Source organism: Lineus longissimus, chromosome 3, assembly GCF_910592395.1.
Source record: "Lineus longissimus chromosome 3, tnLinLong1.2, whole genome shotgun sequence".
Classification (NCBI taxonomy): Eukaryota; Metazoa; Nemertea; class Pilidiophora; order Heteronemertea; family Lineidae; genus Lineus; species Lineus longissimus.
The window spans coordinates 12304108-12448286 of NC_088310.1; the positions used below are offsets into that span (position 1 = coordinate 12304108).

General features: G+C 42.4%; 2 protein-coding genes and 2 long non-coding RNA genes across 4 annotated transcripts; 2 read left to right on the plus strand and 2 right to left on the minus strand.

Annotated features, from left to right (window-relative positions):
* The first annotated feature begins 9175 nt into the window (after window positions 1-9175).
* On the plus strand, window positions 9176-115801 carry LOC135485727 (uncharacterized). Its single transcript, XR_010446611.1, has 3 exons — window positions 9176-9249; window positions 12223-12253; window positions 115752-115801. It is a non-coding gene; the product is annotated as an uncharacterized LOC135485727 (long non-coding RNA).
* On the plus strand, window positions 17604-18777 carry LOC135484601 (uncharacterized). Its single transcript, XR_010446472.1, has 3 exons — window positions 17604-17691; window positions 17992-18057; window positions 18463-18777. It is a non-coding gene; the product is annotated as an uncharacterized LOC135484601 (long non-coding RNA).
* A 22023-nt stretch (window positions 115802-137824) lies between the features above and the next one.
* LOC135484773 (uncharacterized) lies at window positions 137825-138499 on the minus strand. Its single transcript, XM_064766452.1, has one exon. The coding sequence runs from the start codon at window positions 138497-138499 to the stop codon at window positions 137825-137827; it is 675 nt and encodes a 224-aa protein (XP_064622522.1).
* A 54-nt stretch (window positions 138500-138553) lies between these two features.
* Window positions 138554-140728, minus strand: LOC135484774 (uncharacterized). The gene has a single exon (XM_064766453.1). The coding sequence runs from the start codon at window positions 140726-140728 to the stop codon at window positions 138554-138556; it is 2175 nt and encodes a 724-aa protein (XP_064622523.1).
* Window positions 140729-144179: the final 3451 nt, after the last annotated feature.

Here is a 144179-nt window from a genome sequence, read left to right on the forward strand (position 1 = left end):
TACAATATCATGGTCACTATCTAACTGATCATGGTCTTGAGCCCGATCACGAGAAAGCGGAAGCGATAGTGAACATGCCTGATCCTGAAAACACTACTGACTTACTTCGATTTCTCGGAATGGTGAAATACTTGTGTAAGTTCATACCTAATTTGAGCAATAAAGCTGAGCAGCTCAATGCTTTGCTTCACAAGGATCGAGCATGGGTGTGGGATGACCCACAGAAGCAATCCTTCAAAGCTGTGAAGGACGCCATCGCTAACGCTACATCGCTCTCATATCACGATGTAAAGAAGGATGTCGTGCTAACATGTGACGCTTCGAAAGGTGGATTGGGAGCCGCGTGTCTGCAGGATGACCGCCCTATAGCATTCGCATCACGCGCTCTAAGTGATTCAGAACAACGCTACGCTCAAATCGAGAAAGAGTTGCTAGCCGTAACCTTTGCAAGTGAAACATTCTATCCGTACGTTTATTCCAAGAACGTGGTCATAGAGACTGACCATCTACCTCTGGTCAGTATTGTGAAGAAGCCACTAGCCAGTGCACCGGCTAGGCTTCAGCGACTCTTATTGCGCTTGCAGCGTTTCAAGATAACGCTTGTCTACAAGAAAGGGAAAGAACTATTCTTAGCGGACACTCTATCGCGCGCATACCTACCGAGCACTGACAAACCAGAAACCGAATGGGACGATTATGAAGTACTAACTGTGCTACCCATATCTGACAACAAACTGGAACAGGTCCGATCTGAAACCGCGAAAGACAACGTCTTGGTGAAGTTGAGTAAAATCCTTTACTCAGGTTGGCCTCTGAATCAGAAAAACACTGATCCAGATCTTGCTCCGTACTATCATTTCCGTGATGAACTCATGTGTGATAGTGGTGTAATTTTCAAGGGTCATAAGATAGTTGTGCCTGAACAGCTAAGAGCTGAATTTATCAAGAAATCACACGCTGCGCATTTAGCATGTGATAGAACCATTCAGCGCGCGAGAGAAGTCATGTTCTGGCCTAACATGTCAAAAGACATCGAGAAATTTGTAATTTCTTGTACTGTATGCCAGGGTCTGAAAAACCACCAACAGCGTGAACCACTAGAGCTGTACCCAGTGCCAAACCATCCTTGGGAGGTTGTAGGCTCTGACTTGTTTGAATGGAACAATGACCAATACATGGTCACCATTGATTCCTACTCTGGTTGGTTCGAAATAGACAAAATGTTGAGTACCACCATCTCTGCTGTGGTGAAGAAGTTAAAGGTACACTTCTCCAGATTTGGAATCCTTATCATGTTAATTTCAGATCCTGGGCCACAGTATCGCTCGAAATAGTTTGAGTCATTCACCCAAGATTGGGGAATTCAGCACTGTATGAGCAGTCCGTACTTTCATTCAAGCAACGGGTTAGCTGAAAAGGCAGTCCAGTCAGCGAAACGTTTGTTGGAAAAATCTAGGAAGGAAAATTCTGATTTTCACCTAAATTTGCGCCACTGGAGAAATACTCCACGTGATGCTGTGTTGCGATCTCCTGCACAGCGAAATTTGAGTAGAAGTACCAAAACTGACCTGCCTATAGCTAAATCATTGCTTCAACCAGAGGTAGTTGCACCTACCCAGGTTCACCAACGTCTCACTGATTTGAGACAGGTTCAGAAGAAACCTATTGATCAAAGGTCAAGGCCTTTGGCACCCTTGATCTCTGGTGACAATGTTCGGATGCAGACTAAGAAAGGCTTTGAAACTCCTGCGGTTGTAGTCCGAGCAGCAGATCAACCTAGGTACTACATTGTCCCCAGGCAGTAGAGTGTATCAAAGGAACCGAAGACATCTGTTGAAAGTGCCAAATTCTGTTACTGTAAGGCAGCCTGTAAACCATCAAGGGGAGGAAAATGTAAACTCAGGAAATAGCTTAGGAATCTCTCAACCAGCTGCAACTCTTGATTATCAGTACAGTAATACTTCAGTTGATAACACACCACCAGCTACTGATCCTGTAGCAGTAAATGCACCTACTCCTGTAGCTACTGGCTTACAAACTAGATCAACTGGGACTACTAGCAGTGGTAGAGTTGTTAGACCACCTGCCAGGTTTAATGATTTTGTGAAGTAATTGTAATTGGTTCGTTGAGATGTGTGATTTGAAATCTAGAGCCAACAGACATTATGAGTAAACTTCATAGCATTACTGTAAATGCAACCCGGTCATGTCATTGTGTATGTATGCAAACCTTGTGTTTTAGTACGATTAGAATTATGGTTTTTCTACTATACTACCACTTGTTTTCGCATCTTGTGTGTATTCTCGCTGTATCATGATGAATATGTTTTTCTACCATACTGCTACTATTGTGTGTCTTGTTGTAAACCATTCTCATGTTTTGTTGCATACTATAGGCCTACCATAATCGTTTAAGGCTTTCATGTTTTGTAAGAGTATTTATGCCTCATCAGGTATTTCGTTTGACTATCAGATTTTACTCAATTAGAGAATCAGAGAGACATTTTCGTTTGAAGTAGAGTTACTTGTGACATTGGGTGATATGAATAAAGACTAGTAAATACTTTTACTTCAGTTTTGTACAGAAAGGCCTAGTGTAAATGTACATGGGGTTTTCAGTAAAAGCAATTGCTAGTCTTTATTCATATCACCCATTGAACTGTGTACTGTAAAGTTTACTAAGACTAGGCGTAGCTAAGCTGACCGCTTATGAAAGATGGTATACCCTGGACTTTTGATATTGATGTGTTGAGGCACGATTTATAGTCTCTGTGTATTTGGAATTTGCTATACATGCAAGTCTTATTCAGACAATTAGGTTCTTACTGAAAGACAAATTTATACAGGTAGACCCTACTAGTTATTAGGGGTATTCTTTAGTGAGTGTAACATTTAATTTTGACTCCCAGTCTAAAATCACAAAGGGGAGGATGTAGATTGATGCTTGTCTCTGTCCTCAAGACGTTTAGTTCACTTGCTGTAACACTAGGTGTCTCCACGGGCACCTCGGAGATTGAAGATGGATGAATAAACACCGCTCGAAGATATGTCATCTTATTGTCCATTTCATGAGCAAACTATAGAAGTCTTGGTACCAATCGCATCATCTTCATGCTGATCATGATGATCATCACTTTTGAACTTGAACTGATCTTCTACCTTTTTCAGCCTATTCGGTGACACTCTCACGAACACACCACCATGCCTCACGAACACGAGCTTCCCATCTTGGCATACCACTTTTCCTGGACCAAGCCACCTGTCCTGTCCATCCCTCTTGTAGTAAACATGATCACCTTGACAAAATACCTGTGGGGTGCGTGCATACATCTTAAACACTTTACATTCCTGTTGAATAACTTCCAAATCCTGAGCATATCTATCGTCCCAAATTCCGGAATCCTTCAGAAGTGCTTTCAACTTTTCCTGAGTTGGATGAGCAAACTGCCTATGTAACTTGAGAAGAGTACGACGTCGATCTTAATCAGAAAGTTCTGTCAACTCCACAGCATTGACGCTCTCCACTCCAATATCCTTGATGATTGATACACAGTAATGTCCAGAGGAAGTCAGATTCAAAGCCACATCTATCCCAAGTATTTCCGCACAGTCATTTTCAATATCCATCTTGATCTTGGCATTCTTCATGGTCTCTCTTGATAGCAGCGAAGGTATTGCGGAGTCAACCACATCAGTCCTAATTCTCACTTCCTTTCCAACCAAATGCGTCGGTATGATGTATTCTCCACGTGACTTCAGTTTGGTTCCGCCACCAAACTTGAAAATCCTGTTGCTATCTTTCCTGATGATCTTGCATCTATCAGCATCTTCCAATGAGTCCATGTAACTGTCAAACCAGCTGGAACCACACACAGTACAGCTACATGCCGTATCAAAAACAGCAGCATCGTTGGCTTCAATCCCAAGTTCTGCAACATTCCGTTTGTTGTAGCCAGTGAAAAGAACTCCATGTTCTTCCTCCCATTCGGCTTCATCACTGTTTTCATCGATCCTCGGTCATGTGCACTTGTTTGATCTTGCTGTTTTCCCAAGCATGAGGACAGTTCCTAATGAAATGCCGATATGACCCACAGCATTTCCATGTCATACGTTTTCCATCTGCGCCAACAGGATTCATATTTCTGTCTTCATCATTACCAGGCCTACCACTATAACCACGACCTCTACCAGTACCACCGATGTACTTGTTGAAACTTCTTTTCTCAAATTTCTTACCTCCTTTGCCCTTGTTGTACTTGTAGTAGGAATTCCCCACTAATGTTGGTTCCACCTTGATTGCCGCCGCTGACGATCCACCAACACCCACTCCACAAGTTTTGCCTCCTCCTTTGAACTTCTTTAGCGACTTCTTGGCTTGTTCGAAAAGAGTTTTCTTCATCTCAAAATCCATCCCAGTCAACACCAAAAGTTTTTCCTCCTGCGTTAGACCAGCTCTACGTAACAGTTTGAACGCTAGAATTTCTGGTGGTAAAGTCAGATTATTGACCTTGATTCTTGTGTATTTCTGATCAAAGTTGGCAATATATTGATCTATAGTCTGATCCGCACTCCTAGTATAATCCTCGAAATCCTCAGACTTCAGCAGTGCATTGTTCTAACTCATCCTTGCCAAGGGTTTAGTTCAACAACTGAATCAACAGATCAAAGCTATTATCACTGTTCAATTCCTCAATTGGTATTTCCTCAAACACCTTCTCCCTAATTTTCAAACCGTCATCCTCTGGTAAACTCAAGGCAACGATAACGCCTTGTTTATCTTTATCTTGTTAATCGCCAAATCAGTCACTGCTTGCAACGCTGCAAGCTCTTTCCGGTAAAGTTCGTAACTCTTACCTTCCCAATACGCCGGTGCTTTTAGCCTAGCACTCATTATCCGCTCGCTAATTATCCAACAAACAAACAAAAACTTCAACTTACGCTACTTTACCGCCCACGCCGACGATCAATTCCATAAAATCAAGCCGATTTTTGCTTGTAAACATTGACGAACTCCGCTATTCCGCCATGCCATGTTAATGCATGCCGCAAATGTACCCAGAATCCACATGAATCCACGCCGATATTCACTCCACTGCGTACCGCTAGATTTCAGCTATGATTCGGTCACTTTCCTAAACGAAATCCTCCGTAGATCGTTACTAAAGCATCTGCTAACACTGTTAAACGCTCATACATGTAGTATACATGTACTCACCATTGATGTTGATTCCCGAATGCTGTAATGTCGTCACGTCATCTAAGAGACGCTCGCCCATCACTGTTGACTACCATCGAAGATATCAACAAATGATGTCATACCCGGAGTATCTGACCACTGCATCCCTCGCATTGAAGTGGATGTCTCACCTACAATTAGGACGCAGAAGCCAAGGAAGATCCGTCTCTACAACAAAGCGCAATGGGACTCGATGAAAGGAGAACTCAAACCACTAAAGAAAGAGATCCGATGTCAATCCCAAACGATGCCCATAAACGACCTATGGCTACTGTTCAAAAACTAACTGCTCGCCATCATGGACAAATACATTTCAACAAAGATATGCAAAACCCGCGCCAAGTTACCCTACATCGCTCCGGAGATCGCGAGACTCCTGAAACGAAGAGACCGACTCCACAAGAAAAGGAAAAGAGCCCAGAAAAACTTCGAATTCTCGAATGCCAGCTACATATGCAGAGACAAGAAGTTAAGGGAACTGAAGACGCTGATCCAGCAAAAGATGAGACAAGCTTATTGGCGCCACCTAGAAACCATCATCACCCCAATGAAGGATGAAGCTAACACCAACAACAGAGGGGCAATGAAACGCTTCTGGCAATTCATCAAAAGCCAACGGAAGGACGATACTGGAATACCAACCCTGAAAGATCGTGGGTGCAACGTCAGCGACCCAAAAACCAAAGCCGACATCCTCAACAAACAATTCGAGTAAGTGTTTGCAGAGGACAACAAAGACCAAACCATGCCCACTGACGCCCAGAAATTCCCGGACATTACACCAATAACCATCAGCGACACTGGAACCCGGAAGATGTTGCTGAACCTGAAAGAACATAAAGCAGCAGGCCCAGATGACATCAGCCCGAGAGTCATGAAGAACCTGGCAACTGGACTTGCCCCCATCCTGGGCATAATCTTCCGTCAATCGTACAGCACTGGTACCATCCCAGATGACTGGCCATCAGCGAACGTCACACCTGTCTACAAAAAGGGAAAGAAGACATCACCAGAAAACTACCGCCCCATCTCCATTACATGCATCTGATGTAAAATGCTAGAGCACATCCTGACAACCAACATCATGCAACACTCAGAACATCACGAGATCCTGTACCATCGCCAGCACGGATTTCGAAGTGGAAAATCCTACGAAACCCAACTACTGGAATTCGCAGACGACATTCTGAGATATATGGAGGCAAACAAACAAACAGACGTCCTAATAATGGATTTTTCCAAAGCATTCGATAAGGTCAACCATCGAAAACTCCTAAACAAACTGTCCAACTACGGAATATCAGTCAAGACCAACAACTGGATATCTGCCTTCCTAAAAAACAGGCGACAAACAGTGTTCCTTGATGGGGAGAAGTTGTATGAAGGCAGCGTAACATCAGGCGTGCCTCAAGGGTCTGTACTTGGACCTTTACTCTTCCTGATGTATATCAATGACATCGCAGACAATTTAACAGCCACTGTCCGACTCTTCGCACGGCACGGTCGGGCCCCTCAGTACCTCGCTGAGATGATCAATGTCTATGAGCCAGAAAGGCACCTGCGGTCAGCACACGACCTATCACTTGTAGTTCCGCGTGCAATAAGACCATACGGCGAGCGGGCATTTGGCCACTCGGCCCCCACGCTCTGGAACCGGCTGCCGACCAACATCCGGGCAGCCGCGACCATTAAGGAATTTCGCGGATTGTTGAAGACAGAGCTGTTTAGTCAGGTGTGATCTTTTTATCTGTAAAGCGCCCGTGAACGAGCATTTTGCTTGAAACGGGCGCTATAGAAATATGGTATTTACATTACATTACATTCGCCGATGATACCATTGTATACCTGGTTATAACATCCCCAGCTGACGCCCAAATCCTACAGAAGGACCTTGATCTACTGGGAGAATGGGCAGTCAGGTGGGACATGGAGTTCCACCCGCAGAAATGTCAAGTCATGACCATCACCAGGAAGAGAAAGCCGATCCTATCGAACTATACCCTCCACGGCCACCCACTCCAGCATGTCAGCAGCGCCAAGTATCTAGGAGCCAACATCACCTCCGACCTGACATGGGCAACACATATAAACGCCATCACTAACAAGGCAAACCGAACTCTAGGCTTCCTCCGCAGAAATGTCCAACTCAACTCCACAGAACTCAAGGCCACAGCTTACAAAGCCCTCGTCCGCCCCCTACTCGAGTACGCCCCAACCATCTGGGATCCCTACCATAAGAAGGAGATAAAGAAAATCGAAATGGTACAACGACGAGCTGCCTGCTACACAACAAACCGATACAGAAACCTGTCTAGCGTAGGATCGATGCTGCAAGAACTAGGATGGCCATCACTCGAACAAAGGAGACAAGAACATCGCCTAACAATGCTATATAAGATCAAAACAGGAGCCGTCGACTGTGGCGGCTTTGATCGAATCTAACTAATATGTCAAGGATGAAGTGAAGTTCTGTTTTCCATGACTTCTTTTATTACCATAGATCCCACAGATCACGTAAATCTACAAAGACAAAACGAATGAACATACATAAAGACTTGCTCACATAATAAACAGGGGACAAGAAAGGAAGAACCAGTGACTGTAAGAAAAAAGGAAGAAAAAGTAGAGGAGGAACAACCATAAAAATTTGTCACATCCAGGAGGACAGACAAGACATACACATTCATGACGTTTCTTGCACAACCATACAGTATCAACTTTGCAGATTTACTACAGCATTCTATCTGAACATTACACCGAATCTTTAACATAGAATCATGTATTAAATGGCATTTACCTGCCTAGATCCTTACTAAAAATATGCATCTCAGCATTCTATAAACATTTCAGTGCATTCTAAGGACATGCACCAGGGCGTCACCTGGTGTTAAACTATGAAACTATAGCGGGAGCAAACAAGCGTGGGTTTTCACTAATTAAACACATCAAAAACTGACCTTTACCGGCTCTGTCATGAACTGGGCTTGTACTGTAGGGTTTCTATACATGTTATTTTAGTTAATTACCTTTGTTCCGGCATCGGGTCTAACTAAGGTTCCCGAAAAAGTGCCCTTTACTGGCACAAATTCTATACAGTTCGTAATGACCGAAATGTTTGGGTTCAAAGCGAGGCTGGGCGGAACCGGAATGACGCACTAGCCAAAAGGAGCACGAAAATGGAGGCGCCAAATTCAAATTATCCGCCAAACACCAAAAGAGCGCAAAATAGAGCGCAAACTGCAAAAACGCACTAAAACATGCATTACTGACTAAATTCTAACCGACGGCAGTCACAGTCGACATCACAACAAGGCGTCTCACACCATCCAGACGACACCACAAACAACATCACAACTCGGCATTTCTAACAATAGGAAGCAGCAAAGATTACGTAAAACATTAATTTTACCCAGGAACCATTAAAGAATGGAATGCACTCCAATTCGATCCGGAGCAATGCGAAAATGTGGACCAGTTCAAAACCAATCTGCTGGCCACAAGACGCACACCAACGAGCGAATAGTATACGAGAAGAAGCGTCGATGATGTCCCCAGCACCACTTACGTCATTACAAACTGTTTACCACACGTTAATTGTTAATTTGGACATTGCATCGACTTTTAAAACACGTTTACCCTTCCCTCAGTGCATGGGCAAACAGTCCAACTGCCACAACCTTCATTAATGACGTAGAGTAGTTCAAAAGAAGAAGAAGAAGAAGAGACTACGCCATCTCGCCACGTCACAACTCCGTCACGATTAAATCACGATGACGTCTATAAAGTCTCCAAGACGACCGTACTAATATATTAACAACTTGTATACGATGGGCTACCCAGATCTGTTCAGCGGATATATTCTCCGCACTGGCTAGTGAAACGTATGGTTAATACATAACGTCCATACTGGCTTGTCAGACCCAGATGTGCGCAAGACTACCTATGGCGTGTCTTACGATAATTTCGGATTTTGATATATTTCACTCGCAAAAACGTAATATTCTGCCTGAATGGTGAGTACTCAAGTTGATTTTTTTCATAAAATTTACGTTCAAGTTTATATTGTAGGCAAACGAATGTGTACATTAAAGTCTCTTCACTACAGTGACAGTTGATTCAATGATGTTTCATTTCAGTGCATGCTGTGGAGCATGGAGATGGGTCTGGGAGTGTGGTGTTTCATGGCTGGTAGGCCTAGACCGTAGGCTGTGGGGTCGAAGTCAACACGCTGAACTGAGGAACGGAGAGTATAGGGCTTGCACCACGTGCTGATATCTGATGATTCATGCAAACGCATAGAAGTGTCCAGCTTGGTTTTCTAACTAACTCTAATTTATTGGTAAAATAACATAGCTAAAGTACATACAACAATATGATTGATTTGGAGAGCGAGAGGTTTACAAATAAGGAAATGAGTGGTAGTGATTGGTCAAGAGTCTCCTTTTTCTGTCCTGTCCGACACGAGGCTTCTGGCCTCATTTTGAATTGGAAAAAATAATTTCAGAGATTGGATTTTTTTACCATGTCAAGTTGTTTTATAGCACTTGCCTAAAACAAGTTCAAAGTTTTAAATAATTACCCTGAATTAATTTTATTGAGGGGAAAAGTAGGGTGTTCAGGTCAAAATAAACCATTACATATACAATTATTATTGCAGGCTATATTTCAAGTATCAGCTATTATAAGCATTATGGCTTTTACAGAATGGAAAAATTCCTGTTCAGTCCAAAGTTATAGGCATTTGAACTTCGCAAGATTGGGAAATTTTGGCCAAGGGCGCCAAAGGGAAAATGCCTTACAGGGTCAAAGGTCAAATGGCATCCAACATGGCTGCCGGGGTGAGAAAATGATCAGTATTTTAGCTGTAGGAATCTTATTTATGAATTTTTTTCAGCAAAATTTATAGAACGGAGTCATATTATGATGTCCGTCCTAACAAATCCAAAATGGCCGCCAAAATCCAAGATGGCTACCAATAATCCAAGATGGCCACCAAAACTATGTAACTTGGCAACCTTTTCTGCAGCTCTGACTCCCATTGCAAGCCAAAGGAGTAGTAAAACTTGATAATTACGAATCTTCGGGTTGGAATTCAATATGGCGGCATTCCAAGATGGCCGCCAAGGACAAATATTGAAATATGGCTGCTAGTAATAAGGATCTTGGCAGATATCATTTCTTTCTTAAACTAAGACACTGGTATGATATGCAGCTTGAGGTCAGTCTATCCACTTTGATGCAATCACCATCAGGCGGCCATGTTGAAACCAAGATGGCCACCATATTGAAACCAAGATGGCCGTCAAACTTTGCCAACGCCATTAATATTCGAACCAAGCTTGTAATATATCAAAATGATCGGATGAGAGTAAGGACGCCAGTCGACTGTTTAAAATGTGGCTATTAACAGACACAGAAAGACTAGAAGCGTTATAAATCAAGTTCATACATTATTATTCAACTCATTCGCAAATTATAGATGAAAGTAACGGATAATACGCCTCAAGTACCATCGAATGTATTCGCTGCTTGACAACCACAATCCCTCATTGTGCTGAATCTGCCTCAATTCTCTTCATCCAGCCAGATCTGAAAATAAAGAATAATTATACCTCAAAATAAAGAATAATACCTCAAAATAAAGAATAATATCTTAGGTACTTTCAATTATATCATTTATGTCAATGAGACATCTCCGCCAAGGCTTTATTGGTTCAGAGTTACAGATGGTGCTATAGTACACACAGCTATAGCCTAACATGGCCTGGTCACTCACAGAACACTGTCACACTGTCACTAGAACCATGCAATGCTGAATGCATGAACCAGGAAATGAAAAGAAAAACATTGATATTTTCACCAAACTACCCAACAAAACCTTTAAATATAGAGTATTCGAGTCTCAGGACTGTCGAGAACAACATTAGTCAACTGTCACGAGATAACAAGAATGAAAACATTGTCAAAATATGCAATAAACCTACCCAAACTGACTGAAATCAGCTGATTTTCTTATGCTAATTTAATTGGAAAAGTGCCCGGATGTTACGAAAATTGGGCATGCGCCACCATCGGCCAAGTTGGAACTACAAAATAAATTATAAACTCTTGTTTCCGCTGGAGATGTCAAATTATTTTCATCAAAACGGAGGTTTATACTTACAATTACCACTAAATCCGTTTAATTATCATTTCTATGAGATTTCAGAAGGGATAATTAGGTGTTGTTTAGGAGTGTCAAATCTTGGAAATGCCTAAAATCGGTAAATATTGACGGAATTTCATCCGGTTTTGGACGAACAGCAAGAGTTTCAGCAGTAGAGTTCATTTCCGGATAGATAATTTACATAGGTCATATGCCCTTTTGCGGAAAACGCGCCAAAGATTTGACGAGCAAGTGACAGTTGGCCACGCCCCCGTGCCGTCCTCATTAGCATAACGTTATGGCGGACGTGATGATCGCCACGGCGGCCCAAGTTGTGCGTAATTTCTAATTTCTCCCCAAATACTCGATGAATTTCATTGAAATTTGAGACAATGAAAGATTAGATACCTGTTTACCTTGGATCTTCCTGGTTTCTTCATACATCATCGATAAGACGCCGAAATTAACCGATCTTCAAGAGGTGTGAAAAGTTTTTTTCGTCATTTTCTGTGCGTGACGCGAAAATACGCTTACGGAACGTCGAAAGTCACGTGACCTGAACACCCTAGGAAAAGGCCAGCAAATGTCCTGTCTGACACGTAACTAATACCATGAAATGGCCCTTCTCCTAGTTTTCTCAGCACATGCTGCCGACACATCATGGGCAAAGGAAAGCCCGTCGCCAGAGGGAGGCAGCACAGAAGCAAAAAAATAATCTTTCAAATTGCTTCTCTATCACTTTTATTTATTCTATGCATTGTTCCTTTCTATGTATTGTTCCCAAGTCTTATAGCTTGTTTCCATTATGCATGACAATATTCTTCTATTTCTAATCTTGTAGTGGTGTGTAATCCTGCCTGGCACAACTTGTAGTAAGTAGTTTGCACTCCTTTCCTTTCCTTTCGGCTTTCCTCCGGCAAGTGCATAGGTAAAATAGCTTTTTTTCTCAAGTTGTTCTCACTTATTTCTGTTCATCATCATTTCTGTTCATCATTGTGTGTTGCTAATAAAATTTAATCCATAGGGAATCATCATTTACATATTGAAAACCCAAGCACATGCTGTGACATACACTGGTCCACCTGGCTAGTTGTGCGGCCTACTTCTTGGGCAGTGATATAAACAAGGTCAGGCATCCCGAGTGTTGACAAAGCGAATGAGAGAATGCGGTTCAATTTAAATTGCTCCTTTATTAACCATCTTTGTTCTATCTAACCTGACGTGCACATTATCATGATTATGAGGATTATAAAAAAATGCCGTGTTGGCTATTTGTAGCTAAGAATTGGACACTGGGATAAGTATGTGCCCCTTAGACATTGCCATGTCTCTCACTCTGTTGTGGTTCAATTTAATTGCTATCTAACCTGACATGCACATATTGTGATTATGAGGATTATAACAAACATGAATGTTTTGCGGTGTTGGCTAGTTGTAGCTAAGAATATTTGATTTAAGCATTGGACACTGGGATAAGTATGTGCCCCCTTAGACATTTTGGGATTAAATTAACCTGGTCTCTCATTTTGTTGGGGCTTCCTTATGTGCCCTTTTGTTGTGACCTGTTTGTCCACAAGTACTACATTTAATTTCGTATTTTAATTTGCGTCGCGCTCCGGTTGATTTCAACTCACTAATTAATTCGATTATTCTTCTCAAGGACCTGCTTCAATGCAGCTTCCCCCTGATGATGTGTTCCGCGGAAATAATTTTTCGTCAGTCCGTCGTTCAACTTTTCAACTCCCTGCTGATTAAATTTGGTGATGTCATATCTGTTTGAAAATTCGGTTATATGATTAGCTAGAATATGCATGTATACTGTGAATGTTCCTTCGTTGGTAGACCCTGGCATACACACTAAACCAGTCTCTGGCTTTCCTATCAAATTCAGGCAGGCGGTCCTTGGAATTGGACGTACAAATTTCTTTCATCATTTCCATGGTATCACTGAAAAATTATGCCAGAGAGCATCGATATCAGCTACCGTACCAGAGGATGATCCTTTAAAAAGTCCTTCACTTTAATGGCGGCGAGTATCTTCCTGTGTTCAAGGCCAAGTCCCTGTATTGAAATAGACCTGCCCTATCCACAAAGAAATGGAAATCGGATATTCCAAGTGATGAAACAAAATGTTCAAATTTCTTGATATTGCCATGTTTTTCTTGACTGATGGTCTTGAGGGATTTTCCTATATTGTCCATTGACTTCAGTTCCGTAATCAGCCGTCCAACTAACTGAACCAGAATCCTTAAAAACAAATGTAGTATGTCAGGAATAACATGATCAGTCTCGATATTTGGGAATATCGAGGGTGATGAACAGTTGAAGCTACTTTTCTTTGGTTTCGTGGACATTTCCTTCATTTCTGCAATGCTCCTTGCACCAATGTTTGGATTGAACATTGACCAAACTTTTTCCATATCGCCTCTGTCATCTGACGGACATTTACACCATGGGCAGGCATTAGTACACTGGGGAGCATCAAGTCCGAGAACCGCATTGAGATACTTCAGATCACCACCAAGAAAAAACTCAAGGATGTATTTCTTGCCATCAACGTCTAAATTCACTTCTGTCCAAATTCCTAACTTCTTCTGTAATGTCTGAAAGGGCCAAGATTAAGTCTGAATACTTCTCAGTACATTTGAAAATGCCAATCACATGAGTTCCATCAACGCTCTCACATTTTTCATCCTCAATGATGGAACATGATTGACATAGAACATGTATTCTCTTCCCCAATTTAGTGCCGTCCCCACTGACTTTAATCCGTAAGGTTCTTGGACTGTCATCTTCCTGGTCTTCGTGATGGAAACTACAGTTACGGATAGCTGTGGGCAACCGGTCAGCTATATTTTGCTGAACTCCATTGATTAGTTCCTCTATCGTACCATTCTCCTTTTGTACCTTCAGACTCAGAGGGGTGGAGTTTTCTAGACCGAGAAATAAGAGTGCATCTTGAATTTTCGATTGGGTGGCTTTTGTCTTTTGTTTTCTGTAGCGTTTAGACAGCTTGCTTGGACTTTTATATCCCTTTTTCAGTTGCTTGTTCTTTTTCTTCCTTATCTTCCTTTTCAAGGCTTCTAATTTTCTCTTTGTTGCGTTGTGCTTTTCATTCTGGGCTTGCGCTTTGGCATACAGCGTTTCAAGTTTTCATCGTTTCTGTCTCTCATCATCAAGATCATCAGCAAGCTTCCTTTTCATCGGGGAATCACGCTTGAATTTCAGGGTTATGTTGAACAGACCCCTTCCAACGACTGTAGATCTTCTGCAAGGGCCGGCCTGACTTTGACTTTAACTGATAAAACATGGAACATAACTTGCTCACCAGTGGCCCCAGGACAGACTCTTGATCATGGTTATGGAATTCTATTCTATGTTTTGTGCAAAGTTTTTGCAAGACATTGATCGCAGTTGGATGGTCAAAATTTCGGCCAGCTATTTCATACAAAGCATACGTGTTTACCGGAAATTTGTAGCCATGCAAATGATACTGTGGGTTTCCTTTCACAACTTCTGGGCTAACACTGATCAAGAAAAATGTGGCAAAAAACAGCCAGAGAAACCTCGGCCACACCCTTCCACAAGCCATGTTCATGATAGAGTCCTATATATTTTAAATACATTTAGCCTAAACACCGGCATGTGAAAAACAACTTCATGGACAATGGTCAATATAATTTCAGACAGCAAACTGAAAGAAAATGTTAAAATAATGATACCGGTAATAGATCCTTGAAAAGTACAATAACAATCGGTTCCCTCTAATGAAATATTTGGTTCAGAAAGGTGTGTAAGACAGTTGTTCATGAATTCCTAATTGGAAATACCATTGAATGTTTAATCCTATAGTCGAGTTTCTGAATTATTGTTCACAGTCTGTTAGTTCACTGCCCTGGCTTTGTAGAACAGTTTGTAGATCCTCACGGACGCTTCGCCTGAATATGAATTTGAAAAAGAAGTAAAATCCTCTGTGAATCGTCTTTGGTACACAGTCCGAGTCGTACACTTTGAGTGGTTTCCTTTCATTGCTTATAAAATGGGACTGTCTCAATGATTATGTAATTAAGTGTCAGTTCGTGGTTGGACCATGCAAAATGTGCTAAGGTGGTGTCCCACCAAAATCAATGAAATTTGGTGGAGACATACCTTAGGGCTAAACTATAAAGGATATAAAATATGAGCAAATTCGATTCAGGGGTATGCCCAAATTTGGACTCAATAGTTTTAGGGCCCAGCGGGTGGCCATTTTTTCATGTACTTCAATGGGTCATCTTTGAGTACTCGTAGAAAAAAAACAGTCAGGCAAGGTCCTTTCCTATCATATTATCTACCTTTCCATAGAAGGTCATAAAAGATATTGTTAGCATAAGGGAGAAATGGCAAAAACTTGACCCCTACCCCCAAAAGGCCTATTTTCACATGCCCGTGTTCAGGGCCCATTTACCCGGCTTCTGCGGGTATTCAGATCATGTGACTTGCCAGGGATTACAGGCTGCACACATGCTTAGGGATCACGTCCAAAGTCCGCACGCGATATTCGCCGGTGAAATTCACCCTACAGTATTTCGCCTGCGACATCTGTCCGAAAATCGACCGGCAAATGTGAGGCGATAATATGAAATCGCCGGAATGTCAGATGCGATATTCGCCCACAATCGCGCCAATTCTACGATTTCGCCCCAAAAATTGCTCCAGGCGATAATGGAGCGATTTTACGAAATTGGTGGCTCTTGCATGCTTGTCCGATATTCGGAACGATTTTGCAACGACTTTCGTCTTTCGTCGCGTAAACAAATCGGGTCATACTATAAACAGCGTCCACTAGACGCAAGGGCCCAACGCGCCGCGTAGCGGCAAAAAAGCGAAGCTGGCGAAACATTTATAACGGGTCACCGTCACTTATTATTGGACTTATAGCGCATTTACGGGGTTGCAACTATTTTGCTTTATAGTGTCACCAGGAAAGAAAAGCATGCGACCTAACGCCGATCTATTTGTATAAAGTGATAATTGGAAGGTATATAGTAGGAAATATCAATAAAATAATCATTCCATGTCGTCTTTTGAGGGCATTTTTGATTGTAAAAAATATATGTGTACGTCACCGTAGTCTCTGCAATGATAATTTTATCAGAGCAGTCTCGCGCAAGTAGAAGTTCTTTACCTATTAGTTCTTCACTTATTAGTCTCAACGTCTGGCGCAAAGCCAGACGTTTTCCATTACGATTTCACTACGATGTTTGACAAGAAGGAGCAGTGCGCGAGATATGCTAATGAGCAGACTTCCCTCGCTTGAGTTTCTGAAGAATGTTCCATATCGCGCTAAGCTCATCACTCATTCACTGCTGCTGATTATGACATGCGTGCAACGGTAGGTATCTGCTCCCCAACTTCCACCCTAATACGGTACAATAAGTTACCATTTGATGGGAATGGGACAATGCCCTCACTGTGTATGGAGTCATAGGGATAAGAAGACATTATTCATTAGTGTTGGTACAAGTGATTTTGCCCAAAAAGCATGCGCATTCAAAAAACAAAATATGCAAGGTATCATGTACATGACCATGACGACGTGCAGAAAGTGCACTGGCCAGTGCATACCCTATGGCTATGTACTAGTAAACATGGTAAACATGAACAACATCATTATTCATCGGCAGTTCATTTTACTCCGAGCTTTTCCTGAAACATATAGCCATGATGATTAGGCCTACCATGTACCATGACCAATAACAGCACTAGATCATGTAGATGTCAACAAGTTCACATTCGTATAATCCCGCATGGCGCATGTGGGGCATGCGTCTAAACCAAAGCCCCAAAATCACTTGTTTTGGTCTATTTCACTTATGTTTCCCCCGTCTCCCACCCCAGTCCATAATACATTTACAGTTTACAATCCCCGATCATGGCCCAACAAAAGGTCATCGGTTGACTAAAGGAACAGTACACAACTGTTCAATGGATTTATAGTCGAATGCGATCAAACTACGTCTTTTCAATCGTGGATTGTAAATTTAACCCCATGGGCCTAGGGAAGGCCCTATAACAATACTTTCGACACAGTTATTATCTCCGCTGCCTCCACCATGTTACACACAGTGCTCACTGCTGATTCTAAAATGCGCCACCTAGTCAAAACAGGACATATGTTCTTCTAGGAATAGATCTCTTTCCAATATTTCGTCATTCCAGTTCCACTATCGTCATCACCTCATCATACTTTCATTGACATTACAGGCACACATCCACAGAGCACTCTTCAAATCATCTACATAGTGGTTATCCAACTAGGATTATAAAGGTAATTTCTTAGCCCCGCACAGTGGGTTTCAGTCTTGATAAAGGGGCACTATTGCTAGCAGCTAGGTAGGCAAGATAAAGTTAGCCGAAGTAGCCGATAAGGGTCTCTCACCCCTCAAAGTCCGTCACAACTATTCAAGCTTGTACAAGGAATACATGCAGCGCTGACTCTAACAAGACCCAATGGGAATGTCGCACAGTCATCTGTCAAAAACAAGACCTATGTTGTGGTATGATCTCTTGCCAATATTTAATAATTGCACTATCGTCATCACCTCATAATACTTCATTGACATTACAGGCACACATTGACATAGACCACTGTTGCAATCAACGACACAGTCGCTATCCAAGTAGCATTATAGAGGTAATTATCATTATCATACCTCATTAGCATGTGAACCAATCGCGTCGCGTCCTTTGCGATCACGGCAAAGCCTCATGGAATAATGTCTTTCACCGTTGAATAATTTTTCATATTCCATGCCTACAACTTCAATTTCTTCATATTCCATGGCTAGAAGTTCAATACTAATATAATATCCAAGATAAAGTTACAAGAAGTAGTCAATAGGGGTCTCTCACCTCTCACTGTATGTCCACACTATTCACGCTTGTACGAGGAATACATTCAATGCTGAATCTAACAACACCCACTGCCCTTACTCTGTATATTAGTCACTGGAAGATGGCCCATTTCACTCCTTGCTTCTACTTCACCTATAGTCTCATTGCAAACGCCTCAGTTCTATGATATCACATTCACTTTCAGCTGTCATGCAACGCAACAACTGTGCTATCTGCCATCGCACATCAACGAAGAAGTGCAGCCGCCCACATTCCACCTCACGTCTGTCCGACCAGCTGCAATCCTCGAGGACGCCCAACTGTACCACGATTTCACTACGATGTTTGACAAGAAGGAGCAGTGCGCGAGATAGGCTAATGAGCAGACTTCCCTCGCTTGAGTTTCGGAAGAATGTTCCATATCGCGCTAAGCTGACCACTGCTGACCATGACAGGCGTGCATTGGACTGGTACAGGTTGGAACTGAACATTGAATATGCTGGTGGTGACGCTTTCTGATGAGAAGTTGGTCGTGACTGATGCAGTATCCTTGGACTTGTCCACAGCATCGTTCAATCATTGCTCTCTGAGCTGCCTTGATTCTGTACTTACCCAAATACTAAGACCAAATGCCTGTTGACTGTGCTTTAAGAGAGACTGGCGCCATGCCTAGAGATATGACTGACCCCTATTGGCAAATTTGTATGACTTTATCTTGCCTACCTAGCTGCTGCCTATAGTCTCCCTTTAACTGCGGAACACTTCAAAGTCGATAAAATGCCATGTTCCACCTTTTAATGTGTTCAGACCGCCATTTTCAAAATAATCAAGTCAGGACACTGCCTTCTAGTCTCATAATAAATTTTGCTTTCCTCAATAATAACATTTCTTCTTCTTCAATGCTTTCATCATTCCAAACTTTTCCTCCTCTGACTTATACAGGGGTACAGTCATGGCAATCAAAACCCAAATACTGAGACCAAATGCCTGTTGACTGTGCTTTAAGAGAGACTGGCGCCATGCCTAGTCTCTCTTATAGTGTAGCGGCCAAGGCTCAAAAAGGGCTCTATTTAAGGAGATACCCCTACCGGAGGTATAACAAGCTGGGATTGGTCTCATTTTGTTCGTATGGATCTCTAGTTTCTGAAAAATGATGTTGTAGTTGCAGGAACGTTGTACAACATGCTGAATTAACCCCTTCTGTGCGGCAACGAGTGAAAAAATGACGATTTTCTTTAATCGCTTAGATGAGAGAATCAGCCCCTCTAACGTCTACTATGGCTGGTTATATCAGTGTATATCATTGAAATGGACCTCTAGCAATATATTTTAGGTGGTTTTATGCTAGCAGGGTGGTTACAGGGCCAAAAATATGCCCAAAATTTGAAAATTTTTGACAATTTTGACCAAAACGAAAGATATTTTCTTATATTTTTCCACAGATACTGTATATAACAGTGTTATATATGAAATAAGCCTCATTAATGACTACCTGTGTTGGTTATATCAGTCTTCGTCATTGAAATGGATATCTAACAATATATTGCAGGTGGTTTCATCCTAGTAGGGGTGCCACGGGCCCAAAATTATGCCCAAAATTTGATTTTTTTTTAAACAATTTTGAACTGAAAAGAACCATATAACCGTAAGATAATGTAAAACAGTGTCTGACCTGATTAAATTCATTAGCTGGGAGTTCACATTGGTTAGAACATATGTTATAGCATGGTGAGTAAGTAAAGAATGACCAAATCTACCCCCTGTTTACAGAGTAAAACTATCTTTCGTAAAACGAACGTCATCGGTATGTCCATTGCAAGTTAACTGTCTACATGTCCATCTCCATTTCATCACCTTCTTCAGGAATATTATACTGGTTTTGACAGTTTACACAACCACACGCCTCTATGCACCATAGTTTCGCAAGAGCACAAGGACATTTCTTCTCATCCAAACAGTCTTTATCAGTGCAGTAGAGATGGGTCAGTTTCCGAACCTCTATTGGAGCAGCTGCTTGAGTGAACATTGTCTGAGTGATACCTCCACCATCACAAGCAGACCAGCCATGACCAACTGGTTCTACAACCTCTTGGTTTGCGATGTGACTTTCACACCATATTTGCGTTTGGTACTTTGCACGAAGTACATGTTGTTTAAACGAGTCCTCTGTTGGGGGGAGCATTGCTGCTGCCTTGTCCGTCGTGGTAGCCATCTGATACCGCAGTTCGTCAAGGGTGTCAATACCCTTGGCCTTCTTTCCATATAAAAGTAAAGCATAACTGCGAGCCACAGTGATGTTCACCTCTAGGTTTTCGGAATGCAAAGTCTTTAGATCTGTCAGCGTGTCCGCATTTTTTAGCAGTGTAGAATAGGCAGTTTTTTTCCCTATTCTGTTCAATGAGCATGTAGTGTCACATCCTGTTAGGGCATGGGCAGCAGGCAGACACTGAGATACTGTTGGGCCAAGTTGGTTTGCAATGAGATGTACTGGAATGTAACGTTCCTTCCCTGAATGTCCAGCATACATATACACAAGATCAGCTAAGTGGCCTCTGCTGAAGTAATAGACCATCAACACCAATACGTCTGTGTCGTCACAACGTATTATGATCCTATCAAAGTCCTTTGAGAGACTGCAAGCGTGCAAGATCATGCGGGTATCAGCTTCCTCCTGGTTGCTATACAGACTTTCAAGGGATGATGCACAAGATGAGGTAACCTCCTTCACTAGTTCTCCCTCACTGAATCCTCCGGCCAAGACAATGGATTTACCGTTTGGGATGAATTCAGCGGCATGCTCTACGATGAAATGCGAGATATAATTTGCAAGGCTAGCCTTGTTGCCAGCTCCTTTCAGAAACTTTCGATAGTTAGGCACATCCCTGCCTCCCTGGATCTGATACTGTGACTGGACGGAAGAACTACGCCGTTCTCTCTCTGTTGTTTTGATTGAGGGCTTGTGATCATACCTATCAAAGACAATCGTCACACTGGTCAACTCCAAGCGTTGCATATTCAGAAGTCGCACTGTACGTTTCTGAACGACTTCTGCCAAATCCTTGAATGTTTTGAACTGGTTCTCGTTCAGTGCTTGAAGCATTGCCATGCCATCAATGATATAAGCTGATGAATTGGATTCTGGTATCTGTGGCAGCTCTGCTAACACCTCAGTGCAATTAGATTCAAGCTTGTCCGTCAGATCAGATTTGGTTGTCTTTCTCATCGATCCGTCATCATGGAAGAGTGATGGTGCTATCGCCGCCAGTTCGTACTTGAGAACGTTCCTCATGTCGACATCGCGAATCCTGGAGACTGCCAGAAGCCGTCGAAACAACACCTCGGTGTCAATGATCAGCTTTCGATCCTTGTCATTTGGAAGGGCTTTCTTCATATCTGCGAATGTTGACACAGTTTTCTTCTTTAATGCGTCCCAAAAATCTTTTGTTGGCTCATCTCCAAGTCGTTCCTTCACAAAGTTATCAAAGATAACTTTGCCTTTGTCTGGGATGTCCTTCAGTGAATCCTCAACTTGTGGTGATGCCATTTGACCTGTGGTAATATTCAGCAGATTGTCTGGAACATCTTCGAGGTCAAATGGATCCTGGCACTGGCTTTCCAGGTATTCCTTCATGTCGTTCACGTCTTTTCTGTCCTTGTTCATACGGGCATTTCCAAGCTCTTCGGGCAGTTTTCTATTCGTTCCAGAGTTGCAAACAAGATCCTTGAAAGCCTCTGCATATTCCCCCGTGATGTGTCGTGTCAGAAGCCAGCGAAGCAGGGCACCTTTGCGTAGGGTAAATCCGATCACGCCTCCCTGGCTCTTTGCCTCTCGATTGATTGTTTGCTCCAGAGCTTGGTCTGTCGGGACGCAATTGAAAGCTCTTGCTGCTGTCCTGCGCACAACAAATCCTCCCTCCATCATGTGGTGGTACATCAGGGGCTCTCGTTCCTCCAATTGATTCATCTCTGCAATGTACACAGGGGTGTATCGTGCATAGTTCACACGCCCAGCAAGGATGAAATAGGGAACCGTTTCCATCACAGCTTCAAGGTGCATGAGGAAGTCTGCCTCCCTATCTGCGCGTAACAATCGCAGCAATATATTCCCTGCCTCTAGAAAGCTATCCCAGTAGGCAAATGTAGCAGATTGACATCTTCCTTCTTTTCGAAAGCGAGCTATTGTATCTAACACGGACTGGGGGATCATGCCCTCTGCCTTCTGACAAGCAGCTGCACAGGCGGTCGCATCCTTTGATTTGAAGGACTGATCAAGATCGTGTACAAATTGCTTGGTTTCGTCAGTAAGCCAGGGCAAACACTTCTTTGTGGCAAAGGACTCAGCTGCGATCAGAAACATGTGTGTTAGCGCTTCATGAGCGAGACGAATACCTCGGATTGCGCGGGCATACTGCTTTCCCTGGAGCATCTGGTTAGCCGTGGCTGCTGCATATACATCAGATGAGGTTAAGATATTGAGAAGTCCACCATCTCCGAATAATTTGCCAATGCTAGCGAGGAAAGCCATTGTCAGATGCATACCTCCGAGTCTCATTGTTACTTTGCCGACTAGACGCTCTGGTTTGCTCCACATAATCTGTTGTGCCTTACTGTAGATTGCAAGGTCTGCTGTGACGAGTATGTGCTCCTGCCCTAACTCCTCGGCTATGAGCACAAGTCTCAACAACGTTGTGAATATGGTGGAAAGATCAGATGGTGAGGCATCGATGAACGGCAGGTATCGAATCCTTGTAACTGGGACCGTCTTCGTACACACAAGGGCATTGAAACCACTCCACGCCGGAATATTAGAGTTATCATCTCCAGAAGCCCGTGCCACTTCCCAAATCAAGTCTTTCATCACGACACTCGTAACTGTTTTATTGTCCGAGTGATAGGTTACTGTTGGAGCTGGCTTTTTAGCCGGCTTGCGATACCCTTGGATATGCTGCTCCCTATACTGTGCAGTGTCCAGTGATTTCTGTTTTGTGCAAGGAATTGAAGACGATTCTCGAGTTTCTTGAGTTCGTTGATACAAAACAATTGCCATGGCATGGGTGGTATGTTTCCCATCGATTGTCTCCTCATTTTGGTCGAAGTTATCAATGGCTGCATCAACAATTGATAGAATGTTTTCCGGGTCAAACTGTGAAATCCCACGTGGTATCTTGACGTCAGACGGCCCTGATAGCTCATCGACAGCTGCCGATGTTAGAAACTTTCTGACTTGGTCATAATTGACAGAATATCCAAGGGAACATAAAACATCTATAAGTGCCTTACTCCCATGGTCATGGTGCGTCTGGACCCCAAGACCAAATGTAATGGGAGTCTGTGTCCTACAGGCCAAAGCAATGGTGCTGTGGCAGATACCCAGTACCCTCATATCAGCCTCAGTTGGGGGACAATGCTTAGCTTTATCAAAGAAATTCTTCGACGTGCACCATGCTATAAAGTCATACAATGTATCCGGAACAAATTTCCTGCACTGCGGTATGTTGAAGTCTCCACTTGGAGAATATTCAGTGGTTTGATAGGTAATTCCTGCCATTGAATTGCGAAGGATACCAGCAGCTCGATGAAGGATGGCAGCATCATCCAGTTCATTTGAACTGTCACTAATGAATTCACATTCACCGGATTCATTGATCTGGATGTTTAGTGCGGCAGCTTTTTTCAGAGCGTCACCAACACTCAACTCACTCGAACAAACTAGATCGGACTTGCCAGCTTGGGCTATGAATAACAGTTTGTCGTTAAACCGTTTCTTGAGCTTATCCTTAAGCTTCCACGAGGGATAGTCACTTGGCTTTACATTGGTACCAGTTTGATTACCTTCATTGAGTATCTCAATGAATCGTTCAAGTAGAGAGGACAGTGTAACAAGCTTTTTAGTTCTTGAGAGTAACGTGTTCTCGATTTCCTCACTCAAAGATAGAACAGCCTTATCATAATCACTCAGACACTTCTGCCCCTCAACCTTGGCTCGGTCAGCCTTGATATTTCTCGGTGTAACATATCTACTGTAACATGTCCTATGGTATTTGGCATCATATGCAAACAAGTCTGGATATGACAACATACGCATATGAATCTTGTCATCAAGTCTTTCTAGGGATGCTGCAATAATGCGTTCATGAGTGGAAGCCCCAGTGCCGGTAGTAATATTTGTCAACTTTTCTTTCCGAGTGTTTGATGTCCCACAAATAAAACAGTCAGTTCTTATGTTAAATGAAGAAGTTTCAGTTCGCCGAAGCCGGTTAGGACCACTCTCCACCATGTCACTAGCAGTGCTAACTGTTGCACTCGTTTCATCATTTCGTACGTACTTTAGATTACTCGCAGATGTGTACCAAGCTCTGCACTGGTTGTGATATCTCACTGTAACATTTTGATTTAAAATGTCATCTTTGATTTCAGAGAGCGCTACATTCACATGATCTTGACGTTTTTCCGCAGCCTGAATAATAGCTTTGATTCCCTCTAACGTTGGATTTTTAACAAATGCACGGTCTGCATCCAAGGGGCAGTTACATATCACACAGTCGTCATTGCTGCTTTTTCGTCTTTTCTTCTCAGGAGGTTCTTGGATAACATCCATTCTATTTTCTGAAAAAAAGGGTCAATGTCAATACCGAAATCCAAAAACTTCAAAACCGGCTAGGCTGCTGGATCAAGGTGTTAAACATTTTAGTGCTATTTGTTAATTAATTCACAATAGGCACCCCATATGGCACATTGTTTTGAAGAAACCTGCTCATTAAAATCAGTCCTTTTGATTCAATTTTCAACAACAGTGCAAGCATGCTTATAAATTATATCAATTGTATGAGATCCTTACCTTCTACTGGCCTAAATACCAGAGTAATTACTTGAGGACCATCTCTCTGTGGCCAGTGATTATCTTTTTATGTGAAGAAAGCATTGACCTTGAATTGAAGCCATTGAAACAAATTAGCAATTAGGGTGTGCTGCCATCTACAGACAAGTACGCAAACTGAAAAACCTATGGGAGGCTGAATGTGTCACACACCTGTCAGTTAATCCTAAAGTTTAGGCCTATACACAAGGGGGTTATGGATCATGTTGTATCATTTCTAATATGCTTAAACATACTAATATATCCATGATATAACTTAGCTGACAAATTAAATTAAAAGAAAAAACGTGTTTCACTTTGGTCTAAAATGGTCCAAAATTGTCAAATTTTGAGCATATTTATCGGCCCGTAACCCCCTACTGGCAATAAAACACCTGAAATATAGTGCTAGAATTCAACTTCAATGAAGTACATTGATATAACCAGCCATGGTAGGCATTAAGGGGGTGTATTTCATCAAAAACGGATATTTATGAATTATCGGCATTTTACGGGTTGTCGCAAGTAGGGGGTTAAACGGCCATGTTGTACCCATTTCAATATGCTGAAACAAATTTTTATATCAATGAGATATCCTAGCTGACAAATTAAATCATATATAACACTGTTATATACAGTATCTGTGGAAAAATATAAGAAAATATCTTTCGTTTTGGTCAAAATTGTCAAAATTTTTCAAATTTTGGGCATATTTTTGGCCCTGTAACCATCCTGCTAGCATAAAACCACCTAAAATATATTGCTAGAGGTCCATTTCAATGATATACACTGATATAACCAGCCATAGTAGACGTTAGAGGGGCTGATTCCCTCATCTAAGCGATTAAAGAAAATCGTCATTTTTTCACTCGTTGCCGCACAGAAGGGGTTAATTCAGCATGTTGTACAACGTTCCCGCAACTACAACATCATTTTTCAGAAACTAGAGTTCCATACGAACAAAATGAGACCAATCCCAGCTTGTTATACCTCCGGTAGGGGTATCTCGAAATTTTTGAGCCTTGGCCGCTGCACTATTAAAGCACAGTCAACAGACACCAACCCCCTCAGACTCAGAAACCACAAACGCCCAACCCTTCCTGCTACCTTAATACTTCTGGGTTTAAACACTACATTAAAGCCATCAAAGTAAAATCTAATGGTCATAAACGAAATAAGCATGAAATTTTTCAGGAAATGTATTTTTTATGGTGTACGTATTACGTTTTGGCCACAAAATTTTAATTTGATGACTTTATACCCGACTTTAAACCTGGTGAACGCTGGTGGGCGCTGGTGGACGCTGTTTAGGATAACCGGATACTACAACGATCTTGATTGGCTGGCTGAGACTCTGAAACATAAGCCTAACTATGATTAGCTGTATGATTCGATATATTCCGCCACAATCCTTCGGAATACATACCATAATACTAAGAACCTCAAACCTCTGTGCCAAATTTGTGTAGCTCCTCGTGGATAGATGTGATGTATATGATTACTGCAGTCAGGTTGACCGGGAATTCCACTTTGTGTTTATGTTCGGTCTGCTATCAGCTGATGTCGGAATACGCATACTACAACACATGTAGGCCTCTAATATTCGCTTCGTTCCGATGGTTGGTGAGAGCGAATTAGGCGCGATTTTTATTTTCGAATGCGATTTTTATTCAGTCTGACTTTTCGCCTGATCATAATAGAATCGCCGAAGCAGGGAGCGATTTGGAGGCGAATGAGTGTGGCGATATTCGACCAGGCGAATTTTCGCCCCGATTCGCGTGCGGACTTTGGACGTGATCCCTTACACAATCTGAAAGAAAATCCTTGCCCGCGGTTATCGTTAATGAGTGGTAGTCCTCTTACGTAAAGACTATTCATAGGTCTTTTAGCACAATTTATACAGTGCTACCATCTGTTGTCAACTTTTAAAACTAAATTTTCATTCCACTTTGGCCAGATGATATTTTTCAACAGTGATGCACAACATGGGAGAATAAATGGCTGAAATGTAGGCCTACCTACAATGTAGGAGGAAACCAGAATATCCGGAAATCCTTTGTTCTTCTCATTTAGAGTCCGAAATTTATGGGATTTTCTTAGTTCCAGTCACTTGGCGACCCGGGCTAGGGCGAAAACCTCTGAAGATGAGCTTTCTTCTTGCTGCCTCCAACATCAAGGCAATAAGCTGGCAGTCCTTGCGTAATGTACTTGAGCTTGACATTTTGCTTCTCATTGCCATTGGCATATTTCTATGCAACAGATAAACAAAAGGAAACATTTTGTTTTTCAACACAAATCTACTACATGTTTATTCTTTTATACAGACATGACAGACTTTTATTTTCGATATCCATGAATCAAATGAAATAATGAAGGCATTCAAGCTTCAAGCACTAAAAACACGACAGAAAATATTTTTGATACGTACAAAATGAAATAATAAAGGCACCCAAACTTCAGGCACTGCAGACATGACAGAAAATGTTTTTGAAATATGTACAAACAAAATAATAAAGGCATTCAATTCAAGCTTCAAGCACTCATTACAGACATGATAGATAAACTAAGTTTGATTATGTACAAAATGAAATAATAAAGACATCGAAGCTTCGAGAACTATGTGCATGTAAGTGGCTTGGGTATAAGAAACTGGAATACTAGTAGTCAGTGACAAGTTTTGATATTGGTAGCATAAGGGAGAAATGGCAAAAACTTGACCCCTACCCCCAAAAGGCCTATCTTCACATGCCCGTGTTCAGGGCCCATTTACATTTAAATTTTGATACCCTATAAGCCATGTTTTGTAAAAAAGGACTAATGACGGTAATTCATCCAATATGGCCGCTGTTCAGAATGGCCACCATCCAATATTTCCGCCATCATAAAAGCCCTTCCTCAGTTCTACCAATAGGCCCACCACCAAGCCCATGAAATGTTCCATGACAGACTTGTCACAATGGATAATGGCCTGTATTGATAATGAGGAACCGGCGCGATTTATCCGCCGCGTGGCGCTGCAATCGATCATACCAAAACTCTCCATTTCCAATGCATTATCATGTTATTTCTGAGCCCGAAAACGATCGCTTATTTTCGACCGATTTCGGCGACGTTTGCATCTTCCTGTTTTAAATCTATTGAGGTATCAGTTTCTTAAGATAATTTTGCGGAAAATATGCGCGATGCCAGTTATTGGGCACGTTTTCTGTTGTTGAAATCCTGTGCAAATATGTACGCAATGGTTTCCCGTGATTGACCTCATGCGACGTCAATAGACCAGAAAAAAACGTCATGGCGTCAGAAGGTACGATCGATTGTGGCGCCGCCACTGGCATTTATCTTAACGCCGGTTCCTCATTGGCGGCAGTATTGGAGATCGGCAGCCATATTGGAAAATCGCAGCCATATTGGAAAATGGACGCCATCCATTTGACGTGCTTAATTCGTTAAATCAAAGTTCAAAAGAATTTTGATGTTATCTCGAGTTAAGCTGTCTGTTTTACCCCCAATTGTAAAAAACAGGGCCTCAATTGGCTGCATTTAGCTAATTAATTATGCTAATTAGCTAATTAATATGCAAAATAATTGAACGACTCCAACAGTTCTAATCGGCAGGTCAAATTACATAAATGGGCCAAGTTTCGTTGTCGCCCGTCGAAAACTCTTGATGTGGTAAAACATCAAGTGAACTCAAAATAAAAAAATTTAGCTGTCCCTGTTTTTGTCTATAAGTGCCTTCAGGTGAAACAATGCCCACTTATTAGTCCATTTGAATTACTGGTCAAAACAACCGAAGTTCAATTATTAAAAATGAAGTAGAATACCACTCCGTTATCGGAATCGAACAATTTTTGTGGCATTTTCTTAGTTAGAGTGAGTACTTTCCAGAAACAGAACTGAAAATGTACATTTAGACAGTTAATCTTTTTGTCTGAACTCCCTACCATAAATAGTTAACTCCTGGAATTAACCTTGTGTTAATTGGCCAGCACGTCAAAGGAGGATGACTTGAAGTATCTCAAGCAGAAAGGCCAAAATAATGTGGGATTCCTGGTAATCTTTATAATCTGGTATTGGGCTATTTCATGGTATTTGTTTCGTGTCGGACAGGACATTTGCAGGCCTTTTCCCCTCAATAAAATTAATTCAGGGTAATCATTTAAAACTTTGAACTTGTTTTAGGCAAGTGCTATAGAACAACTTGACATGGTAAAAAAATCCAATCTCTGAAATTATTTTTTCAATTCAAAATGAGGCCCGAAGCCTCGTGTCGGACAGGACAGAAAAAGGAAGTGGGTTTTTCGGTATGTTAGGGAAGTCAAAAGTTCTGCTCTATTACATGATTTATTTCAAATCAAGCTAGCCAGTTATGTACCCTAGTACCTTAGGTAGCTTTTATAAAAAGTTTGGTTTCAAAATCTCCAGGGATAGCCGAGTGGGGGTAATTTGTTCTCAAGTGGGTAGCGTGTCGGACAGGACGTGTCGGACAGGACACTTTTTCCCTTTTGGCAAAAATGACTGAAAAAACACTTTTTATTGTATGAAATCAATTTCATTATATTCATAGTAAAAACTAAAGTGGTAGACACAATACTACAAGAAGCTTCATGCTTATAATAATATACTAGGGTCACCAATCTCGGAATTTTTTTTTCCAATTCAAAATGAGGCCAGAAGCCTCGTGTCGAGAGGACAGAAAAAGGAAATGGGTTTTTCGGTATGGGAAGTCAAAAGTTCTGCTCTATTGCATGATTTATTTCAAATCAAGCTAGCCAGTTATGTACCCTAGTACCTTAGGTAGCTTTTATAAAAAGTTTGGTTTCAAAATCTCCAGGGATAGCCGAGTGGGGGTAATTTGTTCTCAAGTGGGTAGCGTGTCGGACAGGACGTCTCGGACAGGACACTTTTTCCCTTTTGGCAAAAATGACAGAAAAAACACTTTTTATTGTATGAAATCAATTTCATTATATTCATAGTAAAAACTAAAGTGGTAGACACAATACTACAAGAAGCTTCATGCTTATAGCAATAATATACTAGGGTCACAGTTTAGACCCCCCCCCCCCCCAACTTGAAGACCAGGACAAGCATAAATGCAAATTGTACCGGTTCATTGACTCGGTATTTGGATTTGAAGGCCACATCAGTTTCTTTGTCAACTGTCTATTTCATTCAACAACTGGAATCGATTCATCAAATGAACATTGCCCGCGATTATCCATGACTGGTGCTTCTAACTTTCTGACGACATCGTTTTCATCAACCCATCAAACCAAACATGTTTTATAAATCATACCAAGGTCTGATCTGAAAATTCTACGAAAAGAAATGATCTATATGACAGTAACAGTGATGTATGATGTCAGTCAGGAGAGTCACAGACCACATAATAGGGAAGGTGCACAATTTACTGGTATAAATCCATCGATGAGTCGACATCTTATTACAAGTAATAGATATGTTAAAGAGGTAGCTGCCATATAAAAGGTGTGGGTTGGGACGAGGCTGGCTTTGCCAGTAAGATATTTTTGAATTCAGAGCTCCTGCTATTTGGGCCAGTTTATTCAAAATTACAAGAGTTTGAAAAGGCAGTTTTCAATGAAAAGTTGATACATTTATCATGAAGTTTCATGAAAGCCATATACCAACTTAGGGTTTATGAGATGGTCTATTTGTCGGAGAAATTAGGTGGGAAAGATTTGTAACTGAAAATTTGCTTCATTAATAATGCATAAATGTACTATGTGATAGACAGTTTGAGGTATGATTGGCATGTGGTAAGGCTAAATATGGACATTGTAAACAAAAGCATGTGACTGTAGTGCAGGAAAATTAGTCCCCTGAAAAAGCATGCAAAATATCCCCAAAAAATTGTGGAAAGGGGGCTACCTTTCATTGGGGGTAGTCCAGATGTATTCCATGATTTATATTCCTCCAAAACATGTTATTATTCACCTATTTATATTATTCACCTTTATGTTCAATGTTATGAAATATCCACTTCAATCATGTTAAGGTAGGTATACACTCCTAAAAAAAATTTTTTACCTTCAGTCATGTCTATTAACTTTTTATATCATGTGAATAAGCATAAAAAGGTGATTTAAAAAAATTGGTCATTTGCATAAATTATGCTAATTAGCATCCAACTAGCATTATACCCGTGGCGCAGGCAGGTTCAAATGGGCTTTATCTTGATCATGAATAGATTGAATTGTGATGAAAATCTAATGCAATATCAAAGGAGATATATCGAAGAGACAAATTAAACAAACCATTTGTCCACAGACTCAAACCTAGCTGTGGCGTGATGTATGAGTGCATAACAAAGTTTATCAATTTTATTGGTCCGATAGAGATGATGAGGCAATGTCAATATGCCTCGTTCCTTTGTCAGCAATATGCCCCTTTTTATACAGAGAAGAAAGGGGAGAACTCAGATAGGCCTTCACATGTCGGCTTCCAAATGGCTCGAACCAATTGTTCTATCACTACTGTAACTTTAAAATGCGTGCTCCTCCTACATGTAGCAATGTCTCGGGCAAGGCACTTAGTCGACAGGCAAGCTAAAAGTTCAGCATTGTGAGCAGCTCCTTGATAAGGCCATGCCAAGTTCAGAGTGCCTCTTCAGATACATCAAGTATTGAAAGCTGTGGTGAGCACATAAACAGACCATGGTCACCTTCATTTGAAAATTCCTTCATAATCAAGGGCTAGCTCTGACTAAAACAGCACCCATAAACAATAGACCACCTATTTGACCCCAGCTCCTAACTGCGGGAAAACCCAAGTCCAGCAACCAAAAGTACAAAAAATAATTTTTTGTTTACCTTTGAACTGCACACATGTGTTTGTTTACAATTTCATTTCCCGCGAAATCTCAAAAATCAGGTGACCTGCAATCGTGGATTGAAAATAACATTAAACTGGGTTCAGCAGGTCAGCAGGTATACCGGCTGTTCCAATCATCCCCTACAGCCGGCTGTTCAAAAGGTAATGTTATTCACCCCACAGGGAGTGCAGGTAATTGATTAAGCCCCTGCATAACTTAACAGCAATGGCTTGGCTTCTGTGAGTGGTAAGGAGAATAGACAGTGTCCGATTAAAAAGCCCTCATTACTGCTCCGCTGAAGTAAACTTTTGAACAAAACCAAGACGTTGCATCAGGGCAAGGTGTCACCACCATTCATGCAAAATTTCAAGGCGATCCAACACCTCTAAGTGTGACTTTATTCGTCCCCCTTCCGGTATTATTATATAGATATGGCCGCCGCGGGACCAAAATAGGGGTATTTTCCAAACATGATTACTCAATAACCACTGAATATTTTTAATTGAAACTTTCACACTTTATTAATGCCCTTATAATACAAGATCTGGTGGTAGGATGTTATGAAAAAATATTTCTGAAAGAAATTATGGAATTTTTTTCAAATTTGTCATTTTCATCACCTCATTATATATTCATGATGTCAATACACCACCTTATAATTGTTTCATCCAAAAACGCTACCATCATTCCTTAGATATACCTATAAAGTACCTCTGGTCCAAAAATTAGCCTCATATCTCAAAACATATGGAAATTATCATTGTTCAAGTGTTGCCCGGAGGGTCAAAGTACACATTTTGAGAAAATGACCAAAACGTTAGACTTTTTAGTGTTTCAGACCTACTTTCGCTAAAACTACAACATTTCAGCCATCAAAACAGTTGAGAATGGTATCAATGTCCACCAGCATCATAAACATCCCCTTCATCTTCCTCAGTTTTGTCCTGAAAGCCTTTTTTTATTGCGCGGAGAGCCTTTCTTCTAACTTTTCCGGCTTCCGCTGACCTTTGTGCGGCACGATATAGTCTCTTATTATCCCCAATAGTAGCAAAAGACAGAGTGAAGAGTCCAGGTGACACACCAAGAAGTTCATAGATTTTTGCAATCGCGATATTGCCATCATTAAATTGCCCCACAGCACTATACACTGCTTCTTCTATTGTCAATTTGCCCACAAAGGCTTCTTTTCCGCAGTGGTCCCATATTACCTTTTTTAGACACTCATTATTGTTTTGGGTTTTTCCATGCAAACACTTACTAAGCAAATCAGGAGCACTCAAATCCTCATAGATGGGTTCAATGAGTTCAACTATGGCCTCTGGGATGCCATGCTTATGTCTGTAAATGTCTGGATCAGTTTGGTAGGCACACCAAGAATCTTCGCCTGCGGGGCACATACCATGATTTGGCGCGGCATCCGTGCTCGCAACATGGTAAAGGCTACCTAGCACTGACTGTTGCATAGCGAGAAGGTCGCCTTTGTTTTGCCTAACTGCCATGCCAAAATAGTTTTGAAGGGTGTCTATTCGCTGTTCAGTAAGACGGCCAGCCCCTGAAATCTTTTTTCCATCGGCTAGGTCCCTCCCCTTGTACTCTTTTTTTAACTTTCGCAGTCTATTCCCAACTCTCTTTTGCACATGTCCAACACACTCTAACTTAGCCACCTCAACACCATCATATGGTTTAGCCTTCTTCACCTTTGCATAAGAAGAAGAATCCCCATCACCAAGATAGTTCACATATCGGAGACCTTCACGAGTATCCTCTGATCTAGTGAAGATCCTGACAGCGCCAACGGACTCCATAGCACCCGCACTTCCTTTATGATCTGCCGAACATTTATGGTCTGCTCTCCACTTTAGATAGGCATCAGATTGCTTGTCTCGTTTTTAGCTCAGCTGACAAAGTCAGCGGAGCTAGTAGAATAGCTGTTCAAATGGTGTCCGTCCTGCAATCCATCCATCTGGGGACCCATCTGTGGACAAAATTGGACATTTCTGACCGGGAAGGCCCAGCCACTTCGTTGACGGTGGTAAATTAGGAGTTGCCCAAGGTGAACTCAAAAAACGAAAAATCAGCGCGATCCGACCTATATTAAGAGAATGAGGTCATTTCGCGTTTAGATTTCTTTCCCTTTTTACCTCGGTCCACAGAGCAAATATTGATTTCAAAAATGGCTGAATATTTTTTAATATTTTTTCATTTTACTTTTAATGGAATTAATATAGTTTTCACCGCCAGTTGGCGCTGCAGGCACATTGACTGAATTTTGGCGATTTCAAATTTGGCGGTGGCTCAACTTTTTTGCAAGCAGTGCTGCTGATTGGCCGATCGATAGAAGAGATGCCACCATTTAAAAATGGCGGTAGTCGCTGCTTCAATGAAGGTGAGTGAACTTTCTCATGTTCAATCGGTTGATACTCTTTTAATCAACATGACCATGTACCTGAAATTTGTGAAGGTACTGCAAAGAGTCTATATAATTCAGATATATCAATAGTTTTTTTATAATATTGCGGAAATTTTGTGCACAAATTAGCGAAAGTTGGTGCTCGTCTCATGTCATTTTAGAGCGAGAAATTTGTTTCCGTCGATCTCTACCACTGAAAAATCGCTTGCATAGCTTCGAATATTTGTGAAAATAAGTATCTGAACTTGGTTTCAAATAGTCTAGAGAGTTACCTTTGTGGTGATACATATAGTATGTGATAAATATTTGTGGAATTTGTGAAATTCGGCTTTCAAACGTGCCGATGATGCAAGCGATCTCACGTGAATTTTGCAAGTCCTAATTTGTCGACCGGGTGTCAAGAATCACTCGCCTTAATTCAGTTCAAAGATCGAAAATAATATCTGAACTTAGTTTCAAATAGCCTACGCAATTATCATTTCGGTGATATATAATGCATGCATGTAATAATTGATTAATCTTCCTAAAACGCGCAATTAAAACGGCGAAAGATCTTGATAAACACTCTGGTGGCGGTCGCACTAAATAACGACCGGTAGGGCCCGAAGTCTGGCGGAGAAAAAAAGGTAGCGCCCAGAGGTTGAAACGGGATTTTTATGCACTTTTAACTGTATATTTATGTTGTTTAGATGTATTTCTAACAGTTCTGTAACTTTGATGACCAAGCTTGCACCCAAAGTTGGTAAAATTGATGCTTGTTTATGGACTGCGCAAGCGACCGGAGAATTCGCCGTCGGCCATTTTGGCTACGGTCCCTGAGTTGTTGTGGTTGGCAATTTTGCAACAAATCTCGCCATTTACGTTTGTTTTCTCCCTGTCTGGTCATTGGCCGTGAAAAAAATTATTTTGAAAGTCACATTATGACATCGTAGTATGAATTCCACTGCAGTTTCGTTAGGCAGCAATGCTCATGTTTTTGGTTTGCAATCCTGTACTGTCTGTACACTGCGCTGTGCATGGTTGTACTGCTGGCTGTAAAAAAAGACAAAAACGATAGCCTAAGAGGATAACTCAACAGGCCCTCATGATTCAATTGATGGACACCTTATTTCATCATCATTAATTTTCAGCTGTTTAACCAAAAGTTGATTTTTAGCCGTTGCTTTCCTATCTTACGTATATTCGTGCGTGCCGGCGCCATAATCTATTTAAAATATTTTTTTGTATTATTATTTTTTTACTGTGTGTTTGCCAAAAGTCTCATACATTACTGTATATCAATACGAAGTTCATTTTTTAACGACTAACTATGTACACACCAAAGATCTAACCGAACATCCCCTCTTCGTTTCTATTTCTCCAATGTTTGTCTAGGCGGGACTTGAACGCCTCCAAAGAGCAAGCACCCACAACGTTTTCTGGAAGGCTATTCCAGTCAGCCGCCACCCTCACAAAGAATGAGTACTTTCTTAGATTTGTATTGGCCCTTGTTCTTACTAGCCTCCTTGAGTGGCCTCTAGTCTGGTGGCGGCGATCAGCCTGGCACACATAACCCTCTAGTAATGGGGATTGTTTTTCAAAAAGGTTGTAAAGCACTATTAAGTCCCCCCCTCCTCCTACGATGCGCAAGACTAAATAGGTCTAGCTCGAGCAACCTCTCCTTATATGTTTTTCCAGACCGCCTCATTATTGCTCGAGCTTCTATAAATCAGACCGAACCTGGTACCTGCTGCCGTGTCTATCCATATACTATCTCTGTAGGTGATCTCTGGCGATAGCAAAGATACATTCAAGTCCTCCTTGTAATACATACACAACCCCCTACTCCCTCTACCTAGTACATCGTAGTTTAAGTAACCGGATAGTTGAATTTCCTCACTCCGAGTTGGCACCCTCGTTCGCTTTGGGACAACCTCCACCACCCCAATGATATCCGGCCGGTGCTCGTAGGATACCAACTCTAGTTCCCTCATCTTATTCGGCAGCTGGTCCGCATTCGTCATGAGACATTTACAGGTACCGGTTTTATTGTTTGTCTTCATCCCCCCCTCTCGGGGGATCTCCCGAAAGGGCCGTTTGACAATTTTTCGATCCCTGATGATCACGTTTTTCTCTCCCTTAACCTCTCTTGCCTTTATCTCCTCTCGCAATCTCTTGTGTTCTTCACGATCCTCTTTGGAACGATCAATTCCGAAACGCAGGTCCTCATCGAATCTCTGCGACCTCATAGCTTCTAGAAACATGTCCCTCTGTGATCTATTTTGGAGTACCAGTTTGACTATCCTATTCCTACCCTCTTCCCATTTGCCGATCCTGGTGTACGTCCGCTTCCACACAGGTCCGTATGCTTTCCTGCAATGTTCTATCAAATCTGCTATCTGCATCATGCAATTTTTCTGTCATCTTCAACCTTCCTTAATTCGGCATTTACCGCGTCCGGTTCTTTCATGTTAAAAATCATGACATTGGTCTCTAAAAGCTTATCCCATTTAAGCTTGTAGCTTAGCTGGTCCATTTTCGAACTCATTCCCCCTACTTTTTTGTCTATATCCACAGCGATGCTTCTTCGTACTCCTTCTACTTGTCTTGAGACCATGCCCTCTATATCAGGTAATTTTCTCGAAATAGCATCATCTACCGCCTCCTTTATCTGGGTTTTTATGTTTAATGTCAAGTTGGACATCTTCCTATCAATATCTGATTCTAGGTTTGTTCTCAAATCCTTCAGGGCCTTCCTGTTTCTGTCCTCAAAATCACTCAGCACCTTAGTTAGAGTTCCTACTGTCAAAGGACTGCTATCCAGGTCCTCTTGTGGTTGTTGGTTTGGCAGATCCATAACCTCGCCTGTACCATCCATTCTTATTGGTTTCCCTTTTTTTGAGTGACCCCTTGTGAATTCTTTCTCCGTTGAGTCTGGTATATCCCTACGTTTCCTAACCAGCGTCTTCTCTCAGGGTGTTCCGTCTCCAATCTCGGTTATTGTGACTGGTGGCAAAGGGGTGGGTTGACGGTCACCTCGGTATGGGGTAGAAGTAACTTGGGATCCCTCCGGGGTACTGTCCAACTCGGAGTGGAGCCTGTCTTTGGGTGTTGTCACTAATAAGTGTTTAATCGTGTTGACTGTATCAGACAAAATCTCCGACACTACACTACTTGAGCTGTTGTTAATACTAACACCGCTGCTGCTATAAGATTCACACTCTAACTCATCCGACTGTAGTGTCTCCCCGTAAACTAGTGTAGCACAGGTATCAAGCTCCAGTAGCTGATCCGCCATGAACCAGGCTTAAAGACAGCTAGTAACCTCTAGTACTTGCCCTGGTCTTAGTGTATCAGTGTACACTTTAGGTCTATGATTCAGTGACTATGTATAACACTAGTACAGGAGCAGCACCGAATGACACCGATAGACGCCTCGACAGACTAAAGTCAAAGACAAAGGGTATGCTGCAACTTCCTTCTAGCAAGAAAGCAATAAAAGCTGTGCTTGTAGCTCAAGCATGAAGCCAAGGCCCGACTGCGCCAAGCACTAGAAACAGGTAGTTAAATAATAACTCAACATGCAGAGGGATAAAGATAGATTTGTTTTACCACTGATGTTTCCGTCCTGATGATCACGATGCGAGGTACGACAACGGTCTGAAGTGAGATTCCTACGATACGATGCTTACGTCAATGACGGGATCAACAATATGTCGGCTGCGGCCGCTTACTACACTAACTAAAGTCTAAACAAACCGTGATTCTGTCCTCAAGTGATATTTTTCGGTAAACAAGCACCTTGCTACCTTACAACCAGAACTATTCATCTTCCAACAGAACACGTATGTAGGCGTTTGCATGGCAGTAACACGAACAGGCCAAACAAGGAAAAACAAACATGGCCGTTCCCGCGAAGTACGAAGTCTTCAGAGAAAGATCCCTAAAATCTCAGTTTTAAAACGTCTTGTACTACGTGACTGCACTTCTATTGCCTCCCTGTAACTTCACTGGGACGTTATCCAGCCAATTTATAAACTATTCAATAGAATTCGCATAAAAAAAAACGGGTTTTGCACAGCAAGATCCGAAACAAGTCTATAGGCGCCCGCACATGCGCCCGCACTTATTTGATAGTACCTCATCATTAAGTCCACTAGATCCTGTTCTGTCACATGTCATGTGGGCACGGTTGGCTGTTGAGTGTTATGGTTCAGTCTGTGAGACTAATTTAAAGAGGTTACACTTTTATTTTGAATTGGAAAACAGCCCACAGGACTGACTTTTCACTGAGTAATAAGTGTGCCCTTCGAAGGTTAAGTCTCTTTCTGGATTTGCTTCCACAGATGCCTTGTTCAGGATATCATCTGACCGATGCCTGATCAAGCACAGACTGTATCCGGTGGTGTACATTTCCCCGTCTATGTCACCCTTTTTAGCTCACCTCTTAGCAGAGGTGAGCTTATCCCATACCGTGGCGTCCGTCGTCGTCGTCGTCCGTCGTCCGTTAGCAGGGCACGTTTCGTAACTGTTAGAGCTATTGAGATGAAACATTGGTACACATGTACCCTTATGTAATGACACCTTGGAGACCAAGTTTCGGTCCGATTCGTTTCATGGTTTGGCCACCAGGGGGCCAAACGTTAAAAGTGAAAATATGCAATATCTCCCTTAATAGTAGTCGGGAAATTTTGAAAAAAATATGGTAGGTACTTCTAGCAAAGGTGCATCATATATCCTCCGGGTTTTTGATTTGACCTCCTTTTCAAGGTCACAGAGGTCAGGTCAAATGGTGTAAATTGGCCGTTAGGATGTAACGATGGCACGTTTCTAAACTGCAATGACTATTGATACCAAATTTGGTACACATTTACCCCTTAGTCAGGTGATCTCAGGGACCGAAGTTTGGTCCAATATGATTCACCACTTGACCACCTGGGGGCAAAATCCAAAAACCTTAAAAATGTGATTATTCCTTAACTTCTTGCCCGATTGCCACCAATTTGATATCATGGGTACATCTAACCACCATACAGTATATGTCACACAGGTTTTTAATTTGACCTTCTTGTCAAGGTCACAGAGGTCAAATGGCATAAATTCGCCGTCAGGCCGTAACTATGGCACGTTTCTTAACTGCAATGACTATTGATCACAAATTAAGTACACATGTACCCCTTGGTCAGGTGATCTCAGGTACCGAAGTTTGGTGCGATCTGATTTGCCGATTTGCCGATTTGCTGATTTGTAATTGCTTGGACCTACATCAAACCTAACACTACATGACACAATACCATGCTCTTTATCCATCTTTCCTCCACATGAGGTGAGCACAATGGCCCTGGCCATTTCATTTATTCAGTCAGTGTTAATTTCTCTTCTCTTTTTTTACAGATTTACTGTTGTTGGTTATTGCAAGAGGAGTCGTTGGCACATTTCAAGTCCAGGAAAGCACTTACTGTTCCCACATTCAGAGTAAGGTGTGCTTACTCGTTTTACTGCTTTCCATTCCCGGAGAGCGTTATCAAATATCTGCCGCAAGGCAACAAATATCTGCCGCAAGGCGCTTCAAATATCTGCCGAAAGGCATCAAATATCTGTCACACCAATAAAGTTCATTTTGTTAACCAACTCTTTATCTTCTTTTCTTCACATACAAAAAAGACCGTCCCAAACATTTGGCTGCATCCACTTCATCAATGTCCAGACAACAGTCGGTTCATTTGACCATTGTAAAGCACCAGGCCCCACCTCACAAAATACACTGTAATAATTATGTACCTTGTGTCCATGTGCATGTTATTAGTTCCACCTACGCTGCATGAAGACAAGGACTCCACTCTTTGACGTCGCCACACAACTCCTTGACGTCATCACACACCCCACTACTGCAACGGCAATAGAAATGACTTTACGTCATATAGCAGGGTGACGTCAACTCAGTACTTCAGCATGCACTGATATAGCAAGAAGGTCTTCGCACCAGCACTTCTGCGTGCTAGATGTTATAGCTTCACGTTGCCTCATAATAACGGTACCGACACACACTTGGCCCTTGCCTTCACCTATCCATCAGCTGAGCGCCAGGCCCTTGGGCCTCTTGTTCCCATATCTGACAGCCCTTACAAATGTTTGAAAGTATTTCAGCATCCACACATTTCCCAGTATTCGCTGATATGGCCGTGACAACACCGTGATGACTGGCATGCCCTGCCATGTTCCATCCATTGACACAGTGCAATCTTTTCCAACAGAGTCCTTAACTTCACTAGCTGCATTCACCATACTTTCAATTGCAACAGACTTGGATGCAGCATGCTGTTTCTGCAGGAGACGATTATACCCTGTGACAGACAGCACATTAGGAGAGTTTAGGAACTTAGAAAAGTGTTCGAGGGCTCTGTATCCTTTGCCCAAACCACGTACGTAGGATACCATTCTAGTGTTCACTTCATAAGGAGGGTTTTTACCATTACCAGTTCTTTTACATTTACCTGATGTACTCATCAACGTAGTCTCTGTTGTACAATCAGGACACCTTCCAACAATATCATAGGCGAAACCTTTAGCCGAGCCCAAATCCAGTCCACACTGTAAATGCACCGGTACATCATCCTGTGTACATTCCACACATTTCACAACAGTGGACAGGAATTGCATCAAATACTTCACATCAATGAGTATAAAACCCTCAGTAACAAAATTCTTGTCTGTATGAGCCTCCCTGGGGTCAACATGATCAAGGTTCCCCTCTATTTTTCTAGCAGAAGCTGAAACATTCAACAGCTCATCAGCTGTTTCGTTTTCATGGGCGCGGCCATCTTGGTTTTCTGTCTGCTTAAAATTTTTGCCAGCAACCCCAGTTCCTTTGCGTTTTTTACGCCTTCCACAACGTTTCTGATCTCCCATCAAAAATATATGATAAATATAAATGTTTCTAAACACATATATCACAATTTTATGATCGGATGGTCACTTTGGTTGGAGATTTATGTCGGATTAAATTCGGAAATTTTCAGATGGCTAATTCAGAAACCAGGAGGTAGCCATCCATCCCATGCCCATCTGTTAGAAGTGCTCTGATTGGTCAGTTTTAGAACCTTCTACAGGGTGCTGCAAAAACATTGCCACAATTTTTTTTAAATTTGATTGAATAGAAATGACTGTATCCAAGGCTGAAAATGGTTGCTAGGGAGTTTTGTCAATTAAATTATCTTCTTAATTAGGCTAATTAACCCCATTAAAATTTTTTTTGGTGGAAAAACCCCATAAAACATTATTTGTATATATTAAAGGAATTGTTTTATGTAAAAATCTCAAAAAAATTTGGGAAAAAATCCATATTTTAGGAGTGTATACCTACCTTAATCCACTTGCTTTGCATCACATAAAACTAGTGTACTCCTTCACTGAATTCAACACAAAAAAGTCAAATCTAAATCTAAATCCACAATAAATGATTGTTTAATCCATAGAAGAATTAATGGTTCATCCCCATTTCGCCTACACCCATTTCGCCTACAAAATTTACCCGTTTCGCCTACTCACCATTTTGCCTTCTCACCATTTCGCCTACTCACCATTTCGCCTACTCACCATTTCGCCTACTCACCATTTTGCCTACTCACCATTTCGCCTACTCACCATTTTGCCTACTCACCATTTCGCCTACACCCATTTCGCCTATTCACCATTTCGCCTATTACCCATTTCGCCTATTACCCATTTTGCCTACATCATTTCAAATGTTTTATGATAGTGACTTCAAATTCAAAAGATGTTTCAGCCTTCTAGTCTAATTTGAAATGTCTATTGGTGCCAGAATTTTGTAACACTTTTAGAAATATGCAGTTTATCCAACTAAATACCAACTAAATACTATCAGACGAACTGAGTAGTGTCATGAGTAGGGTCATGATTTGGCTGAAAACAGTGGCAATATCATGGTCTCTCAAATTTGTCCAATTTGAAGAAAAAAAATTCGTGGACAACCACCAGTTTTAATAAAATTTCACCATTTACTCGCCTGACTGTCTGGAATGTCATATCCAAATTTCAGATTCACAACCCGAAGCATTATTTGATGCAAGGCGGTCAAACTGTGACAATTTAACTGCAAAAAGGCTTAAAAAATCAATGGTGGTCTTGTCTCAAGAGGCCGGGTTGGAATAATAAAGTATGGTAAAGTTTAACTGGGAAATATGCTATAATATGAAGGAAAAAAACCAAGCTCAACAATTCGTAAAATTGTTCAAATGTCCAGCGCACACCACTCTTTTCCTTTTTAGTAGGCGAAATGGTGAGTAGGCGTAATGGTGAATAGGCAAAGTGGGTGTAGGCGAAATGGTAAATAGGCGAAATGGGGGTAGGCGAAATGGGGATAGGCGAAATGGGTAATAGGCGAAATGGGGGTACACCGAATTAATGCCAATGATGGCCAACATAGGGAATTCCTGGAGGGTTCGGATACAGTCCCCTAACCAATGTGATAACACAATCAGGGATAATTTCCTGGTCACTGGTACAGCTCCAAACAGTCTCATCTTCACCCATATTTTGCAAACTCCTCTGCTTTTTTTGAAGATAGCGATAATCCATCCATGCAGCCCTGTCCTTGAGCATCTTCCAATACCTCTTATAAAAACCCTTTCTCAAAGTATTGTTTTTTCTCTTCGCTGCTTGACCAGCACCCAACCATCTGGGACGTTTGGTGGTGACACAAGGACGACAGTAACAGAGTGTACACTCTTCACTGGCAAGGTCCGGCAGAATAAATCCATGCTCTCTTTCTTCATCGTGTCCACCTTGATTAACAGGGTCCAAGGGAGCCACATTGTTCCCAACATCGCTGTCATGATCGTCTGAGCTATCCTCCATGTTAGGTCCATCAACTGTAGATGATGATGATGGCACAGGTTCAACAGCATCCTGGACTGATTCAGTTCTGATACATTGTATCCCTTTATCCACCATTTGTGGTTCTGCTTCCACTAAGTCCATCCCATGAAAAGTGAAAATACCTCTTATCAATTCCCTTTCTTCCTCTGTGACATAAATTTGGTATAGCAATTTTTGAGACATGGCAAAAAAGTTAGCATTCAAAGACTGGCTCTAGTCTAAGTGTGTGAGAAAAATCAGAGTCAGCAATTTCATCTACCTAACCCGGGCAATAGAATTGTCCTGAGTCAAGGGGGGATAGGTAGGCCTAATATAGGACTCAGATTACTATGTATAGAAACTTTGTATCCATTGCTCCCAAATATCTGACCAAAAACCGGAATCTCTTTTTCTTTTTGATTTCTCGTCCCACCATTCGCCTTGGATTCCTAGGGCCAAATTCATAAAGAGCGTTTAAGGGTTAGACGTGTGTAACTTCTCTCTAATCAGTTTCAGGGCCTATTCATATCCTGTGAAGATTTACATAAAGGACCTGAACCTGTCTATTCAGTAGTTAAACACTGTTTTGAGCAAAACGCCCTTTATGAATTTGGCCCCTAGAGTCCTTTTCCAGCACAGTGGATGTCACCTCGCTATCTTGGTGCTCATTCCAGTCCAGGACTGACAAGTTGGTTCGGATTTGGTAGTTGGCCCTTTCGAATACGATTCTTTTGTTGTGATATTGGACAGAGAATTATTAAAACTTTCGACATAATGCGTATCCCTGCATCCAATGTAAAGATGCGGTGATTTATAAACCAACAGACTGTGAAGATACTTCTTGAGGGCTGCCTCTGCAGGGGCTGAAGATATTTCTCGCTTGCTGGGTTCATAGTCATGATCAGACCGACATTGGGACTCCTGATGGCAATTGGCATGATTGTTCTTATAGTGCTCAATCACACTATCTATGCTGGCTTTTAGTCTTTCTGTGTCCCCCTCACAGCGTTTGATGCACCAATATATATGAGTTTTTATAGATGCTGACTTATCTGCCAAGTCAACAAACCAAGACTTTCCTTCTAAATATTTCCTCCCCTTTGTCAGTTTCACCATTCCTTTGGCCACACCCTTTGTCATATGCCAGGTATCTAAAGAAGTAACGGTTGGGGAGCGTTCTACACGGACAAACTAAAGCCTGCACCACACGGTGAAAATTTGCGTGATGCAAGTGACACGCGTGCATGTTGCGACAGGCAAATTCTCACTGTGTGGGGTCGTTTTTTGCTGCGTATCTTCCCTCGCGAGTCGAGACGCAGCCGATCTAGCATGTTTGATATTTTCTCGACACGCGAGGAAGTTAATCACCGTGTGGGGGCTACCTGCAGCAATGTTGCGCGAGTTCGATGAATCACAACAAGCAGATCGGTCACATGATTTATAGGTCAGTCACATGATACCAAAATGGCAGCGCCCGGGAACTGTCAAATCCTATGAGAAGTATTATGGACCAAGAAGACCAAATTGCCCTTATCCTCCTGCTGTTACTCCGTCGGAGGCGGCGGCGGAGGCGGCGCCGCGTGGTCCTGAAATTCCTCGACCCGCACTCTGTGGAACTGGCGATACTTCATGGGGTCCTCCTCCCGCAATTCAGCAATTAGATTTGCATAGGCCCCCTTATCCTCTCTTCTCTGAATCCATGGCCTTTTCCAAAGACTACGGTCCACGCGGCGCCGCCTCCGCCGCCGCCTCCGACGGAGTGAGAATTTGCCTGTCGCAACGTGCACGCGTGTCACTTGCATCACGCAAATTTCACCGTGTGGTGCGGGCTTTAGTGATCGAGGCATTGTTATCATGTGAATGCACTCTGACTTGGACACTCTCTCTGTCAAAATATTCATAGATGAGTCACAATTTACTAATGTGATACATATATGTGACAGGTAGGGTAAATTTCCAAACCCATTGTAGAACATGCTGTATCAGTTTTTTTAAAGGTAAATAAAATCAACTTCAATAATAAGTGTTGTTCTAATCACTGTCATTCAGGGTTGACGAGATATTCGGGTGCAACTTCACTAAGGTGGAGATTAACGTATGTCATAATTGACAGAAATATCAGAAGAAAAACTCCAAAAATTACCACAAAATAGGGGTGTTTTATTCAAACAAGTAACTTATATAACCAGAAACATAGTTTGTCATATGTAACAAGTTTAAAATTCATGAACATTAACTAGAAAATAACAGAACCGGCACATGCCACAAACTGGTCTACTTGAGAAATTCTTACAATTTGATCAAAGGACATGAACCTCACACTTATTTACAGCAACTGCCACTATTTTCTAACAAGGGGAATGTGACATTAACTCTTAAAAGAAATAAGCCACAAGCAACATTCACTATGGTCACTAGAGCACATTATCAACTAAAGTTCACGTATGTCATTATTGACCAACTTGTGTTCACGTATGTCACAAACTTGAGGGAAAAGTCACAAACTTTGTCATTATTAAGAACTTCTACTGTCTGAGACAAAGTGGGAACCTGTTTTAGCACAATCCTTTGAAAACCATGAAGAACACAGGTGTTGGCAATAGTTATGACATTACATTTTACATACAATGAACAGGAGAATGCAGTTTTGGTGTTCTCTTCTAAAATACAACGATGCTAGTCTATCATGTCTATTTAGTATTACATGTATGTCCCTAATGATGTTCTTTCTTCAGAATGGCATGTTTCCTCGTTATCTCCTTCATGACATCTTCAGCTACTGACAATACGTGATGACCGGAGAATTGTATGGGCCCATAAAAGATTCGCCAGCCTTCAACAACAGTCTCTAAATCCTTTGTGATAGGCCAAACAAACCCATTGGCTCCTCTCTGTTCTAGATAGTCCATATCAGCTGACCCATCCTCCTTCATCTTCACCACCTTCCCAATATAGGGTTTGCGCAAAAAATAAACTGCAAAGAATAGATCTGGTCTGATGTCCTGAAAAGTAATGAAATTCCAAGTGAAGGAAGGATGTAATCTAGTATAGACATGTCAGGATACAGAAAAACAACTGTTTAATTTTGAGGGAGACAATGTAACTGTAAAGCCGCAAAGGGGGAGGGGATGTTACCCACTCAGCTCAAATTTGATTGTCAGACGTACCACAGTATTATCATCTAGGTGGATCACCGCATCAGTCTTCTGGGGACCATCACTAAGGAGGAGTTGGTCAAGGCCTTCGATACCTGTAAAATAATTTGATACAATGTCAATGCATAACTTTCACTTTTCAATTCATGCATGTGAATTCCAAAAAAAAGGTTCATGAAGGCAGTACTACAGTTCTGGACGTAAAGACAGTGTGTCATACCTAACATTTCGGCATCTAATTCCTCCAGAGCACTTTTATTAAGGCTCATGTCTAGATCTTCCTCATCACCATGACTATGAGACTCCAAGCGTTCAATCCCTGAAAGACACCAAAAAAAGAGTAGTGCAAATTTAGCCAATGTGAGATGATTATCACCAGATCAAACAGAGACGTTATTCTTTTTTGTATTGGGGATTTGTCTCTCGGAAATCGAGAACTTTGATAACAAGGCGATTATTTGACAAAAACAGGTTCGACATGTGCAAGGTTTACTTATACTACATGTATGTAATGATTACAATTTACCTTGTAGTCCATTCCAAAGTGCTTGTATTGGTACATTTTGCAGGTCATCAGCCTGATCATCATCTTGATCGGTATCACCACTCACAATTCCATGCTCCTCCTCAACCATGTCGATTGGACTGCTTTGTGCTGGAGTTACCTTCATCTTAAGTGCACGAGGTTGCCATGGCAAAGTTTATCGCTCATTGTCACATGGACCATCTTCTTCACAGCCAGGACAGAAGCAGCTCAACAGGCGACATCCTATGACTCCTGGTTCAACTCCCTTTACAGCATGTAAAAGCCTTGTGCCTGGCACTGCGACCTTCACTTCACGATCCTTTCTATCTCTGTTGACAGACCCAACTTCCACGAAGATAAACTTCCGCTTTTGGCTGTGACAATCGGCGGTTTTGGTCAGGTTCTCTTCGCAGAACTGAAACACACTCCAGGCGTCATCAATATTTTTCTGGCGTGATACTACAGCCCTTCTTACAGCTGCTTTCACTACACCGGAAACCCCGTCTGACGGACCCTTTCCATGGCGACTGCCATAGTAATGTCTCTCAAGTCTGACACCTAGATCATCCTGACAAAAAGAGATGTCCGCAAATGGAAGTTTACTTTTATACTGACAACTGCAACCGTCTGTGAATTCAATCAGTCGTTGTAGTTGAACATTCTGGTTCTGCTGCAAGTGGGCTATGTATTATCTCTCCGGATTATACGTAGAGCCGGGAAAAGAGTTCAAAACGGCTTGATATCAACAGAATGATTGTCAAATCGGCTTTATTTATCGTCGATCGCTTTCGCGTACACACCTCCGGGTCTCACAACACAGTTTCTCTTTTATGCCTCGTGGCACGGTCTCACTCCCCAGTTGAGACGACTGGGGATACCATACATCACCCCCCTCCTGAGCGTGTGACAGCTCCGGCCACACGCCCAGGGCGCCTCAACCGCGACGGAAGACCGCACCGATAGGCTTAGGCCTAAATACAAGACATAATGAAACCTAATGAAAATATGTATCAAAATTACCTGAGTGAGAAGAAAGGGAAGGATCAAGTACCCATAAACAGGTAAGGATGGACTTGACCAAACAGCACAGATCATACCAGACCCACACATACACAGAAAGCCAATCAAATCATGATCACACTTGGAATTGCTGAAGCTGCAAAGGGTCAACACCCCCAAAATACACTGGGAAAAAAAAACTATCTGATAGTCATGCAATAACTGCAAGTACAGACAACAGTACTGTATGTGAGGTACCGACTGATCCCTCTCAGAAAATAAACGTAATAGGCTTAACATAGTCGTTGGCATCTGCCAAATACGTACAAGTATCAAAAATAAGATCTAATTATGTCTGTAAACCTCACACTGAAATGCTATGATAGGCAGTAACCTTCAAATGCAAACGAAATGACATGAAAACACAATACAGTGGCATGTTATATCAAAACAAGGTCGCCAATTTGCTGAGCGTATCAGAACACTTGTGGTATTGTCAGTCCAATATTGTGTGCTAACGTATCCAGACGGGTGGCTGAATAAATATCCATCATATGGTGCCTGGCAGAAGCAATCCAAGCAACCAAGCGATTCAATGTTGGTTGCAGTTCCGGTGTCTGGCAGCAGCAATGCAGACAACCTGTCTGGCAGAAACAATCCAGACAATATTGCAGAGTTCATCCCGTTACCAAAACACACAGTGATAAAAGTCCGTTAGCAACCACACAATACCTAGTTGTTTGCATTGCAAAGCACCTAGCTCAGCTAAAATAATTTCAAACCGGACATACTAGTAGAAAATAGTACTACACATACATATATGATGAAGACTCATGAAGTCTGAAAGATAAGCCATCACAGTCCAATAGTGTACATAGAAAAAAGGATCATCAAGTACTACCACTGCGACGAGAAGCAACATTTTCATACCGGAGCCAAAGATGACGCAAAAAGTTCCCAAACGAGCAAAGTATACCAAAAGTGCTATATGGTCAGTCAAACCCAATTCACAAATTATCATCAAAATGTGGCACTGTATACTACAAAGTATTGAAAATACGACAACGCTCAATAATGGAAGTGCTACTTAGTTTACAGATCCTCCTTGAAATAAACACAAATGTCGCAAAACTTATTATGGCCATAATAACACAATGCATGCATTAACAGTCACACACACAAGCACACAATAAGCAGTCCGCCAACCAAACACAACCACTAACGGAACATCAGTCACTCTGAAACTCACCGGTGGCCTGTCATGCAGAGGTAAAAGAGCTCAACTGTTGGCCTGCCAATATTCGCAAGACTACCAGTCCTCAAACTTGGTGCCAGGAGCTTTCCGTAGCTTGTCAGCATGTGTCCTTATCGTTCCACCATCTTTATCTACTTGAAGGATAGCTGTAAAGTCCTCATCCAACCGCTGAACTCTATATATAAGGACCCAACCATGGCTGATGGCGATCACCTTTAAACGTCCGAAGAGGATTGAAGTACCAAACAGCATCTCCTTCCTTGAGTGCACGATACTTGGGTCCGGCTGTTTCATACTGCCGTTTTTGTGTCCGCTGGACCACCTTCATGTTGTCCCGTACCAGGGTATACGCCTTGTGGAACCTCCGTTCCAGTTCCGTCACATACGAAGGGACATCGGACACATCCTCAGATGGAGCAGTGTACAGCAGATCGATAGGCAGACGCATCTCCCTCGCTGTAACCATGTAATGAGGAGTCTCCCCTGTCGTAGAATGTACGGACGATCTGTATGCCATTAAGAAAACCGGCAGCATGAGGTCCAAAGAACCAACACTTTCCTTATGGTCTTCCACATAAGTCTTCATGATTGATTTTAACACCTTGTTAAAGTTCTCAACTAAGCCATTGCTTTTCGGATTATAAGCAGTTGTGAGCGTCCTATCCACGGAGAGCTTGCGCATTAGAGACTCGTACAATCCTGAAGTGAACTGTGCCCCACGGTCACTGTGCATGATGTACATGCACCCAAATCTAGACACCATTTCTCTAATTATTGCGTTACAAATCTCCTCAGTCTCCATGGTTTTCAGCGGGGCAGCCTCGACCCATTTCGTAAAGTTGTCTTCCATGGTGACTGCGAAACGGTGTCCACGCGGGGTCTCTTTCAGTGGTCAAATCAGGTCAATACTGATGCGTTCGAATGCCTCTCCAAACAACTGCTGAGTAAGTGGTGGACGTGTTTTCCTATGCGGTCGCTTCCTAATATTACAGGCATTGCAGGTTGACACAAAACGCATAACATCCTTCCTCCACCCAATCCAATAGAAACGCGACTTTATACGTTCCTGGGTCTTGAATGTACCAAGCTGTCCCGCGGAAGGGTCACAGTGAAGATGTTCTAGTACCTCCTTGCGAAGGGTGCGTGGCAAAATAACCTGTATCCTAGCGTCACGATCAGGTACTTCCAATTTACGAACAAGTATCCCATTAGTATCAACAAAAAGGTTTCTCCAATGTTGCCTCAAGGCCTTTACACTGAGGCTTTCTGCCGATATAGATCTGAATGTGGGATAGTCCGAACCAGCTAATTTCAGATGAAGAATAGGAGAGATATCTGGGCAACATCGTTGACCATTCCTAATGTTCTCACGAAATGATGCATTTCCCATGGTCTGCGGCAATACAGGTCCCTTCGATGTATCAGTTCCATCACTATTGTTTGCAAGAGACGCTTTGGCTTGTGCCCGTGTAACTGCATTGCAAGACATCATTAAGTCCTCCACAGCATCCTCAATGTGGTTGTCCGTGTGCGACGTGTGTTGGCAGGCAGGCACATCTGTCAGTTTAACTTTCTTGCAGCGTCTCGGCTTCCCTTTGTATGGCTTCTTGGGCGGCTCCTCCTCACGACCACACTGCAAACATTGCATCCTGCTCATTGTGTCTGCGTTAACATGTCGAGCTCCTGGACGATGTACCAAGTCATACTTGAAAGACGACATGAACAACTGCCACCTCTGAATCTGCTCATTACAATCAGATAGAGTCAAGAGATGGCTGACAGCTGCATTGTCAGTACGAACCGTGAAATGTTGTCCATACAAATATGGCTTAAAGTGTTCAATGGAGCGGATGACCGCAAGAAATTCGCGTTTAGTGATACAATAGCTTCGCTCAGAGTCCGAAAGCAACCTCGAATAATAAGCAATCACAACCTCACGACCCTGCTGAACTTGGCTCAAGACAGATCCGATCCCGCTACCAGACGCATCAGTATCAAGAATGAAATTTCCTCCTTTAACATCCGGGAATGACAGAACAGGTGCTGAGGTCAGTGCATTTTTCAAACGCTGAAAGGCATCTTCGCATGCATCAGTCCAGATGAGGTTACTGTTGGCTTTAGTAAGCTGATACATTGGAGCGGCTAAGTCGGACATGTTCCTAATAAAACGCCGATAATAGGAGACCAATCCAAGAAACCGCTTTACCTCCGTCTTAAGTTTCGCAGGGGGTACATTAGCAAGAGAAGGCCAATCCTGAACTGCCTTGATTTTACTTTGGAGTGGAAAGAGTCCATCCTTAGATATCAAGTGTCCCAAATATTCCAAGGATGGTTGCAGCAAATTACACTTGCTCGGCTTGATCTTTAAGTTAGCATCCTGTAGGGCCTGTAACACTAACTCCAGATTAGAGAGTGTCTCAGAAAACGATCGTCCAAAAATCAACACATCATCCAGGTACACCAGGCATTTCTCCCATTGAAGATTTCGCAATACAGACTCCATTAAACGCTTAAAGGTAGCTGGTGCATTGCACAATCCAAATGGTAAAACGGTAAACTGATATGCACCTGACTTTGTCCGAAAACATGTGCGCTCTCTATCAGCCATAGAATCAAGTGGAACTTGCCAGTAGCCCGATTGAAGATCAAGGGCACAAAAATGGGTACTTCCATGCAAGGAATCAACGCACTGATCAAACTGGGGTAAAGGGTAGTTGTCTACCTTGGTGACAGAATTGAGGCGCCTAAAATCTACGCAAAATCTGGCCGTCCCATCCTTTTTAAACACGATTACAGGAGAGCTTGCCCATGGACCACTTGCTTTTTCCATAACACCACGCCCCAAACCATCCTTGACTGCCGCTTCAATGTGTTGTTCCTTAATCCAACCATGACGATGTAATGGAAGTCTGAATGGTTTGGCGTCCCCTGTGTTGATCGTGTGACGAACCAGGTCTGTCCGACCAATATCCGTAGCTGATGATGAAAATGTACCACCATATTTGCTAAGTACCACAGCAAGTTGTCGCCGTTCATCGTCAGATAAATTCTCGGAAGATCTATGGTAGAGGTCATCCAAATGGTCAGGAATAAGATCTTCCAAGTCCTTTAGTCAGGGGCTGTTCAATGAGTATAATGTAGGTGGAGAATCATGTACATGATGGGGGTTCGCAGATGCTGTTTGTGGTGATGCCACGTCATCAGACGCGCAGATTCGTTCACAAATATTCCGAACAGGAAACAAATATCCAATGGTAGTACCCTTTAGAATAATGACAACTTCCTCAGTAGGATTGAACAGTTGAACAGGAGTCCTGCGTTGCTTCTTAGATTGAACAGTGACTGAGCGAGCTGGCAAGATGCCAGAATTCTGGAAGAAATAACAATTTGGCTCAAAGATGGTTGCCTGACGCTTCCGAAAAGGACTTCGCAGAGTGGCATTAACCGCAATCTCCGTGCCTGGGGATATTGTGAGAGGTTCAAGAAGCGCTACAGAGTGGGGTAGAATGTCGTGCCTACAAGTGGACAAAGGATACTCTTTGCCATCGAACAAGAAAACAGAACTACTGAGTCGCAGATCGCATCGAAAACGTTGCCAAAAATCCATCCCCCAAATACCATCAACATGGTCCAGCTTAGCCACAAACATCTTGAAAGTGAACTGAGAATCATGAATTCTAACTGGCATTACAGCTTCACCAAGTATGGGTAGAGACGACTGCCCATCTGCCATGATGACAGTCTGTGATGCTGTCTGCAAAGGAGGACGGAACTTGCGTGGAATGTGGTAGTGGGCACGAGACAAGAGAAAAGTGAAAGGGGATCCAGAATCCAAAAGAAAAGATGACGGCAAGCCATTGAGATAAGATGTGATATATGCTTGCGAAGGATGGTGAGTAATATTAGCAGTTGCATCCAGACCGAGCCTCACCCCACAGGCCTGACCTACTCGTTTAAAGTAGCCGTAGACTTTTCAGATGCAGTCGTAGCGGGGGCGGTAGGATCGCCAGCTGATCCCGCAAACTTCTGTCGGAAATGATCCTCCGCCTGGGTGCAATTCCTCCAGTAATGGCCCTCTTGGCGACATATAAAACAGTTAGGAGGAAACCGACGGTCCTGATGTCCATAACGACTCTCCCCCTGGCCCTGTGAGACATTATGCGTACTCCGGTACGAACCTCGTCCTCTACCACGTCCCCTACCTCTGCCAGCCATCGATTGCCCTTGTTGTTTCCCTCCTGAAATTGACACTGATGGAGGTTGCACCGCATTTACTGTTGGTGTAATCACTGACTGGTTGGTGGCCTTCAGGTGTGATTCGTAAGATTTTGCGTGTTTCAAAATCTCCTCCAGTGGTTGATCTTTCCATTGGTACAACTTATCGCCAAGAGGAGTATCGCGTAGCGCTAAGTAGAACTGGAGCCCCAAGTCTGACTGGGTACCCCCATAAGCCCGCCTACTATAGAGTTGGAACCTGAATGCAAGGTCATCCAATGATTCATCCGGGTCACGGCGGACATCGCGAAGCTTGGCAGCCCACTCCGATCTTTCACCAATGAAATGTTCTTCCAGTGCTTTGACGAGCTGGTCAAAACCAACCTTCTCATTCTGTAAATCCAAACTCGCCAATACTTTAGCACTACGTCCTTGGAGCTTTACTCGTAGTAACGCCAACTTTTCATCCGGGGTCCAATCCAACGTGACAGCATTGAAGTTCGCAAGGTATGCCTCCCAGTCCAACTTTGACTCATCATAAATCTACACCTTTGGCATTCTATGTTTTTCTGTAGGAGTCATGGTCGAGGAACCAAAAGAACAGTTATGATAATGATTCTGTGCAATGGGCTGGTGATGATGATGATGATGAAGTTCAGGCTGTTCAAATGATGGGGGGTCTTGCCGCTCGGGTACTGATGTACATGACCGCTCCTCCCGTACTGGTATAGCTTCTCGTTCCGGTGCGTCCTCCTGACGTGGCTGTGGATATGAAGTCATTACTGAAGTCTGTTCCAGAGGATTACCATTCAACGTCGCTGCTTGAGGGGTGTTATCTACCTGACCCATCCCGGCTGGCAAAAGCAATCCAGTCGAGGGCCGATCAGCAGAAAACACGGGTAAATCGTCCTGCGGTTCAGGAGCAGCGAGGTCACGACGACCCTGGCCAGCTGGCACAAAAAGGCGTTGATGTTACTATGGGACGCCGTTCCATGACCGAAGTTTCCTCCATACGATCTCCTAAAAACGAGGACTCGTCCAACCCCAAGGATACATTTGATAATGTAGCCCCTTTTCACCCCAGACCACTCCGAGTTCCTGGTGCGAGTTTTCAAATTCACGGGACGTACACTACAGCTTATGGTATAAACATTTTATTCCGATCGACATCTTATATATATATCCGTTCCTCAGACCGGTCAGCATGGCACTCTCTACAAACAGTCACCGCTTCATAATATACTAACATATTATATAATAATGAGAGTACACGACAAGAGGGCGAACCCTTTAGTAGGCCCTATTAACACCCGGAAAGCTAAATATAAACTATGTACATTTCGAGCCGATTACACATTCCCCCCTCAAGAGAAAATGGCTCCTGACATTTACCCGATATACCAAGATTTTAAAAAGAGAAGATTATACATTCACACAGCAAACTCTCAATCACGCACAACTACAAGCCATCCGAGAACAAGGTCCAATCGCTGACACAAGACCCAACAGAGGAGGATCTACAAAAGATATCAGACTGCTGATTGCAACCAAACAACCCAAACCTATAAACGATTGATACTTCAATACAGAGCTGCTGAGGAAACGAAACACATATAACGTCACAGAACTACGCATCCTGCGGAAATTGTCAATCCCTTCTTGAACAAACAACAAACGTCAAACGTCTATTTACACGAACATATAAAATATACGGACTATATTGGCACCTTGTGCAAGGACCAATTTATATTCCATTGCTATCGGAATTTCGACCAAAGTCCAGCGTAATATTATTGATACGATAAAGATGATGTATATACATGACATAAAATATAGAGTAAAGGAGAATCACAGCTGGCCGTACTTCCTCTCATCCTTTCTCCCGGAAGCTGTAGCAAAAGACTTATCCTGCAAAGAATATACCTTGTCGATAGACACTTTCAACTTTCCAGGCCTAAATATTCCCTAAACAACTACAATCATGAATATAGCTAGACTCGTTATAGCCGACTTCCTCGAAACATGGAGGTAGACGAGCTATATAACGGAATAAAATACCAGAATGCAAGCAGATTGTAACCCAAACTCTTTCTCAGAACTTGTTGACACCATCACGACGCCACCATATACCTACACAACTGCTGCAACAAATAATGAGATAATAACAACTAGATACATATCCATTGGCTCATCGTCAGACCGAACTAATATCCTGTAGATATATATATATAAAATGAGTCTATGACATATAGAATGAGATAACACATTATGCTGAGCAATACAACCATTTATTCTTTCATCAATGACAGTAACTTGTCCATTACAATGGGATTGCTCGCAACTTGCGGTTTGTCAATCAGAGTCATAAAATAATCAATTTTTGATCGCCATGGTTCTACTGGGGTTGGCGGTACTGCTCCGGGTTGTTGGGAGTACAACACATAATCTCTCAAATAGGCTGGTTGCCGCCTCTCCCTCACCGGCCTTACAGGAATGGAGTCATCCGGAGGCACAGAGTCATCAGAAGACGAAACAAAGGCACTTTCTTCTGAAGGCACCTCGGCTACCGGTACCACAGACAGCTCCAGGCTAGTACCACTGGATGCAGTTGCGAACGACGTAGATGAGGATGGTAAGCTAGGTTCTGCAGTAGAAAAAGAAGAAAAGGATGAAGGATGAGCAGAAGAGTTGTGTTCACTATTCCCATTGCCAAGTTCTACAGCTGGTGCAGGAACTGACATCGTACTTGCTGCCGTTGCTTCAACTTCAGACCCCAACACACTATCTCCTCCAGGCTCAGCCAAAGGCTGACCAGGGGAACTTACTCTGTCTGAATAAACAACTGGCGCAGAGGAATTCTCTTCCACCGGAGGTATTACCTCTAACACAACCAGGTCCGCGTCCTCTTCATCAATCTCTGGTACATCAACTACAGGCACGTTTCGCCTCCTTGGAAGGCGGGGCTTTGGAATTGGTTTTGGCTTACATGTAGGTGTTGGCCCATCTCTGATCTCACCCACCGGCAACAACAGGTTCCGGTGGAGCACACGTACAAGCACCACCTCCGGTTGGCTGCACGGTAAATACGGGGACATCTAGATTTGGTTGACCTAGAATCGTATATATATCCGAGGACCACTTGTCAGCCAGCTTCTGACGGCCACACAAATGCACATTGCGGACCAGAACAGCATCTCCAACTTCCAGCAAAGCCGCCTTTGCCTTCAAGTCATATTGACGCTTGTTTTTGTTCGAGGCTGAACCTTGAAACTCAAAGAAGTACTGGAATTGAAAATGTTGATCTTCAAAGAAATGCTGCAATTGAAAATTCGTAACTGATCTGTCACTATACTACAATTTGAACTATTGAAAATAATGATCAGATTATACTTAAATTTGAACTCAATGCGGCACTTTCACTCTGACTATATCAAATAAATTTGGATTGAGTCTATCACCAACTGACCAAGCCACCTTCAAAACAATTTTCATCCACCAATGAACAATTCAATAACCACTATCCAAACCTTGACCTGAACTATGCAGTCAACAATATCTCCTGTCCCTCCTAGAAATAATTGACATCCAAACAAATCAACGACTCACACTCACATTCACGCAACAGTACAAGTCAAATAAATGCTGCCTTAAACCAGTCATAGTGGTCAACTTAAACCGTGCATGACATATAAACCGTCATGCAATAACATGTAACAACTTATCAAAAATTGAAAAGTACTATATGATATACCAAATAATCACCATTCAAGTTGAACCAGAACGAACCCAAAGCAATTATTAAACAACATGCAGCATGAAAACCAAATATATGCAATAAGTAAGGCAAAATATAGTTCATCTCAACAAACAGTTAAATGCATATCAATCAAAATGTTATGAAATGATATGACGGTCCCTCAATATCATATCACATCATAGCATGCAAAACAAGCGAAAAGCAAATGCATAAAAGTTTATGTCAAATTAAAGGCAAAAGTTCAAAATTATATTCAAACTAAAATGTCAAGTCAAGTGCCTGTCTAAGGTCACAACAGTCAAAACGTCCAACGTCCACTGCGCCGTCAATCGTCAAGCGTCAATTATATATCACGTCGCGAAAACAACATCACATTCACCGCCCAAAGTTCGCGAGGCGCGCGTTAAATCAATACACAGTAATGTGGGCCCACGAGCACATACCGGCAAAACTACTCGTCAAGAAAACAGCAATGACGGGGAATCCTCCAAACTAAATATGGCGGCTTGCCATATCCATGAACCAAACAACGTTCGGACAACGAACAGAAGATTACCAACACCACAACTTCAGCGGCACACGTATACTGCACACAGGATCCATTACCACGACTTTGAAAGATATATATAAACACGAATCAGTCCGACTGGCAAATCACTTGCACGATCAACAAACACATTACCCTGTCCCGAATCAACAATATCACAAAATAGTTCTCACAAACGGCTGAGCCCCCAAAAGATGTAGCCCCTTTTCACCCCAGACCACTCCGAGTTCCTGGTGCGAGTTTTCAAATTCACGGGACGTACACTACAGCTTATGGTATAAACATTTTATTCCGATCGACATCTTATATATATATCCGTTCCTCAGACCGGTCAGCATGGCACTCTCTACAAACAGTCACCGCCTCATAATATACAAACATATTATATAATAATGAGAGTACACGACAAGAGGGCGAACCCTTTAGTAGGCCCTATTAACACCCGGAAAGCTAAATATAAACTATGTACATTTCGAGCCGATTACAATAACAGATCCGACAGCCGCTTCTTCACAGACGCGAAAAATCCAACCGGTTGGGGGGCGGGCGCAGGGGTATCTCTTCGACGCCGAGGGGTGATGCGCGGAGCAGCCCTCGGTAACTGGTGGCCACGTAGCCGCATGCCCTCATCAATATCCTGTCCACTGTCTGCCATTCTTGAAACTAAAGAAAAGTAATTATGCATGTAGAGCACAATACATGTACACAACAGACTACCAGCAAACAACAGAGTCCAGATGTGGGAAAAAAAATAATGCTAGTATTGCATACTAGTACCCTGACTACTAAAGCACTGAACATACATCAAACACACACCAAACATGCAGCCAGCATACAAGAGCAAACAGTCTGAAACAAAAAATCAGTAATATACATGTACTATCATAATACAAAATGCACACATACGCATTACACTACCTCTAGTACATAAAATGTACAACAAACATACCTGATGTTAACCAACACCTATAGCAAAAGAAAATGCATCTACCAGTAGTTAATGCAAAATGTACTCAAAAGTATCTCGAATGTGAGGCCTACCGACATGCAACAATAGCAAAGGGCCTATATACACAAATAATGCATGTGCATTGACAAATAATTATCATATACAAAAAATGACAGAATATATCTACTGGTGATGATGAATACTCAAACGTTGCAGGCGTCGAACCACTCCGAGTCCCATTCTTATTGCTTTTCGCATGCTGAAGGTGAAGAGTCGAAGTCCTCGTGGCGATGTGATGTGAATCTCGTCCCTCGTTAGGCGATTATGCAAATTGACAAGTACAGTGCGGTCATGGCGATAGGGAAGAATCCGTGAATTTTCTCGACACAGGGATCGCACACTTGAATTAAAAATATCTCGCAGTCTGTCGAAAACAGCCGGTACGGGTGCTGCCCTACTGCGACGACGACGTTGCACCACCAGATTTAAAACTACTGCCTTCACAGCGTATCTGTCCAGCAACTGTTGAGCTAACTGCACCAAAGATGCGGCAGCCTCCCTGGCAGTCGAATCCTTTTCAGCGTCTACAATGCCACATGAGGGCGGTGACGATATACAGCATCCTTCACAAAATCAGCTCCATTCGATATCGTCAAACCTCCCCGCCCAACATAGAATATGGCTTCGTTTGGTAGGCCTAGTGCAGTCCCAAAATCATGTGAGGCGGAAGTATCTGCTGTCAGGAATTCCCTATGCCTTCGCACAAAAGAATGGCCCACTACAAGGATTCTCATGGGCCCGAAACACAGCACACAGCACAGCGTCACAAGTAGTCCAAATGTACACAAGGAAGTGTACACTACACCATTGCACTACCGTGCATTGAGCGAGCGGCGATCTAGTTTGACAACATCGATCATGACATTTCAACTTTCCCGGCCAGGAATATTAGGTTACACGCCAGAAGATTCCTCAATCAGTTCTTGGGGAAGGTCGCCAGATGTATTATCTCTCCGGATTATACGTAGAGCCGGGAAAAGAGTTCAAAACGGCTTGATATCAACAGAATGATTGTCAAATCGGCTTTATTTATCGTCGATCGCTTTCGCGTACACACCTCCGGGTCTCACAACACAGTTTCTCTTTTATGCCTCGTGGCACGGTCACACTCCCCAGTTGAGACGACTGGGGATAACATACAGGCTATGGCTAGTTCAGTGAAATGTTGTACGGCATGACCATCATGTACAAGGTCGTTGCTTATGATCACAACAGCTTCCTGGACTGTATGGTCTCCATGATCAGGACACTTGTATGTTGCAACTATTGGATGGATGGTCACTTGGTCTTTAGCCCAATGAGCTGACTGCACCTCATCCTGTGACTGGCAGCTGTAGTTCTCAGCAAAGTCGAAGACAGCTATCACTGCGTTCTCTGGTGGGTCTCTGGTCACTTTCCTGTACATGTCGTGCTGCCAGGATGCATTAAACACATGACTGGCAAGAGAACCGGTTTCATCCTTCAGCTCTGCTAAAAAGCTCTCGACTGTCTCTGTCTTGCTTACGATACACTTCTTAGATTTCTCTTTCCCATCATGCCAGTACTTTTTGTTACACCACTTTCGCCATTTTACTGTCTGACCTCCAGCATCTTCCAACAGATCAGCAAATCTGCCATCAAGCAACTTCACACCGCAGTCATCGCAGTTTCGACGGATACATGTTGGATGGAAATACTTGTCCTGGGCATCTTTCGGGCATAGTGTTGCAGCTATTAGGTCGTATTTGTCCGATAGTTTAGCTTCCTTGTGTCCACGGTTCGCCAGATGGTTCAAGGTTTGTAGCTTTAGCATAATGTCTGTACAGATTTCACACAGGCATTGGTTAAGCCTTGTTTGGCGCAGCAGCAGAACATCGGTAGGCCTAAACCTGCGGAAGACGTCAAGGCTCAGATTCACTGACGGATGCTTCGCTTTCCAAATAGCATATGCTCTTGAGACAGTGACCTCCATTTGGTGGCGGGGCTTGAGATCTTTCTTAACAGATTTCCTCAGAGGCAGCTCTCGTGACACCTCTGGACTATGATAGATGTCTGCAATGGATGCCACGGTATCTGGAGCTGTACTGTCACATCTCACTTTACGTAGCGAACTTCTCCCCTTAATTGCCTCCGGTTTGTAGTTTTGAAGCTGTGAAAGGTAATTAGGTCGAGTTCCAAACAGCTTTGCAAGGCGGTTTTGCTGGCGTTTGTATTTCTCACTCAGTATGGCTGTGAAAATCATTCTCCGTTGGGCTTTACTGTTATCGTCACCTTTTCCAGCGAGGTCTTTCAACTTTGCTTTCAGGCGCATGCACACATCAAGACATAATTCTAAGTTTTGTTTGTTTTGGCCAATTAATCCTCTGCCTTCGATTGCTGCCTTTTTTCTTGGTGAAAGTCTACTGCCACTCTGCAGGGCCTCAATTACTTCAGCATACTTATTGGGATCTGTTGGCATTTTTTGTTTTATACGAGAGACAGCTTTTCTTTTTGCGGCCGAGTTTCCATATCCTGGCATGCCTGGTATCAATGGCGGTGCTGGGGCTACATCATCATCAATAATGGCAGTTGGCTTATTAGCCATCAGCTGTTGGTATTTCCGCTCTCGATCCTTTTTCTTAACCCAAGCCTTTTTTGGGGGTTCCGCTTCATCCGACACTTAACTTGCATTTGTTTCCAGTATTCCCTCTGCTGCTTCTGTCCCTCACGGGTCATCACCAACTTCTTTTTTTCTCCTTGCGGTTGTTGTCCACCAAGTTCTTTTTTCTTCCTATTATATTTCGCTGTTCTCGCTCTACCCTTTTCTCTATCCATTTGTTTTTGCTCATCAGTTCGATTCTGTCTTCTAAGTCGCTGCCTCTCTGCTTCAGATGCTTTGTATGCAGCCCACGCTACAGGATCATCCTTTAACTGCGCTCTCTTCTTTCGCATGGCTGAGGTGGAAGGCTTCACCTTTGAAGTGCCCCCTGCAAGTGGTGATGTTGGGCCTGTTGAGGTGACAACATTGTCCTTGATTTCATGCACAGGCTGGCGAGACTGCGATCGCAGTTTAATTCTTAGGGCCACAGGTCTTGGCATCTGAATAAGAAAAATAATGTTTGTAACAAAAGCCTGTAATTTTCCTATTCATGCCGTTCTGGTAAAGAAATGTTGTGGGGTACTCGAGTCAATTTGACATACGTGAATCAGTTCCGTCAAATTTGACGTACGTACAAGAGGACCCCAAACAAGTGCCTGCTTGTCTCCATCACTTAAGATTCACTGTCAGTGTTGTCTAGAGATATTCAGTTCATGAAAAAAGTCCCAATTTAACTAATGTACCCTAATCCGAAGTCAGAATTATGCCTTTCAAATTAGGGCAGTTAGAACAACAGCATACGTGAAAAAATCCGTCAAAATACGACGTACGTGAACAGAATTCCGTCAACCTATGACATACGTGAAATGATGCAGACAAATTTTTCTACTTTCACAACACAAATATGTCTGCCTACACAGAATATTGAATGGACATGTTTCAAACAAGCCACTACGAAATGCCTAAAGACTTACCCCATCAACTAGTGTGAAAATTGCAGCTGAAAACGAAACGTATGTCACAGTTTCACGTATGTTAAATTTTTGACAGATCCATGTATATCTGTGATGGAAGCCATTACAAGGGCTTTTCCCATAAACTGATGACATCATCGTTTTGTGTGCAAGTTGACTTTCAGTCCTGGTGACTCATAACTTTGTGCTGTGAATACAATGTATCATAATGCTTCTGTTCACGTATGTCAACTCTTGACAGAATTTAGAGAGAGTAATTTGGAGGCAGTATTATATTTTTTTCTGGCTATAGAATATTGAGGCGACAATTGCAGTTCACTGCCAGTGACATTTATAAGTACTTAAAAATGAGATAGGGGTAGTAAGAAACCCAAGCTTGGTTTGGGACAACTGAGATTGTCAGACACATTTTGACGGAAATTAAACATACGTGAACCAAACAATTTCAGACCCTATAAAAAACACACCAACGCCAATATACGCTTCATCAGGCAATTAACTTATTTACGTGATCTATATCTATATACAGAAACTGTATTTAGTTAATCTGACAAAGAAAAACACAACATTTTAAAGCTTGAAAAATGCCTACCTGGATATGTCACAACGTTAACATGCCTGGGCACCCTCTTTCTTTGAATATTTTGCGAAAAAAATTAAAACGATAAAAGATACAGGACCTATACTGTCTCCTAAGATTTGCAATGCTAAAATGAAGACATAGATACGTAGAAACACAGTTTTTTCTTGCAAATGATATATTTGAGGACAATTTACTCTAACCTTGTGCACAATAACACATTAGAAAATTGCAACTCAGATCCTCCGTGTTCCCAGCATTTCGTGCCTTTGAGTGATTGGATCGTCATCTTTGGAAGTACCTCATTCTGTAGGACCTTATGCGTCTTTTCGCCCAGGCAGACAACATCAGTAAAGCGGGCATTTTTTCGCCAACAATGTCTAGCGTCAGTAGCAATGTCAATACCATCCAAGCCAGTACTTTCAACAGAAGCAGCAATTTCTTCCAACAAAGCATCTGATTTTGACTCCTTCACAACTCCATCCGTGACAGGAAGATACGAATCTTGGAATTTAGTAAGTGTCTTGTCTCCCATTTTTCCAATGTCAGCTGCATCACATATACGTTCATACTAATTCGGCAGGCTTCCTGAGACAAAGTAACTATGGGCCATCCTTAGATTCACCGTAAATTTGCCTCCTTCCACATGGGGTGACGTCGTCCAATATATGTTGTGTTTGCCAGTTTGGCAAGTGACATGAAATAGACCAACATGGCAATCTCTTGCAGTTTTTTCCTCCCGGACTGCCATTTTTGATGTACATGTCCTGTGGTGCAAGCAAACACTGTCCAACAAATTGTCCAAAGATTGAACTGTCATTAAATATATTGGTGATTTGGTTTCATTCTTCTGGCAGTATTGGTAAGAAGTGCCACTAGGTTCACTTTGGCATTTATCAGTTGATGATGATGATGCATCTTAGTTGTCCCCCTCAAACGTGTTGTGCAGTTTATAAAAATCAACAAGTTCCTTCGAAAGCTGGTAATAGCGCTCCGCACTCAGTCTATTTATAGTACGCGAGAGACTGATGACGTCATCCGATACCTGGCCAGCTTGCGCAAGTTCCCGGATGTCAGACAGACAATGGCTGTTTGCATTTGTCTGAGCTTGTAGTTTCCATTGCTTTTTAACGTAAATAAACATGGTTTCGACGAAACACTGCTGTTACGGGACTTGCAATAGTGATTCTCGATACTCTGAGAGCCCCCATGCAAGGAATTTCGTTTATACCGTTTCCAAAGTCAATTTCTCGGGGCGAAAAGTGTGATCGTTGGGCAAGGGCTTGTGGAAGACTAAGGTTTGACAGGACTAAAATCACTAGGAATACCTACATCTGCACGAAACATTTTGTTGGAGGGAATGGGCCAACAGCAGAGCACCCAGATCCTGTACCAGCTGCTGCTGTTCCTGAGCAGGTAAGTCATAAGTGATGGCCATCTACGGTACTGGTGTGACTGGGGTACCAAAATATGGGCTGCAGAAATACATAGATACATTACATGTGCTCCTCCTAGTCCTATGACCATTGACCTTTTCATGGACATAGTCCCATATAATTGTTTTTAATAATATAATATAAGAAATTCATGATGATTTAATCAAGTGTTTTATTTAGCCAATTATCTAAAACATGGTTTGTCACAATTGTGGGGGAAACCACACTGGGGACATGTGGTTTCACTATCACTGTCAACAACAAGTTCTGGCATGAGTGGCTGAGCTGGATCAAATACTTCACTTTCCTGCATCATGTCCTGTGTAAATCCATAGGAAATTTTGGGGGTGTGAATTGGTGCACAACATTGACAAACTCCATAGTGTTGAAAAAATATTTTGATAACATACATTGCATTCAAATAACACTAAAAAGTAGACGAGTACTAATTTCGCACACTTGAAAATATATGGACATTGACTGTCACTGGTAGTTGTAGTAGAGTAATTACATGCCATCAGCAGCACTAATTCAGACAGTTTTCGCTGTGCTTCAGTAACTGACTGGAATGACTAAGTTTGATTGTGCTGAAATGATACATAATAACGTAAATTGCATAAACAAAATGATTACAAGATATGTACTGTCTTGAAATATATTGACAGGGACAGTCACTGGTAGTTTAGTAAATGACATGCCATCAGTTGCACTGCCTCTGACAGCTTTCGCTGTGCTTCAGTTATTGACTGGAATGACTAAGTTTGATTTTGTTGAAATGATACATAATAATATTTATTGCATAAACAAAATGATTACAAGATTTGATATGATACATAATATACATTGCATAAACAAAATGATTACAAGATTTGTACTGTCTTGAAATATATGGACAGGGACAGTCACTGGAAGTTTAGTAAATGACATGACATCAGTTGCACTGCTTCCGACAGTTTTCACTGTGCTTCAGGAACTGACTGGAATGACTAAGTTAGGTTGGGTTGAAATGATACATAATAACATACATTGCATAAACGAAATGATTACAAGATTTGTATCGTTTTGAAATATATCGACAGGCACAGTCACTGGTAGTTTGGTAAATTACATGCCATCAGTTGCACTGCCTCCGACAGCTTTCGATGTGCTTCAGTTATTGACTGGAATGACTAAGTTTGATTTTGTTGAAAAGATACATGATAACATACATTGCATAAACGAAATGATCACAAGATTTGTACCGTCTTGAAATATATCGACCGGGACAGTCACTGGTAGTTTGGTAAATTACATGCCATCAGTTGCCCTGCCTCTGACAGCTTTCGCTGTGCTTCAGTTAGTGACTGGAATGACTAAGTTTAATTTTGTTGAAAAGATACATAATAACATACATTGCATAAACAAAATGATTACAAGATTTGTACTGTCTTGAAATACAGTCACTGGAAGTTTAGTATATTACATGCCATCAGTTACACTGCTTCCGACAGTTTTCACTGTGCTTCAGGAACTGACTGGAATGACTAACTTTGATTGTGTTCAAATGATGCTTAATCACATACATTGCATAAACAAAATGATTATAATATTGCCACAGTTTTGAAATATAAAGACATCGACTGTCATTGGTAGTGGAGTTAATTACGAGGTGCACTTCTTTCGATTGGTTTTCCTGTGCCTCACTAACTGACTGGAATTGGAATGGTTGATTTAGATGTGATAGAATTAGGTTTATTTGTCAAGAAAGTTTATTTAATGTATTGTTTAGTGAGTTTGACTTTTTTCTTAGTTTAAACTTTACATTGTCGTATGAATTTAGGACGTTGTATGAATTATTTCGTTGTGCAATTTAATGAGAATGTCTCCATGGCATTGTAGTGGAGAACACCAACAGCCTAAGACTTTGCCCGTTAATTGTGCCAGGCTGCCTACAAGATTTTTCGAGCATAAATCTCATATTTTTGGCAACAAACTGCTCTTGAATATTGGTTCATGTGATAAGGGTTGCCCTATTTGTCCTGGTCTGGTTTTGTGCAAGTGGGGACATACTTTTTTAGGTGTCGTCCAATGAATGTAGACATGGTTTTCATTTTGTAACCAGTGTTCTAAATTGATGTATACCATTCTTTGCAGATTCCTTTTATTGATGTTCACGACTTTTATTGCAGGAGTTCCTTTGCAGGTTGTTGGGGTTTTCGCATTTGCCTGAAGTAAAGAATTGTCTTGAGTCAATATTTTGTATGTGTTTTGATTATGTAATTACTTCATGAAGTGATCAATGATGATGATAGGGAGGCCCATGCTGTACATTATGTACACAGTGCTTGATGGTCAAATGGTGTCCAAGACCCAAAATAGAGATTTCAGTCTTTTTTATGGGTAAATGGGCTTAAATCATTGCATTTAGGGTTAAAACAAAGAATCATGAGGTTTTTTCCCAAAACTCATATCTTAAACCCCCAGATCCTGTTTCCATGGTTACCAAATAAGGAAAATGGCCAATTTTCAGGTTTTATTCCATATTTCAATGAATTTATGGTTGTTTTAGTGTTATTTGGCAGACTACAAAGATGTATACCTAAAGCCTTTTTACTTTGAGATGCAGTTCAAACCAATAGGCCAGCAGGTGTGGTTGCCATGGTAACAATAGAAGCAGAAAATGGTTAATTTTGCAGAAGTATGACCGTAATGAGGTTTGATCACAAATAAAGACATGTTTCAGGCTGCTTTAAAGTAATATGGGTTGCTATTAGGATCCAGTGACTGCCTTTTGAAAAAGCCAGGTGCATGGTTTTCAGTGCACCATAAAATCCTAGTTGCACTGTTTTTTTTACCACCAACCAACTTTTCTTCTGGTATCCATCGACAACGTAAGTCTGGTGGACACGAGGTTGGCCTTAAACTTGCTTGAAATCGAAAATTTGGACAACACACGTGTACTACAGCGCAAACGGCAGCATTCTGACATATAGAAACATGTGGTCTGATTCTATTTTTACTTGTCACTAAGTGATCACGCGTCCAACCTTGTATGCAGGGTAATGTGGCTTTCTCATTGGTCGAACGTTAATTTTGTTCACAGCCTTATAAGGCACTTGAGCGCAACGCAGTATTTCTCTGAAGGAGAAAAGCTTGATGGGTTATATCCGGTACGCGCGAGACTACCGCAAAGATATTTCCAGAACTGCGTGATTTACGTCGGAGTACCGGTATAGTATGTCTTCTCTTGAGTATATAATTTCGGCGGGAATATTGCATCTCGGCTCGTGCACCTGCGGCAGTCGCGTCCGGTTTCTATAATTTCTGTCTATCATGGCCTAGTCTTTAGCACAAAAATAGTTCGATAATTGAAATGTCTGACTTAATGACCCCTGTGTAATTAGCATCACTTTCCACTGCGTCGCAATCATTTTTTAGGCGCGCGATTTTTCATTCACCTAAAAAGAATTGAGGTGCGCGATGGTGCGCGGGCGCGATCGCGCGCCTCAAAAGGCAGTCACTGAGGATCTAGAACTAAAACCTTCACACTTTTGAGTTACTTAGGGGCCTTGTCCAAATTATTCGCCGAAATTCACCGGCGAATTTCTGGCGAATTTACGACGAATTTACGGCGAATTTTTACAAGTTCGCCAAAATTCGCCAAAACCTCCTCAAAAATCGTCAAAAATTCGCCGGAAAGTTCGACAGAAATCGCCTAGAATTCGCCATAAAATCTCCATAAAATCGCCGAGAATTCGCCATAAAATCGCCACAAATTCGCCGGAAAATCGCCACAAATTCGCCGGAAATTCGCCACAACTTCGCCAAAATTTCGTCGAGAAATCGCCGCTGGTATTTCAATGAACTTCGCCGAAATTCGCCGATCGAAATATATCTGGCTCATATTCGCCACAAATCGCTACAATCTGGCGAAAATCACCTCCTCGCCAGTTCCTCATTGCAATGTCGTAAAAATAGAAGATCTGTAGCTACCTTGTGTTGGATTATAAAAAATATTGGCCAAAAATAGTACATCCACTGTCAATGTAGAACTGACTGTTCAATGCACGTCTACAGAGCAAAAACATTATAATTATTACTATAGTCCAGGTAACCTCGACCGCCGGGGCTGCGTCGATTCACTAGGAATAAACCCCAATGTACAGCCAATGTACAGAGCACTGAGAAATACTGAACGCTCCGGTATTCAGTAGGCACGAGGATACCTGGGAATCCCCTGCCTAATACCATTAGTCCCCACGGTGGCGCTGAAGTCGCTGCCTTGGGATCTCACTTATGTTCGTTTATCTGGTTGCGCCGTGTATCGTAGGATAGGAATCACCATTACAGAAATCTCTCTGTTCTCCATTGGACGTACAATGAGGAGGATGACGATACAAAGAACAGGGTGAGCTGCGACTGCTTTCTGGTAAAAAAATGCGCCCAAAAATACGGAAATTCGCCAGATTTCGGCGATTTTCACTTCGCCTCTCCTCGTCGAAATTTGCCTGGTATAAATTTCGCCAACGTTCAATGATAAAAACTCGTCGAAAAATCGTCGGGAATTCGCCGAAAGTTCGCCTGAAATTCGCCTGCAATTCGCCTGAAATTCGCCATAAAATCGCCGCTAATTCGCCGATAATTCGCCATAAATTCGCCGAAATTAGCCTTCAAAATCGCCCAAACTTCGCCAAACATCGTCAGAACTTCGCCAAAATTCGCCGGAGACTTTCGGCGAATTTAAGGCGAATTTGTGGCGTTTTTGGGGCGAATTACGGCGAATTTCGGCGAATAATTTGGACAAGGCCCCTTAAGTCAAATGGATGTGGTTGTCATGGCAATGAAGATGCCGAAATAAGCAGCATTTGCTCGATTTTGGGGCTTAATTCAAAATTTAGGCATCTTTAAGGTTGCTTTTAACTACCACTACTACTACAAGGAGTCAAATCTTTAGCCCTTCTCCTCTCACATGGTTGCAGGTCACACTTATAGTCCAAAGAATGGTTGCCATGGTAACAGAAATGCAGAAATTTGGAGAATTTTGACTTTTCAGAAGATATCTACATTTTTAGCTCAGCTGAAAAGCTGAGCTATTCATATGAGTAAATGGTAGAATGAGTGTCCGTCTGTCTGTCTGTCTGTCTGTCTGTCTGTCTGTCTGTCTGTCTGTCTGTCCGTTAAACAGGCACGTTTCAAAACTATGGCGGATAGGCGATAGATTTTCCCTCTGAGGCGTTGAGACCCTTCAGGACTCCTGAATAGACCAAATGTGGGTCCGGCAGGATGAGCGGTTTGGCCACTAGGTGGCACCGAGCGAAATTTTCCAAAAACTTTTCCAGCAGCTGATTTCTCAGTTGGGGATCATGAATCAAATCTAATTTTATAGAGCAAAGCTTTCTCTTTCATTATCAATAGGCGTAGTTCATGAATTTCTCACCAGGTGGTGTTACTGGCGCAATTTAGTGAGCACCCTCCAAGAAGAGCATTTTAAATTTCGCGCGAGTTATCCCACGTCCAATCACACGTGCAGCGAACGTAACGTCTCGAGTCTGCGCAGTTCAGACGTAAGGAGACCATGCTATGGAATAGATCGCGTTCTGTCAATTCAGAGGTAAGTTCTCATTAAATTCACAATTTCATAGGCGATAATATTTGGCTGCTTGTGTTATTGCATGTTGATGACATTAGGGAAGGCTTGGATTGTTTAATTGGATGTAATTAATTTGAAATAGTTCGTCGACGATCGTTGAAAAACGATCTGCGAAATGCAGCTTGGTTGGTCTGAGAAACGATGTCAAAGTCCGGCTTTAAATCATGGATTTCTCAACAAATAACTCTTGTCACATAGCAGAACTAATGTGAATAAACAAGACAATAATAAACATCGTTCTGATATCATCGGGTAAGGTTGCCAATGTACATAAACAGTGTAATTGAGGATCGACTCCAGCGATTTGAAATGTCAACAAACAATAAATGCGATAGCTGATACACACTGACACTTGCACACTGTACATAGCACAATGCTTCAAACGGGGCCGATTCATCACTCTTATCACAATGTATTCCCAATCATATCAATGAACTTCCTTGATCATTCGGCCCTAGCGCCTTATCAGTTGTTGTTGGCCTTGTATTTTGATATAAAACTTGGCTAGCTTACCTATTCTATCAAAATTAAAATGTTATCTCCTCATCATGTTTTGCAGGACAGGAATGATCTGCAGCTGCATTTGAACATATTTGGTGACCACATCTCAAAGATGACCAAGAGAGAGGATCGAGCTATGACTTTGCACATCCCATCGACTTCGGTGTTCACCAGTGCAATCATCAGAAGAGCCAGGCAATTCTAGTATTCAAGTATTTCATTCTGTAATACTTACCTCAAAATTTACTAAATAAAGAAAACCACATGTGGCAGTTGGTTAAAAAAATCAAGTCTATCTGTTTAAAGTTTTTACTTGCTATCATTATTATCAACATTTCAATGGTGGCATTCTGCTAAGGTTTGTTAAGAGTTTCACTTGACTTAAGCAGGGTGTACACTAGTAAAATATTAGCAACATTTTACCAACATTTTACCAACATTTTACCAACATTTTACCAACATTTTACCAACATTTTTACAACAATTTTGCAACAAGCCCTTCAAGGCCCTGTGTTCACTAGCAACAAATTAGCAACATTTTTACAACATGTTGGTAAATTGTTGCAAACTTTTTAGTGGGAACAAAGGGAAATAGGTATTTTGGAGGGAAAATGGATGATTCCAAGGAGAGAAGATGTGTTTTGAGTGCTTCTGCAGCAATTTTAGCTGTCATTGTTGAGAGACGGAAGAGGCGGCGAAATAACCAAAGAGAATATGGACCAGGCCCTGGATCAAAATGAGGGTGGATGATGGGGCATACCACTGCCTGTTAAGGCCGCGTATCCATAGGGTATGCCCTTGTGTAGTGTGGCGTTATGGCGTAACAGCCTTGTGACCTGGCGCTATAGCTGCGCTTACACCACGATATATTGGTGGACCAATTGCACTTACACCACCACATTGCCGCGACAAATTGGTTCGGCAATCCATTGCCGATACAAATTGCCGAGCGAATTTGTCCCACCAAGCTTGATGGTCCAAATCGCCCGGCTTGTTAAAAGCTCGGCTTTGTCGGCTTTGTCGTTCTGCTTATTGTTTGCGCGCCATCTGTAGCCGGATTTTATAACTAGCTGCAGCGCTGGTGTAAGCGCTTGGTGGATTTTCGATGGTGCGGCATTGGTTCCCGAACCAAGATTGGTGGTCCATTTTCAGGTGGTGTAAGTGCGGCTTATGCCCTGCGTCTCCATTGGATATTCCTTTTTGGTCATGTAGGCCTTTGTAGTCCTCATTTTGCAGCGGTCAATCGCGTTTATCCGCACGCTGTCATTATTTCAGAAGACAATTTCTTATGAATATTGAAAATGAAAATACAAGTAACTTGTATTTTCATTTGCAACATCAAATTGACATGTACATGTATATAAAACCTGACTTTTAAGCAACAAATTACAGGTTCGTGCTTGTTATGATAATCATCAGTTTCGGGGTCCCAGAGTAGTTCCCGTTGATGAACCTCTTGAATTAATTTCGCCTCAGACATTGCTTCCGTGTTGTTCCCTCGCAAAAGAATGGACATGTTCAATCCCAATATGGGCCTATATTCCCAATCCACAGTGCATATATGCCCGCAATGTGACACGGCATGGGAACGATCAATAACACCAACGAAGGTTCATTGTCCGTGTGGCGCGCCAGGCGGTAAAAAGGGAATGTTGTGCAGGGCACGGAACAGCCTATGGATACGCAGCCTAAAGGAGTTGCGGCTGACTGACAAGCCGTCATACAAAAACTTCTAGAAAAGGTTTCATCACCCTACGAAGCAAGACACTCACTTGAGAGTTGCTATACCTGCTTCTTGTTCAAGTCACATGAACTCCGGTAGATCACATGACGCAAATCCTATTTCTGATTGGCTGAAGAGTTTGCAACATTTTTACAACATGCAACAAAGAATTGCATTGCATTTAATTTGCAACAATTTTACAACATGTTGTAAGACGCGTTTTGCTCTGTACACACTACGCAACATTTTTGCAACATTTGTTGCAACTGGAAATGTAAAAATGTTGCTAATATTTTACTAGTGTACACAGGCCTTTAGGCAATAATGTTACCCTTTTAGTTAGGGAAACTGGTGCCTTCTGCATTAGGTGGACCCCACTTACTCATCTGTCAGACCGGCCTCACACGTCGGCAGTAGAGTTTAAGGTCCAGTCTGCGAGATTTACCCATTTCTACCCAGCCAAAAGCGGGTGATTGGGCTAGTCTCTCCATGTGATTCAATTCGCATGGATTCTTGTGTCCCGGTGCTGAAAGGATCCCTCCACAAGGGCAGACTACATCCGGTGGCACTGAAGTATGGAAGAAAGACAGAAGACGACCAATTTGCGAAAAGGATCATCATCATCATCATCATGGTAACAGCTGAGGATGAATCATGTTGCTGTGTCATATTGATGGTCCAATATAGGTTAGGTTATCTGTTTGCGCACACATTGCAAGGGTGGAGCTTGCTTGAAGTAGATTGCGCCAGTCTACCGCAATTCACTGTTACACATCCAGAAGCTAATATCCTTAGGCTTTGAGTCCTTAGTTTAGTAGAGTTTGACGAGTAATGTAATATATACGAACAACGCAGCAACAACTCAGCTGAGCGCCAGGCCCTTGGGCCTCTTGTTCGATGTCAAAAGCCCTATTAACTGGGTTAAAATATATTGGTTGTGAATAAATGCGGATATGGCCATAATTGTGGCTACTGACAGATAAGATATCATCAGGATAGGGCACCAGTTCCATGGCGGAAGCACAGTTTGTAGCAAGGCCACTTAAATTTTGAATGTTGAAAGACTGTTTTTTTTTCACAGCAGTCTGATGGTACCCTTTTAAACAAGCATATAACTGTTTATATTTTGAAAATCGGGTGACTGGTTCTCAAGATATAGCAAATTAAAGGTGCCGAAACAGGCCTTGTTTTGGTCCGGTTCAACTTATAAGGTCTAAGGGATTAGCCTTAGATTGGCTGAGGGGGACTCTGTTAATGATTTCGAGGGATTTCTTGCATTTAACATAAGAAAATCAACTGAAAAGCAGATTAACTTACTAATATTTACTGAATTTTGATAAAAATTACTGATCTATGTTAAAATTTGACGAGAAACGCGTTCGCGGGCTCAGATTTGAGATCGGCCAATCAGGAGAGGACACGTAATTTGCATAAATTATGTTAATTCGATACCACAGATTCATTACAAAAGAGAGAAATGGTGTTAAGTTGATTGCCAAGATGTTAATTCAGCAAATAATAGTCAGGTATCATTGAACTTTGGTCAAACCTTCCAATTCTAGCGAAAAATCGAAAAATATCCCTAAAATGGCGGCCATCTTGATTCAAAATGGCCGCCAGCACCAGAAAACCTCTTACATCCATTGTTTAAAACGAATCAATTAATGAGTAATTCAAAAAAAGAAAACACAATTTCAGTATTGTGCATTCAATCCTTAAAGAGAGGTTCATAGAACACTGAATATTTTTCTACGATGGCGGCCATTTTGTTGCAAGATTGAAAATTCAAAATGGCCGCCGTGTATATATTATTTCGAGAATCTTTGCCCAATTTTGAAATATGGCATGTGATATATCAAAATGCAGCTTAGAACACTGGCAATAAAGTTCTCGGACTGAACTGCAGCTATTATTCTACAGCAACAAATTAATGTAACATAAACTGTTGCAGACATCTTGATTTGAAAAAGCTGTTCGTAAGATTTAAAAGCGCAACTGACTATTGAGGAGAACGTGAGAATTAACTTTGAAATGCCGCCACAAAAAAATGTTAATCACTGTCAATAGATTTCAAGGCAGGTCAAAGAGTCACATGAATGAGAATTGGAATTCTTTGTACTAGCATCAGTCTAAATCAGTGTTGTCAAAGTACAGTTTTTTGAAAAGTGAATAGATATCAGAAATATCATCCATTGTTTTTTTGGCGATCGACCAGATCCTTCCTGTAGTGGTGGTAACTTCAATGCTGCTGGAGAGGATGAACTTTGGCATAACATTCTGCTGGTCTTCGCCGCTTGGCCAGGTGAATTCCTCTTTTCTTCTGGAATTGGTAGGAAAGTCAACCAACGCCATGACATCACACTCATCATCCATCCCATCATTGCTCCCTTCGGCTGCCTCTCTTGTCTCTTGTGTTATCATCTTGACTACAGTTCCTGAGGAGAACAAAATTTGATTATAAGAATTCAATATTATTTGGTAAACTTTCATAGTCTTCTGAACATGAAGACTAAACAGTATCAAGTACAAGTAAGTGGATGGTTTGTTTTTATTTCATTGAGTAACTATTTCATTAATCCTTTAATTTCACTGGCAATTGTAACAAAAGAAAAGGGGACATTTTCAACTTGCCTGGATACCAGTCGTCTTGGTAAGCAACAGCTACCCATTTTCCAACCTTTTCAAAGCAAAAACAACACAACTCCTTCACTAAATGTCAATGGGTTATCCGTAGACGACCCTACAACCAAGGCCAACATCCTCAACGCTCACTTTGCCAAAATCTGCAACGTCGATGAGACAAACATACCCGCCCAAGGAGAACTCCCAAACCTCACCAACAACGAGCTCAACGACATCATAATCACAGAGCAGGATATCGCCGATCAAATCGCCATCATGGACACTAACAAGGCCATCGGCCCAGACGGCATCAGCCCTCGCATAGTTCATTCATTGACGCTACAATTGACCAAACCGCTCCACATCCTTTTCAACAGATCCCTGAATGAAAACATATTCCCAGAAACATGGAAAAAAGCAAACATTACCCCCATATTCAAGAAAGGTGACAGGCATGATAAATCCAACTACAGACCCATTTCCCTCCTCAGTGTCATAGGAAAACTTTTCGAAAAAATTGTCCACAGAAATGTCTACAACCATCTCCGTTTGCTCATCTCGAAGAACCAATCTGGATTCCTGGCTAACCACTCTGCAGTTACCCAACTCCTTGAAATAAACCATCAATTACTAATGGACCTCGACGAACAGAAGGAAGTTTTCTCACTATTCTGTGACATTTCCAAAGCCTTTGACAAGACTTCTCATAAAGGCATCGCATCGAAACTTTACCAGTTTGGCATCAGAGGAAACCTGCTATCATGGTTCAAGAGCTACCTCCAAGACAGGCAACAACGGGTTGTAATCAACGGAAAATCCTCAGAGTGGCTTCGAGTTAACGCTGGCGTCCCCCAAGGATCTATCCTAGGCCCACTGATGTTCCTGGTCTACATAAACGACGTCACGGAGGAAACCAACGGCAGAACGAGACTGTTTGCCGACGACACTTCAAACACATTCGCATCACGAAACCTCATAGCATGCACGCCCGAAATCCAGCAGGATATAAACAAACTTTACGCATGGGCAATGAAATGGGCCATCACCTACAACGCAACAAAAACGCTGTATCTGATTACGAGCAGGCGGAGACAACCCTCTGTTATCCACTGTCATCTCAACAACGTCGCAATTGATCAAGCCAAGTCACACAAGCACCTCGGATTAACTTTCAACGACAAAGGAACCTGGGAAGACCATATCCAGTCAATCGTTACGACCGCAAACCGCAGACTTGGCATACTACAAAACATCAAATACAAAACGGATAAACAAACTTTACTAACGCTCTACAAGACATTTGTCAGAAGCAAGCTCGAATACGCAGACGTAGTATGGGACGGACTCCCCCTGAACTTAGCAGCAAAACTGGAAAAAACTCAAATCAATGCAATGCGATGTATAACAGGATTAACAATCAGCTCTCACCACCGCGACCTTTACAGAGAATCTGGCCTTCTACCACTCGAAAAGCGCAGGAAATTCCATCGCCTCGTAATGTTCTACAAAATTTTAAACGGACTTGCACCAACCTACCTCAAAGACCTCATCCCAGAACTAACCGTCGATAGTCACTACCATAACACACGTTTAGCTACAAACAACAATATAACACCTTTCCTTTGCCGCACAAATAGCCTCTACTCAAGCTTCTTCCCTTCTACAATCCGTGACTGGAATGCTCTCGACCTTTCTATACGTGCGAAACCAACTCTAAACTCTTACAAATATTCCCTAACCAAACTGCCAGAATTCTCTATCAAACCAATCCCCTCCTGGCTAGACATCGGCCCTCGCCCACTTAACATCATTCTCACACGTATGCGAAACAACTGCAGCGGACTAACATCTGACCTATACCTAAACCACGTTTCGGAAACCCCCACTTGCCTCATGTGCCCAATGCATGTTCCAGAAACCTCTTCACACTTTTTTCTCGACTGTCCTAAGTACGAAAACCAACGCAACTCCCTAATCGCCAATACCCTCCAAATAACACACATCCATAATGCAACTCTAAACTCAAACATCCTTCTCAACGGCCATCCATCTTTCTCCAACCTCGAAAATGCTCTCCTTATCAAATCAACCCTAAAATTCATTTCATCCACAAATCGTTTTCCAATCTAACTCAAAGAAAAATATCTGACCCCCCCCCCTCTTTTCCGTTTCCGCCAACCCCAAACTCGTATGATCATTCCTAACTCTTGCACCCCCGCCCCCCTGCACTTTCCAAACTATCTATCCTTTTTTTTTTCTCTTTTTTGCGAAATTCACTACATATCAACTTCACATGTTTCTCAATTATATATTCTGTATATCTCTTCAAATTATCTTTAAAAAACTTATGTCACTATTTGTATCTTCATAAACTTATGTAACTATTTGCATATATTTTTATTTTGCAGTAGTTTAAGCCTTCGGCTTTTAACTGTAAAAAAAATGTGCAATATAAACCGAATAAACTCTTTGTAAAAAAAAAAGAACATGGAGACTAAACAGTATCAAGTACAAGTAAGTGGATGGTTTGTTTTTATTTCATTGAGTAACTATTTCATTAATCCTTTAATTTCACTGGCAATTGTAACAAAAGAAAAGGGGACATTTTCAACTTGCCTGGATACCAGTCGTCTTGGTAAGCAACAGCTACCCATTTTCCAACCTGAAGACCTTTCGTTCCATCTTTCAACATGGCAGAGAGTTGCTCCATGTCTGTCTCAGCTTTTTTTTGGTCGGCAAGTGTTTTCTTCCTCTTCTTCTGGTTTGCATTGTTCTCCGGTGTGTCTTTCTCCATTATCGATATCAGCTCTCCCTTCTCCTCTGCCAGGTGTTTCTGTCGCATTTTTTTGCCATGATCACGTGCGTATCGCCACAGGGCCTCTTTTTCATTTTCGCTCATCATATCGTACCACTTCTTCATTTGTTTTCGGTTTCTTTTCAGGATTTGGATGGTGGAGTGTAGAAACAAGGAAGCTGAGGGTCGCCGCTTCTGGCTGGCATCAAGATCCCCAAAATGGTGCTCACAAGACAAGTTTGTTACAGGTGCAAATGATGTTCGTTGAACTTCGATCTGATCTGGGGCAGCTGAATATTTTCCATTCGGCAGGAAATCTACTAGCTGTTTTTCAATGGTCTTTTTGAATGCTCTGCAAATGGTCTTTAATGTCTGGATATAAATATCTTCAAGGGTCTCATCGAAGAGGAGAGAAACCTTCGGAAAGTACAACTCATGGTGTTTGATTTGGTAGTCTGGCAGTGGGGTCTCACCGAGGAGCAGTGGCCTGGGATCTTCCGAACAAGCTGTGATGAACTCATGCAGCGGCTGGATAAAAGTATACAAATGCAAGTACTGGACTGAAGAATCATTCACCAGCAGTCAGTAGGGACCAGTAATGAGAACGAATACTAAACCAAGTGCCTGCAACATCGTAGTAATAATGGGATCACCCAAGTCCCATTTAACAGAAGAGTTCTTGCTGGCTTTAGCTCCTGGGCAGTGCTGGTCAAGAAGAGCGAGAAATTCTGTACGGTGGAGGCAACATTGCGCTGCATTTTCAAAATAGTTATTGAAACGGTTGTCTCGATAGTTTTGAATAAATGACTTTATTCCATTTATTGCGCAATGTGCCTCCCATACATCTCTCATACCATTATACACACCAACTGGCCCAAATATGTCAGACTCGTTTCTGATAGTGCGCGACGTAGCAGTTTCCTTTTTCCAAAACGAAATTCTGGACATTTATTGCGTCCAAGTTTGCCATGGACTAGAACTATTTCAGATTCCAGAGTTTTCAATGCTTCTGTGCAGCCACTCATAAATCCCAAGAGAACATGGGCCATACAATGGAATGAATGCACTTGACCACGTTCCTCACCATCAAGGGGCAGGGATTCTTCACACCATTTGTCAATGAGCCTGGCAGCTTTTTTCTCATTGGCCGCCCTGTCACTCATGGTAAACGACAGTTTTTGAAGGGTATCACTGATATACTGCTGTGAAGTGCCACCTTCAACTTTGTGTGTGCTGACTTCCGCCAATTCATTCACAGCTTTTTGGAGATTTGATGAGATGGCAACACCAGTCTCACTGGCCACTCTTGTAAACCCGAGAGAAATGTTATCCCCTGTTGACAACTGAATGGCAGTGTCAAGGATTTTCACCTTCCTTCGAGACGTTCCGTCAGTCCCTGAGCCCCAGCTGTTTACACTCTCAAGTTTATCAGAGATAAATCTTTTTGCAATATAGTGACTCTCTGTCACAATATTTTGTACCAGTGTCCTGCTTGGCAATTGGGAATTTGGGATGGAGATTTTAAACAGATCTCCTGCTACTGACTGTATAACCAGTGGAATTTTTTGTGCAGCTATTTCTAGAGCTGTAAGGTTCATGACAGCTTGGCGGGTCTGAGTTGAAAACTCCTTTCCTGCTTTCATGTCAAGCTGCGAGGCAGTTGAAGTCTCCTCAAGTTCTTTAATGACGTCATTCGCAACTTCTAGAGCCTTTTCTGTCTGTTGGAGTTTGATTTTCACTTTATCTAGTTTCTTTCTATTCTTCTTTCGATGTTCCTTTTTCTTGCGGTTCACTCGCTTCTTTTTCTTTCGCAATTTTGTCTCAAGTTCAGAAACGCTTTTTTCAAGGGCTTCCACTTTGTCTTGAAGTTGTCTGTTTGACTCAGTCAAAACCTGGATTCTCTCATTGGCATCATCAAGATTGCTGGTAGCTTTCCGTAAACTGATTCGCTTAGAACAAAGCTCCATGTAGTTTTTCTTGGCATTTTCTTCCCTTCGATCAACATTATATTTCTTGTACTTTCCAGTTAATGCATTGGCTTTTCTTTGCAACTCTTTTAAAGTCCGCTTCTTTTCCGTGATATGACCATCAAGAGTTTTGATGAAATTAAGATTCTGCTTGGCTTTATGTTTCATGAGCAGGTTGTTAGTGACAGCAGCATCTGGAAAGAGAACAGGACACTTGCCAGTCATCCTCTAAGTAGAGACTGCCATTTAGGGAGGCCATAGTCAAGTGTAAAAATATAAAATCATACTTAAAACTTCAACTACATTGTATTGTCCAACTCTCATTAACATGCTCTAGGACAGACATTACAGTTAACAAAGAAGAAGGCCTTCAAGCAAATTTGCACAGCTATTTATGAGACAGATTATCGGTTATAGTGTCGGATACAGTTATACTTACTTTTATCTGAGTCATCATCAACCCTCAAAGGAAGCAATTCCAAAACAGTAGGAGGTTCCGCCTCATCCATAGGTCGCTCTTCTCGACCACTGTCAGTTTCAATCACTGTAATAAAGATGACTATACTGAATACTCTTCCTTGTTTGCTGTATCTTCTTCAATTAGATTAAATTACAATAGTACAATGTCAGTGTATCTTTATCTTACCAACACACGTGGTCAAGTTATTTTTAATGAAGTACTAACATTTTACTTCTAGCACTTACAGGAATGTGTAGGAACAGACTGGTCATCGTCAACGTCACCAACTTCTGGCTGATCATCTTCAGCATTTCCAACATCCTCTGCTGTGCTGCCGTTAGAAGCTTGCATCACTGCAAAAAAAGATTGTTTGAGTTTTGCAAATCCCCTGTGGTGGTCTTTACTTTATCTATCTGTTAATTGCTATTTCTACATTGTAGATTGCAACTGGATATCACTTATGTTGAGTCCTTGAACCCCGGGCCTTGAACTATAAGGAGTAACATACTGCCATACTCATGTACTACCATGGAGGTATTAATAATTTATTTTATTTATAATACCTCCATGGTACTACTAATTAACTTAACTCACCTAAATTAAAAGGTTGTGCCTCATACTCCTTCAGCTCTGGGTACTTTTTTGAAGTTCTCAACCGTTCTCTTTTTTTCTTGATCTTTGCTATTTCGTTCTTAAATGATTTGAAATCAAAACCAAGCTGTGCTGCAACTGCTCCAACTGACCCTTTTCCATCTCTGACGATTTTCCAAACTTCCCCAATGGTCAACATGATGAAAGAACACCTAAAAAATCCAAACTAACCCTTAGATATTTGAAAATTTGGACAGGGCTATACCCCCTGTGGCCATTCCCTGGCCACCGGGGAGCATGATGGAGCTCAATATCAAGTTATAAAAAAATTGAAAATTTGGGCAGGGGTTCCCCCCTGTGGCCATTCCCTGGCCACCGGGAGCATGAAGCTCAATATCAAGTTATAAAAAAATTGAAAATTTGGGCAGGGGTTCCCCCCGTGGCCATTCCCTGGCCACCGGGGAGCATGGAGCTCAATATCAAGTTTAGTCTTCTAGGTATAGTCTTTATGGTCTTAAGTTTAGACATGGGGTCTTGATGCAGAAGTGAGATGGTCTTTGTTTTAATGTTGGGTCTTGTTTTTGTAGTGGGGGTCTTAGTTTCGTCAGTAGGTCTTCAGGCAATGAGTAACCATCATTCCCAATAAGCTGATGTTTGTAAACAGTCCTTCCAAACCCAGCTCACATAAATATAATGAAAACATTGACGTCTTCTGAATATACATGATCCGGGCCCCGCTGTTTATGCATGTATCTGACGTCATGGATATTTAGTGAGCTTTAACAGCGACAGTTTAAAACCAGGATATTTTTGACTGCAACAGTGCCGAAATATTGAAAATAATGCAACATGTGTGAGCAGTGAAGCCGTGGTATTTTCATATGATCACACTATATCATTAATGATCGTGAATTAATTCAATAATAACGAAGTAATAAGAGGTTCTACCCAGCAAGATCATCCCACGTGCGATCACCCAACCCACGTGGGTTTATGTTTACTCGATCGGTGACGTAAAATTGTCGGCCAATGAACGTCGCGCCACCTCGCTCATCCACCAATTAACGGCGAGCCAGCCGTGACGTGTGCAGCGTCAGAGCTGATTGACAGGTCTTTCCAGGAATTTCATCATGGCGGCAGGAATGTTCGCCGTCATCACAAACAAGTAACATTTACGTCAAAATCTTTCAGTTTTTTGGAGGGTATTCGCCAACAAAATCAATATCCGCGGATCTAAAACGTGTGCAATGTTTATATAATTTACATAGGCGTAATCACGGTGAGTTGTTGTGTTAGCGTGTCGATGTGCTTTGAGCAGATATTTCGTTGTTTTCGAAACACGGAGATGGAAATGAAGACTGAACTTACCGTGTCAAAATCTAAAAAAATCGGGAACGGAATGACTTGGTACTTTTTCTGGGGGTTCTCATTGGTCCCTTCTTCTGCATCCTTAAATTTCATCTCAGCCAAATAAGGAGAAGGCCCGCGGCTTTTTGAAGGATCACAGGATATCAAACGAACTGCCCTCGAAAAGCCGCGACATTCCCGCACAACTTTCACGTCGCCGATTTTACACACAATCCAAAGTTCCGTTCGCAAATCGGCACAGTAATAATTTGAGGATTTTATCAGTATGAAAGGACAATATGAAGAGAAAAACTGAGATTACGATGGTATAATTTTTATTACGATGCACGAAACAGTTTTAGAGCTATTTACATTTGAAGTTAGTGACCTGCCTTGAAATCGTGACGCGACGCAATGATGCACGGTGAATCAATGTGTATTGTGGCCTTGCTACAGTTTGGTCCGGCGATTTGACATTTTGTAGACCTGAACTGCCATCTTGGAAACTGGCGATCACTGCTTCTGTGGGTAAGTCTATGATTATGATGAAAAAGTAAACTCAAGATTTTTTTGCTGAAGAAATCATCTTTATTGATGAAATTTGAATGAAATGCCGTATTACATATACATATATTGCATTGCTGGATATACCCTGCCAACTCTTTTTTTTTTACAGATTTGAGCAATGAAAAAATCACAAACAGATTTACTACAGAAGACAGAAGGTTACCAGAAGAACCAAGGAGCAGCACAGATACCAATACTACATGAACATATGCATGAGCAAGTATACAGTGGTATATCAGGATGGTATACAGTTGCACAAAACATACTGTATTGAAGTCAAATTGGGATACCTGCCTTTGTCACAAATAGAGAATAGAGGTTGTTGATGGTTGCAATACTAACTGATGGATGAAAAGTATTGAACCTGGTGGATGATACAGGGTCCATAGTGAAGTTATCCAGGAAGACACTAGTGCTGTCCGTGCGAGTCACATCTGCATGAGAGGGGAATTGAAATTGTGTGCCTGCAGGGAGAGGAACCTTTTTAGAGAGAGGGTGGTAATAGTTTATTTCTCCCCATTGTGGGGATTCCACACTTACCACTTGGCCCAAGTACCAGACTCCCCCAGCGTAGGCCACGGCAACAAGCTTACCTACCTCATCGAATTTAAAGATATAGGAATCTGGCACCTGCATGTCTTCTTCATCCGATGACATCAACTCACCCTGATCCTGATCATTGTCACTGTCAACTGCTGAAGAAGAGAAAGTTATTGAATTACTAGTATTTGAGTCGTACATGGATACAAGGGGATAAGCCCCAAGATCAAGCCCGGAATTCTCAGAAATCAACTTTGTCAGGCATTCCTTTTTTCCTTTCACTGCCTTTGTGAAAACACCCTTCAATACCTCGGCACTTTGTAGTTTCACCCCAACACTTTCAAGAACTCCCCAAAGCCTCAGCTGCTCCTCCAGCTTCTTACCAGTGGACTTTGTAACTAACTGAACATTCCGCAGGAGTTCACCCTTCCTAATACTCTCAATCCGGTCATCAAACGTTTTCTGCCTTTTATTTCTTGCAGTCTGTCGCTGAGCTGCAATGGCTTGCTTTTCAACAGCAGTCTTTTCCCAATTTGCCTTTTGTTGAGCCAGTGTTGTACCAACCTTTTTGCGCTTTTTTGCAGCACTCACCCTTGCAGTTGTAACCATTAGATTTTGTACATCGGAAGTCTGCATTTTCACATAGTTTACTGGCTGGTCTTTCTTAGCTGTAATGATTGCAGAGGTGTTCAGGGGGTTTCGCACTGGACAGGTCGAAACTTGCCGATCAAGAAGCCCGAAGCAGCTTTCGACAATGTCATTGGTTGCCGACCCCAGCATTTTTGCAGCAGCAAGGTCATCAGTCTCTGATGGTTCAGCATCGCTCAAATGTTCTTGAGCATGCTGCTGCAATTTGCCCTTACCTGCTTGAAACATTGAGCTGAGTAGTTCTGATAGTTCTTTCTCCAAGCTTTTCTCTGAAATGAATTCATGTATTTTCATTATATCATGGTAAAAGGGGTCATTCTCATGGACTGAACCTGGCCACAAACTGGCCTTACCAGAGATAATATCAGAAGGGTCCTGTGCAAACTCCTCCAACCTCTGCACTGCGGTTTTGTAATACCAGTTCATGGACAGGGGATGTGGGGCAGATTTTGCCTTAAAAAGCAGTGGCTGGCTGACGTAGAAGAATATCAAGGCAAATGCAACAAGCTCTAGAATGACTTTCGGATCCAAGTAGCCCCTGTAGACGGAATCCTCCAAGGCATTCAAGGTAGGGACTTGTTTGGTTAGCTTCAAGTTTTCTAAGTACACAAGAATGAGGTCTTTTGCAGTCAGTGTGGGCACACTATTGAGGACAAAGATGTTATACCTATTTCCAACAATTGGTTGCAGCCTTGTTGATCCACACTCCTGCAGCATCTCCTTGTCTAACGCAAACATTTTAAAATCTGCCCCCTTACCATACTCCTTCTTACTCTTGTCACAAATCAGCTTGTTCACTTCATAGATCAGTTTTTTGGCCCCGGCCATGCCACGCTTTGAGCCAGCATTTCCATGCAGCTGCTTTGCTGCAGCTTCAGTCATGCAATTAACCATGTTGTCTACCTTGTGCGATGCACATGTCCATTGCCTAATTTTTACCTTAGCTGTTTTCTCGTCATCACTGAGATTTTCCCATCAAGGGGTGTTTACCTCAAGAACGTTTTCTTTTTCTCTTTGCAGAATTTTTGTAACTGCCCCTTCATTCGGTGCACGGTCAGACATTCAAGCTGAAATTCTAGAAACTGAGAATGAGGTAGGGTTATGATCAAGGCCCATCATGTCTGCTAACTCTTCAGTCTCTGCCAGGGCTGCTTTTAGCTGATCCACAGTGTCTTGACGACTTGCCAGATGGCACAGGGCTGCAACACAGGGTAAGTGTACGCGACTGCAAAGAAACATCTTGTTGCTCAGGGCATTCTAACTTAAGGACATGAGTGCCCTAATGGATTAAGGACTTAGTAGTCCCATCAGAATGATGGCCGATGTGACCTTCTGACATTGCCAACTGGTGTGCTGCCCTCACCCGGGCTAGCTCTCCAGCTTCTGATACAAACCTTTGGGCAGTAGTCCTTGATGGTAAGTTAATGGTGCTTGTGTCAGTCTCGGTCAGATTTTGGAGGACTGATAGAATCACACTGCTTATGATGTTGGCCGATACGCCCTTGATCAAGAGATCATAGTATGCTATTCGTTTCATGGTTTGGCCACCAGGGGGCCAAACGTTAAAAGTGAAAATATGCAATATCTCCCTTAATAGTAGTCGGGAAATTTTGAAAAAAATATGGTAGGTACTTCTAGCAAAGGTGCATCATATATCCTCCGGGTTTTTGATTTGCCCTCCTTTTCAAGGTCACAGAGGTCAAATAGTGTAAATTGGCCGTTAGGATGTAACGATGGCACGTTTCTAAACTGCAATGACTATTGATCCCAAATTTGGTACACATTTACCCCTTAGTCAGGTGATCTCAGGGACCGAAGTTTGGTCCAATATGATTCACCACTTGACCACCAGGGGGCAAAATCCAAAAACCTTAAAAATGTGATTATTCCTTAACTTCTTGCCCGATTGCCACCAATTTGATGTCAAGGGTACATCTAACCACCATACAGTATATGTCACACAGGTTTTTAATTTGACCCTCTTGTCAAGGTCACAGAGGTCAAATGGCGTAAATTGGCCGTCAGGCCGTAACTATGGCACGTTTCTTAACTGCAATGACTATTGATCACAAATTAAGTACACATGTACCCCTTGGTCAGGTGGTCTCAGGTACCGAAGTTTGGTGCGATCTGATTTGCCGTTTGGCCTCCAGGGAGGGGGCCAAATCCTAAATTCTTCAAAATGCCATTATTCCTAGTATTACTTGCCTGATTGGCACCAATTTTATATCATAGGTACATCTAATTCTAACAACCATTCAATGTGTCACCCGGGTCTTCTTTGATTTGACCTACTTTTCAAGGTCACCGAGGTCGAATGTACTGTAAATTGGCCATTTTGGGGAAATTGTAATTGCTTGGACCTACATCAAACCTAACACTACATGACACAATACCATGCTCTTTATCCATCTTTCCTCCACATGAGGTGAGCACAATGGCCTGGCCATTTCATTAGTGTTGTAATGACCAACGCGATGACAAATTTTGTTTAACTTCTCAGTTGCAGATGCTACTTTCACCTGCAATCCAGCAAGTTGCGACTTGCCTAACTGCAGTTGAACATCAATTCTTCTAATTTCATCCATACTATGCGTAGTATTCACACCAGCTAACGATTTCCTGAATGAAAACATTGCCAAATCTGCCAAATTGGGGAATGTTTTTTCACACTGGGTACTTTTATCGGCTAACTGCTTCACATCCGCTACCAATGTTAATGAAGCTTGTTTTTCCTTTGCAGGAGCTGCATTCAGGCTGTTGCTTTCAGAGGCACGTACACCAACTTCAAGTATGACTGAAGTTCCTCCTTTTTAGCTCACCTCTTAGCAGAGGTGAGCTTATCCCATACCGTGGCGTCCGTCGTCGTCGTCGTCGTCGTCCGTCGTCCGTTAGCAGGGCACGTTTCGTAACTGTTAGAGCTATTGAGTTGAAACTTGGTACACATGTACCCTTATGTAATGACACCTTGGAGACCAAGTTTCGGTCCGATTCGTTTCATGGTTTGGCCACCAGGGGGCCAAACGTTAAAAGTGAAAATATGCAATATCTCCCTTAATAGTAGTCGGGATATTTTGAAAAAAAATATGGTAGGTACTTCTAGCAAAGGTGCATCATATATCCTCCGGGTTTTTGATTTGACCTCCTTTTCAAGGTCACAGAGGTCAAATGGTGTAAATTGGCCATTAGGATGTAACAATGGCACGTTTCTAAACTGCAATGACTATTGATACCAAATTTTATACACATTTACCCCTTAGTCAGGTGATCTCAGGGACCAAAGTTTGGTCCAATATGATTCACCACTTGACCACCAGGTGGCAAAATCAAAAAACCTTAAAAATGTGATTATTCCTTAACTTCTTGCCCGATTGCCACCAATTTGATATCATGGGTACATCTAACCACCATACAGTATATGTCACACAGGTTTTTAATTTGACCTTCTTGTCAAGGTCACAGAGGTCAAATGGCGTAAATTCGCCGTCCGGCCGTAACTATGGCACGTTTCTTAACTGCAATGACTATTGATCACAAATTAAGTACACATGTACCCCTTGGTCTGGTGATCTCAGGTACCAAAGTTTGGTGCGATCTGATTTGCCGTTTGGCCTCCAGGGAGGGGGCCAAATCCTAAATTCTTCAAAATGCCGTTATTTCTAGTAATGACTTGCCCGATTGGCACCAATTTTATATCAAAGGTACATCTAATTCTAACAACCATTCAATGTGTCACCCGGGTCTTCTTTGATTTGACCTACTTTTCAAGGTCACAGAGGTCGAATGTACTGTAAATTGGCCATTTTGGGGAAATTGTAATTGCTTGGACCTACATCAAACCTAACACTACATGACACAATACCATGCTCTTTATTCATCTTTCCTCCACATGAGGTGAGCACAATGGCCCTGGCCATTTCATTACCCTTGCGACGAAGATCTGACGCACGGGTTTGGATTCGTTCCCACTGCCGCCTGATGGTACCGGAATGATGTACTTGCTTTAAGTTGAACAAGCGCTGCACCAAAACTGAGCACTGTTCATTACTGAGTCCCCTAACTCCGGCAAATTTGATAAGATCCAGAATGTGACCAATGGTTATATATAATGTTCCCTGATAAACCTCATTTGAATTTAAGAGCCAGTCTTCCGATAGGCCAGCGTCATTACACAGATGACCAACAGTTTGAGTTTGTAATGGTCCAGGGATGCCAGTCAGGTCTGCGTACTGCTGCTTGTTAAAAGCCTTGCTCACATGCCGTTTGATGAGGCGAGTGAAGGATGCCAGCTTATCTGGTATCCTCAAATCGAACAACTCGATGATTCGTGGCATGTCATATTAATGGTGAAGAGTGTCAGACGCATCGATTTTGTCAAAGATGAGAGCAAAGAAAGCAACATTTGGTGTCCTCTTTTGAAATATATCTAGCATGCCCGGCTGTTTGGAATCTGAAATCAAAGCAAGGAAAAATTACTAAAAGCTAACAATACCAGGCCTTTATTCATCCCAAGGGCCGTACATCATCAACAATAGGGTATACATGTGTAAAGGCTCAACTTTATTAAACAAAGTATGACTCAGTAACATCAGTACTCCAGTAGTAGGCAGATTGATTGAATATATCCCTGACATCTCAAATAAGTGTAGTCAGTTTATCCCATCATGTTCTGAATGAAAAGTGGCAATGGCTAGTCTTGTTGTTAAAAAGGCACTTGCGTGTGGAACCAGTTTAGCCCTTTCGCTGCGCCGCTCAAAATTATTTCAATATTGATTCCTTGCTGCCCCCAAAATACTGTAAAAGCCAATTTTAACATAGGTAACTTTGAGGCCAATATACAACCTGAAGGAGAAGAGATAGAGCTTTGGACTATTGGAAAAGGTTGTTGGGGACAGCATTGACTTTCAAATTATGCATTTGTCAATCACCTGAAATTATGTTAATTAACTAAATAACGCTAATTAGTATTAATCAACGAGGAGAAAAACACCATTTTTCATCTTGACCCAGGCTATCACTATCATCCCCCTCGGACCCTGAATCATGCACACTTTCAATCCCCATGCACGCTGTGTACATCGGCATTATGTTCAGAATCATAACCACTAATCAGACTCGTCTTCTAACGCCTCGAATTCACTATTTCATCAATTATTGATTCTGCAGTTCGTCGAACACGTGACTGAGGCATTTAAATTTGTTTACAAAACTTTGGACTCAAAATATCGCCTAAACTTTGAATAAAAACACCGAAGTTTTCACCAAGAAATCGGAAGTTCTAGAGGTAAACAACATGGCAGGACACCTAGCGACAAGTTACTGTACTAATTTGCTATTGAAAACATCGTCTGATTCAGGTCTCTCCCAAGTCGCAGTTCTGCGTACATCCGCACAGATCGGAAAATTTTTTTGGTCGCAAAAATGCGTACATCCGCAGCGAAAGGGTTAGAGCAGTCGTTAAGAGAGAGCTACAATAGTTTCCAGGTGAATACAGATGGCAGGATTGAAATCATACCTGAATACAATAATTATCATCCAAGTTTCATTTTTGTAACATCCATTTACTTCAGGATACCGGTACTCTAGATTAGTGACCTACATGTACTTACCCTTCAGACAAGAAATAACATCATTTTTTTCTTTTTCTTGCCATCCACTGATCTCCAACAACTTCAACTTCCGAGCATCTGCATCCACATCTACACTGGGCTGCGGCAGATCCACCCTGCAATCAACAAGACCACAGAAGACATGTATATGATTTACCATATCTTTTTGATGTTGTCGATTATAATGAGATACAGAACACTTTCACTTTCAGGGTTCATGCACAAGCCTCATAATTATTTCCAGGACAGGGGTACTATACTGGCATCAGGAGGAATCACCACTTTCCAACTTGCAGCACAGAGCTAGAGTACTTGTATACATTTGTACATGTTTCTCCCTATTTAAAAAACAGGGAGTCCTGCCAATATTTTCAGAGACAGAAAGCCCTCACATTCTTACCTGGTAATAATCCGGCGAGGCATTTTCACGATTAATCTTGCTTCTATATCAGGCCCAGGCACTTTTAGAATCTGAAACATAAACAAATTCAGATTCAATTGCAAAGTTGTAAAATAAACTGGCTTTGAAAGGGTTAATGTGAACTTCACTGAATGTACTGAAGAGGGGGTACGCTCGCAGGAAGGAATAGCCGCTACGTCAACCGCGCGTGGACGGGACAATGCACAGCGCGCGTCATACACTGTCATAGGTATTTTGTATGGAAGATACACACACCCTCTGAACTCAACAGTCTGCAAAAACAGCCGAATTTATAGCGTTTCTTACAGTAATAATCCAACAAATTCACCTTCTAATGGTAGGGCAGAACATGTACTGATGATACAATGCGGATTATTTTGTTTATGAGGCGTACACGGCTCGTAATCAATGCAGAGATTCGCGAGTCACTTTCAAATCGGCGTTGGCTTCGTCAACCGACGCCATCTTGGAACAAATTGTAAACAGCGGCAGGGGAGGGGTAGAACTTTATCAATTTTGGTGGTGTCCTCAGCATTTTCATCAAAAACTACTCTCATGTCTAAAATCTACGTGAATTTATCTTTCCTACAATGCCTGCCGTTTTTGGATCGCCATCATGTACTGAAGGTAATTGACGAAACTTACGGAACTTTCGACACCTCTCCTCGGGCTTTGAAAAATAATTTATTCGGCAGCCGTGACGTCAGTCTTTGGGATTCCCCCTTCAAAATAAGGTCTCCTCCATGGGGATAACCATTCGGGGACAAGGTCGGAAATAGCTCTGAATTTGGGGTTTCCCGAAATTTTGTCAACAAAAATGGCGCCGCGGCGATATTTGAAACGTCGTCAGTCCGGTCAGTCCAACATACGGGACCATTCTTTGCAGGACTTCGGGCATTTCGTTGGTTGTTTTTGGAAGTAACAACAAGAAAGGTATAAGAAGAAGAATTTTATTGAGAATTGGAAAGTTTTCTGACATGATTAACGGTATTTATTTGCCTCAGAATTACTTTGATTTTTGCACTTGTCCAGTGCATTCGCCGGCATCAGTTGACGAATGATGACATCACTGAACTCCCTAGCTTAGAGAGCATTAGCGGGAACCATGGAGGCTTCGTCAATAATGAAGAGGGAGATAGAGCGTAGGTACTGTGCATGTTTTGAAGCGGGTGACACATGGCAGGTGCTATTGTCAAGGACTGGCACGGGTAGTTTGAAAAGGCTGTGAACGGTCCTTCCACCTGAGAGGAGTGTAGCTGCTATACCTGTCCAAGCGGATGATGCAACATGAACGTTTCTACTATGACAACATGATATCAGGGCATTGTAGACTGTTGTTTTACCGCTGCCTCCTGGGCCATCCAAGAAGTAGGCTCGAGGGCACTGATTCTGTCCTTGGTGTAGGTTTTCCAGGCTCTGTAAAACAATGTTGACTAATGTTGTCTGCTGAGGATTGAGTCTTTCTAGTTGGCGGTTTGCTTCCTCTGTTTCGTGGGCGATATCGATAATGTCATCGTGAATGGTCTGAAGATATAATCCGGAGGTATTTCTGGTAAACCAAGGTTGGCTGTGCTTGTACCATGTTGCTGTAGGATGTTGTTGATGTCAATCAGAGCCAATTGTGTGGCTACGTCTTGAGTGTGGTTTTTGTGGATGTAGTCCTCAATGAGGTTCTCTTGGTGCTTTTCCCACAGATTTTGTGGATTTGTTTGAGTGCAGTAAATGCAGATGGTGGCGAAAAGTTGGCGCAATTGATAGGGCATCTGGAAAACTGCAGCCTCTGTTAGGGCATTGTCCCATTCATCATCTTCAATGAGGAGGTTTCTGAGGAGACATGCTTCTTTGAATGTGCAAACCTGTTTGCCGTCGATGGTCCTGAGGTCCTCAAATGATGTGGGCCCTGGAACGTGGAGGAGTAGCAGGCGAAGACAGTAGCGTTCAATGTCTTTTGGACTGGCTGAATAGATTCTACCAATTGTGGTTTCCGCTCCTTTTTTCCTAGCGTTCCATTCGCGTTTTGTTTTATCGAAGACGTAGTTGTTAGGGAATTGTTGGTAGCATAAATTGGTGTGATCTGTTTGGTTCCTCTTGAAGTAAGCTGTTAGCATGGTATCTTTCCTAGAAGCGGACAGGGCTGCAGCCTCGTGTTGTCCGCTGGTGAAGTACACTGGTTGGTTGTTAGGGAGATGTAAAGCTAGTCGGATGATGGCGTGTGACTGCTTATGTAATTTGTACTCGGCTAATCTCCAGTATGCCTCTGGGGCGCTAATGTACCTGGCATCAATGAAGGTGGATACTTCATCGTGGTTCAATTGGTTGGTTTCCTGGAAGTAGATGTTGGCACAGTCGTGTCCTTTGTAGACGTACTTGAATAAGTATTTGACGCTTTTGATGGTGGTGCATGCCTCCAAGTTGATGTGGGCTTGGTATTTCAGAGTGAGGTATGGGTTGTACGGAACAATCCATCTGTTGTCTATTTCAGTTTGTCGTATCATGATTGTGTGGCCATTGTCTCTGCGTCTGTAGTGGGGATATCCATCTGCGGCAAGAATAGTAGTGTCCCTAAATTGCTTGGGATAGTCCTTAGTGCATTTATCATCTACCATGCACGGTGAACGTCTGTTTAGGATGCCACATGGACCATGAACCATTGTGGCTTGCACGACTTCAAACAATTGGGGATAGAGTGTCTTATCGGGAATTTCAGCGCTGATGATGGTGTCGATATCAGATGGATCTCTCTATTTCCTTTGTTCATTTAAGATGAGCAGGAGGTGGCAGTGGGGAAGGCCTCTTTTCTGAAATTCGATGACATATATGAAGGCTGCAGGCTTTCCGAGGACATGTTTGTTGCGGATATCATGCAATAACTGCTTCAAGTGTTGTTGGAAGACTCGGGCGACAATGTCTGGACGATCTTGGGCTTGTTGGCCGGGTTTCAGGGCATGTTGTATGTCTTTGCACCTGGGGTTGCACGTGAACGTCAGGAACAGATCAGGTTTGCCGTATTTTGAGACGATAGCCATGGCGTCTTGGTAATGTTGCTGCATAGCGCGTGGGGAGCCTTGGAATGAAGATGGGAGGATGACAATTTTGCCAGGATTGTAGTGTTGAAGTGATGCTTGTTGGTTGATGTGATCCATCAGTCCCTGGTACATCTCCACGCGAAGTTCACTTTGTTTCGTACGTATGTACTGTAGTCTTCCTGATTCTACTCGAATGTAGGCATCCACAATGTATTGCTGGAACAATTTGCCCCCATAGAATAACGGGGAGAAAGTGGTACGAATAGCGAGACGATGAGCGTTAAACTGCAGACAGGTTAGGTTGTGTCTTTTGGTGGTGCTGTGTTGGGGGGCATGTTCCATGTTGCATTGCCAACCCAATTCGCCGTACGGGAAGAAGAGAGGGTAAACCATTGGATCTATGTTAGATGACATATACGATATCTGCGTGGGTGGATGATCTTTCGGATGTATGGCGATGTCTCTATTTTGTGGTGGTGCACCGTCTTGCGATGAAAAGATGACTGCGACCTCATCATGTTTGGGATCGTTGTAGCGTCTTTGGTCAGGGCCTCTGAGTATATCATGCATGGTAACCTTTGACACTGGGGTGTTATTCTGTGCTGCTGCTTGTTGTTGTTGTTGCTCGACTTGATGCATGTGCTTGTATGCAGCCACGTAGGGATTCGTTTTCTCCAGAATTGTCGAGAGGGTGGTCATGATGTCTTGTCTGCACTGTTCATTTGGTGGTTGCTGCATTCTTGCATTTAGGGTCTGACTGGCTTCCATTATGTATAACTGGCTGTAACTTGGCGCAGCACCATCTGGTGGGTGAAGAGAACCGGACCTGTGGTATATTTGGCCATGTATTCGAAAGGTATATGGCCCACGTCCTGGTGGAGAAGCCATTTTTGCTCCGAAAGATGCAAAGGCCATTGAACTATTGTATTGTCTTATGTTACTTTGGAAGTTATGGGCCTGGGGTGAGATTCCTGTATGTAGATTCATGAGTTCTAGAGGACAGGGTCCAAGGGGAGGCAGAGTCACTTTGCCTTTGTGGCAGCAGTTTTGACTTTCACCTTTGAATTGCAAGGCATCGCAGAATGGACAGTTTGTAGTGAATGTTCCAACAGAGAAAGGTTCAACCAGGGGTGGGAATCTGCGGGCGAGGAACTGGATTGGCATGTGGGGATGTGGCTGTGCCCTTTGTTGGCGCCTGTAGTTATCCATGTATTCTGCATTGCTGCGCTGTTGATGGAGACGGTCCTCGTCTGTTGTCTCACTTTCCCTAAGGAGGCGTCGCTGCTTGTTTTTGTCTTTGGTGGACGGGGATCTACCGGGAATAATGGTGGAGCGTCTCTTTGGCATCGTTGGGTAATTTAGGGCTGGAAATGGGGGAAATGGGGAACATAAGGAAAGTGCCTCGGGCAATTGCACATGTATTTAAGCGAGAGCTGCCTTGTTGTTTGCTGTAGTGAAATTAGTGTTTTTTTCCTGTGTGTGCTTGAGTGAGAATGAAGGCATACATTGAGAATTGATTGTAAAGGATGTTGTGAGGAAAACAAAAAGGCAGCTCTGTATCAAAAGAATAAGGCATGATAATATAATTGATAGGTCATTTATATAAAAATCAGGAAGATCAGCAGAGGTATTTGTTGGACAGCAGTATTGACGAAGATGCATTATGACTGGACAGCAGTTTTCAAATATGACTAATACAATCATTCCCTATGAAATATTAGTGCATGTAATGTCAGATTTGCACAGATCAGTGACAGCAGCAGTCTTATAGGCGGAGTAAACAGGGCATTTTTAGTTTAATGTCTCGACTGCATGTTGCTGTGGGATCCAGCTCTACTCGTTTTTAGTGGGTTCTTCTGGACCTGAGTTTATTATGGCCATTGCCTCATGCTCTGTCACAGATTCTTCAGTATCACCAGCAGGCGTTGCTTCCTTGGGGGCGTTATCATGGTTATTTGTTGACTTGACATCATCGTCATTGTCTTCAGTGGCAAGTGGTTGACCATCACATTTGACAATTTCGCCATTGATTTGGTCAACTGATCATGAGTTATTACCTGTGGCTGCCTCATCACTGTTGCTCGTGTCAACTTTCATTTTCTTGGGAGTTGATGTCGGATCAAAGCTGGTGTCACTACTGAGCAAAGCGGAGTCATCAAGGTCACTGTCACCATCGAAGGGGTGAAATGGGTGTGGAGGTGTTTGAACTTCTTGTAGTGGACGTTTCAATGGCGATGACAGAAATAGTTGAAAAGTGCCTTTTGATGGCGAGGCGATTGCTGCAGGTTTCACAGGTTTTACCGGTGTGAAGGACGATTTGTAGTTTTTTCCTGCTCTTTCACGTTGAATTTTAAAATCTTGATACAGGGACAACCTCAAACTTTTCGATTTGCTGATGACTCGTTCGAAGGAGACCTCCATGTTCTTCCTTTATTTATTTATTATAGTGACAAGTATACAGTCATAATATATGTACAGATATCTAGAAATTAACTTAAGTACACCCAGCCCTCCTGGGCTTATTTGTCACTTCGAACTAAAAAATACATAATAGTTTTTAGGTGTCCAAAACAAATAGAAAAAGTACACAATATGACGGTGAAAAATAAATAAATAATAATAATTAATTACCACCTTTGTTTAAACAAGAGTAAAAGAAACAGCACCCACCCCAAAATATATCTCTCAGGCAGGGAAAGTACGGACCGACCTTCTGTTTATTTAAACAAAATATCAGTCCGCACCCTCCACGCCCGAGAAACAAACTTTGAGGTTTGTGTTTGCCTATTGGTGCAACAAAAAATTAACTTGGCCTCCTCGGACATTGCTACAGATTCACGATGTGAAATACTAATAGAATTGAAAAAAGTAGCCCTCAATTCGTTAAATCGAGGGCAGGAACATAAAAAGTGCTGCTCATCTTCACATGTGTTTAAATTACAAAGTTTACAAATTCGAAGTGCAGGTGGCGTGCCACTGAAACGACCCGTTTCTATTTCCAGGGGGAGTACCCCACACCGAAATTGTGCAAATAAAGAACGCTGGTATCGCGTTACAAATGAAAATACATAAGGTTCCGTTTGAAATAAGTGCTTGAACTTTACGTAAGTCCTCAACTTGGGTTTTGTTCCTAATGATTGCTCCCAAGTCTCGGAGTGCAACATTCTGATCCGATCCTTAACCTCCGCAAGATTACACGATGTCGGTCTATTACTATCAACAAGATGACCCATATCAAAGTTAGCCAGAATTGATCTCACTTGGGAACACCAATTGGCATTATCGTGACTACGCCTCAGGTCCTCCCTGAAGACATCCCTCAGTATGCCTTCTCTATTGAGGCCACACAGCCGGTTCCAAAAAATAACAATCTTAATCCACCTTCTGTATCGACCCGGAATCCACCCAAAGTCCCCCTGGTACCCTATGATCGGGGCCCGGGGTGGCAGTCCAAGGAAATAACGTATTGCGCGATTTTGTACAGTTTCAAGTTTCTCGAATGCTGCAAATCCCCATACTTCTGACCCATAGTCTAGTATTGGGGCCACACCAGACTCAAATAACTTAGTGTACGTACTAAATCCTATGTCTCTGAACTCACGAAATTTGTGAATAATACCACCGAGGGCTCTGCCACCACTTTGGCTTAGCAGCTCTGCGTTTGAGTTCATTTCCAAAAACTCGTCAAAAGTTACCCCTAAGTATTTATATTTACTGACTAGTTTGAGGGGGATTTCATTTACTGAAAACTGGAATGCGGTTTGCCGCCGCCGCTTTTTTCTAAAGTGCATCACTTGTGATTTGTCCGCGTTAACCTTTAACCTCCATTTGTTACACCAGGTACCAAGATGGGAAAGCATACATTGTAGATTCTCCTCGTTCTCGCTCAAAAGAATAATGTCGTCTGCGTAGAGAAGGCAACATATATGTCGACCATCAATATTAAGACCTTTACCAAGCAAGTTTAACTCGTCTACCAAGTCATTCAAGAAAATATTGAAGAGAGTCGGAGAAAGCACATCGCCCTGCCTTACGCCTGTTGTAGTGTTAAACCATCCTGTGTAAGAGTTGTTAAGCTTCACACTGGATTGTGTACCTTGGAACAGGTTCCTTATCACTCGAAAAATTTTACCATCAATGTTATATCGCAGGAGCTTAAACAGCATTAAGTCTCTATCCACCCAATCAAAAGCTTTTTGCATATCAACAAAGCATGCAAATGTCGGCAGGCCATCCTCTAGCCTATTTCTTACCAGAGAAGTTACAGTAAAGATATGATCTGTGCACGACCTTTTCTTACGAAAGCCATTTTGTTCATCGTTATACAAGTTGAGAAACTCCATATAATCCACAATTCTCCTGTTTAAAATTGAAGTAAAGACTTTATACACAGATGACAAGAGGCTTATCCCTCTGTAGTTCAACGGTACACATGGGTCTAGGCTTGCATTCTTAGGAATAGGAATAATTAGCGCTCTAGACCATACTGTCGGAAAGATGCCAGTGTCAAAAACACTATTAAAGAAGCGATATAAGGCTAGGGTGACTTCATCATTCTTCAGTGCCTCATTTGGAAGATTGTCTATGCCAGGGCTCTTATTACTTTTTGCACACAAAATTGCTTTTATCACCTCGTCATGACTTATTTGGCCATTCACAAATTCATTCTCAACAAACTCTGGCTCTCTCATCTGGTCCTGAGCCTCTGTCATTTTCGCCTTAACCTGATCGAAAAACCGAGTATCAAATTCCCGATTTGCCTCCTGTGGCCTGTTATATAGATTACAGTACGCATTCTGCCAACTATTTAACACAGAGTTTTTATCACCAGTGAGCGTGCCGTTTTCATACACCTGTTCTGGCACACAATTCGTTTTACGGGGTCCTAATTTCTTTATCGACTCCCAGAATGCCTTTGGGTCCGATGTTTGAATCTCATCAATATCTATCAACTTACTCCTAGAGTACCTACGCTCAGTGATTCTCAACCGTCGGTCAAAATTAGACCGTGCTTCAAAGTACACCGCCCTTAAACGTTTAGCTTCGGCCCGGACCGGACACCTAACAAACGCCCGTTCCTTATTTACCAAGTCGGTCCATAAATCTGACAACTCATCGTTCCAAAACGGTTTTGCACGTCTATAACGTTTCTTTGTTTTACGACCTATTCCTGATAACCGCAGATGAAAATCCATTTCGTGTAAAATAGTTTTACAGAACTGATCGTAAACCTCATCAACCCCTTCCTGGTTTCTTTGAGATTTACCTCGATGTATGACAGGTCTCTCACTGCACTGTGGTGAATTTTCTCGAGGTCTCAGGACAATCAAAGGACATATCCTGGTAAATGATTGATATAACTCTTACATGTTGCTTTATGAACACAACAGAGCATTAAGAGAAAAACAAAAACTAGAGAGACAACGAATTGTCCACTCCATTGCATAATTCTAGTTGAAGGAGTGTATAACAATCCTGGCTGCACACAAATCACAAGTCCTATGCACTTGGGCTTTGGCAAAATAAGAAACTGACTAGGATATTTACCTTCAAAGCTCACTGTATATTACAGCCATGTTGTTATGATGGTTACAAGATAGTTGGACCTGGATAGAGTTTCTACATACCTGTATGTGCTTGCCTCGGAAGTTTCAGGCATAACAGTGCTTGACGATGCTGGCATTGGCCTGTCATGCCTGTGTAAATGAAACATACATGTATTTTCATTCTTTTTGGAAATTAAAAGATGATTGTACAGTTGTTCTGATCTGAAGCCCTGTGCTCTCCTTCATACCGGGGGTATTCAAATTATGTATCCTTACTTTACGCATCCACAGTACTTTGTTATGATTGGACTATAGGTTTAGCAGGTCAAGCACAATGAGTGCACATTTTTACCAACCTGGTGGCCAAAATGTAAACCATATCGCTCAAATTTTCAGTGTAGATACATCAACACAGCATGATAGACTTAAGGCTCTTAGCTCCAGTAACAAAAAAGTGTGCACCATTTTATACTAATAGCCCTTTTTACACTATTTGACCCTTCATAAGTGGATGAAATTTAAAAACCGTAGTTACAAAACGTACCCTATTAATTGTTGATCGATTGGGAAGAAAATCAACCTAGGATAACATACATACAGCCTACCACAGCACACCATTATCAAAAACACTTACTGATGGGCGCAAAGGTCAGGAAGTTCTTGGTCATTTGGGTCTCAGGAACATGTAGCTGTCATAGCTGTCACAAGTGGTTGCCTCCTAAGTAGCACCTATGAAAAATGAAAAACAGACCAAGATTTCAAAAAGAAGGCATTTGAAAATGAACACAACTTGGTAAACTGAATTATAGGGCCTTATATTCTTAGCGGTGCATGCAAGTGGGGCTGGAGCACGTAACTTGAAAGCAATTCACCAATTTTAAGTTATCCTGTATTTAGTCATAGGTATTGAGATTTGCCATTCAACTCTGGTCCAGATAAATATGGGTGAGAGTGCATAGTACCTATCAATACGGGGCCACACAAGTAATTGACCAATGAGCGCTAGGTTGTATGGAAATAAGTATTACCTTTAAAAAAAGAATCTCAGCTTATTGTTGCCATAGCAACGTGAAAATATTTTTTAAAATGAATTAACATGGAATGAGGTGTTTTGAGAATGGAGTTTGGTTTCTGTAGGAAAATATTAGTCCTCCGTGTCCATACGCCCCAAGAAAGAGTACCAGTAAGTTTGAGGGCGTAAAACAGCGCCACCTATTTTCAACACCCCCAAACCCTGAAATGATCATGGTCATGCCACAACGAAAACAATATCACTTGTAGCGCTTGCTTGGGGTTTTACGGTGGTGTGCCCAGTTTGCTCATTGATTAATCTGGGAAAAAGTTATCCCGCAGTGAAGTTGATACATTTAAAGGGAAAATGTATTAGATTTGTATTACTTGTGTGACCCCATATGCAGGCTAAGTGACAATGAACATAATCAGCTTTTATTTGATTTCCCAGTTAACTACTGCAAGCAACGACTTTTTACTGTAAAACGTGTTTCATCTACGCAAGAGCAATAAAAAAATCACTTACTGTTGGTGTTCCGGCAGGGGTATGTGTCCTTTCCTGAAATTTCAATGGAATTTAGTGAGCTGTTGAGCAAATAGAAATATTAACAGTAGCACCATCTTGCAATAACTATGATGAATGGTCTATGGACCAGAGGTGCTCGCCTTGTGAGACAAAGGCGGGTAGATGTCGTCACGGGTACAGTTAAAGTTTACCCAGGACCAAACTGGGTAATCCTAAAAGTTACCCAGGATTGTCCTGAGTAAACTTTAGGACACTTAAGTTTACCCAGTCTAAAATTCGGCCACTTAGCGGGTGTTTTGGTGCTGTCAAGGACATATTTATGTGATTCACACTGTCAAGAGAATTTAACACGTGTCCTAAGCCAATGCCGATATTTTTATCAATGAGTGGGAAAAGAAAGACCAAAAGACGTATAATTATGTCCCTGGCAAAGAACAAAGCACATGAACATCCTGACAGTGACTTGAACTCATCCACAGCGGTTTGGATAATGAGCCCTGCTAAAAGACTACATTACAATAGCAATGGAGCCATGACATGAGACCACCGGCCGTCAGAACCGGGGGGGGGGGGCGGGGGGCATGTAGGCTTGCGTTGAGGCTGAGGGGCAATTTATTTCCACAAGGATGAAATTGCGGGAAGTACTTCTCACAGCTTATGATTTTCAAATTTTAAGGGAGGTCCTAGACCGCCGCCAGGCACTATTTAGCACCCACTTGCGGGCACTTGTTGGATGTTCCAACAGGCCTGACCAGGTGAGATAAATGTTACCTGTTGAACATCTGTTCCACCTTGTTCATTCACAAGTGTACTGTTGCCTGAAAAAAGGGAATACTGGCGATAATGAAAGCGGACAAGATGGGAAGGGTTTCTGTGATAAGGGTTAAACTTGTGTACCTAGGAGGAATCCCTAAAAGGGGAGATGTGTGGGCTGATCTAGCAGGATAAGAAGCAGAAACAGTAGGAAGATTCGTCTATTGTAAGTCTACTCTAATTGAGTTAGAAAGGCAGTAGAAGAGGACAAGAAATTCTTAAAAATATTGCCAAAGGCACTGTGCCCGCTTGGATACAGAGTAAATTATATGGGTATGGGTAGAAATGTGATGCAGAAGAATCCATGCCGAGTTGGGTTTATCACAATTTGACCTACTTAACCCCTAAGAAGCTAAGTAGGTCAAGGGCAAATTTGCTCACAAATTTGATGTGTTGCATCATGCTGCATCTGCGGTATGAATTTGAGCAACCCAGCTCGAGGAATTGGCCAAATTTTAGAATTTTTTTACAGAAAGCCCCCCAGTGGTCAAATTAAGAATCCTCTTGTGCCCAAAATTAAACTTGGCTGAGATTTTAGGCTCATACATAAAAGTCTTCCAACATGAAATAATCCGTGAAAAAAACTGACAACGGTAGAGTACAGACAAGGGGAAAACAGACATCTTTCACTATTTGACCTACTTGTGATACAAAAGTAGGTCAAGTACAAAAGTGCTCCAGAGTATGATGTGTCATATTAAGATACACTTCTGGTATAAATTTGAACATCCTAGCTCAAAGCATCAGCAAGATATGGTCATTTTAAGGTTTTTCACAAAAAGCCCCCTATTGGCCAAAGTAAGAATCGCATCGCACCCAAAATCGAACTTGACCGAGAGATTTACCTCATAAATATGCATGTGTCAAAAACTGAAGGCGCTAGAGTGCAGACAAGGGGAAAAACTGACATTCATAATTTTTTCGCTATTTGACCCACTTATGCCACAAAAGTAGGTCAAGGACAAAAGTGCTCAAGGGTATGATGTGTCATATTAAGATGCACTTCTGGTGTAAATTTGAACATCCTAGCTCAAAGCATCAGCAAGATATGGTAATTTTAAGGTTTTTCACAAAAAGCCCCCTATTGGCCAAAGTAAGAATCACATCGCACCCAAAATCAAACTTGGCCAAGAGATTCAACCCATAAGTACATGTGTGCAATATGAAAATGATCCGTCAAAAACTGAAGGTGCTAGAGCGCAGACAGTTTACGACCGCACGCACAGACGACAGACCACAGCTTTTCATGCCAACCACAGCATAAGCCCTTCTGGCCTTTAGGCCAAGCGGGCTAAAAATTAGAATTGGTCTTATAACCAAGACAAAGTTACTGGAGATTTCGCGGGACGGTAACGGCATCTGCCAGATCCAATACTCCGTTACCCCTTTTACCCTTTGACACCCAGTTGTCGGTAGTTTTATCATTGTGATGTTGATTTTTGAGTGTTTGGTGAACTTTTGAAGGGTTGATGACGGCACTCAGGAAGAAATTTTAGTTCTGTCGATGGTACTGGTAGTGCATGTAGTGACTTGGAGGTCAATGATGCTGATGCTATAATGGCATATACATTTGTATATAGGTGTACTTTTCTTAGTTCTCCACCTGCTGGTGTGTTGGGGTTGGGAGACAGAATTTCAAGGAAAAAACAATTTCGTCCATGTGACCTTGACCTTTGACCTTTTGATCTGGGGCCAGTGTAGAGAACATTTGGACAAAGTTTGGTGAAGATCGGATGACAGGAACTTGGGATACAATGTATAGCGCAGACAATGAAAAATGTCAGATGGACACACTACTGTTAAACATAATATGACCCAACCCTTCCGACAGGCAATCACACCTGAATCTAAAGCCATTGTTAAATGATAGACTGATAAAACAATCCTACTGTCAGCAAGGTTGTGCTCATGACATTCAAGCTTATTGGTGAGTGAAGGAGTGTTCTTAGATAGGTGTATCAGTAAAACAAAATGTAAGCAGCATGAGGCAGGTTTAATAGCCACTAAGGGTGATGATGCATGTGCATATGCAGATGACCAACAAGGACTGACACCAAGTATTTACCTATCCTGTTGTGCATCTTCAGCCTAAATTTAAAAAAAACAAGAAAATGGCACTGATGTATAGGGAAGAGTCAGTTGGTGCAAGGAAGGCCAAAAGAGGGCTCAACCTATGGCATGTATGATATTCAAATAAGGACTGATGCCAATTGGCACACAAATACATATCTTTTTAAACCATAGAAAAAATTATGAAGTTACATGTATGAAGTCAGGTTAACTATCAACTGGACAGTACTATTCTTAAATAATTATCCACTTGACTTCATCTGAGTTTGTATCTAACCTAAGCTTCAATTACTGAGACTTTTTTGTTGCCTGAAGGGATTTTGTCCTCTGGCTTAATGAAACATGTACCTAAGTAGCTGAGAAAGGGTTTCTTTTTCCCACTGTTTGAAAGTGAAACAACATTGCAACTTACTGTTGTCCTCATTGGAAGTGCATGTGTCAGCTGCACGAGGACCTTCACAGCTTTCATCACTTCCATCCTGAAAACCAAAAGGGAAGCTTTAACTAGGCTTTGTTCTGTTTTTGTTTTTGTTTGATTTCAAGTATTGGTACATTGTAATTTCAAAGAGATCAGTATTGTTATTAATCTAACTGACTGTCACATCTTTAGCTGTGGAATTGCCCACTCAAAATCAGTGGCCTAGAAAGGGGTGCCACTTAAAGATATTTGTGAAAACTCTGCTGTCTTAATGCACCTGTTGCAATCTTTTGCTGATACATTACTGTAGTTCTTGGGAAATGATCATGCTTACTCATGCTCAGATGGCATTGAGAGAGTGAGATGTGTGTTTCCATATCCATCTGGCATATGCCTACAGACAGGACAGATAATGCTTACTGGCTTTGGTTTTTTCACATTCAAAACCTCAGGAAGCTCCTCATCTGAGTCTGCCGATTCATCCAACTGGAAAGAAACATTTCTTAAATGCATTAGATAACAACGCAGTGACCATCGGTTGTTCCTACTGGTGATTGGAGTGGCCTAGGGGGTACCCACCAAATGCTGAGGCTAAAGAATGTCAGTACTGAAAAAAAATGTTGTCAAATCATGTGAGATTAGCAAGAAACAATAGAAACAAGAAAACAAATGTTTTATTTGAATGAACAATAATGAAGACAATTTATTATGGCATAATGCTCTTGTCTATTTTGCCTGCTTTGTCTCTTTCCCACCCCCCAAAATTTAAACGCAGACAGCAAATTTAAACATTTAGTGTTTACTGAATTCACGTCGAATTTGGCAAATATTGCTAAAATGTTCTTCGAGGATTTTAAATAAACAACAGGGTGATTTAGTCCGAGCCCCTCAAAAATCCTGCTTTTAGAGCTTTGAATGTGCTTTGAATGTCAATCATGTCCTATGTTTTAATTTCTTTTAAAAATTTTTAATTTTAAAATTCTGCGCTGTAAATTAACACTTAGTAGATTAGCATTTCTACCTACACATCGAATTACAGAGCTCAGTTGTTGGTTTTGGAGAAAACAACGTCTCGAGATTTATCAATAGGTGGCACCACCTTATGGCCAGCCACCACATTGCTCTCAAAATTAAAAGAATTAATACCTGTTCTTGATCAAGTAATGGAGATGAACCACCGATCTGACCTAGATTATTAAACGTAACGTGAAATGTTTTAGCGCCAAAGAGAAACCACGCCCAACCAATCACAAGCCTTGATTGCAGTGAATGACGTCAGTAGCGTAGACTTTTATGGATCGATCGTCTGCAACGTCAACACCAAATTATCTAGGTCAGCCGGTGGTCCATTTGCTTTAACATACTGAAATATGAACGCCCTGGCTTCAAAAGTGTACGTGTTTTGGGAATTGGGTGGGTCTCCTCTTATCTGATTGTATAATATGGTTGTGTAGACAGGTACAATGCACTACTCACCTCCTCAAAATGCGATATTTGAATATACAACTTCCCCTGGCCAATATGAGTTCGTATTCGGGCCCCTGTCATTTCATAGCCCTTAGCATAAACTGCCCTGCTTAGTTCCTTATTTGAATATGACAGGAACAAGAGCTGACTCGCCACAATATGGGATGTTGTGCTTTTGTTGGCCAGAATATCTCGAAGGTGGCTGCGCACAGCAACCTCAGTGTCGTCTGTCCCTATGTCTGTAACACTCTCTAAAACGACCTGAAGAAAAAATGATACATGGCTGATCATGTGCAGGATTAACAATAACCATACAAATACACTAATTAAGCTTCTCTCACACTCTTTGGACTTGATACAAAAGTACTTCCAAAGTAAGGTGACATCATGTGCACCTGATGTCAATATTCATTCTGGTTTGGAACACTGCCCAAGCAGGTCATGGCTATTCAAGCTAATGGTTCAGTAATGTCTGTTGATTTCCAAAAGAAAGAGCACATGAAATTGATGAGAGAAGCATATTTTTATTGTTAGAGGACGAGAAGAGATATGATTCAGGAATGGATTATTTCACCGTGGTTTCGTATTCAGGCCTCATACAACATGTACTTCTTCGGCAAAGGTGGTCATGACCTTTTTGGGACGAATTGAATTTTGGGAAAAGCACATAGGTCGTTCTTTGTATGATCATTTTTGCATGAGGTTTGTGCTATGAATAACCATTAAATACAAAATAAGGAGTCCTTCTACAGCATTGAACAATGCAGACTACTGGGCCTTGTAATTATTTGATGATTAACGGACAGGAACCGGTTGCATTATAAAGGATTTGAAGCACTTTATCTGCTGTCTGCGTTTAATGTAGCCTACAGCTAGTGGCGCGATTTGAGAATAATACTACCTAATTTTGGATGTGCACCAAACGGGGTCCTTGGCCGAATGGATAAGCCATCTTTATCATAAGGTCGCGGGTTTGATCCATAGGCATGAACCTTTTTCACTTGTTCTTCCCAAAATGTTCGTTTTTTAAATGGCGCGTCTTGGTCGCCAGTTTTTTCATTCCTAACAAGGTGTGTAAAGGGCTGTTCAAGACTAAAAGAGACAAGAGACCCGGCAGAAATTCAAAAACTGAGAGCTAACCTTTTCACTCAATGAACGAACCCGGGGTGTACCTATCCACCAGCTGACACTAGCTCTCATTCATTGACCACCGTCTGTTACAATAGAATGCGCAATCCAAACTAGATCTGCTAATTCAGCACTCAACCTCAACTTACCAAACATTTTGACATCGGAGTTGGCAAAGAACATTGTCGTATAAAAACGACTTTCACCGGGCGACGAGGCGCTGCCTTTTTCCCTGCTGCCCGTGCAGGCTTTCGGACATTGCAGATCTTCTACTGCCATCCCTCTAGATGGAATATCCGCACTATTCATCTTCGTGGGAACATGGTGCGATTGTTTCGGGTCCGAATATTCGTGTATCAGACCAATCCTGCTTGCTACGAATGGTTTATGTTTCCTGGATAAACCGTTGATCCAATACAACACGTTCATGCTATCTGTCCAGTACACTACTTCTGTCGTAGGTAGGTCAAGTATCCTGGCAACTGTTTGGGCTAGTTTGAGTCCCAAGACAGCTCCACAGAGTTTGAGTCTCGGTATTGACATGGCTTTGAGAGGAGCCACGCGTGCCTTTGAGGTCACTTGGTTAACGCTAAGGTCACCGTCCTCATACTGCGTCCTGAGGTTGACGGCAGCAGCATATGCATCCTGTGATGCGTCAACGAATGTATGTATAGCTTTGTTTACTATTTTTGAATCTGTTTTTAGAACCAAGCATCGGTCAACTTTGATGTGAGAAAGCAATGCCATCTCATCAAACCAGTGTTGCCATTTCTGGGTCAGTATCGTCAGTAAAGGGTCGTCCCATTGCAGTCCCACGGTCCAGGTCTCCTGCATGAGTATCCTTGCTCAGACCGTGTATGGTGCTAAGAAATTGACTGGGTCAAATAGGGATGCCGAAGCGCTGAATACTGTCCGTTTGGTCATAGTTGTCATGGTCGGAACTTTTACTATAAACACGTATTAGTCGGCTTCGGCGTCCCACATGAGTTCGTTGTCGTCAATACTCACCGCTGTTGCCCTCTCGTCTTCGGGAACATCGGCCAGGACTGTTATGTTGTTGGAGATCCATTTTCGGATGCCGAATCCTGCGGTCCCTAGGAGCTCTGTCACTTCCTTTCTTAGGCCGATGGCTCTTGCTGTATTGTCTTCACTGTCAGATAGGTCGTCAACATAAATCGAGCGAAGCACTGCTTCTGCACCACGTGGGTATTCGTCCACATTTCGCCATGCATGGGTCCTCAGAACCTTCTGAGAGAGATATGGCGAGGCTGTGTTTCCAAAAACAAGTCTGTTGTATTCGTAAACGTCGATCGGTTTTGTGTCGTCCATGTCTCTCCACAGAAATCTATGATATTTGCTGCTTGCTGGGTCCATTTCTACCCTCAGGAACATTTCGGAAATGTCTGCTGATATCGCCACTGGTCATGCTCGAGTCCTTATCAAAACATCTAGCAAATCGCTCTGTAACTTCGGCCCTTGATGGATGCAGTCGTTGAGGGATTTATCATCACATTTCGCTGCAGCGTCCATCACGATTCTCACCTTCGTTGTGGTCTTGTCTGGTCTAACAATCGGAAAATGGGGAAGATACCAACCTTCACCATGGTCACTGTTTGGCTCCAGTTTTCGAATGTATCCTTTGTTCTCTTGGTCTTGGAATACGCGTCTGTATTTTGAGGCAACTATGGGCTGTTTTCTCAAAGCCTTCTCAATGGGTCGGAGTCGGGATGCTGCCATCTGCCAATTATTGGGTAGACGTGGTTCCCTTTCCTTCCAAGGTATCGGTACTTGATATCGGCCGTCTACCAGTTTGATCCCCTGATCTGTCATCTTGTCGATCTTCCTGTCTAATGGTGACATGTCTGTTGGGAAATTGACAACCAAGGTCTGCAGCCAAGTCCTCTTTAGGACGTCGGTCAAATTGTCGGCGAAGTATGTTTGGCATGTCAAGTTGGTCACGTGGTTGCCCGTCCTGACATGTCCGATACATGTCCAGCCCAACGGTGTAAGTCAAGCGATCGGTGTGCCGGCTGGGCCATGTATCTCCTTCCAAGAGCTGTGTAACTGTAGGCCAACGTCGTTCAGGCCTATCAGTAAATCAACAACTTTCGGAGTGACCATCTTCGGAAACTTAATTTTGCTGAGATGGTCCCACTTACGTTTACAGTCGTTCTAGTCGATAATGTCGATGTCTCTGGTCACACGGTTAACTGTGAATGAGTCGAGTTTGCCCATTGGCTTCTTGTCGGTTGTCCGTAGCAATTCAACTGCAACCTTCTTACCCTTTATTTCGGTATCAGCACCACCAAGTACTGACACGGTTCTCGATGTTACTTGGCCTTCGAGGCCGAGATGCGCAGCCACGCGCTCGCTAAGATAGCTGTCAGTACTGCACTCGTCTAACAGTGCATTCTCCTGGAACAGAGAGTATTGACAACAAGTGGTGATGCATCAGCATGGTCAGGTTCCTGGCAAGTATTCTTTCTAGTGGATAGAATGGAATTTTCCTTGAATTCAAATCATCTGCTGATTAGTCACCATGGACGGTCACTGAAACCATGGATGGGTGATGGAGGCATAACCATGATACCTAGGGCTTGGAATTTTTATGGATGGAAAAGTAACCCAGTGTCTAATTAGATTGAGCCGCTGTGATATCCTCCATGGACATCCAACAAGCCCACATATTTTTTATCTTATGATTTCCTCCAAAGGCAGCAAACTGGCATTGGTTTTTTACCGGAAAGGGGGCCCAATGGACCCCAGGTGACCAACAATGTAACTTTCGTGACGTGCCCTGTTGAGGAATAAAGATGCATCCAGATAACCAAGGAATTTTACCTACCCGTTGCTAAAAAGCGCAGGGTTACAGCAAGTCTCTGGCCAGGATCGATACTGCGTCGCATTACTGTATCCTGCCTTTGTATCTGCGGCCCCACCATCTCGAGCAATTCCTGAAATTCCTCGACCCGCACTCTGTGGAACTGGCGATACTTCATGGGGTCCTCCTCCCGCAATTCAGCAATTAGATTTGCATAGGCCCCCTTATCCTCTCTTCTCTGAATCCATGGCCTTGTCCAAAGACTACGGTCCACGCGGCGCCGCCTCCACCGCCGCCTCCGACGGAGTAACAGCAGGAGAATAAGGGCAATTTGGTCTTCTTGGTCCATAATACTTCTCATAGGATTTGACAGTTCCCGGGCGCTGCCATTTTGGTATCATGTGACTGACCTATAAATCATGTGACCGATCTGCTTCTTGTGATTCGTCGAACTCGCGCAACATTGCTGCAGGTAGCCCCCACACGGTGATTAACTTCCTCGCGTGTCGAGAAAATATCAAACATGCTAGATCGGCTGCGTCTCGACTCGCGAGGGAAGATACGCACCAAAAACGACCCCACACAGTGAGAATTTGCCTGTCGCAACGTGCACGCGTGTCACTTGCATCACGCAAATTTTCACCGTGTGGTGCAGGCTTAAAGTAGATGATGATAATGATCAAAGTGTAGCACAGCTGTCATAGTTAGGCCTATAGTCGGATTCATAAGTAAATGTCACTGACACTGCCCTTCTTGGTCGCTGTGCAAAAACTATTGGGCCGATTTCTTCAAAGTTTGGTTTTTCTTGAATCTAATTCCAGGACCCAACACAATTTCCAGGTAAGAGATTTGCAAATTATAAAGAAAAAAATTGTCAACTTTGGACCCCTTTGGGTTGGCCATTTTGGGGGAATCTGGAGGGCCCGATTTTTTTTTATGGATTGTTCTAAATGAAACTTGGCAGCTTTAAAGATACACACGAAAAAAATTAAACTGAACATTTCAGCAAAATGCATCCAGAAATAAGCAGTACAGAGGAGAAAATGTCAAAATCAATACACTATGTCAATGTACACCAATACATACAAAAAAAATTATTTCGTAACCATGGTTACTGAAATATGAAAATCCTCTTGGGTCCCGAAATTAGATTCAAGAAAAACCAAACTTTGAAGAAATCGGCCCAGTAGTTTTTGCGCAGCGGCCCAAAAGGGCAGTGACATTTACTTATGAATCCGACCATAGGGCTGTCTTGTAACTATGTTTTTTCATATGTTATACTATAGCCTACTCTATATCAGTGTAACAGTGATGGCATGCATGCATGGTCGGGACATGATGGCTGACTGCTGGATTTCAACATTATCTGACCACATGACAATCAGAGATCACCTGGGGAGAAGGGCTGAGCTGCACTCAATTCAGAATCGAACAAAAACCTTGCATCTCCCATCCAACATCAGAGCTCCAGTCGATTCTCGTAATCACTCTTTGTCAATGAAATGCTTATCTTAATTTTGCCTAAGATGTCTTTTAATACCTCCATGGATGAAGAAAACAGTAGCAGTGTGTGTCAGAAATTATAAGATGTCCATTCTATTTGACGATCCCGAAGTTTCGACATTATGGCAAAATGGTGGATGCCGTCATTGGATTGGGATTAGAGTCAAGCCAGAACCTTTCGTTACACTATGCGCTTTTAAACTCATTTTGATGGGTTATAAAGACGTAGACACTACTCATCGGGTAAACATTCACTAAAAATAGTTGCTTTAACTTTTGTAAATGTGTCGCGAGTGCCCAAACAACCATTTTTCTCAGTGATTTCCATGCTCCGTTCACCCGCTGTATAAATGTACAGAACTAACGTTGTAGCAAATGCATGTGGGAGACACATCCACTGACATGACTGAGTGTGTAGTACGTGAATCCAAAGTCCAAAAGTAAATAAGTTAACACACGATGTCAACTGGTAATATGATAATATGATTGCTAACGGTGATCCAAGCTATTTGAATGTAATATTCATACGTAAACTCGTGATTGTTAGCAAATCTTTTGTAATAGATTAGGCCCCACAACCCAATTTTCACTTCGAGTACATGGAGTGGGCCTATGCACATGCATGCCATGTATGCTATTACAGGGGCCTACATGCATGGACATTTTCGCTATCTGCTAATAGGACCAGGAGTATGAGTTGACTAAATTGATGATCTTTCTCTTCTTATAGTTATACTAGTCTTATATTTACTACCCAAGCCTTGGGCAGGGCAGGCTTTATTGTTGACGTGGCGAATTGGTGTGTCCATTGTGCGTGCTGAATGAAAAAAAACATTCAGGGAGTGTCTTGACACTAATGACAGCTGTAAGTGTTGGACTCGATATTGTCATAACGTCTCGATGATGTCATGGTGTCCTGACCTATACTTAATCCTTAATCCCTCTCACTCATAGAATATATATTGTAGGTTGGCAATTTGTGTTTTGCACTTTACCTTTTGCAGCTCGTGATAAGCCGAGGCTGATATTTCTCCGAGGTAGACCTAACTTAGTTGTGATGTTTTGAGTGACACTTGACAGTCATGACAGTGCATCTTGTGTGCTAAAGCATACAAAATGATGTCAAAACATGGTACCACTACAAGAATGAGAACCCAACTTTGGTGGAGAATTCGGTCATTTCTCCAGAGGCTGCTGGTAGTGCTATTGCTAATGCTAAGTGTGTAATCTAAAGAACCTTTTCTTGGCAATGGTATGATTTTTCAAGACAAACCACACCATCCCACAACTATTGCATGATCAACCCCTAACAATGACAAGTTCTTCCTCACACTCTCCCTTTCATATCGACAGGTGAGCACAATGGCCCTGGCCATTTCATTTACTATTACGGGCACTGTACGCATGGCAATAAACTCGGATGTGATTGATGTGTACGCATCACCGTCGATGTTGGCAGGGGTAAACTCTGGAGTCTCCGTGTTTAACGGGGGAGTTGTTGGTCCATCATCATGGAGCAGCCTGTGATGTGTTTTCTGGCATCCTTGCGCAGAACTCGTTCGGCTATTGCGACAATCTGCTCCACGATGTGAACCACCTGGGGCTAAACAACGGAAACAACAGCGTTTATCTTTGGCAACGAGCCAGTGCTGACTGACAGGCATTGCCACGAATTTATCACACTGACGCATAGCATGATCACCGTCGCATACAGCATATTTGACAGGATTCGATCTGTTTGGTTTGCGTTTTTCACGCACGGTTTCGTCATATGTGGTGTATGTTTTCGGTGACTTCTGCTTGGTAGGCATACTGAACTTCTGCCCTTCTTCTTGGGCCTCTGTGCGTACCTCAATTTCGTGTTCTAACCACTCCAACAAGGAAGTAATAGTTTCACTTTTGGACTCACTCGCAATCCATCGCTTGTAATGAGCGACGTGAGAAACAGGCATTTTGGACTTCACTAAACAATAAAACATGCTATCCTTTTTGAATTCGTCACTCCTTTTATTTTCTCGAAGGCTAACAATTGCTAGTTCAAGTTTGTTGCTAAAGTCCTCAAGCTGCTTCAGGTCCCCTGTCAGAATTGGTTTCATCTTTCTAATGCTGTCTAGGTGCATCAGGAGGTAGCGCCTCTCACCTCCGTATTTCTTCTCCAGCTTCTTCAGGGCTGTGGTGTATCCTATCTCTGAAGCCGGCAATCCTTCCACAGACTTCAGAGCATCTCCTTTCAGATGCTGCCTTAGTTGCAGCATCTTGTATGATGCTGACGAAGATGCTGCCGATGATGATTTGTCTATACATTCATCAAATGCATCCCTAAACAATCGATAGTCACTTTTTACGCCAGTAAAGTTCAATATGGATACCCGCTTCAACTGGTGAAGCATATCCCTGTCTAATGGCTTTTTTGCCGGTACGGACATTTTTGACTGTCTATTAAATGACGGCAGAATATGGTATCCTTCTCCTCGTCATCCGATTCCGAATACGGCTTAGATTTGGCAGGGGATTTGGATTTGGCTGGTGATTTTGACTCACAGTGTCCCGATTGAGCGACAACATACTTCGTTGATGTTTCCAGTATGTTGTTGCACGTTTCCTGGATTTTATCATTCTCATGTTCGTACTTCTCTGCCTTGGCATGATCAATGTCTTGGAGCTCGTCCAAAACTTCTGAAAGTTCTTCACTAATTAGATTGACACATTTAATACTTGTTGAATGTCACTTACTCGATTCTCTTCCGTCAGGAGTTTGGTTATTTCAAACCGCGCCCTCGTCAGCTTTGCTTTCAACATTTTCTTTCGCTTTTTGAGTCCCACAACCGCTCCTGGGTCACCTCCCGTTGCGGCTGCCTTTTCAGGTTCCGGTTCATCGACTCCTGGGCTTGTTTCCTTATCCGACGTCATTTTGTATATGAAATCAGGACACTATATCACTGTCACTATAAATATCCTTATTCTTTGGAATCTATCCTTTTCAAAGTTGTCGATTTACGGATTAATCCCATAACGAATGTTCAAACTGGAGATAATCCTAACGAATGTTCACTATATCCGGTCGGAGAGACCACTAATGTGAAGGAGAAGGACCGATTGATATCCGACGATACGAAAATTGTCCTTTTGCCCTCCTGTAATCACCTTAGGCTGGTTTATACTGTTCATGCAAAACTCGAAAATAACTTAAAGTCTGTATTTCTATATCGATGCCTATCTTTAATTCCGAATCTATGAGACGTGACTATCTTGGTCAAACGCCCAAACTATTCTCTCGATTTCTAATCTTACACGAGGTATGAAACGATACAAATTCTAAGAATATAATGACTAATTAGACAAAACCTATACTATAGTACAATATTAACGGGATGCAGCAGTGAAGGTCATCTTCAATAAGCAAACAATTCTAAGAAAGTTCAAAGGCATATCCGGTCGTCTTGCTACAGATGCTGGTGCCTGGGTGATGACCCTAAAACTCAACTTAAAGTACTTTTCTCCTCAACAGCAACTTCAAAAGTTAGCTTGGGTGTGATAAAGTTCAAAACAGGGCACAACACAGAGAGGATATTAACAGATCAGTATGTAGTACTATTTGGACTGTCTTGTGCAGTCAGTACATTCTCGTCATTTCTGTTTGGGTTAGTTAGGAGGGTTAAAGAAAGTTGTTAGGTAAAAAAAAGCAAAGATTTTGTTAACCAAACGAGAAGTTGGTACATTTCATATACATAATTAGACAATTAGATTATGACTTCAACTACACAGAGAGGGAGAGGTTGGTTGCGGACGACACAGTCACCACACTGATATCTGGTTTTGCGCCTGACCTTGTCTTTCTGCTTTGTATTGTTACACACATGACATTGCCTTGTTGGCTTGTCCTTTTTCTCAGTAGCTGGTATCAGAGAAGGGAAATGATGTCCTGTCATACGTGATTGGGGATCCATGGAAGGGCGACCGCCCTTTGGCCTCTGACGAGCAACAGCGTAGCGCACGACACTTTCACGCACTGTGTCCTAGCGGGAGTCCAGAAGACGTTTCGTACCACCATTCTTCATGTACACAACATGGGCATTGTGAACAGAGTTATCCATCCAATGAAAGAAGACCTTTTTGTACCAATTCACTGTCTTACGCATGGAAGGATAGGCTTGGGTAATCTGCTCACTGATGTCCACCCCACCCATGTTCTTGTTGTAGTCCAGAATAACTCGTGGTTTCAGCACTGGCCCTCTACATCGACGTTGATACTCTTCCTGCTCTTCCTCATCATTTTCATCCCTTCCATGACGAGGAGGTACTGGAGCAACTGTACTGTCATGCATTGTAGACATCATGTATACAGCTCGTTTGTCCATCCACACCAAAGCAAGTAGACCGTTCTTGTAGCGTTAATGGACGTCTCCCTTCTGAAGTCTCCCCATTTGACGGAGTTCCTGGGGTATGCCACGGTTTGGCATGACTGTACCAACAACAGTTGTGCCATGATTTTTCACAGTTTGAACTAGATCATAAGAAGTGAATCCACGATCAATTTATGACTTTTACCCCTTGTTCAGCAATGGGGTGATCAAAAACACCACAATCTTGGACGTTTTCAGAGTTAGATTAGCTGTGAAAGCGTTATCAAAATCGTCGTCTGCACCAGTGTAGAACACAAAGTTCCAGACATAGCCTGTACCAGATTCACATAGTTCGAATGTTTTTTATACCATAACGTGCCCTTTAAGACTTGATATACTGCCTGAATCCCAGCCTTCCTTTCCATAGCATAAAAATGTCATCTATCGCAATGTGCTCCTCCGGAATGTAGACTGACCTGAACTTTTTTTTCAAATGATCAAGAACAGGCCTTGGTTTGTACATCTTGTCCCCTAGGCATTGTCATTGAAATGCAAGAACTTATTGAGTAAAATAAGTCGATTCCTTGACATAAGTTCAGCAAATGCAGGCATCCCAACCATGCTGTCTGTGCTCCAGTACATTTTGATGGTTGGTTTCCGAACAACACCCATCAGTAAATAAATGGCAAGAAACATTCTCATTTCATTCAGGTTTGTATCAGTCCAGCTCTTTGCCCTTGAGAACTCTTTCATATTCCCATCAGCTTGCACATTAGCAATGAAAGTGTGTGCAAACCGATTGGTGTCCTCTACAATACAGTCCACCAAGTTGTCATCGAAGTACTGTTCGAAGTAGTCAATAGGCAGCATATCGGCAGGTAAGTCCACTTTAATCCCTGGATCCCCAGTGCAATGGGACATCAAGTTTTTCTGACCAACCTTCATTACGGCGGTTAGCAGCGTTTCCTCCACCACCACGTCCTCGTCCTTGTCCTCGAACACTTGCACGACCAGGTCTTACATTGCCACGCCCCCTACCACGCACAGCAACACCACGTCCTCCACGAACTCGAGCCCCTCTTCGCTCCGCAGGGCGGCCAGGGCACGATTACCACATCTGGCTGGCCTAGGATCATCAAAGGCCTCGTTGTCATCATCAGAACTTGAATCATTGGGGGCATTGACAGCATCCTGATCACTGTCTAAATAGTCTGACAATTCGTTACCATAGTCACTGTCATGATTGTCTGACACTTCCCTGTTTCTGCACCCCCAGCTTCAGTATCATCATGTTCAGTATCATTTTTGATGTCTCCTAAATCTTCATCATCATTGTCATCGAATAGACTGCCCTCAGAGTCACTATTTTCAAAAAATCTGACGGTTTCCTTCAAAGAAAATCGTGATCTCTTTCCAGAAGACGCCATTTTTTCTTCCAGCATGGCCAGTGAAAAACCACCAGTTTTGTCTAAAACCGGGATCGACTCGCTCGGCCAATCGGAACGAAGCAGGTATGTACTGAAAGCTTACACTCTAAGCTACACACTGGGACGAGGTTTTCTCTCATTAAAAGTCAGTATAACCTCGCAACCAGGCATTATTTCGGGGATACGTCTTTCCCGAGTTATCTCAGGCATGGCATTTTAGAGACATTAATGTATGCCCGAGTTATCTCGGGCGTGGCACTCAACTGGTTAAGGAAACTGACGGTGTTCTCCTAGGAGGCTATCTTCTCCTCATTTTCTGCTAATTCATCCTTTAGGTTAACCAAACACCCAGATTTCCGATTTTCATTGTACCACAGCTTGCCCTGCAGAGACTTTTTCTCTCGTTTCAACTTGTCCATACATTTTTCATTGAGTATTTTCATTCAGTCACTGATTTCAGTGACTTCTTCCTTCAGAGAATTTATTTCACTGGCCTGATTCTCAAGTAAATCTGTCTGTTTTGAAATAGTTTCATCTCACCGTTTTAGCTTTTTGTTCATATTACGAACCTTGCCTCTATCACATTTCCTCAGTTTCTCATTGGCCTTATTTAGTTCATTTTGTATACCATCCAACTTTTTAGTCTTAGCATCAGATTCTCTGTTGACATTCTCAAGTTCAACACGACTTTCTATAAGTTCCTCTTTGAAGTTCACAGACTGAACAACTGTGGTGTTCAGCACTTCAAGTTTATCTTCATATTGTCTGTTGAGTCTGTGAACCTCTGCTTGCAACTGCTCAAGTGACTCTGCCAATTTACATTTTTTTCTTTTAATCAACTTGTTTTCGACTTTCACACTTGATAATTCCTTTGCTAAGCGCTTTTCACAAATTGAGTTGTTGCTAACCACTGTTCAAGTGCAGGTTTGTCCTTACTCAAGTTGCGCTTTTTCGTATTGCGTTTTGTTATTGTGTCCTTTTTTTTGTTTTGCAGTGTCTTTTCACTCACATGTGATTCACGAAAGGAAGCCCACTTTTCCTTGTAGACTGCAACCAATCTCAACTGTGACTTATCTGTGTTCGTATGATAGACATCATAAAAGTCTCTGTAGGAGATGAACTGTGACTCAGGATGAACAACTGCAACAGGGAGAACAGGGAGATCTCCAGCTGGTCCTGGATGATCAGATAACGAAACAGGCGACTAAGTGTTCCCAGGTTGGAGGACAGCTACATTCTCTGCATCGGGAGGATCATCACCAGCACCAGCGGTGGATGACATGTTTCGATGTCAGAGGATCACCTGTAAAATTATAAACATAGTGCATGAAAACATATGGCAAAGTAGTCCTAATATTGGAATGAACAGACCCCCCCCCCCCCAATCTTGTCTGCCAATTTGTGGGCTGCCAGGGGCTTGGGGTGCTTTAACAGATCGAGGAGCAAGGTAAGTGATAGACAACAATTAGACCGGCAGCCCAGGGAGAACAGGGAGATCTCCAGCTGGTCCTGGATGATCAGATAACGAAACAGGCGACTAAGTGTTCCCAGGTTGGAGGACAGCTACATTCTCTGCATCGGGAGGATCATCACCAGCACCAGCGGTGGATGACATGTTTCGATGTCAGAGGATCACCTGTAAAATTATAAACATAGTGCATGAAAACATATGGCAAAGTAGTCCTAATATTGGAACGAACAGAAACCCCCCCCCCCCCAATCTTGTCTGCCAATTTGTGGGCTGCCAGGGGCTTGGGGTGCTTTAACAGATCGAGGAGCAAGGATATGTGATAGATAACAATTAGACCGGCAGCCCAGGGCCCTCGGGTTATTTGAACCAGGTACCAATATCTGAGTGTGGGAGTGGATATTGAGAAGTATGATCTCATTAATGAGTAAAACTGCTGGGGCCGGTTGCTCAAAACCTATGTTGTTAGCTCTAACCACAGCCGTTTGTCCTCCATTTAGCGGTGCTATTTTTCAGTTGAAGGAATTATGGCATTCCAATTAAGATAAGAGAGGTGTTCTGGCGATCAACGAATTGACAAGATGACGATAAGATAACTATGCCAGAGGTTAATTACTTTTGAAGAGAACTGTATATTTATATGGTACAAGCTATCATAGGATACCTACAATTCACACTACAGCTGGAAATGCTTCAGCCTAGAGCTGGCGTCTTCGTACTAGTTTTTTACACGATTGCGGTGTCTCTTCTCCGGAATCTACAGCAGGCTATCCTCCGTCTCGTGTTCGATTGCAGACTTCGGTCTTCTAGCCCGGAACATCAGTAGAAGGGAGTAGTAGGTTATATATATGATTGTCAAATTCTCTTCCCGCCAAGGGGAATATAATCGATACAAGTTTTTTCCGCTAAGGGAAATATACTAATGCTTCTCACAACTTACAACTGCTACAACACAAACAGTCTGTAATATTGACTCAGGCTGACTGAAGCAACCTGACCGCTAGCTAGGACTATATAATTGACTTCGAATCTACCGGTTCTGCCCAGATGGCAACAGACTAGTCCTAACTAGCCGGCAGGTCGTAACAATAAACTAGCCAGTAATTAAGAATACTATACCGCCACGCAAGGAGGCGGTGACGTCACATCACGTGATCACATCCCATATTACTGATCGCTATGGCCAATCAGATTCGGTCTACTGACAGCACCAACACTGAACAGATCTCTACGTCTCACTGTCTGGTGCGCTCCTGTACACAAAAAACACCAATAGACCTGAAATATTGCAATACCTAGTATGGATTCTTCCTGTGTAAAATAAAATTTACAGAGCAGATTAACTTCCACGAATAAAAAAGACGTTTGGCGTGGCCAAAGTGCGGAAATAATGTCTCCGCTAAAATACACTACGAAATACACTAGGCAATGCACTACATGATACACGGTAGAGATGCAGTTGAGTTTGTTATTGTTTTGACTGAGAAGCCCGCCCATATCATAATATATTCATGCATTCATGAAGTATGAACTCATTTCTGTCCCATACAACTCTAAGAACAGTCAATTTCTCCTTAAATCATCACCGAAACCGCGATATCCACAGGAAGATTTCGTTCTAGTGTCCGAAAATGCATGATCTTACACTACAGGGGCACTAACTCGACAAATAGAATCACCCTTACACCACCAAACCCAATTCCATCTATGGACTATCGCAAAAGTATTAAAAAAAATCCTGAGTATTTCGATACTTTTGAAGCATTTTTTGCTGAGATGTCGTCTGATCGTCTTCTCCCAACATGCCGAAGCTGCGATTCAATCTGACATGCGCTGTGACATGCGCAGAGGCGAGACGCTGATACATTAGCATAAGCTCCGCCCCGTCATAATGACGTCATTATTCTCAGGAGGGACGATTCGATGGAGGTATTTATAAAGAAACCCAATTCGATTCATGGACTATCGCAAAACGATTTTCCAAAACTCAGAATATTTTGATGCTTTAGATGCGTTTTTATGACTCCAGCTCCTCCCTCTGAGAGTTGGAGTTAGTATTGTTTTTCGCTCAGGTTTCTCGTACAATCACTTGACCTCTCCAACACTCGATAATGCACTCTTTTCGTCCAAGTTTTAGGCCAATCTTCGGCATGAACATGAAATCTAATAAGCGCAGTACTTAAATCAGATGTTTCTCTCGCCTTGAAAACATTCCTGGGTAAAATCCATTGAGATAAGCCGAGTTAATCTACTTTTTCCGTGCTTAAAATCTCTGCCGCTGAATTCTATAAATAGAAACTATTAACATCGCGGCAGTGTGGTTCCCATTGTGCGCCCTCCCACTTCACACCATGTCAGGAGGTTTTACGGAGAGGGAGGGCGTGCGGTCAGAAGAATGGCCAAAATGACGTCACGTTTTTCTGGCAATGCCTCTTGCCAGACCAGTCAAGCATTGGGAAAGCAACGTTAGAACTACAAAATGTAGTTAATTAATTTGCAAAAGTAAAAGCAGATTTCACCACTAACCAGTCAAATCGGAATACAACGGCGCAAAATGTTCTGGCTTTCTACTCTGTTGACATGACGACTACCTGGGGACTATCAGCAAATTTCGGAATTCTAGTTTATTCACCAGATCGCCTCAGAGCGGCCGAATCGAAGCGGCCAGCCCAGACTTTAAACGGAATTGTACCTGGCCTTCCCTGGGAATAACAGTTCAAGTAAATGCAACCTACCTGATGTTTGGGAATAACCCAACCCGCTTACACCATCTATGCGCACCATTCTAGCGAAAATTGCCGTAAAAGTGCCTTTTTACTTACCGATTTCGTCACCTCGAAAACGTAATGGCCGCCATTTGCAATAACGCGTCATCGATGACGTCAGCCGTGGAATAATGCCGTGGAATAGTCAAAATTATCGCATGGCACGTGACCGCGAATGACGCGACGTGATTGGCTCACATACTAATGAGGTATGATAATGGGCGATATTCATCATACTTTGTAACAGGAATGTAAAGAAGAGAGTGTATTGTGACTCCATGAATATTTCTAGCTGCAACGCCAGTTGGAGCACAAACTGCTACAGGATTGTGGTGCAACATTTTTGAGTGGTAAAGTTGTAAATAGGCCACAACAGTTTCTATGATAAAGGTTTTTCCACAGCCCCCAGGGCCTGATATGAAGATTTTATATTCTATCTGATGGGAGTTAGTATGGCAATTCATTATATGATTCATGACAATCTTTTGACATCGCAACTGACATCATACTATTATGTCAACAGTTGCTTTTGTTATAATGATATTACCAGATGTTTCCTACCCAGCCTGGTGTGTAAATATGACAGAACCCATTGTTCATGTCTTCGAAGTCCTTTAGATACAATTTACATGAACATGACAAGATACTAGTATTTACCTACATTTACAACATGTTGAACGTCAATGTTTTGTAAACTAATTTCTGCATGCGTCATGTTGTGACTGTCACATGTAAGTATTTACTTAACAGGCCACGGATGGATGTGACTGTTTCCCTGGGACAATCAACAATTGTTTTATCAACACGGTTCCTTCGTTAAAGCTGTGACTGTAATGACAGTCTTGTTTCAGTGTCCCAACACCATAAATCAAATATGAAAAACAAGATGTGATAGTCCAATACTCCACGTTATGCTTTGGCACTCTGGTCTCTGTCTCCACAGAATGGGAATGACAGTGTTTGTCTTCACATAAACAATCAACAACTATAATTACCAATTAGACCTGCTATATGCTGAGAAGTCTCCTATTATTCACACATCTCAGCCAACATGGATATTCTCACGCATTTTGACCTGTGCTATAATGTGACAGCCTTGTTGCGATCACCAACCATGCAGCTTGCCTTAGGCAGCTGACTCACCTTATTTGCATGACCTGTCACTCACAATGCCATTCAGGCCACTAACCAATCACCATCTACTTCTTTATATGTCTTAACCAATTATCTTGTTGTATGTACTTTATATATTACTATGTTGTTTTACAATAAATTAGAGTTAGTAAGAATATCAAGCCTTCTACATCTCTGTGTTTACAACGATACAATATCAAAGCCACGTGCTAGAAGGCCCCGGACTCTCCTTTCCTGATTGCCCAATGTGGATAGAGTTACCCGTCTGACTTGAACCCACATTGTTGGTGCCGTGACCAGGATCGAAATTATAAGTGTCACATCTCAACAAGCATGGAAAGACGACAGGGTCTGACTGTCTGTCCACGGACATGACAAATATTTAGTGATGTAAAACGTCAGGTGGAGGATCACCAGGACCGGATTGCGATAGAAATAGACGAAAGGGGATCATACATCACTTTGGACAAGGTGCATAGTACAAGGAGTACAAATAGCAAGCGCTGTGAACAGTGTAAAAAAGCATCCATGTCTCACTCGAGAAAGGGGAGTCATCATTCAGAGATAAAGTCAGAAGCATCAGGTGCTAGATCTGAATCATCACATGCCATCTCGGAGAGATCGAATCATACTTGCAGGTCAGCAACATCTGATCATGCAAGAAGAAAGGCCATCAAGGCCGAGGTAGCCGATCTGCGGGTAAAACAGGAGAGGGATGTCTACCTAAAAGAGTTGAAACTGAGAGAGGCGGAACAGCAACTTCGATTGCAGAAGGAAGCGAAAGCTGCAGAGCGGGCACGGCTCGCAGCTGAACTATGGAAACCGCGTCAGGACGAGGAGCGTTCCATGCCAGATACAACTCCCATAACCAAGTCAAGAGTGGACATATGTGCACACAGACCTATTCGCTCACAAGAGCCGGAAATATACTCACCTACAGATAACCCGCAAACACACAATGCTCCGAGGCCACGTCAGGGAGAGGATGTGAGAACCTTCTTTCATGGCTAAACCAAAGCTGCCTAAATTTGACGAAGAAAGAGGACAATACAGGCAGTGGTTTGAGCAATTCAATATTTTCGTTCATGAAGCAGATGTTCCAGTAAAATTTAAGATGGTGATGCTCAAGAGTAATCCAACAGGCACCCCACTGGAGCTAGTGAAGAATGTTAAGATATGACACTAATGCAAGATGTCGCTGCATATCGCACGCCTAACACGCCTAAATGTAGTGGAATATAGTTGAATAATTTTGTCATGTCCGTGGACAGACAGTCAGACCCTGTCGTCTTTCCATGCTTGTTGAGATGTGACACTTATAATTTCGATCCTGGTCACGGCACCAACAATGTGGGTTCAAGTCAGACGGGTAACTCTATCCACATTGGGCAATCAGGAAAGGAGAGTCCGGGGCCTTCTAGCACGTGGCTTTGATATTGTATCGTTGTAAACACAGAGATGTAGAAGGCTTGATATTCTTACTAACTCTAATTTATTGTAAAACAACATAGTAATATATAAAGTACATACAACAAGATAATTGGTTAAGACATATAAAGAAGTAGATGGTGATTGGTTAGTGGCCTGAATGGCATTGTGAGTGACAGGTCATGCAAATAAGGTGAGTCAGCTGCCTAAGGCAAGCTGCATGGTTGGTGATCGCAACAAGGCTGTCACATTATAGCACAGGTCAAAATGCGTGAGAATATCCATGTTGGCTGAGATGTGTGAATAATAGGAGACTTCTCAGCATATAGCAGGTCTAATTGGTAATTATAGTTGTTGATTGTTTATGTGAAGACAAACACTGTCATTCCCATTCTGTGGAGACAGAGACCAGAGTGCCAAAGCATAACGTGGAGTATTGGACTATCACATCTTGTTTTTCATATTTGATTTATGGTGTTGGGACACTGAAACAAGACTGTCATTACAGTCACAGCTTTAACGAAGGAACCGTGTTGATAAAACAATTGTTGATTGTCCCAGGGAAACAGTCACATCCATCCGTGGCCTGTTAAGTAAATACTTACATGTGACAGTCACAACATGACGCATGCAGAAATTAGTTTACAAAACATTGACGTTCAACATGTTGTAAATGTAGGTAAATACTAGTATCTTGTCATGTTCATGTAAATTGTATCTAAAGGACTTCGAAGACATGAACAATGGGTTCTGTCATATTTACACACCAGGCTGGGTAGGAAACATCTGGTAATATCATTATAACAAAAGCAACTGTTGACATAATAGTATGATGTCAGTTGCGATGTCAAAAGATTGTCATGAATCATATAATGAATTGCCATACTAACTCCCATCAGATAGAATATAAAATCTTCATATCAGGCCCTGGGGGCTGTGGAAAAACCTTTATCATAGAAACTGTTGTGGCCTATTTACAACTTTACCACTCAAAAATGTTGCACCACAATCCTGTAGCAGTTTGTGCTCCAACTGGCGTTGCAGCTAGAAATATTCATGGAGTCACAATACACTCTCTTCTTTACATTCCTGTTACAAAGTATGATGAATATCGCCCATTATCATACCTCATTAGTATGTGAGCCAATCACGTCGCGTCATTCGCGGTCACGTGCCATGCGATAATTTTGACTATTCCACGGCATTATTCCACGGCTGACGTCATCGATGACGCGTTATTGCAAATGGCGGCCATTACGTTTTCGAGGTGACGAAATCGGTAAGTAAAAAGGCACTTTTACGGCAATTTTCGCTAGAATGGTGCGCATAGATGGTGTAAGCGGGTTGGGTTATTCCCAAACATCAGGTAGGTTGCATTTACTTGAACTGTTATTCCCAGGGAAGGCCAGGTACAATTCCGTTTAAAGTCTGGGCTGGCCGCTTCGATTCGGCCGCTCTGAGGCGATCTGGTGAATAAACTAGAATTCCGAAATTTGCTGATAGTCCCCAGGTAGTCGTCATGTCAACAGAGTAGAAAGCCAGAACATTTTGCGCCGTTGTATTCCGATTTGACTGGTTAGTGGTGAAATCTGCTTTTACTTTTGCAAATTAATTAACTACATTTTGTAGTTCTAACGTTGCTTTCCCAATGCTTGACTGGTCTGGCAAGAGGCATTGCCAGAAAAACGTGACGTCATTTTGGCCATTCTTCTGACCGCACGCCCTCCCTCTCCGTAAAACCTCCTGACATGGTGTGAAGTGGGAGGGCGCACAATGGGAACCACACTGCCGCGATGTTAATAGTTTCTATTTATAGAATTCAGCGGCAGAGATTTTAAGCACGGAAAAAGTAGATTAACTCGGCTTATCTCAATGGATTTTACCCAGGAATGTTTTCAAGGCGAGAGAAACATCTGATTTAAGTACTGCGCTTATTAGATTTCATGTTCATGCCGAAGATTGGCCTAAAACTTGGACGAAAAGAGTGCATTATCGAGTGTTGGAGAGGTCAAGTGATTGTACGAGAAACCTGAGCGAAAAACAATACTAACTCCAACTCTCAGAGGGAGGAGCTGGAGTCATAAAAACGCATCTAAAGCATCAAAATATTCTGAGTTTTGGAAAATCGTTTTGCGATAGTCCATGAATCGAATTGGGTTTCTTTATAAATACCTCCATCGAATCGTCCCTCCTGAGAATAATGACGTCATTATGACGGGGCGGAGCTTATGCTAATGTATCAGCGTCTCGCCTCTGCGCATGACATTACAGGAGTTAAAAACCGTCACAGATAAGCTGAAGAAAGTGGATGCGGAACGTTCCTTCAGGACAGATATCTCCGCATCCACTTTCTTCAGCTTATCTGTGACGGTTTTTAACTCCTGTAATGTCTTTTCTAATCTGAAGTCAATCCGTTGAAGAGCGATGATGAAGCCCCTGCCTCCAACATGGAGGCTGATCTTTGACAGTGCCGATCAATTTCTGAAATCATGTGTTCCCAGATCGCCTCTAAGATCTCCTCCTCCCTACGAGCTGTAGAATCCTTAGACTCCACTGACATCGCCTCTCTAAAGTGTCCAACTATGTAATCGCCGAGGTGACTCGGCAATTTTCCTTGATTCTGTTGTCTGGGCCTTTCAGAGCGTTCACTACGCTCGTCTCGACGCCATGCCGTTTTCCGTGGCATGCTTGGAGATGATCCACTGTAGTCCATGATTGCTATACAATGTACTATGCACAATGACTACTAACGACGCAAGGTATCCACACTAACAGTGTATGCATTCACTATGCCAGTGTATATTCTTGTCGATGTCCACTATAGTTCGATATATCTATCTATAATTCGATGCTTCTATAGTTCGATGTATCTATCTATAATTCAATCCTCACTCCAAAATCCGGATATCAGAATCAGGAATAGACGGCTTCCATGAAGGAATTATTTTTCTCTGTAATTCGGGTCCTATGCTATCCCTCGAAGTGGCGGTATTTTATTTTCCCTGGCTAGGACTGGCTATCTATCCAATCACAAGCCTCTGAGTCCCGGACTGGTATCTATCCAATCACGGGGTTTCTAAAATACATAAAACACCTCCAATGGGTTACATAGGATTTCTTGTGAACCTCCAGATAATTAATCCTCCACGATTCCACACGTCCAATGCTATAAGTTAAATCCCTGGATACAGTTCCTGTATTCTCCGGATTCCTATGTTAATAGCTTTCCTAATGCTAAAATGGTACAGTTGCATACCCGCTCCGGGTTGTGTGAAGTGAATATTGTCGCGTGATAATCTATGATGCAGATTCACTAATATGTTCCGATCATGCCTGTACACATATATGTGTCTGGTCCTGCGGGCGGCACGCTGTAATCGTTTATTATAATCCAGACGATCAATGTCGAATCGCGACTGATTAAAGTTTCTCGGCCCTCGTCTCCGTTGTACTACCTGACAAAGTACCACCGTCTGAACAAATGGATGTCTCAAAATGTCCGAGACTAAGTCTAGTACATCATTTGCCAGAATTCGTACCGAAATTCCCTCCGCGAGGTCATTTGTTCCTAACTCGAGAATCACCACGTTAGGTTTACATATGTCCATCTCGTCCTCAATGAACGCACACCCGCGACGATCTGCGCATAAGCCTCCTCGTCCTCTGATGTTAACCTGGTGTTCAGTGAATCCAAAATTTGCACCAAAATCCAACAGATCTTGTCCCCTGTACAGGTTGTATCCCAGCAAATAATTGTGGTAACGATAAACAAGGAATGTCCGCAAACAAGGATCCTCATAATCTAATTACGTAAATCAAATGTACATAAAACATGTAAACACAGGATCGACAGCTTCCTTTTTCCTTAGCAAGCAAATCTATTCATCCATCCAAAAATCCACAAGAAATCAGTCGGAAAATCCTATTCCAGTTCCACTGATTTTTCAGAAATCCACAAATGACAACTCCCTCCTTATCTATTCCTAATCCTTTAGTGATCCGGTCGGAGAGACCATTTTATGTTGGCACGAACCAACAGGGGGCCAACATAAGGGGCTTGTTGAAAGTTTCATCTGTGGATTTATAAGTAATGGTGGTAAATGTAACTTACCCCTTCTGTGGGGACTGTATTGTTCTTCTGTTCCTAGTTTCAACGTTCGTTCGGCGACCGTGGCGTCGCACCTGTTCTGAATCCCAACTGATATCGTCGATTCCACGAATGCCAGGTTTATGATTCTTGTTTATATTCGATATATATAGTACGTACACACATCGGTTCTAATCTCACGCGGGAATAGGTTCCACACGATCCGAATAAATCAAGGTTTGCATGCATAACGAATTAATAAAAAATGATCTCACGCTGCGATCCCCGGGGGCTCTTGAGCGATCTAAATAATCTGGTCCATGCGGACATCATGACATTCACAAAACTACAAAATTCCACGATCCACGAAAATGACACACAAAAATGAACGGTTCTAGATGTTCCTTAGAATTTAATATATCCTTGAGTCTAAAGTTCTCATTCCGATGATTCGTCTTATTGTAGGTATTTGACGATTCTTTTCCACAGAAATCTCCAGAATGCTAACTAAGATTCTCCATATTTTCCTCTCTCTATTTCCGGTTCCTGTCTGGTCTCATAACAAATTGTCCTTGGGTCTCACTCAACAGTTTTCTCTCATTTTACATTATCGTCCAAACATCATCGTTATGCTGCGATAGTCTCTTATTATTGTAACATCTCAACATACATGGAAAGACAGGATGTGTCTTTCTCTACTAGTAGGAACAATCATATCTGACTTTTAGGCCCGCGTTATGTTGAGACAGTCTCCCATTAGTCATGATGTGTCACACCTAAACAGACAAGGAAGAACAGGATAGTGAATGTCTCTCCAGGAATTGCAATTCACTTTATTCCCAAAAAGATGTGGCTGTGTCTCTAGAAACAATCAAACATAATCCTTACCCCCTGGTCCAAAGTTATCTTGCGACTGTCTCACACATGTCCAGCAACTCAACAGGTAAAGACAAAGGGGACGCGCCCGTCATGCTGTAAACAGTCAGAAATATTTCAAGGTCGATTTATGACGTGACTAATAGTGGCATACACAGTCTCGAATTTTTGTAATAAGTTACTATTGTTCCCCGGGAGGTTATTTTGAATCTATTCATGTCACCCAGTTCGGTATCATTGTTCTTTGCAGTGGGTTGACTTTGGTGAGAATTAGTTTGGTTGAAGACAAGTGTCTTGTGGAAAAAAACACAACACTAAATTCTTCAGACGACGGACAAATTCAGGAGATCGCTAAAGACTCATCACAGAGCAGAGCGACTGCTTATGCACGATAAATTCATGAACACAGATTGAGTATTGCGCTTCGTGACGGCGATTGTTGCCTCATTACAATGAACGGTAAACATCAAGTAAGATGGAAAGTTATACAGTGCGTATCAAAAAAGGTTAATCCGAGATCAGAGAGTTGATATGCCAAGGTTACTGATTTTGATAACCTTCATTTGGGTTACCATTTGACAGGAGCCCATCACATTTCTCTCATCACTTCTGTTACACATTGACCAATTACAGTGTTATTGAAAAATGATCGATCAATTGCACTTTTTCCAAGTCGTGATACGTTTGGATACGCTGAAACACAGATTGGCACATTTTCTGTTTTCGCCTCATGGTTTTTCTTCTAGTTGTCTTTTGTATGGAAACATTTAAATATGGGGGACAAACACAGGAATGATGTTTCACTGGCTTAAACATCCACTTTCGGGAACTTAGATCCTCAAAAGTTCATATTTTGCTAAAAGAAAAAGTGGAAAGTAAGGTGTATGTAACCCTTGCAAGTTTATTGTTGGTCAAATAAAAAAGAAAACCTGTTCTGATTTAGGGACGAATGTATTTTTAGCTCAAAAGAAACATTTCTATAGACACACATTAAAGGATAACCTGACATCAGGAAGTTGTGGTCATTCAGTGTTGTTCGTATAAGTCTTATTATTAGCATTACCACATGAAAATTTCAATCGGGCAAACAAGTCCATTTGTTCATAAAATCTGATAGGGGGCTATCCAAGGATGAAAACTCTTTTTAAATTTTCAAAATCGGATATTTATTAAACATTTGACAGGCAATTAGGCATTTACAGAACGGCGCCTTTGTCTAAGGAAAACAAAGGACTTAACTAATAGACTAGGCACACCTCAAAATTAGTGTTTCTGAGCTAAAATCAATGCAAATTATATCCATCCACTTCTTTGTTACTATTAAAGATAGGCGAAGAAAAATTGCCTGTTTCAAGGAAAAAGTCCTGCCCATCCAAATTTAATTATCTGATTTACCCTACAACGTATGCTGCGGCGGCCATCTTGGATTTATGGCGGCCATCTTGTTTATGTCAATTTTGGCCCAGAAGCCAGAAAGAAACACAACGCTCCATAAGAACTGACCCAAATTATCTAGGAGGGGGTATTGATTACATATCTTGACAAAGATCATGTTTTGGCAGCCATCTTAGAATCCAATATGGCCGAAATCCAATATGGCCGACATCAATGGCCGCACTAAGAAGCTCGACTATCCATTTCCAAGATATGGCTTGTAATATATCAAATTAAAGCTCTCGGTGAGTAGGAAACAGTTATTCAGACTCAGAGTTCTTTATTGCTTAATGCAATTCATAAACACAAGAAGTATGATTATTGTCAATCCAAGTTTGACAACACTATTAGTTATACAGGGTAGTCCACAAAAATGGTAAAAGGTAGGTCCATCATCAAGTAGCATAGAGTCCACGTCATTTCCCACTGAGCCCTGGTACCGTGCAATCCAATTCCAATTCACCAGTATCTGCAAGGAAAACACCAATGTTTAGTGCCATGCTGAATGATGACATCCTTACTGCTCTTGCAGGTAGGTACTACTATAACTAGGGATCTAGATAATCAATTGGGCTTTTATCAAATATTTAATATGGTACGGTACTGTTCCCAGAATATGCTGAGCATGACCAGATTAGCAACTTACAAGATCGACGGATGATGATTCAATTCAAAGTAAAACAAAGTTATTCTTGATACAAGGTTTTAGTATGAATATAGTAGTAGTACTTTGTATCTTGTTCAAAAGTAATGATGTAAAAAAATGAAACATACTTCTCCTTGAACCTTCCATACATGATTTCCACTTGTGGAGCCTGGGAGAGCGTGTATAAGCGTCCTCCACTGGTTGGAACAGGGGGCAGAAGTGGGCCCGCAAAAACTTACATCAGCTCCACCAGTCCTTCATCTCTTGATCTTGGATACCGAAACTGCATAGGGAGTGATGTAGGTTCCAGGAAGTTGACCTGCACTTTTTCATCCTCTACACCACCTGTGGCAATGCCTGCAGTAAGAATGTGAAAAGATGCCTTTAGTAAGTGCTTATGGGGGGGGGAGTTCCTGTAAAGGGCAAGGATGAGGTAAGTGGAACAGGTAACATGGCAGAAGAAAGCCTCTGGAAAATATTGAGGGCGACCCTCCTCTAGCTGTTTTTTAGAATGCCTGACCTGATGGCTACCAAGATACATCTGCGAGATCAGAATGATGCTTACCAGGAAACCAGCCATTATCAAAAGCTACAGCGATCCAATCATCAAGCCCAACGGTTTTACCATCTGGGGGGAGGTCTGAAGGCTCATCTTCAAAGAAGTCGCCATCCGAGTCCGACATCACTTCTGGTACATCATCTCATGGTACATCATCTCCTGGAACTTTGGCTTTGTTTAACCGCTTCAACTTTTTCTCTTCCTTTTTTTTCTTCTTTTGTGCTTCGTCCTGAAGATTTTGTTCGATCTGCTGGTTTGTGGTAGCCTCAAAGTCCCTATGTGACCTCCTCAGAGAGACTCCTTCCTTCCGTGCTCGTTTGAAAAGAGCGCCAATGTCCTCTTCGTTTTTACCATTCAACCAGGCATTGAGTCGATCTCTGTTTGCTTTTAGCAGGAGCAGGCTGGTGTGAAAATGAAGAGTGGCATTTCTACGTCGATGTTGGCTGCTGTCAAATCCGTTCACTCACAATGTTATGGAGTGGAGCACCACTAACATCATCTTTTGCCGCCTGGCTAGCAGACTCCGCTGTGTCAGAAATGAATTCACCCAGCTGGTTTTTGCAACACGTTTGTATGCCTTCAAGGATGGCTTGAGTCACCTTCTTGAAATACTCAAGGTTGCTTGGGGCTGTCATTGCACACTGGTACATTGGAGATGTTGGTTGGCCTGGGAAGTCTTCAAACATTGGCGTCTCATCACCGTTAAGAAGTGTCATTGGATCATCATGCCACTGGCCGATCTTGTGGTACATGGGTTGTATGTAGGATTGTCCCAATTCGAGGTAGTTGCAATGGCCACTTACCATAGCATCCCACTAAGGACCTGACAACTTGAAATAGATGGCAGCCACACTTGTGATGATTGCAACAATCCTGTCATCCTCCAAATCCAAACGTGCCGATTTAACTTTCAGATTGTTGTTATCTAGTCTTGAGAGAAACAGCAGAATTTCATTCATGTGCAACAAAACTTGGGCTGATGTCTCAAAGAGACAATTAAATCGACAAGCCCTTCGGCGATAATGGCTCACTGTGAGAAATGATTGCTATAATGTTGTCAACAGGGACTGGACCAATTGGTTCACTTACTGAATCCAAGATGGCGGACCACCGGACTAAAATGCGAGTACTAATTGAAGAGCTTAGAAGTATAATCAGGCTAAGGCACATTTTAAACCCTATATTTGGAGAAAAATGCAAAAGTATGAAAAAAATCTTCACATTCCCTGGAAACACGCAAGTGATGATTTCTAGATATCGCTGAATCATTAAGAGGCACAGATTATATGTGTTGAAAGCATTTGCTTCTTTAAGGGTATAAATACTGCAAAATGTGCATAAACCAAGAAGGGTTGCCTCGTCCCATCGCCCTTACCGGCCACTACGACAAGTCAATACTCTGGCTGATGATTCGTCATTATTGGTCGTCGCAAAAACAACGAATTGACACAGATATCAACTAGGTCAACCAATCACGCGGTAGTCTGGCGGACACACCTCCACGACAGACTTTATGTGACTTAGCTATACTGTCCCTGATGCGGCCACTAAAGACATGATGACGTAGATTGCCACAACAAATTTGTGGTGTGAAGCTGTACTCCTCCTACTATAATATTACGTCTGGAGGCAAAGTCGTAAGGTGTACAGTTAGCCGACGACGTTTGGTGTGCAGGTTTCTAATGTCTTCGGCATTCAGCGGGCGATGTGGAATTAGTCCGCCGAGGTTATGGAAGAAAAAAACCAAAATGGCGGGAGTGTCGGAGAACGAGAAGCGTACTGCAATTTTTTCCGCATCAATTTTGAAGTACGTGGATAATGAGGCGTTGGGGAGTTCGTTCAAGAGCCATATAACTTTTGCATACCAGGGTTATGAAACTGCCGGCTTGTTAGAAAAATGTCGGCGGATTAGATGGTCTTCGTTTTTGGACATTTTTTTGTTGGTTGGCACGAACGATTGTTGTAGTCGTTCCAGTGCAAGTGGACATGGTGGAGCCAGTGCTAATGGGCCAGGTTACTCTACCAGTGAAATATGCAGGCGTATTGATGTAAGTTTTATCTGTTATAGTGGTGACTTCTCGCTACGTTAATTGCAAAATACATGTACATGATAAGAATGAGTTTACATAAGCAATCTAATCTTTGTTTAAAAATACATTGAAAAGACTTCACCACGTACACGAAGGAGTGCAGGGAGTTTTCATATCCATCGCTGTTGGGAAGAGAAGGCAAATAAGCCTGGCCAAAGCCTGGGGCCAAATTGGTTGCCTTGGATGAGCCGTCATCAGTGAATATTCACCTTTTTCATTACAGATTGTTAAATTATTCACAGACATACTTGTGGGTAGGCCTAATCCAGAAGAAACATACCGCCAGCCTTTCCTCCGAGTTTTTCCTACAGCCTTCTACTTCTAGGCCTAGTTCTAGCACAGATAATTCACTTATTTTTCAATATATTGCAATAAAACTTGCAAAATATGTTTTAAATAACCTATTTTATTGATTTATGTCAAGAAAATATAATTTTGATAACTTTGAAACCTGGTGGACGCTGGTGGACGCTGTTTAGGATGTCCGGCCTATACGTATACATCGACTTCAGAATTCACCTGCCATCCGCATCAGGCTGCAAGTGCAACTCTGTCAGTCAGTGTCACCCAAACCAGGTCATACCAATGCTGCCAGCGATTCACAGACAACTAATTGACACTTCGATGAGTATTTCCATCACCTCGACATCTGAAAACTTACTGATTTTGTACGGAAAGCAAGTAGTGAACGATGTAAACATTAATGGATGACGGTAATTACAGTGATTACCTCGTTCCGAATGCTCATCATAAGCTTAGTTGCATACAGTCATACACCTGCAATACTTCATCGATCCCAGGTTGATTATCGGCTAATGTAGCATATCATTATCACACCCCCGGATCAAACCTTACTAATCAAACCTGAAACTATCGAACTGGCACGATATTCGTTCTTTTCTTTAAATATTTGTCGATGGAATCAAATGGAATCAAATGGAATAAATTGTTTGTGGCCGATTTGCACTACTCACACGCTTCCAAAAAATCAACATTACCAGCAATTCCCAACCTTTTAGCTGCGCATGCGCCAAACTCCCTTCCAAAGCCAAGCATACGTTTTCCATAGCAGATCGAGGTGATAGACATCTCACGGCTTTCTGTGTAACTAAAGCCTAGTTGCCGATAGCGTATGTGATTCTATGACTATCAAGGCATTTTCAGGTCAAATTTTGAGTTGATTGGTGAAAATTTTTCCATGTCCACATATGGGTTGAAAATACCACATGTATTGCAATTTTTCCTAATGTAAATTCTAAGAAAACATGAAAATTGGCCGACTTCTGTGGCCGTTTTGAATCACATAGAGTTTGCATATTTAGTTTGCCGATAGCTCCTGCAGATGGCAGTATCATACTGAGTATACTGAAACACATGCCATTGGGAAAATTGAAAATTTGTCCATGTCCACAGGGGGGTCCAAATTGGCGTCCCAAGTGGATTTGAGGAGAGAATATGTCCAAACATCAACATACATGAAAAGCTGGACCTCAAGTGATCTTTGAAGATATGAGAATGACTGACCTTTGATAAGTTCTTGCTTTATTTGTCCACTTTATGGCCTAAGATCCCTAGCTTTGGATGGTTCAATTAGGGACACTAGGGCTGGGAAGGGTCATGTCAGGGGGGGTAGTCGGGTGACCAAGCCCGAAATATTATATTGCATCGTTCCCTTCAGCATATTTGCCAAAGCTTTTGCTGTTGCATGGATTCCTCAGATGTTTGGACTCTCTCAGCTCTGTCATTTGGTAACCTCTGTCTGGGTGTTGGCTAGGTAGATAGGATGGGGGGGGGGGTCCTGACAGTGTTGACTAGGAGCAACTCGGAAAACCGTTATTCTAGACAAAACCCTGTTCTTTTTAGCTCACCTCTTAGCAGAGGTGAGCTTATCCCATACCGTGGCGTCCGTCGTCCGTCGTCGTCGTCGTCGTCGTCGTCGTCCGTCGTCCGTTAAGCCCGCACCACACGGTGAAATTTGCGTGATGCAAGTGACACGCGTGCACATTGCGACAGGCAAATTCTCACTGTGTGGGGTCGTTTTTTGCTGCGTATCTTCCTCGCGTGTCGAGACGCAGCCGATCTAGCATGTTTGATATTTTCTCGACACGCGAGGAAGTTAATCACCGTGTGGGGGCTACCTGCAGCAATGTTGCGCGAGTTCGACGAATCACAACAAGCAGATCGGTCACATGATTTATAGGTCAGTCACATGATACCAAAATGGCAGCGCCCGGGAACTGTCAAATCCTATGAGAAGTATTATGGACCAAGAAGACCAAATTGCCCTTATTCTCCTGCTGTTACTCCGTGGGAGGCGGCGGCGGAGGCGGCACCGCGTGGACCGTAGTCTTTGGACAAGGCCATGGATTCAGAGAAGAGAGGATAAGGGGGCCTATGCAAATCTAATTGCTGAATTGCGGGAGGAGGACCCCATGAAGTATCGCCAGTTCCACAGAGTGCGGGTCGAGGAACAGATGGAGTAACAGCAGGAGAATAAGGGCAATTTGGTCTTCTTGGTCCATAATACTTCTCATAGGATTTGACAGTTCCCGGGCGCTGCCATTTTGGTATCATGTGACTGACCTATAAATCATGTGACCGATCTGCTTGTTGTGATTCGTCGAACTCGCGCAACATTGCTGCAGGTAGCCCCCACACGGTGATTAACTTCCTCGCGTGTCGAGAAAATATCAAACATGCTAGATCGGCTGCGTCTCGACTCGCGAGGGAAGATACGCAGCAAAAAACGACCCCACACAGTGAGAATTTGCCTGTCGCAACATGCACGCGTGTCACTTGCATCACGCAAATTTTCACCGTGTGGTGCAGGCTTTAGCACGGCACGTTTCGTAACTGTTAGAGCTATTGAGTTGAAACTTGGTACACATGTACCCTTATGTAATGACACCTTGGAGACCAAGTTTCGGTCCAATTCGTTTCATGGTTTGGCCACCAGGGGGCCAAACGTTAAAAGTGAAAATATGCAATATCTCCCTTAATAGTAGTCGGGAAATTTTGAAAAAAATATGGTAGGTACTTCTAGCAAAGGTGCATCATATATCCTCCGGGTTTTTGATTTGACTTCCTTTTCAAGGTCACAGAGGTTAAATGGTGTAAATTGGCCGTTAGGATGTAACGATGGCACGTTTCTAAACTGCAATGACTATTGATACCAAATTTGGTACACATTTACCCCTTAGTCAGGTGATCTTAGGGACCGAAGTTTGGTCCAATATGATTAACCACTTGACCACCAGGGGGCAAAATCCAAAAACCTTAAGAATGTGATTATTCCTTAACTTCTTGCCCGATTGCCACCAATTTGATATCATGGGTACATCTAACCACCATACAGTATATGTCACACAGGTTTTTAATTTGACCTTCTTGTCAAGGTCACAGAGGTCAAATGGCATAAATTCGCCGTCAGGCCGTAACTATGGCACGTTTCTTAACTGCAATGACTATTGATCACAAATTAAGTACACATATACCCCTTGGTCAGGTGATCTCAGGTACCGAAGTTTGGTGCGATCTGATTTGCCGTTTGGCCTCCAGGGAGGGGGCCAAATCCTAAATTCTTCAAAATGCCATTATTCCTAGTAATGACTTGCCCGATTGGCACCAATTTTATATCATAGGTACATCTAATTCTAACAACCATTCAATGTGTCACCCGGGTCTTCTTTGATTTGACCTACTTTTCAAGGTCACAGAGGTCGAATGTACTGTAAATTGGCCATTTTGGGGAAATTGTAATTGCTTGGACCTACATCAAACCTAACACTACATGACACAATACCATGCTCTTTATCCATCTTTCCTCCACATGAGGTGAGCACAATGGCCCTGGCAATTTCATGATGAGCTGGAACACATTCAAAATTGTGAACCCACAACTTGAAGGCATAAAACTGACACAAGGCATTGATTTCTTGTACTAAAAATATATTTTATTATTCGATGAACGCTCTGATTGGCTAAATTGGGTCACGTGTCAAACTCGATCGTAGCGCCTGCATTTAGCAGCGGCATAATAAAGTTGGGGATTGCTGGTAATGACATTTTGCGAATGTACTCGATTTGTTGGAACATTGTAAGCTCATCCCCTTGTACGAATGTACGTACATATGACCATAATAAATCAATATGAATAACACCCTGGAAAAGGGGCGTAGCAAAATTACATGGAAAAACGAAAAAAACAGATATATACGATGGTTTGTTGTCCAAAATCACTTAACGAGACACACCTATGATGCCAAACACAGTCAATGATGCCGATTGCGCCCGAATCGGTCAGCCCTTATGGACAAACGAGGTTATCGCAAAATGAGGTTAAAAAACACATGCAACTTTAATGGTCACTATAGACAGTGAGCCAATAATAGGCTTTAGAGGCCTATAGACATGTTATGTAGGCCTAGTCAGATGATTACAGCAAAATCAGACCTCAAAATCAATGATTTAATGGGCTATTTCAAAAATCTCAAACACATTTTTATGTCTATGAAACCAAGGATCTATAGCCAATTACTAATACTAGACCAAATATTGCTCAAACACCATTTATACTAGTAAAGTTACCCCTGGTATGGCTTAAGCCACAACCACATTAGCAATTTTTCTTCAGCAAGATATGATAACACCAGATGTCGGGTGGAGCTACTTGGAGAACTAAACTTGCTGTGTCGTCCAGACTAAACATGAATTATCCACAACACTTCCTAAAGATTCAGTGGGAAAGAGAGTCCAGATCAAAATTACTCGTTTACTGGCCTCTCTTTAGCAAGGAGGGTGCTAAAGGTTGGGTTACAGCATATTTCACAATTCGAGTGCCTGTTTTATACACCAAACCTAAAATGCAAACGCCATAAAAATTTCCAACTTGTACAAAAATACGCCCCAAATTAATTTACAATATAGACCTAGGTCAAGTTTTTACATTACAACCCACCCAGAATGTATAAATGCTTGTTTTCCCCTCAATGCTGTTGAAAACACTGGTTAGAAAGTGGTGCTGCACCATCCACATTACAAATAGTGACCACCTGGAGTGACAACATGTTGCTTGAAAATAGAACAGGCAGCTCAGACAACAACACTGGTGGAAATTATCAAATTACTTGAATAAGAAAAGTTGTTGAGTTGACCACACTATTCACACGTGTGTTCTGAGGTCTGGATGGAATTAAAATTCCATTAAAAATTGCTAATCTGGTTGTGGCTTTATAGGTCGTAGACCACATTCCTGGTGTAAGGTTTGTTGTTGACTGTGGTGAAGGTGAGGACTTTTATGGTGTCCAAAGATTTGGCTCTAGAGAGGGCGACGTAAAGTTGTCCATGTGTGAAAACTGGTTCGGTTAAGTCTGTTCCTACGTAATCTAGCGTTTAGCCTTGACTCTTATTGATGGTCATAGCATATGCTGCACGTAGAGGAAATTGTCTGCGACGAAGTTGGAATGGAAGTGGTGTATCCGATGGTGTCATTGTGATCCTGGGGATGAATACGTCTTTGTTGGCATTTTTCCCAGTCATAATTTTACATTCAATGAGTCTTTCTCCTAGGCTGATGACAGATAGTCTTGTTCCATTCAGTTAACCATTTTTTTGGTCGAGATTTCTGATTAGGATGACAGGTGTAGATGGGCGGAGTGTGAGTTTGTGTGGAGGAAGTCCGGACAGATTCAAGGTGTTCAGGAATTCAGTTGGATACATATATGTCTGAGCATCGTCAGAGACGCTGTCTGCGCTGAAGTATGTCACTGCTGGTCCATGGTGTTGCATGGTCTGTATGATATGGTCATTGATTTTATCGACGTTGTTGTTCCTGGCACAGAGGATGGCTCGATGGTAGTTGATGTTGGTGGTGTCTGGGAAAACAGCTGAAATGAGCTTTTGCAGGCCTTGTTGTTCTGGGTGTTGGATGCAGATGTTGTCAGGCAACTGTATGGCACATTTGTCGATTTCGGGTTCTGTTGGTCGTTTTCCATCACCAATGGAGAGGAGGAAATCCTGGAATGGGAGGGTGGGCGATGTTGCCTGGCAAGAACGCATGTTTTGAGTGAGGTGACGAATAGTGATCGAGTTCCAGAGAAAAGAACGTTTCAGGGTGCTGTCAACTATGTCAGCTTCATTGCCTTGGCGGATTACCGATAGAATCTGGCGGAAATCTCCCCCGAGTAGGACAATTTTCCCTCCGAATGGCTGATCGTTGTCATCAAGTAGGTCGCAGAGTGAACGGTGAACTAATTCAAAGACATATTTGTGCATCATAGGGGCCTCATCCCATATAATCAGAGTGGCATTTCTTTTTGATGATGCTCGTCAGGTGTTCTTTCCAATGTTGCAGGTGCTGTGTCTTTGGGTAGGTATGGGAATTTTGAACTGTGAATGGGCAGTTCGTCCTCCCTCTAGTAGTTCTGCTGCGATGCCGGAGGAAGCTGTGGCGATGGTAGTGAGACTCAATGATCGAACTTTGTGGATTATTGTGTTGTAGAGGAAGGTCTTTCCAGTTCCGCCAGGTCCGTCTATGAATAGAACTTTGGACTGTTGGTTGATGACTGCTTGGATGACTTCTTCATAGATGGCCTTTTGGTCAGCATTAAGGCGGGCTGCATTGGTGTCTGCTTTTTCTTTTTCAATTGTTGGATTGAAGTCTAGGTGTGGGTCTGTTGCCAGTCCAGTGTAGTGTTCAGGCAGTATTGGCATGTTGGGGAAGTCACTAAGGTCCTTTCCATGCTGGTGTAGTAGCTGTTGTATGTGGAAAAGGGCATGGTTTTGCAGCTGTTCGTCTGTGGTTGGTAAATTGAGAGATTTCGCTGTATGGACTACATCATCTGTCATGTGGGGGCGAAACGTCTTGAAGAGTTCTTGTGGTTCTGTTGGATCACAGAAGATGAGTATCGTTGCAAAGAGCTGCCGTATTTGTGCAGGGAATCCACTGACGGATGCTTCCTCCAAACATCTACGCCACTCAGAGTCATCTTGCAAGAATCCACGGAGTACAGCTGCTGTCTTGAATGTACTGGCCACTTCTCCATTGTCTAGTCGCTTGACGTCTTGAAATGATGTACAGCCGGGTGTGTGGTGCAAGAGCAGTCGAAGGTAGTAACGTTCTCCTTCAGCAGGAGATGCGCTGTATAATCTGCCTATCACGGAACAGCGCCTTCGTGGTGTCCACTTGCCTGTCGTTTTGTTCCACGTGAACTGTTCTGGGAAGAGGTGGTAGGGTATAGTTTTGGCTTGAGGGTACTCCTGGTTGGCAATGAACCAAGCCGTCAGCGTGGTGTTTTTGGAACGTTCAAGGGCATCTTGGACCCTACCTGGAGTGTAGACCACTGAATGTTGTTGTGGCAGGTGAACAGCGAGGCGTTGTATGGCTGGTGATCGGTCATTTATGTCATAGTGGAAGAGCCGCCATGCAGCTTCACCTGACGATATGTAGCGTGCATCTTTGAAGCGTTGCAGTTCATTGACAGGTTGCGTGGAATTGGGATCATCTTGGATGGCTGCCATGATTCTGTCGGAACCTTTATATACATATTTGTATAGGTATTTCACAGCGGTTATGGTAGAACATATCTCAACGTTTATGTGTGCTTGGAACATGGCTGAGAGATATGGGTTGTACGGCACCACCCAACGATTGTCCATCTTGACACCATGTTTCTGGATGAAAAGGCCATTGTCTGGTCGTCGGTATAACGGGTATCCATCAGGGGCTTGATGTGTTTCCTCACAGAAAGTCTTGGGGTACTTTTTATTGCAGATGCCTTGATCCATACATGGTGAGTTTGGGTTGGCTGCTCCGCATGGTCCATGAAGCATGTGTTGAGTGACAACATCATGAAGCGGTTTGTTTGAAGGTGGTGGTATCTCTGCTGATACGAATTGGTCGTAATCACGTGGTGTTTGTGGTTTATGTGATGGATGTAGAATGATCAGCATGTGTAGATGTGGCAATCCGCGCTTCTGGAATTCAATGACGTTGACATGCGCTTGAACCTCACCGAAGATTTTGGATTGCGTGATCTCATGGATGAATGCTGTTTTCTTCCGATTGAAAACTCTTGCAACAATGTCTGGTCTTTCTGCAGCAGTTTGGTTTTCGAGTAAGGCAGTTTGGATTTCAGGCCATTGCGGATTACAGGTGAAGGTGATGAAGAGGTCAGGTTTGGAGAAGCGACGTACTATCGCCATAGCATCTTGATATAACTGATGTGTGTTGCGAGGACCTCCGGTAAATGATGAAGGAAGGATGATTCGTCTCCCAATCGTGTTGCCATCTGTGTCTCCACTAAGGATTGCGTCTTGAAGACCTTGGTGCAACTCGGCGCGTAAGTCACTTTGGTGGTAATAGATGTAATTCAAACGTTCTTGTTCAACTTTTACGTATTGGTCGACTATATATTGTTGAAAGAGTCGTCCGGCACGCAATAGAACATTGAAATTGCCATCTCTTTGCATCATGTGGAAGGAATAGTACTGCATGGTGGACATTTTTTTGCCTGATTAGGATAATGTATTGGGAGTCCATCCGAATTGTCCGTGGGGAAGAAGAAGTACATAATGCAGTGGATCATAGTGGGGGTGATTCTCATTGATGTGGAGGATACTATGACCTTGTGGATGAAGTGAGGAACGTTTGTAAAGGACAATATCCCTTGATGATGGAGTTGACTGAGAATGAGGAACTATGGCACATATATCGCTGGCTGTTGGCATGTTGTATCGACGCAAGTCAGTAGTAGGATCTGCACGGAGTACAAATTTGAAGTTGTTGTCTGGTTCCTTGAGAATAACATCAAGGGCTTGTTTATATGCAGCCACAAATGGATTACACTGATGTAACATTGTTTGCAATTGAGTCATTAATGTTGTACTCAGTGACTGATTCCAAGACAATCTGTTATTTGCTTCATTCGCGGTATCATAAATGTATAACTGCGAACATTTAGGCAACTGATTTTCGTCATGGAGGAGGTGGCCAATCCGGTGATAAATGCCGCCTTGTATGCGGAAGGTGTATGGGCCTCTGCTAGGTAACTGATGTTCGTGAACTCCCAAAGATGCAAAAGCAAGACTTAAGTTGTAGCCTCAAATATTGTGACGGAATTCTCTGGCCTCAGTTGAGTTGGAAATGTAAAGTTGTTTTAGCAAGTCTGGGGGATCTGCTATAACAGGAAGATCAGTTTTGCCTTGGTTGCAACAGATTGAGAATGTTGCCGTATTGCCTATTCTGCCAGAATGTAACTCTGTTTTCCATGTTTGAGCTCCACAGGAAGAGCAGACACAGGTCATTTGTCCAAGGTTGTGTGGAAGAGGGAGGTCTTTTTTTGTTAGACATTGAACATTACCCAATGCTGGAAGCGTAGCGGTGTCGTTCCGTTTTTGCCGTTTTCTTTGACGTGCAAGGGTGGCCGTGGTCGCAGTACTCCGACGCCTTGGCATTATGTAGCAGTATGAAATCGTGTCTAGCAATTCGACACGTTGGTTCTGCACACTGGGTAATTAGTTCTGTTGAAAAGTAAAAATAAAGTAAGGGCAGAAGGAAATATTCAGTAAATGTGTTGTATTTATAAAGTGTGACTTATCAGATACAGGAAGAATTTCTAGATATTTGTGAAGTAAGGGTGGTACTGCACTTGCTAGTTTTCTACTGGAAGTTGATATACATGAAGTTGTAAATTTGCATGAGGTCAATCGTAATCACAATGACATGAAGAGTTATCATCAAATATTTGGAAGTCAACATGTGCTAGAAGACTGGCAAACGTGGAGTATCACCCTAAATCATGGAAGTTGCATGACTGACAACACATTGGGTATTGTAGCGAGTGCCATTGTTTTGGCACCGGAGATCACTTTTGAAAATAAAAGTTGAAATAGAAATATATACAGATATTGATGTGTGCTGGTGGTTCCAACAAAAATATATGTTCAATATCAAAGAATTATTCAAAATTTCTGGGTTAATTTTGAATTGTTTTCGATAATGAGGGGCATCCCCTGCCCTTGGATGTGCGCCTGAGATTTTATCAGCAGTAAATGTTTTTGCAGCAGTACTAATCAGCAGTTGAACAATGAAAAATGCAGCATGAAATAGAAAGAATACAGATATTGATGTGTGCTGGTGCTTCCAACAAAAATATATGTTGAATATCAAAGAATTATTCAAAATTTCTGGGTTAATTTTGAATTGTTTTCGATAATAAGGGGCCAGCCTTGCATCACAGTGTTTTTTAAAGACTGTAGAGTTGGGTCTGCGTCCGTGGCAGATTCAAACTCCTCTAGTTTGGCATCGCTGATGTGACTGGCAATGTTCAGCAAGTTGACCTCGATTTTGTCATCGAATAGGTCTTGCGGGTTGGTGTCGGATACGAATGCGCGTGATAGAGTGTCAGCTAGAAACATTTCGCGTCCCGGGCAATATACCAGTTTCAGATCATAGTGCTGTAGGCGTAACCTCATGCGTTGCATACAGGCTGAGAGTTTATGTATGGGCTTTGTCATGATTGACAGTAGTGGCTTATGATCTGTCTCTATTGTTATCGGGCCTTTTCCGTAGACGTAATCATGGAATTTCTTACATCCAAAACAAATCGCGAGCAATTCTTTCTCAATGACGGCGTACATAGATTGCGTTTCATCCAGGGCCTTTGATCCGAATGCCACTGGATGACTGTCTTGGATTAAGGCTGCGCCTAATCCAGATTTACTGGCATCAGCCTGAAGCGTGATGGGTTTATTGACGTCATAGAAACTCAACACGGGCGTGTTTGTGATCAAACGTTTCAGTCTCTTATATGCTCGGTCTTGGAGATCCTCCAAATGAAATTCGACTTTTTCTTCGAGGACTTGACGTAGTGGTTTCGTTTCCTGTGAGAGGTTGGGGGTGAATTTCGCAAGATATCACCATGGCGATGAATCTCCTAATGTCCTCTTTACATGACGGTGTCGGCATGTTGGTGATGTCACTTACGCGATCCTGGCTGACCTTTAGGCCATCACCTGAAAATATATGTCCGACGTAGTCAACTTCGCTGAGGCCTATTTTCGTTTTAGCGGGGTTGAGTTTTAACCCTACTGCGCGTGCTCGCTCCAGTACGGTGCGTAGGCGTTTATCGTGCTTGGCTTGTGTGCGGCCGTGTACGACGATGTCATCGACGACAATCTCAACCCCTTCGAGGTCACCAAATAAATCCGACATGACTTTATTGAAAATGTCACCACTCGTGGATATACCAAATGGTAACCGAAGGAAACGGTAGCGTCCCCACGGCGTGTTGAAGGTACAGAGCTTTGAACTTTGCTCATCAAGGCCAATTTGCCAAAATCCTGATTTAGCGTCGAGTGTACTAAATATCTTTGAGCCGGGCATGCGTGCTGCGATTTCCTCAACTGTTTTCGTCGGATGGTGAGCTCTGCGAATCGCTTTGTTCAGTTTGGATGGATCAATGCAAATTCTCACCTTATTGTTTTGTTTTCGAACGACAGTCATACTATTGACCCAAAACATTTTTAGGACTATTGGATACAACTGCTAACAAATTTGCATTAGTATACATAATTTAACGTTTGAGTGGTTCAGACTAAATCTAATAACTAATGAAATAAGGCATTCTAAAAAATCCCTGACTTCCAGGATTCTCATCCCTACTGTCTTAAGCCACGACAAATGAAATCCCCGGTAATAAAAATTTTCCAACTTACCCAATAACAACGGAAGAGTGCATCCTCTTGCTCATCGAAGTAGGCATTGATAAGCAGCACAACACCATGACTGGCTGGTTTCTTTAACTTTACCGTAGCCATGTTCTCTTTAATGATCTCTATCCACTTTTTTAATGCCGGCAACTTTGAATTTTGAGAAGTGGAAATCATGAAATTAAAAATTCTCTCCCCCTTGTTCCTCCCCACCAACTGCTCCTCAAAGACGGATGCCAGATCA

Coding starts and splice junctions, on each gene's coding strand:
- LOC135484774 (XM_064766453.1), bottom strand. CDS start 140,728: ATGTCCACCATGCAGTACTATTCCTTCCACATGATGCAAAGAGATGGC.
- LOC135484773 (XM_064766452.1), bottom strand. CDS start 138,499: ATGCACAAATATGTCTTTGAATTAGTTCACCGTTCACTCTGCGACCTA.